We start from the raw sequence: 132,508 nt of genomic DNA on the forward strand, positions 1-132,508 counted from the left end.
TCTGAGATCAATGAGAATCCCAAGATCTTGTCCAATGTCACTCTTGGGTTCCACATCTATGACAACTACAATGATGAGAGGATGATTTATCGTTCCACCCTGGACCTGCTCTTCAGATTCCATCATTTCGTCCCCAACTACAAATGTGATACCCATAAAAATCTTATAGCTGTAATTGGAGGGCTTGGTTCCGATACTTCTTTCCACATAGCAAACATTTTAGGTCTCTACAAGGTTCCACAGGTAAGATTATGTGCCATTAAACCTGATGATTTTGAGACACAGGTTATTTATCTCTTGTTACTCTAAATGCTGCACGAGACCTTTAATACTGGTTCAGCCCTGTCCTCAAACTGATTTTCTACACTAGAAACTCATAGAATTGGTTTCTATGGTTCCACGAGTGAAGTGTAGAATGTCAGTTTTGGGGACAGAACTGAACCAAGATCAGAGCTGGCTCGCCCACAAGGCAAACTAGGTGGCTGCCTAAGGTGCCGGGAGGTAGAGGGCACCGCATTGGGCTCTGCCCCCCTCCCGGTGCCCATGGCAAATGCCTAGTTTGCCTCCCTCCCCTCCCCACCACCCTCCTTCCCTCCTTCCCTTCATGGGGCTGCCAGGCGCCGTGCCGCACGGAGGCTGATCCTTACTCACTTCGGTCAGCTGGTGCGGCTTCTACTTCTTTGAACAGTCCATGCCACAAAAGGAAACTTCACTTCGCCTCACTTCCAGTTTTGGGAAGGAGGGGGAGCGAAGTATCCTCTTGCATCGTGGGCTGTTCAAAGGAGAAGTCACCAGCCGATTGAAGTGAGTAAGGATCAGCCTCTGTGCGGCGTGGTGGTGATGGAACGCCTATCACCGCCGCTTTCTCCCCCTCCTTCCTCCCAGCCCTGATCACCGACTCTTCTCCCCGCCTCCTTCCCCTCCCTCCCAGCCCCGATTGTGCCGCTTTCCTTCCTCCCTGCCCTGATCGCCGGCTCTTCTCTCAGCCTCCTTCCTCCTAGCCCAAATCTCCGGCTCTTCTACCTGCCCCTTTCCCATCCCTCCCAGCCCTGATCGCCGCTGCTTTCCACCCCTCCTTCCTCCCAGCCCCGATCATTGGCTCTTCTCCCTGCCCTCCCTCCCAGGGCGAGTGGGGGAGGTGGGGGGGCAGGCAGCAAGGTTGCCTGGGGCGCTGCAGGCCTTTGAGCTGGCCCTTACCAGGATTAAAGGTCTAGTGAGGAATTGGCCCTTGGTATGGTTCTATTATGCAGTAAAATGGGGGAGGGGGTATTATATACAGCAAAACCAGGGTTTTTTTTTTCTGGAAAATGAGGTTCCAGAACTCTCAAGAGGGAAATGACAGAGAAACACATGGATGCCTCTCATGAACTTTTAAACATTTTTTTTTGAGAATTTTGTTTCCATGAAGAGGTTCTGGAAGTCCATTCCACCGCATTCCCCCAGAAAAAAAGAAAAGCCCCAAGCAAAACTATGTATTCTCATTTGTTTGAAAAATGTGTTGCTTCACCTATATGTAGAAAAGGGGTAATACAGGGTAGTAGAAAGGTCTTTAAACAAATTTTAGAAAAGTGCAGAAGACTCAGAAATATTTCTATGACATTGATATTTAGTAATTATTTCCTTCATTGCATGAACAAGTGAATACATGAGACATTCCCATTACCTCCTCTCTAAATCATCAGTACATTTCCTTTTAGCTCACCTTTGGTTCATTTCCCCCGGAGTACAAAAGTACAACAGAATCCCCATCCTTTTACCGCATGATCCCAAATGAAGAACTTCAGTACATTGGCATTATCAAATTGCTTCTCCACTTCAGATGGACATGGATTGGAATTTTCTCTGTAGATAATGAAAGCGGGGAGCATTTCTTGCAGGTCCTGGAACCACGACTTTCTCAGAACAGGATCTGTTTAGCCTTCATAGAAAAAATCCCTCAGCAATCACAGTTGCATGGTATGGAAGAATTTAATGATATAATCTCACGGGTTTATCAGCCACTCACAGATATCAGAGCTCGTACAATTATCATCTATGGAGAAGGTATGTCCCTCTAATGAGGTCTTCATTTCTATGAACCAATGAATTGAAGCAAGACAAAAATCGAGCTGTGTTCTTCCAGGAATAATAGGTAAAATTGTGATGTATGCCTTATCAAATGACAAAAGGTTAAGACTTCACATGCCTCCTATTTTTTTGAGCCTGAAAATGTTAGATGTAAATCACTGTATTTTTGAACTAGAGGTGGTGGAAAGTACAGCCACATTGCAGTCGACTTGTGGCAACCCAGGAGGAGTTTCAAGGCAAAAGACAAACAGAGGTGGTTTGCCATTGCCTGATGCTACATACTGGCCCTGGACTTCCATGGTGGTCTACCATCCATGTACTAACCCAGGATGATCCTGTTTAGTTTCCAAGATCTTATGATATCAGTCTAAAGAAAAATTCATAAAGACATATTAACAAGGAAAAGTGTATTGATAATTTTAGCATGAAGGTTGTCATAGACTTTCTTTTTATTTCCTTTTTCAATAGCTTCACCTATTTCTTCAAGATATTTCCCTGAACACCTCAGATGGTGGGACAATATGTTTCAATGCAAATAAAGAAACAGCAGGTGGATTTGACATAGTGAATTTGGTCACCTTCCCCAACAAATCTTTCCATAGAGTGAAAGTTGGCAGGGTAGATGAAGGACAAAACTTCATCATAAATGAAAGTATAATTGTGTGGCACAGAACTTTTAACCAGGTGAGTTTAAAGCCTTTCGCAATAGCCACGTCATTCTTCAGTGTAACATATTGATCCACATTAGCTTCCCACTTGGTAGTTGCTACTACGGATGGGCATGATGAACCAGGAAAATGGAGGTACATGAAGGTTCACGGTTTGTGGGGTTTCACAAAACCACAAACCTCCATGAACCTTAGTGTTTAATGAACAGGTTCAAGGTTCATGGTTTATGATGCAGCTTTAAATGTTTTTTGCAAGCTGGACTGCTGCTGCCGCCATCACATTGCAACTCCCAAGTGAACTCAGGAGGCATTTAAATGTGGTTTGCTTAAATGCCTTCTGAGTGCACTCACCAAGTCATGCTGCAGCAGCACCAGTGGCTTGGAGAAGGCATTTAAAACCCTGCCACTGGCACCAGCATGTGTGCCAACATTAATTACATGAACTTCCCAAAGCCACCTGAGAGGTTCATGGGAGGTTCATAGGAGTGAGATGGCACGAACCAAGGTTTGCAAACCATGAACCAGGATGAATTTTTTTGTTTATACTTTGGTTCGTATCAGCTAAAAAGCAACTCTATTTGCTATATCAGCTAAAAAGCAACAAAACAAAGTCTCATCTCTCCTGAATAAAAAGTCTTTCATGTTTATGGACAGGCGTTACCCATTTCTCGATGTAACAACTACTGTCTCCCTGGGTATCAGAAGAAAAAGAAAGAAGGGGAGAAATTCTGTTGCTATGATTGTGTTCTATGCCCAAAAGGCAAGATGTCAAACCAGAAAGGTAGGTGGTGCAGTGCAACAAATTTCCCAGTATACACTGGTAATTCAGGTTGCCATTTCCCAAGCAGTAACCTACCATCTGACATATAAAGCCAATGTCGTGCAGTGGTTAAGAGGAAAAAACTCTAATCTGGAGAACCGGGTTTGATTCCCCACTCCGCCTCCACATGCAGACAGCTGAGTGACCTTGGGTCCATCACAGTTCTCTCAAAACCCTTTCAGATTCACCTACCTCACATGGTACGTGTTGTGGGGAGAGGAAGGGAAGGCAATTTTAAGCTGCTTTGAAATTCCTTAAAGGTAGAGAAAAGTGGGGTATAAAAACCAATTATTTTCCTCCTCCTCCATAAACTACTCACCTATATCTCTACCTGTGAGTGTCATACATATTGTAGCAAGGACCTTCACATCTGGATTAGTATACAAGACATTGATCCAGAGGTCCCATCAGCCTGCACATCTGTATACTGACTGACATTTAAAAAAAAATGAGTTGTCTTTCCATCCTTTTCTCAAAACCAGAAGATACTTAAAAGCTGTAAACCAATTGTCCTCCTCACCCTAATCAGCTTTCCTGTATCAAGAAACAAATCAACGCAAGTGGACATCTCCCACATTGAAGACCATTGTAAGAATCAGTTACAAGTGACATATAAGCTGGTCCTGACATTGCCTTCTTTTTCAGATATGGAGGACTGTATGAAATGCCCAGAAGATCAATATCCAAGCAAGGAACAAGATATCTGCATTCCCAAGATTATAAGCTTTCTGTCTTATGAAGAACCTTTAGGGATCAGTTTGTCCTTGGTTGCAGTTTCTTTTTCTCTGACCACAGTCTTTGTATTAGGGATTTTCATTAAGCACAAAGATACTCCCATAGTTAAAGCCAGCAATCGGGCTATCACTTACACTCTCCTCATCTCCCTCATGCTCTGCTTCCTCTGCCCATTGCTCTTCCTCGGACAACCTGCGAAAGTGACTTGTTTTCTCCAGCAATCTGTTTTTGGCATCATTTTCTCTCTGGCTATTTCTTGTGTGTTAGCCAAAACTATCACTGTGATCCTAGCTTTCCTGGCCACCCAACCTGGTTCCAGGATGAGGAAGTGGGTGGGGAAAAGACTGACCAATTTAGTTGTTCTTACTGTCTCCTTTATTCAAGTAGGCATTTGCACAGTATGGCTAGGAACCACTCCCCCATTCCCTGACTTTGACACACAGTCGCTGAATGAAGAGATCGTTGTTAAATGTAATGAGGGGTCTCTCATCATGTTCTACAGTGTCCTAGGTTACATGGGTCTTCTGTCCCTCATAAGCTTGATTGTGGCTTTCCTAGTCAGGAAGTTCCCTGACACCTTTAATGAAGCCAAATTTATCACCTTCAGCATGTTAATCTTTTGCAGTGTTTGGGTATCTTTTGTTCCAACCTACCTGAGTGCCAAAGGGAAATACATGGTAGCAGTAGAGATCTTTTCCATCTTGACTTCCAGTGTTGGCTTACTGTTTTGTATCTTTTCCCCAAAATGTTACATTATTGTGCTGAGACCTGAGCTGAACCAGAGAGAACACCTAATGAATAGAAAGCATGTCAAAATTCAATGTTACAAACCTAAATAGACTTGGTAGGGAGCTGAAGTCAGTAGCCTAATCAATTCAGTGGAACTTCTTTTGAGTGTTTATCTTAGGGACTTCATAAGGCCTATGTAATTCTCCAATGAAAAGAGTCCATGGGGTTACCTGTAGGAGTCAATATGGCTTCCCTCTATGCCAACTCTATGTGTTTATTCATGTTATTTAAGCACACACATATTTAGAAAATGTATATAAAAGATAATGCCCATGTCTGTATAATGGGTAATACCAGTACATCCAAGTGTTTCAAATGGGGCAAATCATCTCATCAGAACCAGGAAAATGGTGCAAGGGGCAAGTTTCACCTCTCCTCATGCCCTACTCTACAACAGAATCAAGAGCAAAAGCACCCGATATAACATTCTGGGAGCATAGATGGAATTGTCAGTTTCTTTATTCATATGTTTAGAGCTTTTTTGAACTCATTTGCATATTAGGCCACACACCCCTGGCATCACTATTGTCACACGTAGGGCTTTTTATAGAAAAAAGCTCAGCAGGAGCTCATTTGCATGTTAGGCCACACCTCCTGGCACCAAGTCAGCCAGAACTGTGCTCTGGTACGTTCCTGCTCCAAAAAAGCCCCGCAGATGTTGCATCCCACATGTACACGCGAAAGCATTTTATAAGTAAGAACCAATGGCTTTTCGCTTTATGAATAAAACCAGGAACCAGTACCTGGATAAATGTGAATTCTGTAACTTCTCTTCAGCTGTACATGCGTTGGATATTACACGAGAACTACTAAATGCAAATAGAAGGGGAAAAAATATACAAATTGTACACAGATTGTATGTGCATGAGCCACTAAAGAAGATCAGTGAGTGTAAAAAGTAGTTGTATGTATAGTTGTATGATTATTTTTTTTTACCATTAAAAAAAAATGGGAAGAGGACTAAGGCGCTGATCAGGTGGAAGGAGATTCCGGCCCCCATTACAGAAACAAACAAACAAACAAAAAGTGAAATGCAAAGAGGGACTGATCAGAGAATATTCTATCGACTGTAGCACATACTTGGATCTCCAAGAGCTGTTGTAGTGTGAATGTGTAGAATAGTGGGTTTGAGCCAGGGAGACACCAGTTCTGAGCGCCTGCTCAAACCATGATACTCAGAGCTGGCCCTGCCATTACACAAACGAGGTGATTTCCTAGGCCACCAGCCTTCTGGGGGCACCAAATTGAGTGCTTTCCATATGACTCGGTGATGTTATCAGTGCAAGGGGGGGCCCAGAAGTTAGCCTTGCCTATGTGCCGGACAGTCTAGTGCTAGCCCTGTGTGCATCCACTGTACCTTGTAAATAGGAGTAGGAATTCTGTGCAGGACCTGTGCACAGGACTAGTTTGTCATCAGATTAGTTTTTTAGATCCGTTTTGTCATTTAACATTATAGGTTACAATTGTCTACAGTGAGAATTCAGTCAAGTAGCACGTTAGAAACCAACAAGATTTTCAGGGTAGGAGGTTTCAAGAGTCCAAGCTCTCTTTGACAGATGCCTTGTTGGTCACTGTGGTTCTACTGGACTTCAATCTAGCTGTTCTCTATTGCAGACCGGCACATGTACCTTCCTGAAACTATTTTTCTACAGAAACTGCGCTGTCCTTTCATCAGCTGTATAATCAGCATGTATATAAATAAATAATTGTAGATGGTTAAGAATTTAGTTTGCTTGGTCGGGTTCAGATTTTTTTATACACGAAGCAACAGAAACCTCAACTCCCAATAACATTCCCTGATGTGCCTTTCAATTGCAGCCCTGGAAAACGGTCAAGGGATGCATGCAATTTGTGTGCAATTGAAATTGACCATTCAATTAAAAGAAGTAAAATAAGTTGTGCATAATGAGCAAATGTCAACCTTTATATAAGCCTACCTGTCTATGAGCTATTGCCTACTGAGGAAAAACCTGGGGGAAAGGGGTGTGGCTAGCAATAGGGCAAGCTGAGGTTGCTATTTGGAAATGAAGAAGAAGAGGAGGATGTTAGGGAAACTGCTCTCAAAATGAGATTGGGGAATTAGATTGAGAGACAGCTGGCCCAATAGGAATCTTTGTTATCTGTGTATACCAGGCTCAACCATTCAGATAGTCAATGCTCAATAAACATGGACTCTAATTTAATGAAAACCAATTGTAATTTATTTAGAATAGTAGTTCTTTCACACAAGGTAAAATACAAAACATTCACACATTCATACAGGTCTAGGAAAAATAGATAGATTGATAGGGACACATATCAGGGTAGACATACAGGGCGATATTTACCATCGTAGTTCTTCCAGGAAGGTTCCAATGGCGACATGAGAGGACAGGGGAAATGGACCCAAAACTGTGGCCAGAATTGGGGATGGATCTAGACAGCGGAAGGTGGGTTGCTGAATAGAAGCACACATGAGTGGAGTTGGGTCAGAGGTTAAATAGGCTCCCTCAGACCCTCAGGGGCTGGGAGGTCTTGGGGAGGAGCAGGGGGAGGCTCTGCGATGACCAAGAAGGCTGGACATCCCTTGCTGACTCCTGATTGGATGCCAGTTTTGACCAATGAACTTCACCTTAGTCTGGTGAAGCTGGAAATTTCCAAGCTGCAATGCTGCCTGGGGCGGCTCCAAGGTATTAGACTAGGGTGAGAATGGAAATGGCTGGATACTTAAGATTAAATGGGATTAGCTGGGAAGGTGACAATAGGGAATAAAATACTGGCCTAGGTACACCCGAGTTAGACAAAAGACTTGATGAAGACAGGAGATGTCCTTCCTCTTATCTCATCTTCTGCTGGACAAGAGTTATTGTTCTGGTATTGCTGAGCAATTAGGATCAACAGTAGAGCTATTAATCCATTCATAAAACGGATGGGTTGCTTGCAGGCTCAGGGTGTGTACGTGTGACTTTCCCACTAAGAAGGAATGAGTTCAGCCTGGTGGGGTATGCTTGGGTCAGGAAAGCAAGATGGATTCTGCTGTTGTTAGCTTTAGGTCCATGGAGCCAGGCTGGAAACATGGTGGCCTGGCTTCTTCCACTGCAGTGGCCAAGACTGGGCACACAAGGAGCAGCTGGAGCATGTCTGTAGTTCTGGCTAACACTCTTCAGAGACTTAGAAACTGCAAGCAAAGTCCACTTCTTAGAGCAGAGGTGTGAGAGTCAAATCTCCAGGCACCCTGGCAACCATGCTGGTGATCATGATGTTCACATGTATGAAAAGTAGGGGGCTTTTCCTCACAGTTCCCCCCCTCAAGACCTACGTCACCATCTGGTGGCGAGGTCTTGCAATAACACAATGTCCATATCTGTAGTTGACAGGCGGCGAGTCCACGTAGCTTCAGGGGTCTACCGGGGTGTACCGTCTATCTAAAAAGGTTGGAGCCACTATCTAAACTATTCAAAAATCAATTTGGAAAAATATCCCAATAGGCCAAAAGTTCCTTCCTTTGAATACTACGATGCAGGGATAACAGGCATTGGCAACATTGTAGGGCATACAGTATTAAAACACAGGGTTACAATCATTGAAATAAAAGTTGAGTTCATAAAATCATTACTGCCATTTAAACCAGATAAATAACAAGAATTGATCTATAAATCACACGCAATCATGACAATAATTGATTAGAAAAACACACAGGTACATTAGAATTCGTGGTTACAAGTGAATTCATATCTTAACCTTGAGTCTTCTTTTCTTCTTCTCCCCCCCTTGATAAGCTTCTTATACTGGGGTTTGAAGAGGATCTTCTTCCATGTACCTATTGGGTATGTGAAAGTCCTAGTGGAGGGTGAACTAAAGAGTCTTCCCACCCCCCCTAGCACCCAGCAAAATCTGTCTTTATTGTTGCTAAAAGGGAATTCTTCCTGTAACCCATCATGGAATTGGCAATGGTGCTTTTCAGCCTGTATCACCGATGGTTCATAGAGCAACAGTGGGCTTTGAGGAAAGAACCAAAAAGGAACCAAAAACATTCACACATGACAACATGGAGATGATTCTGTACCATTGTAGGGAGCAGTGAAAGCAGATCAAGAATGCATACATTCAACCATGAAGAAAGGAGTCTTAAAAAGCTATTAGTGAAGTGTCCTCCTGTCCAAAGTGTGGTGACCAGTGAGCTTTTACGTCACAAGCTTACATATGTCATGTTAGGGGCCTGCATTGGGCAGGTTTGCCTATTACACTAAGCATTCAAGACTTTAGGAGGCCTTTTCCTTGTCAAGGAAGGGAAGTAACATACACAGTACAGAAAACACAACCCAAAATATTCTTTGTTGCAACATAAAACTTAAAATAAAACGTTGTGCACAAGCTTGGAGCTCCAGGAAACTGACCATAGTTGGGGCGTCCCCCATATAATGAAAATAGTTCCACAAAGAAGAGACAAAAGAAAACCTTTGCTATAGCTTTGGAATATAATAAATTGTCAAAACAAAATAAAAACTTCAAAAACAAAAACTGAGGCCTCAATAGAACAATGCTAGCTAGCTTTATATGAGAGGGATCATACCCAAAATGGCAGGTGAGCTAGAGCAGAGAAATTAAAAACCTGGACATTAGTGAGCTGATCAGGTCCCACTAAATCCAGTTTTTCTCTGGGCTAGTTCAGCTAAAACGATCTTGGTATGGGGGTCTCACATGTGAGCATAGATTTCAACAAAAACTTAACAAAACAAGAATTCTGAAAAGCAACATAATGGTTACACATACCTAAAACAATTCTTAACAGGACTATCAACAACTCTTAGAACTACTGAGCATGCATTAGACTTGATTTGCAGGTCCAGATTCCCTGCACATCTATATTGAAAGGAAAGACGAGCAAACTTAACAAAACAAATCCTAGAAATCAAATACTGGTTAATACCTGGACCAACACATTAAACAATTCATAAAAAGAGAAAAGATGTGGCAAGGCATCTGTAGTATCAAGAGAAAAATGCTGGGTTGTTGCAAGGACAAGTCACAAGAAAGACTTGAAGCACGAAAACATATCCCTTGAAGAAGAAACCTTTTATGGAGTAAAAGGTAGAACTAGGATGATGACACAATGCTCCAGGTTTAAGGCTTGTGCCAGAGAACGATTTTCCTCTGTGCATACACAGAGTGCAAAGAATGTGTTGCTAGAAGGCAACATGCTGTCAGAAATACCAAGTAGACCAACATTTGAGCATAATACAACAAGACTTAATTTGGAGAGCCTTGATAGGCTCAGCCAACTGGTTATAGATGCAAAAAATAACACAAAAGGACATTTAGTAGCAAGAAGAAAATCATGATCAGAAATGAACTCTGAGGAATCTACATTAAGAATCTAACAGGTTATTGCTCATTTCCTTGAGAACATGGGAAAATAGAAAAGGGTTTTCGCTCAGAGAAAGTCTAGTCCTAACAAGATATAGGTGGAGGCAGAACCATTCAGTGGTCATTATATTGCTTAAGACCAAACAAAGATACTGAGCCCACAAGTTGGGGCCTTTTAAGAACATGTGGATACCTCTTTCCACAGGCAGACAGGATTAAATTAGAGTTAAAACTCAAGATTCACCAAATAACTAAAAGGGAAGATTGGTCATAGATGGAACATAGCTATAAATGACATTCAGAGAGCAAATGAAGATATCAATAGTTGAAGCACATTTGAGGGATCCAGATTTCTAATGGAGACCAAAAACTTTCAGGAATTCTGCCAACAACCAGAGTATTAGTTCTTGAGGCTTAAGAGAGAAAAAGCACAGGGAGAGGGTAATTTTACCCCAAGGAAGTGTACAGATGTCCTACACTTCTTGTAGGAACCAAAATTGGTGAGATAAAATTTTCTTAGCTCTAATGTTTAGCAAAGGGCCTATAGATTGCAAAGCATTTTCCTTTTACTACAAAGCACTGGGAATGCCCAATAAACTTTGAGGAGCAATTTCCTAAAAGTGTTTCCCTTAAAATTAAAGCTACAAAACCTGAGTATAGGGGAGATTGGCACCAGTCACTAGGAAAAAAAAAATATTTTAAGACTTAAAAGGTACAGCAAAAATAAGTAACAGAAAGCAAGCTTCTAATCTAGGAGATCTCTTAGTATTAGGGCAGTTTACAGGCAGAGGATTTTCTCTAGCAGAGAAGGATTGGCTGTAAGTAGAGCTTTGGGATGCCAGCTCCAGGCTGGAGATTCCTGAAACTTTGAATCAAATTTGAAAATCACAAGGCATGCAGTCCATTTCCTTGGACACTCTTTTCCTCCAGAGGCACTAGCCTCAATGTACTGGGGGAAAGGCTATGATTTTGGGAGAGACCTCCAGGTCCCACCTGGAGACAGGCAACCTTACAAAAAACAAAGTAGTATGCACCTCTTCCACCCAGGTCTTTCTCTGGCTGGGAAGAGGCTGTCTCTGTGAGAGACTGCAATATTTAAAAAAAGTTTGGTAATGAAAAACTTTTGAAATTATATCTTTTTAGACCCAAAATCAGAAGATGAGAATTCAAAATAGCACAAAAATACCTCAACTGTATTTCCACACTATTTCCACCCCCCCTAGATGAAGAAGATGGGGAAGGTTTTAACAGACAAACCAAAATTCCTTCCCTCTTGGATTAAGTGAATGCTTGCCTTAACAAAAGGCCAAACAGACACAATGGATTTGGCCAGTACACTCTTATCTGACCCTGATAAGTTTTTACAAAGAAAGGTGGAGGAGGAAAATAATGAGCTTTCTGCCTGGGTGGGGCTCAAAATTGTAACTCTTTCCAGTTTCTTTAACTCAAGCTGGATTTGGCTGAGTTTATTTCAAGAGGGTCTGCATGAGATTTGCCAATCAGTACTACATTAGTTGTTGCTGCTCCTGCAGCTGGAGGTTCTACTTTCTGTACTTTCAAATTTAAATGACAGACTTGCCCATTTGAGGTTAGCTGTCTTGTGTTGCTGTGACCTTTGAGAAGGAGAGGCAACACTTCTTATGACAATGAGGCTCTCTCTCTCAAAGACACTGAGTTGCTTGTACCTTAAGGAGACCTGAGATAAACAAAAATTTAACTTCTCAGGGCAATGCATTTAAAACTCTGTTCCTTTGCCTTAGTTACTTATCAAATCTTTACTGCTACAGATTTCCATTGAGCAAGAGGGAGCACAATTAGCATTTTTTTTTCCTGATAGCAAGAGTGCTGAGCATTTGCAATACTTTAGCCAGCTCTATTTGGGCCAATCTGCAGGCACTCTGTACAAGCTCAGAGGCTATACCATTTAAAATTAATAGAACTGAGGAAATATATATATATATATATATATATATATATATATATATATATATATATATATATATATATATATATATATATATTTACTTTATAAGCAAGAGAGAGGAAAATGAACTTGGGAGTTTCACAGATTTTCTTCCAGCCAATTTGAAAGTTAAAACAGTTTCTTACATTTTGCTCTAAATGTTTTGAATTAACAAAAACTAGTGCAGTCTCTCTTTCTCAGGTACTTGATGCTGGCATCTTTAAAGGGTTAAACTAAATATATATTACATCAAGCTCCCATTACCCTGCAGAGAAAACTAACTCTGCAGGCTGGAACCCTTGCTGGGATTCCAGGAGATCTCCAGGCCTTACCTGGAGAAATGGCCTGGTCTAATTGTAGTCCAAGTCATTGCTTGTATGTTTTCTTATTTAGTCAAGGGAAAAGGCGCCCTTGTTACCTTTAAACCTAATAAAGCCAGATCTCTCTGTTTTAAGAGACATTCGAGTCTAGATGTTAGATTTTCCTTTGGGTGGGGGGAGGTTCAGAGACAAAGGAACCTTGCCTGCCCATGTGGGATTACCATTCTCTGAAGTTCCACAGAATTCTGGCCTTCAAATTCCCCAAATGGGATGAGATAAAGACAGTAAATTTCTAGCCAGAAGGGCTGAGACTTGCTCATGTAGGAGTGTCTGGAGCAAGTCCTTGCTAAAATGAATACCTTGTGCCATGATTGTGGAACTCTGCATAGGCTCAGAAGCCACATTTCCTTCCTGATTCTGGGGTAGGAGAACTGAAATAGGGACTGTTTTCTCATTTTCATGGGGGAAAGAAGTCTGGGGCTGCACAGCTGGGTTTGCCCCGCCATGTTTCCTCTTATCCAGCACTTCCAGAATTTCCAGTCTCCTCTCTGTGGCCCTGCAAGACTCCAGAACATTTTGAAGGAGACTGGCAGTTTCCTTTTCTTTCCTAGCTTCTAACCTTTTCTGAAGTTCCAGATTTTTCTCAGCAAGCTGTTGGATTTCTAAATCCTTTTCATGAGTAGGATTTGTAAGTTTCCCTACCCTTTCCTTATTAGGGAAATCTTCCACAGCAGTAGCCTTGGGGAAGCTATCTCCATTTTCTGCAAACCCTGTGGCATTGGGAGCCATGTGCCCTGGTGGCTTCATGGCTTCTGAAAGTGCAGCAAGTAGCACATGTGTGGGCTGCTTATCGAACTGCTTCATGTCTGCTCCAGTGGCTCTAAGCTGGGACCAAGCTGCCATTCTGACTTTGTCTCGAGGGGTCCGCTGAGGCCAGGGTTGCCCAGAGGCTGACTGTGTCTGCCTAGGAGCATAAGCCTGCTTGTGAAGGGGAACCTTTGGGGCAAGCTGGGGATGGCAAGAAGAGCTGGAACCAAGGCCATTGTTTTGGAACTTCCAGTTCTGGCTTTCTTTTCCATGCCCATCTTGTTCCTGATTCCAGTAAGCAGGGTGCTGGCCTTTTCTATTTAATTGTGCTTGAGTGAGCTGTGTTTCTAAAACAGCAACCTTTTGTTCAGAGACTTGGGCATGCTTTAAAGCATTCTCCAGTCTGCATTTGACCTCATGGAGAGCGTGGGTTAGATTTTGTTTGTCTTTCAGGAGCTCATGTTTCTCATAATCACTTAATCTAGCTGTGTAGTCTTCATGAACTATTTCCCTTTTCGCATAGTCAGCTTTCATTCTACTCTCTCTTACCATAAATTTGCCAACGTTGTAGAGATTAGCCTCTAGATCTTTCCAGGTGGTTTTTGCCATGATTGTTATGCCATAGCACTTCACGGTGGGTATATTGAGACCTCTGATCACATCAGATATGAAATTTTGATTCTCATAATCTGGTTCCCCACTGTCTTTGGGTAATACTACTTTAGCTGCTTCTGCTAGGAATTTCTTCCTTATTAGATAGTTCACTGGATGCTCATCATGACCTTGTAAGGTCTGATGGTAGAGATCTTTTATATCATCTCCATCCCACGTGTAAGATAGTACCTCAGCCATCCATTCTAAGATGGTGGCACTAGAAGGGTTCAGGCAATACATTACATTTCTTACTTTGTTTAGTTCAGGGCCTGAGGCGCATAATCTCAGCACATGGTTTAATTCAGTTAAGGAGGCTTCTTTGTAGTGAATTCTAGCGCTGGCCATCCACAACACTGAGGTGTCTATGTTATAGGGGCCAAGGAAGCTGGCAGTCATTTTAATGTCCTCTGCTCCCCAAGATCTGGTTTCCTTCACTACTTTTACAGATTCAGCTTCATTCTGTTTTCTGGCTGTGGTCTTTTTAGTGACCACAGGACGGACTGGGGCTGAGCTGTTTTTATTTCCTTCTACCACCTGTACTGTCTCCTTGCCGTTCCCATGTCTGGGGGTGGTCTGTCGAGTGATTACCGGACATACCAGGGCGGGGGCAGTTCCACTAACTTTGGTTACCTCCTCATCCTCACTTTCCTCATCTGATGAAAAAGCATAGAGGCTGGATGGAGAGACAGCCGCTATGAGAGCATTTTTGCGGTCTATCTTATTCTGCAGGAGAGCGATCTCCTTTTTGCATGCCTCATGATTGGCTGCTTCTTTGTTTTTTCTCACCGCTTCTGTGGCGATCTCAGCGGCATGTTGCAACTTATTATTTCGGTCTTTTGTTTGCTCCAGCTCCTTTCCCAACGCCTTTACCTGCGATTGGGCCTTTTTTAGAGCGGACATGGTGTCTTGGTGTACTAAATTTAAGGTGTGTTTCTCTGCTCTAATCTCTTCTATGGTTCGACTTGCATGTTGCCAGTCGAGATCCAAGCTATTGTTTTCCGCCGCCAGTCTATTTATCTCTGCGGCGTGTTTTCTATGCAATTCTGCTTTTTCTGCCTCATGGGTCTGGAGTATGAGTTCCTTTTCCGCTGTATGCTTCCGGAACTCATCCTCCAGCACCTCTGCATGTCTCTTAAGGCTTGCCTCCAATTCTTGTTCCTTCTTTTCTGTCTGCTGATCTTTCTGGGTTAGCTGCTCCCTGAGTTGCTTAATCAGGACAGTGCTATCCCGTAGGGCTTCAAACAAGCCCCACGTGGCAAAAAGATCTCTCTTGCCGGTGCTAATTGTTTTGTTGCTGCAACCCTCTTCAAAAATGTCCCTGAGGGATTGGAGGGGATCAGAGCCTTGGTTAAAGAGTCCTTCTTTCCAGGGATTATCTCCTTTCTTTATCAGCCACTTGTCCAATTTGGGGATCTCTTTCTTTTGGGCAAGAATATCCATTGTGGCGTGTGGGGATTTCTCTTTTTAGTTCCCTTCTATTTCGCCTACCGCTAATCTCCAATTGAGCTTCGGCTAAAAACTAAGATCAACGAGTTCGCCAACGGCAGGGTCTCGGCCAAACCCTAAAATCCTCGAGTCAGCTTAAGGCTGCACTCGGCCAAAACTAAGTTCATCGAGTTCGCCAACGGCAGGGTCTCGGCCAAACCCTAAAATCCTCGAGTCAGCTTAAGGCTGCACTCGGCCAAAACTAAGTTCATCGAGTTCGCCAACGGCAGGGTCTCGGCCAAACCCTAAAATCCTCGAGTCAGCTTAAGGCTGCACTCGGCCAAAACTAAGTTCATTGAGTTCGCCAACGTCAGGGTCTCGGCCAAACCCTAAAATCCTGTCCGACGGTCTGATCACACTGGTTTTATCACCCCCGCGTTCTCAGGCTTGTCGGGTGCCTTATACTCGCCTTGGCCTAGGTTCGTGTAAGGACTTAAAATGTGTGTGTGTGTGTAGGTGTCTGAGTGTGTATGTAGTGTGTGTGCGTGTGTGCACTAAGCTCTAAAGAAAAGGGAGAAGGGAAGGGCGCTCTTTCCAGGTCTTAAACAATCCTAGCCTGTCCTGACATTCCCTCCCACGATAGACGCGTTTAGAAGGCCTCGGGACGGCGGCCAGACTTCACGGGACTTCCCCCTTGCGTTCTATCGGGCTCAGTCCTCTTTCGAGGGGTCTGGCCTCCTAGGTGCGGCTGAGAAGTCCAGTTGAATGATAGAAATGGGGGCAGCCCAACCCACAATGATAGATGCTCGCTAGAGCCGTTCACACAGAACTCATTCACTCAATCACTCACGCAATAGCCTCACTAGCAAGACTTTCTGAACGGTGCAACCTTACGTCTGTCTGTATGAAGACACGCGTGTCGACTCGCGTGCGTTCACACAAACAGGATAATGCCCAAGCTTTCTCCACCAATTTCTGTTAGGGAAACTGCTCTCAAAATGAGATTGGGGAATTAGATTGAGAGACAGCTGGCCCAATAGGAATCTTTGTTATCTGTGTATACCAGGCTCAACCATTCAGATAGTCAATGCTCAATAAACATGGACTCTAATTTAATGAAAACCAATTGTAATTTATTTAGAATAGTAGTTCTTTCACACAAGGTAAAATACAAAACATTCACACATTCATACAGGTCTAGGAAAAATAGATAGATTGATAGGGACACATATCAGGGTAGACATACAGGGCGATATTTACCATCGTAGTTCTTCCAGGAAGGTTCCAATGGCGACATGAGAGGACAGGGGAAATGGACCCAAAACTGTGGCCAGAATTGGGGATGGATCTAGACAGCGGAAGGTGGGTTGCTGAATAGAAGCACACATGAGTGGAGTTGGGTCAGAGGTTAAATAGGCTCCCTCAGACCCTCAGGGGCTGGGAGGTCTTGGGGAGGAGCAGGGGGAGGCTCTGCGATGACCAAGAAGGCTGGACATCCCTTGCTGACTCCTGATTGGATGCCAGTTTTGACCAATGAACTTCACCTTAGTCTGGTGAAGCTGGAAATTTCCAAGCTGCAATGCTGCCTGGGGCGGCTCCAAGGTATTAGACTAGGGTGAGAATGGAAATGGCTGGATACTTAAGATTAAATGGGATTAGCTGGGAAGGTGACAATAGGGAATAAAATACTGGCCTAGGTACACCCGAGTTAGACAAAAGACTTGATGAAGACAGGAGATGTCCTTCCTCTTATCTCATCTTCTGCTGGACAAGAGTTATTGTTCTGGTATTGCTGAGCAATTAGGATCAACAGTAGAGCTATTAATCCATTCATAAAACGGATGGGTTGCTTGCAGGCTCAGGGTGTGTACGTGTGACTTTCCCACTAAGAAGGAATGAGTTCAGCCTGGTGGGGTATGCTTGGGTCAGGAAAGCAAGATGGATTCTGCTGTTGTTAGCTTTAGGTCCATGGAGCCAGGCTGGAAACATGGTGGCCTGGCTTCTTCCACTGCAGTGGCCAAGACTGGGCACACAAGGAGCAGCTGGAGCATGTCTGTAGTTCTGGCTAACACTCTTCAGAGACTTAGAAACTGCAAGCAAAGTCCACTTCTTAGAGCAGAGGTGTGAGAGTCAAATCTCCAGGCACCCTGGCAACCATGCTGGTGATCATGATGTTCACATGTATGAAAAGTAGGGGGCTTTTCCTCACAAGGAGGAGGAGGAGTTTGGATTTATACCCCACCCTTCACTACCCAAAGGAGTCTCAGAGCTGTTTACAAATCTCATTTCCCTTCCCCTCCCCACAACAGACACCCTGTGAGGTAAGTGGGGCTGGGAAATCTTTCCCAGAACTGCTCTTGAGTAGAACAGCTTTGAGAGAACTTGGGGCTGACCCAAGGTCTCATCAGAAGGTGCATGTGGAGGAGTGAGGAATCAAACCCACTTCTCCCAGATAAGAGTCTGCACACTTAACCACTACACCAAAGGGGAGCAAGAAAAGATATGAGACTGATCCTGAAGGTGAAAGATGGCTGGCATGAGACAAAGCAGACAAAATTCCCTCAAGAGTAACCACGATTATTAAAAGACCTGGTCTGACCTGCAGGTATTCATGATTTTGAGTTTCCTGCTGTTACTATCCTTATCTCTTTCAAGGCCAAATTCAAGAATGTGATGATTGGTTGATCATGAGAACCTGTGCTCAATTCAGCTGTATAACCAGAGGAGAGGGGGGAATTAGGAGTAGACTAATATCTTCTAGAAAGGTCCATCAAGGGGGATTCCTGATTTGTGTCAAGAGATCGCCTGATGTGAGAGGGCAAAAGCTATAAGGGCAGGGCTTGAATTCAGCAGGAGTTCACAGGAGCACAGTTCCTGAACCTCCAGTCGGGGTCTGCATGCAGTGGTGAGTTCTCTCCCTGCTGCACACAGATCCCAGGGCATATGCAAAGTAGATATGGTACTGAGCTCCTGCACCTTTTTTCTAAAAATTGACCCCTGAATAAGGGTATAAACTAGAGGGAAGCCATACTAACTTTAAGCCCATGTCTTGCTAGTATGCTCTGATGTGCTATGTTTCATCACGATGAACTATACAGAATGTACATGAACTGTATAGAATGCAATTCATCATGACGAACTGTATAGAATGTGTTTATGCTACTGCTTGGCTCTTATGCTGCAAGAGGATTTCCATCTAATAACAGGTATGTATTAGATATAACAGCTATCATCTTTATTTTTTCCGCTGCCGAGCTACGTTCTATGTACTATGTAGTAACATTGTTAATCCTTTAATAAACCTTCTATAGCAGCGCCAGCCTCACAGCCTCACTGGATCTCTTTAACTCAGTCTCTTCGGGGTATTTTACTTGTTTATTTGATGGAAATAGAATTCTCTTCATAGGGGACCACAGCAGCTTTGTTAGTTTTTCCCAAAAATGTAGGCTCTCAAGAACTTTAACTCAAACCACAGATTTATTATAACACAAAGTCTTTAAACTGGGGATATGGGAGATATTTACACAGGCTAACACGTTGCTCAGTTGTTTCAGGCTTTACAAAACTTATTCTTCCTTTGGAGTCTCTCAGTTACACAGTTCACAGTTTCCCTATATCTTGTTCTCTCCACCTCTAGCAAAGGTCTGGCCTCTTGGGAATGATGTGCCAAGTCTCACCCCACGACTGGAGCCACTACTGCCAGTCCTCCTGGTGCCTCAGACCCACATCTGCTCCCTCAACCACCTCACTAGATCTTCAGAGTTGTCTATAGGTGTCTGTGACCGTTCAGGTCTTGACTGACTCACACTTGTTCCTCACACACAGCCCTCTTGGCTGGTTTTGTCGAGCTTGCAGCCTCTGGAAGTCTTTCCCGCCACTGTCTCAAGCTCCTTCACAGGATCAGCTGCCCTCCCAGCCTCGGTCAGGCACGAACTGACCCACTCAGTCTCTGTCAGGCCCCAACACTGACAGACTTCTGACAGGCACCAACTCTGTCAGACACCAACTGACTGAACAACTGCCTCAGCAGATTCCTCTGTCACTCCACCACTTTCCCGCCCTGAGAGCTCCGAGCACTTTGCCCCCACCCTCAGGTCACCTGACGCAGGCCCTGTGCGTCTTCAATTTCTGGTTAACCCCTAGCTTTCCGTCACACCTTCATATATTTTAAGGCCTGCTTTGCTTGTGTGTGTTTTAACCTCGAGAGCCCAGTCTGGAGCAGGGGTGGCCAAACTTGTTTAACATAAGAGCCACATAGAATAAATGTCAGATGTTTGAGAGATGGATGGAAGGAAGGAAAATAGATGGGGAGGAGAGAAAGGTGGAAAGAAAGCAAATTTAATTTTAAATGCATTCTCCAAACTACCAACTGACTTGGCTTAGAGAAGTGATTTAAGGAGACAAATGCCTTCTCCAAACCAGCCAATGGGGCAGCGGGGGCTTCGAGAGCCACAAAATGTGTGTGAAAGAGCCACGTGCGGTCACTCCTGGTCTGGAGTGTTGCCCAAGGCATGAGGGGCAATAACCCACACAGACAGAGGCTTGAATCTCTGACAGTTGGGAATCTGGTTTGGGCAGGGCTTTTTTCTGGGGGAACACAGCAGAATGGAGTTCCAAAACCTCTTAGTCGGAAACAAAATTCTCCACAAAAATGTTTCAAAGTTCATGAGGCGTACCTGTGTTTCTCCTCCATTTCCCTCTTGAGGGTTCCAGCACCCCCTAGAAAAAAAAGCCCTGGGTCTGGGGATTTGCAGTGAAGTGCATATCCAGAAAAGAAAACCAAAGAGGCTGGATCTGCAAGCTCAGATGCTGAGCCTGTTATAGCTGGAGATCATGATGCAAGATCCAAAGTGAGGGAAGTTTGATGAAAAAAGATCATCGTGTCGATGGCAATTTTAAAATTTATTTTTCTTCCGCAGGTCAACAGGAAGTCTCATGCCATAGTGGGAGACCAGACAATCCTATTCATAAGACATGGCTGAAAACATTTGGGTTCTTGAAGCCAAACATTAATGCAGGTAAATATATAACTCAGATGCTGGTAAATATATAACTCATATATGGAAGGAAATTCCCTATACTTCAATCAGGGTGTTTTTTTGTAGCGGGAACTCCTTTGCATATTAGGCCACACCCCCATGATGTAGCCAATCCTCCAAGAGCTTACAGGGCTCTTCTTACAGGGCCTACTGTAAGCTCTTGGACAACTGGCTACATCAGGGGTCTGTGGCCTAATATGCAAAGGAGTTTCTGCTACAGAAAAAGCCCTGACTTCAATGAAACCTCCAAAGTCTACTTTGTCAGGTAGATGGCTTAAGCATGTATAACATGGTACTTCTGAGAAAGAAATAATAGCTGCAATCACACACACCAAGTAATGCACTGTCAATCCACTTTCCAACTGGATTGTACTGGATTGAAAGTGCATTATTTAGTGTGTGTGATTGCAGCCACAGAACACTTGCTTTATACTCAGCTGTCTGATACAGGTCCTACATATGCAGTAGAAAATGCCATTAAATCACAGACAACTTATGATGACCTGTAGGTTTTTCAAGGCAAAAGAAACTCAGAGGTGGTTGACCATTGCTTGCCTCTGGGTAGAGGCCCTAGAATTCTTTTGTGGTCTCCCATCCAAGTACTAACCATGGCTAACCCTGCTTAGCTTCTAAGATGTGATGAGATTGGGCCAGCCTGGAGCATCCAGGTCAGGGCAGGGCCTATGTTACATTTACCGAAAGTATAGCTTATTAAATAAGTCCTGAACTTTTTCCCATATCACTCAACACACTCTGGTTACACTGCTAGCACATCCTGGCACACATTCAACACAGAAAAATGCAGCTCAATACATCATTATTAATATTTTTAATATAATTGCACAGACATTGATTTCAGAGACTCTCACAGTTCACATGATTCAGGGATTTTTTCATACATGCTATGTTTGGGTTTCATCTCTGATTATTCTCACACCACATTTCATGAGACTTTTACATCATGTCTGATAGTTCAGTTTACTTGCTTTTCCTGTTTTCATCAGACTCATGTGTTTGAGTACATAGCACGGGACATCCAGAGATGTATTTACATGACCTGGGAACTGTATGCATTATATTTGTTACCATATCTTTGAGTTATCTGCCCCTTATTGTTCAGTTCAGGCCTGAGCAAAATGATATAGCATTTGGGGGAAAAGATGAAGATCAGTAAGCCAGCACTGGAAGCCAAAATGGAGAAGATCTCCACAGCCACCACATATTTTCCTTTTGTGCTCAAGTAGCTGGGAACAAATGATAACCATACGCTACAGAAGACCAACATGCTGAAGGTGATAAATTTGGCTTCATTAAAACTGTCAGGCAGTTTTCTGGCCAGAAAAGCGACAGTGAAGCTGATAACAGCTAGGAAGCCCATAAAGCTCAGGAGACAATAAAACATAATCACAGATCCTTCGTTGCACTGTAATATAATTTCTCCAGGTGTTGAGTGCATATCAAAATCTGGGAATGGAGGAGAGGTGGCAAACCACACAGCACAGATAGCGGCTTGAATAAAGGAACAGGAAAGAACAATAGAGTTGGTCAATCGTTTTCCCATCCATCTCCTCGCCTTGGAGCCTGGCTTGGTAGCCTTGAAGGCTAGAACCACCATGATGGTTTTGGCCAAAATACAAGAAACTGCCAAAGAGAAGACTGTGCCAAAAGCACTTTGTCGAAGGAGACACTTGAGTTTTTCTGGTCGGCCAATGAATAGAAAAATGCAAAGGAAGGAGAGCAACAAGGAGGTAAGAAGGATGTAGGTGAGTTCCCGGTTGTTGGCTTTGACTATGGGTGTGTCCTGGTGCTTAATGAAGATACCCAGTACTAATGCTGTAATGAAAGAAAACAAAAGGACAAACATGGACAAAACAATCCCCAAAGGTTCCACATAAGACAGGAAGGTTATAATTTTGGGGATGCAAAAATCCTGGTTATTGTTTGGATACCGATCTTCAGGACACTGAAAACAGTAATCCATGTCTGAAAAAGAAAATGAGAGTTTCTGTACCAAGTTTTCCTGGATTGTAACACATCTCAGGAATTAAACTCTGATGTTACAATGCCAGGTGCTGCCCTGGAGATCTGGAATATCTGCCCACCAAGAGCTTACCAAAAAGTGCCTTGTAAGCTCTTGGAGGATTGGCTACATTTGGGGGGGGGGTGGTGGCCTGATATGCAAAGGAGCTCCTGCTAGAATTCCATCCCTGCCCACAGCTAATGCTATGAGTTGGTTTGAAGGAGAGTCTCCTGCAGGTGGTGCACCTTTTGCTCCTGCAGGGCATATCAGGATGCTAGGGTTGCCAACCTCTAGGTGGCACCTGGAGATCTCTTGTCATTCAACTGTTCTCCAGCAAATAAAGATCATTTCCATGGGAGATAATGGCTATTTTGGGCTCTATGGCATTGGACCTTGCTGAGATCCCTGTCCTTCCCAAACCCTGCCTTCCCCAGACTTCACCCCCAAAATCTCCAGGTATTCCCAAGCCAAGGCTGGCAAACCTACTGCTACCGCCTTCTTGAAAAGTGCTCTACCTGGCCTTTTACCCAGTGTATGGGGCCTCCCCTGGCTTCTGCTGCCCCCTCAGTGCTACAGGTATAAAACCGCAATGAGATATAATTGGGTGTATCCATGTGTGTATTTACCTTTGTAAGACATGCAGTGGTATACAATGTGCAATATGAGGTGTACTTTCTGTTTTCACATATAACATCGGGATTCATTAAACTGTGGTAACCTGTTATTCTCCCTCAAATATATTTATCTTGTTGTTTTTTTCTCTTGTGCTCTTAAGAAGGTTAAATCTGAACTCCTATTCTGCACCCTGAAAAACCAGATTTTAGGACCATGGGTAATCAGGGGACTGTTAATCCAATTACTTATGGTGTCTTTTCTCCATCTCCGCGTGGTACATTATAGTGGCGACGAGGATGGGATTCTAGCCCTTCAGACAACCGGGCTACCGAGGAGACTCAAGGGCAACCGTGCGCTACATCGCTACATCGCTACGACCACCGCCGCTACCGCCACCATGGCCAGCTCAAGCGGGAACACCGGTCACATCGAAGCATTCAACCCTGCCAATCCCGAAGGATGGGAGTCCTATTCGGAAAGGGTTGATTGCTACCTGAGGGTGAATCGCATAACCGAGGACAGCATGAAGAGGGACGTTCTCCTGAGCGTCTGCGGGGCCGCCACCTTCGAGATCGCAAAGGGTCTCTCGGCCCCCGCCCGCCTCACGGAGAAGACCTACGTAGAGGTAGTCCACCTCCTCACGGGATATTTCCTGCCACAGCCGTCGAGGGTGGCCCGTCGGTTCCTCTTCCACAAGAGGGACCAGGTCCAGGGAGAGTCGGCCGCGGACTACCTGGCCGCCCTGCGACAGATCGCCGGGAACTGAAACTTCCCGAACCTGGAAGAGACCCTGGCCGATTGGTTTGCCTGGGGCCTCCGCGACAAGAGGCTCCAGCAAAAGCTCTTCGCGAAGGAAGAGCTCACCCTCCAGGGCGCCTTCAGCGAAGCTGTGGCGTTCGAGAGGACCATCCGGACCTTTCCCAGGGCAAAGACCGAGGCCATCCACCACGAGGAGCTGGACCCCGACCACCAGGATGAGGGAGAAGCGTTCCAGATGCGCCGCACCACAGGACCAACCAGCCGAGCTCCACAGCGCCCCCGTACGAGCGAATGAACGAACCAGCGCACGAACGAACGAAATGCGCCAGCTGCGGCAACCCCCACGACAGACGGGACTGCCAGTACCGGACCTGGGACTGCAGAAGCTGCGGGAAGACCGGCCACATAGCGCAGGCTTGCCGAGCCAAGTCCAACCGCCAGAGGCCAACCATGCACCACGAGGCTGCTGAGTCCCACTCCACGGCCTCCACCACACTCCAGGTACTGAACTTGCCCTTTACCACCCCCAACAAGATCAAGATGGCGGTCCTCCTAGAAGGAGTCCCGTGCCTCATGGAGGTGGACTCAGGCTCCTCCATCTCCATAATCGCGGAGGAGACCCTGAGGAAGCTGTGCCCCTGTCAGAGGGTACCGCTGCGGCCGGCCGATTTTATTTTACGGGACTTTCAGAAAAACCCGGTACAAATCGCAGGGTGGGCCAGGGTACAAGTAGAGCGGGGGTCTTTCAGGGGCCCGCTGGACATCCTGGTGGTCAAGCGACCGCTTACCACCCTGTTGGGCCTCGCATGGTTCGGCCCCTTGGGAATCCGCATAGAGGGGGTAGCGCAGATGGTCTCAGCCGGAGGGTTCGAGGAAGTGTGCAGAGAGTTCCCCGATGTATTTGACGGGTCGCTGGGTAGCTATAAGGGCCCGGCCATCTCCCTACCGCTCGACCCAACGGTCAGGCCGATCCGGCTCAAGGCGAGGAGGGTCCCCTTCGCCTTAAAGCCCAAAATTGAGGCAGAACTGGACCGCCTCACGGCTCAAGGGGTCCTGGAGCCGGTCGATTATGCCATGTGGGAGACCCCCATAGTGACTCTGGTCAAACCGAATGGAAAGGTGCGGATATGTGCAGACTACAAGTGCACAATAAATAAGGCACTCCAGGATAACCCCTACCCAGTGCCCGTAGTCAGCCACGTTTTGGCAGCCCTGGCGGGGTCAAAGATTTTCGGGAAGTTGGACTTGGCACAAGCCTACCAACAGCTCCCGGTGGACGCCAAAACAGCAGAGGCCCAGACTATAGTGACCCACAGGGGAGCCTTCAGGGTGCGGAGGCTACAGTTTGGGGTCAGTGTGGCTCCGGGGATTTTCCACAGTATAATGGATGCTCTCCTCAAAGGGATCCCCGGAGTCCAGCCCTTTCTCAACGACGTTTTAATTGCCGCCCCGGACCCCGCAGAGATCAGCAACCGCCTCCGGGAGGTGCACCGTCGTTTTCAAGCTGCTGGACTTAAAGTGAAGAGGGAGAAATGCTTGCTGGGAGTGCCGCGGGTGGAGTTCCTGGGCTTCACAGTGGACGCGGAGGGCATCCACCCGACTGAGGAAAAAACCCGGGCCATCGTGCAAGCCCCAGCTCCCACGTGTAAAGCAGAGCTACAGAGCTTCTTGGGGGTGCTCAATTTCTATCACACATTCATACCCCACAAAGCGGCCATCGCTGAACCCCTAAACCGCCTACTGGACAAAAAAGCTCCTTGGGTGTGGGGCAAGCGACAAGCCACCGCCTTCCAGGCAGTGAAGGATGTTCTGGTCTCCAATGCAGTGCTGCATCACTTCGATGAGCGCCTACCGGTGGTCCTGGCCTGCGATGCATCGCCTTACGGGGTGGGCGCAGTCCTGGGGCACCAACTACCGGATGGCTGGGAGGTTCCGGTCGCTTACTACTCCTGCACCCTCACATCGGCGGAGCGTAATTACGCTCAAATAGACAAGGAGGCTCTGGCCATCGTAGCGGGGGTTCACAAATTTAACGATTATCTGTATGGGCGACGGTTCACAATTGCCACAGACCACAAACCACTCTTGGGTCTGCTGGCCCCGGACCGCCAAAACCCCCAAATCCTGTCCCAAAGGGTGTTGAGGTGGAATCAATTCCTCAACTCCTACACGTACACCTTGGTACACAGAGCGGGCAAAGCGATGGGCCACGTGGACGCGCTCAGCCGCTTGCCGCTCCCAGACACGGGCCCCGATCCTGCCCCAGCACACCATGTCATGTCAATCGAGTCACTCCTGGACCAGCCCCTCCACGCCGCAGACGTAGCCAAAGCCACCAGGAAAGACAAGACTCTGGCAAGGGTTCTCGACTGGGTGGTGAGGGGGTGGCCGGAAGGGAACATGGGGGAAGAGTTCAAGCCCTATAAAATGAGAAGGGAGGAACTAGCAGCCCACAAGGGGTGCCTGCTATGGGGGAGCCGGGTGGTAGTCCCCCCCCCTACGGAAGCGGGTCCTGGAATCACTCCACGAAACACACCCCGGCATAGTTAGGATGAAGGCCCTGGCTAGGAGCTATGTTTGGTGGCCTGGAATGGACATGGAGATAGAGAACTGGGTCCGGAGATGCAGCGCATGTCAGGAGTCGCGGCCGGACCCACCCAGCGCCCCGGCCACACGGTGGGAAACCACAAGGAAACCTTGGTCCAGGCTCCACATAGACTTCGCGGGGCCATTCCAGGGGCAGATCTTCATAATTATAGTAGACGCATACACAAAATGGCTAGAGGTCATTCCTGTGGGGTCCACCTCTTCTGCAGCCACTATCCGAGCCCTGCGCAGGGTCCTTTGCACCCACAGCATCCCAGACGCTATAGTCTCGGATAACGGGGCAGCCTTCACCTCAGGGGACTTCCAGGCGTTCCTCCAGAGGTACCTCATAAAACACATAAGGTCTGCCCCCTTCCACCCGGCCACCAACGGCCAGGCGGAGCGGATGGTCCGTACGACCAAAGAGGCCCTGGGCCGAATCGTGCAGGGTGATTGGGACCACAGATTAGCCGCGTTCCTCTTCGACAACAGGGTCATTCCAAAACCAGTCACCGGGGTTAGCCCGGCAGAGCTCCTCATGGGGCGCAAGCTCACAACAAGGTTGGACCGGCTGCACCCCGACCGAGCCTCTGACATGCGAGGGTCCCCAGAGGTCAGAGACGCGGCTAGGGGGTTCTTCACTGGGGATCCAGTATTCGCCCGCAACTACGCCACAGGGCCTGAGTGGATAGTGGGGCGGGTACTACGGGTCGTGGGATCCCGCCACTACGAGGTGTCCACCGAGGGGGGCCGGATCCTACGCCGGCACATCGACCAGATGCGCCGCCGGACCCTACCAGAGAGACCCACGGAAGCGGCAGAAGAAGCAAGGACCCGGGAGCCACCCACGACCGCTGCACCAGCCGCGGGGTCCCCCCCGCCGGCAGAGGAGAATCAACCCCTGGAACCAGCCCTGCAGCCCACTGATGCTCCAACCCCCGGAGGAACCCCGGACGCTGAAGTCACCCAGCCACCGCAAGCAACCCCACGGCGTTCAACACGGGAGCGCCGGCCTCCCGCCTATCTCCAAGATTATGTGCAGCAACTAAGGGGGGAGGAGTGTAGCGTATTGCGGTAGCAACTATTTCATTATAACGGAAACCATTTCGTTATAACGCCGCGGAGGCGACGGGGGACACCCCGGCACCTCCGCGCAGGGCGCTGAGCATCCGCCAATCACCATCCATGGCGTAAAAATGGCTGGCCAGCATTGGACTGGCCAGTAGGAGGAATAGTTCCGGCGCTGTATATATGCGGGGCCCGGCCCGTGTGTTCCCTCTCTCCATCTTGTAATGTACCCTGAATAAAGCATGTTGCCCTGCGCCCGTCTCTCCGCGTGGTACATTATAGGACCTTGCTGAGATCCCTGTCCTTCCCAAACCCTGCCTTCCCCAGACTTCACCCCCAAAATCTCCAGGTATTCCCAAGCCAAGGCTGGCAAACCTATTGCTACCGCCTTCTTGAAAAGTGCTCTACCTGGCCTTTTACCCAGTGTATGGGGCCTCCCCTGGCTTCTGCTGCCCCCTCAGTGCTACAGGTATAAAACCGCAATGAGATATAATTGGGTGTATCCATGTGTGTATTTACCTTTGTAAGACATGCAGTGGTATACAATGTGCAATATGAGGTGTACTTTCTGTTTTCACATATAACATCGGGATTCATTAAACTGTGGTAACCTGTTATTCTCCCTCAAATATATTTATCTTGTTGTTTTTTTTCTCTTGTGCTCTTAAGAAGGTTAAATCTGAACTCCTATTCTGCACCCTGAAAAACCAGATTTTAGGACCTTGGGTAATCAGGGGACTGTTAATCCAATTACTTATGGTGTCTTTTCTCCATGGATATCATTAGCTGGGAGTCATGACCGTGCTCTGAATTCCTTCTTTGTTCATGCCTGAAGGAATGCTGTTTAGACAAATGCATACACATCAGTTGGAGAGTCAGCTGGTATCATCCTCTTATTTGGTGCCATCACCATGTTTGAGTAATCAGCTCTTCAAAGCTAATATATATTGATGAGTGCTATGCTCTACAATCACTTACCCTTTTCCTCTGAAATCTTCCCTTCTGGACATCTTGTGCAACTGTAGCAGCAAAATGGCCTTCCTTCCTTCTTTGTCCTACTAAAACCTGAATGACAGTTGTCATTACATGCAGAAAGGGGCTGTGACTGTCCATAAAAGAAAGAGAAGAATGGTTGTTCATTCAAACATGTATTAGTCCTCAACTCCGAAAGGAACACACAATTACCAAATTTGGATTAAATGAAGTTTATTCATTTAACTTGAATCATTAAACTCACCACCCTTGTATGTGTGGGCTGTTTTTCAGTAGAATTTAGAGACAAGTGGCTTTAGGACATTGCCACCTGTACAACCGTTTACTGTCAGACATTGTAACTGCTTTAAACTGTTTTTAGTTTCTTGACCTGACTAACGCCATCTTGTTCGCTTGTTTTCTATTACTAACCCTGAGCATAAAGCTGTGCATTTCAAACACAGAGAGAAGATTGTAAATCCCATGGGAGGAATTTCTCACTTGGCATTCCCAGGCGCCCCAAACCTTTGAAGATGGTATGCTTCAAGGTAACCAACAGGGAGCCTTCCTGGGAAGGAAATAAGGGAGTATGGAAACAGACAACTGTCTCTCAGAGTGTGAGAATGGTTCTATTGTTATGTTATTATCTTCTACAAAAACCCAGGGGTAACCTTGGAATGTATCAAACTCAATCTGCTTCTATCCCAGATCACTAGTTCTCGAATAAATGGATTAATTTTGAAACAAAATGATTCGTGCTTATTTTGAAGTTCAATGTCTGACATTTACTTTGTGTAAAAACACACATGTGTATAGGGCTCTTTTTCTAGCAGGAGCTCCTCTGCATATTAGGCCACGCCCCCTGATGTAGCCAATCCTACTGGAGCTTACAGTAGGCCCTGTACTAAGAGCTCTCTAAATTCTTGGAGGATTGGCTACATCATGGGGGTGTGGCCTAATATGCAAAGGAGCTCCTGCTAGAAAAAGAGCCCTGCGGGATGTGTAGAAAACAAATCCCAACTAATCTATTCATCACTACCACCGATTTGTATATATTCAGGCCTTGGATTTAGCGGGACCTCACAGGAGCACAGCTCCTGAACCTTTCTGAGAATTCCACCTCCTCCTTCCCACCTTTTCCATTGAATAGTAGGTGCAGCTGCATAATAGTCCCTGGTTGGGCTCCACCACCTATTTTTCTACAAAATGACCCCTGTATATATTTACCCCATAAGCTTATTAAGAAAACACTTTTATAGGCAACCATTTTTAAGTGCTCTGGAGAGGTACATGCTTTTTTGACAACCACAAACAACAATTTTTGTGGGTCATTCCCCCCCCATAAATACATAGGGAATTTGGTTTGGGATTGAAATATACTGAAATGCAGTATGTATAAGTTTCTTCAAAGGATGAGTTTTAAAGGCCACGAAATGATGAAGTAACAGAACTGGAAGAGTTTGCTAGCATACATTTGTGGAAGCTATTGGCATTTTAATAGGCTTTATTACACCAATAGAACAAGTTCGAGGAGGGGTTGTGGCTCAGTGGTTAAATCTGTTGGTCACTGGACTACAAAACATGCTCTGGATCAATTTGAGAGCAATGAACAGCACCATTGGGAAATTTTTCCTGACTCTGCCCTCTCTTTTTCTTTATTGCGATACCATGCTGGGACACTGTAAAATGTTTTTTTTGGAATGTCATCTTTTCCTTAAGTGTTATTGATTTTATAGTATTAAGACTTGGCTTTTTATTGTTTTGAGTTTTATCTGTTGTAACCCCCCCTGAACCCACTTGCAGGAAGGGTGGGATAGAAATTAAATAAAAATCTCTTTGGCATGCAGAAGGTCCCAGGTTCAATCCCTGTCATATTTTATTAAAAGCGTCCAGTAGTAGGCAATGTGAAAGACCTCTACTAGAATGCCTGAAGAGCTCCTGCCAATCTGAATAGACAATACTGCCTTTGTCGGACCAATGATCTGTTTCATTATAAGGTAGCTTCACATATACAGTTAGTTTTGTACCTGATAATGAACCACAAGGTAACAGAGCTCTAACAAGGCGTCTTGTGACATATGGAATTTGAAATAGCTTTGCCGACATATTCCATCAGCTCTTGCTCACTGGAGAATTTGAGATATTCACAGACCTACCTGGTCAAAGCTAGTGGGCCATACAATGGCATCTTCATGGATGGCCAGCCCATTATCCATGTTATTCTTTGGTTCGACCTGTCCAACTTTGACTCTATTAAAGGACTTGTTTGGGAATGTGACCCAGCTGATAATATCAAAGCCAACTTTTAATGCCTCATTTTGATTGAAGGATACACTTTCCCCCGCACTGTTGTTAAATGAAACACTTCTCAGAAAGTGGTGGAGCTAAATGAAAAAAAACATCCTAATTATAAGCAAAAATATTCAAGTGCAATTATAGGGCTAGTCACTTATCCCAAACAGGTAAAAATTAACTAATAAGAAGGCAGCGGTCACACTCACCATTAAATCCATCCCTAACCCGTTGCTATTATACCCCTCAGCTTTTTTACAACAAATTTCCTGATCAGACATCCCTCCATCCTTCAGTTCTAAGCAGCATTGGTCCCGTCATTGGTTGATCAGAGGTCTCAACCGGACCTCATTTTTTAAGATGGCATTCCGCACTCGCACAAGCGCAGTACCGTGGGATATCATGTTTGGCTTAAAAAAAAAAGTGCCAGCAAAGGTGGGCGATCTGCCCCCCCCCCCCCAAATTTAAACACCAGACCAGGGAGGGGAAACCTGGGAGTTCTCTTTACTGTCTCTCTGCCTGGTGGGGAGACAGCAAAGGTGAGTGATCTTCCTCCCCCCCCCCCATTTAAACACCCCGCCGTGGTGTTTAATTGGGGGGGGGGAGCACGGCAACTCTCTTTGCTGTCTCTCCACCTGGCAGGGAGACAGCAAAGGTGGGTCATCTTCCTCTCCCCCCCCATTTAAACGGGACAGGATAAAAGCCGAAATGGGCCAGAACAGGCCGGAATGGGCATCAAACAACATAGACTGTCACAAAAAATGAACACCCCACCAGGGTGTTTAAATGGGGGGAAGCACAGGGACTCTCTTTGCCGTCTCTCTGCCTGGAGGGGAGACCACAAAGGTGGGTCATCTTCCTCCCCCTCCATTTAAACACCCCACTGGGGTGTTTAAATGGGGGGGGGAGCACGGGAGCTCTCTTTGCCGTCTCTCTGCCTGGCGGAGAAAAGGCAAAGGTGGGTGATCTGCCTTTTCCTCACATTTGAACACCCCACCTGGGTGTTTAAAGGGGGGTGGGAAGCCCGGGAATTGCCTTTGCCATCTCCCTGCCTGGCAGCAAAGGTAGGCGATCTGTCTCCCCCCCCCCCCATTTGGGAAAGGTCCCCTGTACAAGCACCAGTCATTTTTGACTCTGGGGTGACACTTTCACAAAGTTTTCACGGCAGACCTTTTACGAGGTGGTTTACCATTGCCTTCCCCGGTCATTACACTTCCCCCGCAGCAAGCTAGGTACTCATTTTACCGACCTCGGAAGGTTGGAAGGCTGAGTCAACAATTGCTGGCGCAATGATATCATTTGGAGTGGGCTCTCGCAGGGAAGCGGATGTGCGCTTGTGACGAGTCAGCTACAATGGAGCGTTCAAACATAGAAAGTACGCGCGGGAGTCGTCGGAAGCATTCTTGGTCCGGATTTAATGTACTACCAAAAAAGTCCGCATCCCAGTCATGGCAGTGCGGGACACGAATGAGCCAACGACCATTGCCAGATGCTCATAAAATACAACATGCATCTGGCTTTCATCCATGCCCATCTCGTCAGTTTATGTGCGTCTGACCTCAGCCTGAGTGTCCTTTTATGAGCTTGAGGAAACTGGGCTCCTTCTTTCAGAAAACTTAGGGAGAAAAGGAAGTCAATATTTCCCCGTCCTGTAAATTAAATGTGAGGGAAGGCAGCATGGTATAGCCCAGTCTCATCAGATCTCAGAAGTTAAGGGTCAGTCATTCCTCACCATCCATTCAGGCTCCAAAGATGACCCCTCTGACTGCCACTATGAAAGTTTTAAGTTACACATATGTTAGTGCTGTCAAGCTGCAACTGATGTATAGTAATCCCAGCAAAGGGCTTTCAAAACAAGTGAGAAGCAAAGGTGGTTTATCATTGCCTTTCAACACAGAGCCTTCCTTGGTGGTCTTCCTTCCAAGTACTGACTAAAGATCCTCCTTAGTTTCCACAATCTGATGTCAATCTGATACCATGCCACCTTCCCTCCCATGTAATGGTATTACCGTGTTGCCTTTCCTCCTTCATGCCTCTTACAGAGAATATATACATTTCTGGTAACTGTAAGTTATATCTGTGAGTTGCAACAAAAGCAAATTAATGTGAGGAGAAGCTATGATGATCCTAGCATACCCTTGACCAGTGTTCCCTCTAAGCTGAGTTCGTGTGCTAGCTCCCTGGGGGGGTTTTAAACCTCTGGCTCACATATTTTTTTCTTAGCTCGGGAAGGATGGCCCCAGAGCAAACTGATTTATGCTGTTGAACAAAGCAGGAGTCAAGTTGCACCTTTAAGACCAACCATTTTTATTTAGAATGTAAGCTTTCGTGTGGTCTTAAGCACACTTCATCAGATGAGGAATCCAGCAGTATTTATGCAGTAGCTAATAACTTTAATTCCAGTAGCTCACAAAGTGGAATTTTTGCTCACAAGATTCCACAGCTCAGAGGGAACAGGGCTGGAATTGACACAATTCCAGCCCTGTAAACAGAGAACTTTATATACCATCTAGGTCCTGTTGTTGGACCAACATGTAGGCTTTTCTTTGCTTGGGACATTACCTGCCAAGGCTGCAGAATCAGGTTTGATTTGGTCTGGTTTTGGGGTAAATGCATTGCATGGACAGCATGTGCCACAGCAAACACAGCATTATAGATGCTGTAACTGTGGCCAGTCATACTTGTTTCAAAGACAGAACCTGGAAGGCTCTCCAGCTTCTCACTCCCAGTGCAGATTTCCTCTTCTGCTTCCTCGGCCGCAGAGCTGGGCAGAGTACACTTAAATGCCAGCTTCCAGAAGTCCTTGATAAAGCCATCTTCTGCTTCTGAGGCAGGGCTTCTCATCTGAAGGAACTTCCTGAACCCCAACGGCTCCTTTGAGTGAACAGAGAAAGACAGAGCTCCATGGATGAACTCTAAACCCCAATCTCTTTGGAAAGGATACGATGTGAAGTCCATCTGTGCAGTCATAATCCAAACTTTGGCCTGCATGGGTCTATCCTCAAATTCTGCCTCATACAGCAACGTTCTCAGAAGTGCTACTGTATGAATTTCACCATGCATGACCATCACATTGGCGGTGCTTTCGTTGACAATCTTTAACGTATCGGTTCCCTTCTTTACCAGCTGAGCAATATTACTGGAAAAAGACATTTTGGGGAAGATGTGCACAAAATCAAAGCAGATGCCACTGCGAGTAAACACAGAAAGCTCATTGTCGACAAACTTCTCTGCGTTGTCATTGTCATCAGAAAGCACACCGATCCACGTCCAGCTGAAATGCAGCAATAGCCTGACAATACCCATATACTGAAGGGTCACATTTGGGAACATTGAGTGGAAAAAACCAGCATGGGCTTTGTTATTCAGCACGGGAGCAGAGGCATATATGATCTAAAAGAAAGTAAAGGGAAACAGGAAAAGGAAAAGACATTTTTTTTTTCCAAATGTGTGAGTGTGTAGCGATAGTTCCCTGGTTAGTATTTGGATGGGAGACTGTTTAGGAAGGTCAGGGTTGCTACACAAAAGTAGATAATGGCAAACCACCTCTGATTTCCTTGAAAACCTACAAAGGTCACCTTAAGTAAGTTGAGGCTTGATGGGACTTTCCATCACCTTAGTGATAGTTTGTCATATAATGAGGAGTTCCACCAGATTAGTTCCAATCCCAATTTTTTTTTCTGTGTTCCAGGAGTTATAAGATTTTAGCTTGTATGAACTGCCACAGCCTTCACAGACAAGAAGGAATTGGTGGCACATCTGGACAAAAATGGGCCCCAAAAGGGCTGAAAACTAGGACTATTCTCCATTTTTGTTTCTTGTTTTCATGTATTTATTTGAATATTTTTTGTGATACTTCCCTCTCTACAAGGGCTTGAAATGGCTTGCAGAAATGGCCATGGGATAGAAGGGGTCGTGGCTCAGCGGTAGAGCATCTGTTTTGCCTGCAGAAAGTCTCAGGTTCAATCTCTGCCATCCCCTGTTAAAAGGACCAGCAGTAGGTGATGTGAGTAGACAATATCAGCACTGATATACCAATGGTCTGATTCAGTGTAAGGCAACTTAATGTGTTCATGTATAGCAGGGGTGGCCAACAGTAGCTCTCCAGATGTTTTTTTTGCCTACAACACCCATCAGCCCCAGCCATTGGCCATGCTGGCTGGGGCTGATGGAAATTGTAGGCAAAAACATCTGGAGACGTACCGTTGGCCACCCCTGATGTATAGGATACTTAGAAGATCTCTCATCCAAACATCAACCAGCCTAAATCCTGTTTAGCTTTAGTACAATTCTTCATCATTTGCCTTCTAGCCATACTTTGGGGTCTAACAATGCTATTCCTATTGAATTGTATAACCCCCTTCCCCCCCAATTTGACCTGAAAATCCTTATTTCCATTACACTTTTCCTAAATGAAACCATGTAATATAGTTCATTATGCCATTTTCTCCATATTATATGCAATGCTAACGTTATTTGTATGTTAGTTGTATATAAATGCTGTAGAAATGGAATAACAGTGTTGCAAAAGAAACATTTCCATAACAGCATCAATAAAAATGAGCAAAACAAGAAGAAAGTGAGCCATAACTCAGTGCTAGAGTATCTGTTTTGTATGAAGAAGGTCCCATGTTCCATCTTCACCATTTCCAGTTAAAAGAATCAAGTTGTGGGTGACATGAAAGACCTCTACCAAGACCCTAGATAGATACTGCCAGTCAGAGTAGGCAATACTGACCTAGATAGACCAATGATTTGACTCAAGTAGTTCATAAATTGCAAGAAATGTGCATACAATGTGTTTACAGTGCACACTTAATTTCCTTTACACATGTTTTAAATAATTATCATGTAACATTCAATGCATGCACATGTTCTGTATATGTGGGCTTAAAACCTCATATTTACTTGCCCTGGGTTTCATTTGTAAAGTGAACATGCATTGGATTTTACTTACAAACAGACGAACATGAGTTCATTCTACTATGTGAATATGTCTAGTACAAAGCAACTTCTTATGTGCATAGGTCTATGTCAGTTAGGCAGCTGGAAGTAGGGCGGGGGGGAAATACTGTTGTTGAGTTACCTACATAAAATCTCAATATACTTCATTCAGCCTCTTATATCCAACAGTTTAAGGGTTAGAATCTGAGTAAATTGTACACAACACATTATATTCACCCATATTTTCATTGCAGAGGATAGGAACTTAGATATGTTAGCTCTTTGGTCAATCCCTGCCAATAAAATTTTGTGAGTGTTCTGCTAAGGTAATACTTGTTTTAATTAGTTGACACAGGTTCCAATAAATTCAAGCATGCCTGGACATAAACTCTACAACAGAATAACACATGAGTCAATGACTCAATAAGATTCTCAGAGCAGGGACAAAATCAATTAAACTGAATGTGTTTTTTTTTGTATTTTCCTGGGTCTATGTGGAAACCAGAGCCACTGCCAAAGTTCTAACATAATTGTTCACAGGACAATAATCAGACTCAGTGTAACACTGCTTCATGGGTTCAGAAGACTCAGTATTACACTGCTTTGTGGATCCAAAAGACTCACAACAACAGCATGGAACTAAGAACAAAAACACAAATCCACATAAAAGGCAGGGCTAATTTCAGCGGCTTCTTAAACTCTCCCACACCAGGCACAAATCTTACTTGGGGAATCTTGTAGTTGCACAAGACGGTGGCCATGTGGACACAGACATTGGAGCTAGGTCCCCCAATCACCGCTACTAGGTTGTTCTGCCTCTCGCACTTGTAGTTCGGAATATATTTGCCCTGTCTGGAGAGAAGTTCCAAGGAAGCACGATAGGTCCAGCTTGCACTGAAGTGGCTGTTGTAGATACGGAAGCCCAGAGTGATGTTGGGTAAGATCTGAGGGTTTTCATTGATTTCCTTTGCAGCAAATGCCAAGGCAAGGACATGCTGGTAAGTGTGAGTCAGGAACCTGCAGCGAAAATTGTTTGAGACACAGTAGTGTATTTGTCTTGGAATATGGCATTACCTGTGGTTTGACACTATGGGCGTTTTCCCACAGAGCTTACCTCGGAGCGACGCCCCTCTTCACCACGCAGCGTCTGCGTGGATTTCCCACCAACTGCTCTGCATAGCCAGGAAGAGCCACGGCTTTTGTGTAGCTAACATAAACTGGTTTTTAGCGGTTTACATCTGCGACGCAAAAGGTCCGGCACTTCCTGGTTATGCGGAGCAGTTGGTGGGAAATCCGCGCAGACGCTGCGTGGTGAAGAGGGACGTCACTCCAAGGTAAGCTCTGTGGGAAAATGCCTCATGAATATTTCATAAATATATTGCATTAACATAAACCCATCTGAGAGAAGCACAAAAAAATACTGCTTTTCACACATCAATATATAACATTTATGAACACTGAACTGCAACAAGAGGCAGATAACCCTGAAGGAAATAGGAATACTCTTGAGGAAGTTTTTTTTTTTTTTTTAAATGAAATGAGCCTATATCTGGGTGCTCATTGGATGGACCTTTCTTGTAATATTGTAATGTTGTACTTCCTTACAATGTGTGCAAAAGATTATATGACTATTAAAAAGGTTTTACTAAACGTTGTTAGCCAGTGTAGCACGGTGTCTGCTTTTTTTCTTGTATTGCCTGTAATATGAACTGTCATCCCAGATTGTTGGTTTTTCTTTTATGAACACCAGCCTAACATGGGCAGTGCTTTAGAAGCTTCAATTCAGCACATGTATGCACCAGGCACATTATTTCTATCTATTTTATTTATAGATTTGAAATGGGGTTTTTTTTAAAACTTATTTTAAGATGAATCAGAACTTTATATGTTTAAACCTATAAAATATATAATTGGAGACTAAGCCCTATGAGGAAAGGCTGAGGTATTTGGGAATGTTCAGTCTGGAGAAGAGCAGGTTGGGGGGGGGGGCACATGATTGCTCTCCTGAAGTATTTGAAGGGCTTTCACTTAGAGGACGGCAGGCAGCTGTTCCCGTTGGCAGCAGAGGAGAGGTCTCCAATAATGGGTTTAAGTTAAAGATGGGAAGGTATCGACTGGATATGATGAAAAGGCATTTTTACAGTAAGAGTTGTTCAACAATGGAATCAGCTACTGAGGGAGGTGGTGAGCTCTCCCTCACTGGCAATCTTTAAGCAGCGGTGGGGCAAACACTTGTCAGAGATACTGTATTCTGAACCTGCATTGAGCACAGGGCTGGACTAGATGGCCTGTATGGTCCCTTCCAACTCTATGATTCTGTTCTATGATTCATATATGTACATCCACATGACTTAGAATGTTTAAATTTGCTGACTATTATCATATAGTTCTACATATAATAGTCAAAGCTTAGAATGGGCATTTATTTCTTACTTGCAGGATTAATGAGGGGATCAAAGTGGACAAACAGTAACAGGGTCCCACATTGCTGCCACCTCTCTCTCATAAGTGTTTAAGTGGCAAAAGAGCCCCGTGGCGCAGAGTGTTAAAGCTGCAGTACTGCAATCCTAAGCTTTGCTCACGACCTGAGTTCGATCCCCAATGGAAACTGGGTTTTCAGGTAGCCAGCCTGAGGTTGACTCAGCCTTCCATCCTTCTGAGGTCGGTAAAATGAGTACCCAGCTTGCTGGGGGGAAAGCATAGATGACTGGGGAAGGCAGTGGCAAACCACCCCATAAAAAGTCTGCCGTGAAAACGTTGTGAAAGCAACGTCACCCCAGAGTTGGAAATGACTAGTGCTTGCACAGGGGACCTTTCCTTTCCCCAAAAAGACAAACGGTGCTGCCACCCCTCTCCCACAGCCTATATTTAAGTGGCAAACAAACAATCTGCAACAATGTTTGCTGGTACACACTGAAATTGCAAAGGTAAACTAGACTCCACAATGCAAGCATTAGTTGGTTTCTCTGAGACAGAATATATTGCCACCTCCCACTTTTCCCCCAAAAAAGTTGTTCATTTCTGAGTATGCAGCACCACCTTTTAAGAGCAATCATTCTATCTTTTGCACAGAGGAAGCAATCACAACCAAAGAAACAATAGATCAGACATTGCAGCATATTTCAAAATAGATTATTTTTGTTCACCCAGATCATAGCATTCGTGCATAACTTTGAGAGAGCTCATTGTTCTTATTGTGACATAGGCAAGGAAAGTTTTTTTTTCTTAATGGAGAACATTGCAGTATCAGTTATTCCCCATTAACTGACACAGGCTAAAACCAATTCATATCTCCCAGCTGCACAAGAATATTACATCTTCCCATAGTTTCCATTCCACTAATGAAGAAGCTTCCCTCTAATGCAAGGAGACTTTCAGTGAGGCACTGAATCCACTAGCTGAAGTCCATTTGCCTTAGAAGTAGACCACACTATTAGCCGATTGAATACTTTGGATCCAACTCAGTATCACTGGCCAATTTATTCCATGAACAGAAAACTAACTGCTTACATTTGGTCATCAAAGAATTCAGAAGTTGGAGGTTTTTCAAAGGTTATGTTCTTAGAAAATATGTAGATCTGAGAAATAATGCCTGCAATTATAATGTCTCCTGTCTGGTAGTACTTGTGAAGGATAGGGACCGGCTCGCTGATGGTGCATTTAGAAAGTGAGACCTTGCACACTACCTGTGACAGCAGTGCTAACATCAGTGCTACAAATCCCACCATCTTACAGTAAAATCATCACGTCCAGATGCTAATTCATCTGTTCCCACAAGGCAGTGGCCCTTGGTAATCCAGCTCAGTGGAAATGATACTCACTCCCAGATTCAAAGTCAGGATGGAATATTTTAATGTTGGTGCCCTGCCTGCCACAAGCTTCTAGCTCTCAATAGTAGAGGGGATGTTGATGATATCTTTTAGTCATTATTTACAGTTGCTATAGAAGCCAGTGTAATTCTCCAGAGACTTTAGAAAAAATAGAACTGATGATAGATAATTTGATAATTATAGGGAAGAGTTAGAAGTTAACTGTGCCATTGTAGGGGGGGCATGTTGATGAAATCAAGAAAGAGGGGGGAAGACCACAAAAGTTTGTAGATGCAGAAAGAGAATTTTCCAAAGCAAAAGAAGAAGAAGAAGAAGAAGAAGAAGAAGAAGAACTTTCAGCTGAAAATCTGTTTCGCATTGTCAGTTCAGGAATATGGAGTTAAGAAATATGGAGATGAGAGAAAACCGTTATGGATAGTGCCAGCCGAAGTGATAAAAATAACAGCTGAGATGGGTGAAGAAAAGTAGTTGTCATATAATCAACTATTAAAAATACAAAGTGGCAAAATAGAATTGAAAACTGCTGAAGAGCTGAATAATAAATATGATTGGTTTCAAATGCAACAAATAAAGAGCTTGGTGGAGAATGCCATTAAACTGAAGGAATAAGAAAAGAGCAAACAGAAATGGAAAAAGCTCTGCTTGGGGACAACGAAAAATTAATTTCAAAATTATATAAATTACTTTTAAAATGGTCTACGGAAGATGTAGTGAAATCTCAAATGATTAAGTGGGCAATTAATGTAAATAAAGAAATACAGATGGAAACTTGGGAATATTTGTGGAAGAACTCTATGAAGCTTTCGACGTGTCATAGTATTAAAGAGAACTGCTTTAAAATGATGTATAGATGGTATATGACTCCTAAGAAACTGGCAAAGATGAATAATAAGATGCCAGACAGATGTTGGAAATGTAAAAAACATGAAGGTTCTTTCTACCATATGTGGTGGACTTGTGAAAGAACAAAAAAGTATTGGCAGATGATTCAACAAGAAATTTCTAGGATCTTGGGATATGAATTTAAGAAAGTTGCAGAGAGTTTTCTGTTGGGATTACAAATGGAAAAATTTCCAAAAGAAGATAGAACTATAATTTGGTACTTGCTTTCAGCTGCTAGGACATTATATGCGCAGTTGTGGAAGCGAGAAAAGATACCAGAGAAATGGGATTGGATTGTAAAAGTTATGACATGGAATGAAATGGACAAATTAACAAGAATTTTAAGAGACTATGATTTAGAAGTTTTTAAGATGGAGTGGAAAAAGTTCAGAAGATATGTAGAAAAAGAGTGGAAAATAAAAGGACATTGGACAATTTTTGATAATGATTAAGTCTTAGAAAAAAGAAGAATATTAATTTTTGTTTTTATTAGTTAAGTGTACCTTTAAACATTAGTACTTTAAGTAAATAACACTGGCGGGGGTCAAGTAACGGGGGGAGGGGTGGGTAGAAAGTAATATATGGGAAAGATAAAAGAAGTTATTAATGATGCAAAAATATAATTTGTTACCATATGTTACCAAATAAAATTGTTTTAACCAAATTAAATCAAAAGAGTTCTCAACTGTTCATTAGGAAGAACTTCTTGACAGAGTGATTCCTCATTGGAACAGGGTTCCTTGCAAGGTGGACAGGATGGGACGAGATTGACCCAGAGGGTCTCTACCAGTTAGCTCATACTTCTACAAAGAAATAAATGATTTGAGCATGCAATAATTTCATCTCAATATGTTTCCAGTTGTTCAGATGCTAACAGAAAATGATTTCCTTCCAGATAACTCTGCTTTTAAGGACACAAACTTGTTCTTTTAATTTATAGTTTTAATTGTTTTTTGTCAGATTACAACAATAGTTACCAACAATACTAAAAAAATTATAATAGAAAAGAGAAAATAATATTAAACTAGCATAACTTCAATAGTGTTTATAAAGTAAGACTTATTCTGCCTTATGGCAATTACGACTCAAAAGTATATGAATGAGTGATACAGTGAGTTAGACGGCAGGATCTCTTGTTGAGTTAAGAAAGTAATTACTGGGAACCAAGGTATTATGATTTCTTTTTTCTCATAAGACAGCGATGATGAGACACGATTCTTTTTTAAAGAGTTATATTTGACTCTATTGTTACTGGTTTAGAATTATGGCACACTCTCTTATTCTTGTAATTTTAATTTTAATTTAATGTTAACTCTTAATTGGTTTAATATGTTATTTTTTTATGTTTGATTTTGCTTGAGAATGTCTCTGAAATTTTGTAATGTTTTTAAAACTCTCCTCCTTTGGAGGTTTTAAAACAGAGGCTAGATGGCCATCTGACAGCAATGCTGTTCTGTGAACTTAGGCAGATTGTGAGAAGTAGGGAAGGGGGAGGTACTTGTGATTTTCCTGCATTGTGCAGAGGGATGGACTAGATGGCCCTGGAAGTCCCTTTCAGCATTATGATTCTATTATCCTGGAGACTTGCTTAAAGATAGCTATTGCTAGCCATTGTGCTAGGCTGGAATAAAAAAGAAGAAACCTTCCCTTTTACCTTGAAGTTATCTGCATTTATTGCAGGTTCCTGACTCATAACTACCAGCATATCCTGGCCTTGGACTTTGCTGTAAAGGAAATCAATGAAAACCCTCAGATCTTACCCATCATCACTCTTGGCTTTGACATCTACAACAGCCATTTCACTGCAAGTTGGACCTATATTGCCTCAATGGAACTTCTCTCCACACAGAACAGATTCATCCCCAACTACAAGTGCGATGCCCAGAGCAATCCAGTTGCAGTCATCACAGGACCAAACTCTGAAGTCTGTCTCCACACAGTAGACATTCTGTGCATCTACAAGATCCCACAGGCAAGGTGTATGAAGGGAGAAAGTGATTCAGAGACCAAAACTGGCATTATTGTAAAGATAGGTACTTCTCATGGGTAGCTTCAAGGGAAAGGAATTCATTACATGCCTTGGAATGTATGAAATAAAACGATGCATATGCCTTTGTGTGTTTAGAAATGATATAAGAAGGTAGAGCATCTGTGTACCTCATTTTGGTTCACATTACTGCAAACAGTGACTTTAGTTGAAAAGCAAGGTTATAAATTCAATAATAGGTTGTGGAAACTAAATTAACCCTTATTTTAGTTTTGAAATGTCTTTCCTATTTTCTTTGTTTAGCTATCTTATGGTTCTGCAACAAAGATGGACAACAACACACAATCTGTTTTCTTTCACCATATATTCCCAAACCAGACCCAACAAAATAAGGAGATTCTTCATTTATTGCTGTATTTCAGGTGGACATGGACTGGGGTGATTTCTCTGAAACATAAGACTGGAGAAAGATTTGTGCAGGACATAATTCCTATGCTATCTCAGAATGGCATCTGTATTGACTTCATAGCAACAATACCAACAATGCCATTTTCTAGTGAAATTGTTAGAGCAATGGCTGAAGGCATTGAAACATACAAAATTATCATGGGAAGCACTGCCACACATGGTCACACATGATGAAATTTTGGTCACACATGGTGAAATTGAGGCTATGATAATTTTAAGATTGTTCCTCCGACTGCCAGAACTTGAGGATATACCAGTTAAGGCAAAAGGTAAAATCTGGATTTTGACAGCTCAGATGGACTTCACCTCACTTCCCTTTCAAAGAAACTGGGACATCAGTTTTCTCCATGGTGTCCTGTCCTTTGCAGTTCACTCGGTGGAGCTCTCAGGATTCCAGAAATTTCTTCAGGAGAATTCAGCCCCACTCAGGCCGCGCCGCAAAGTGGCTGCGCGCCGCAGGGCCGCTCTTTGCTGCCCGGGAAGGATGGGAGCTGCTTCTCGCCCATCCGGGGGTTGCGGGCGGGCGGAGCGTCGGGGCTATTTGTAGCCTTGACCCCACCCTCCCAATGCAGTCTTTATGCTGCTCTCGGCCCACCCACCCACCCTGTGTAGTACAGGTTCGACCGGTCATCTTATTAGAGGCCAGGTAGGAATTTTTCATCTCACCTGATTGGCCTGTGGTGGGGTGTTTTTTCGCCTACCTTGTACTGCTGACAGTGGTGTGGAAGTTAGGTAAGGGGTTTTTTATTTTGGTCACTTGGCTGAAGGAGCAAGGGGTTTATACCTTGCAGGTGAGCACCCAGGCATCTGCACCTGTTAGCGCAGTCGATACGCAGAAGCGGCAGATGGGCTTTACGGCTCAATGCTGTATAATGTGGATCGTGTTCATGCCTCCTCCTAAATTCGCCTCCTTCTGGGTATCGGGGCTGAAGTTTAGGGGAGGGTTTTGCCTGGCTGGCCCAGCATTAGCCATAATCTTATGGCTCATGCTGGGGGCAGGGTGACTCACCCTCCGTGGGACTTGGCGGGGTCTGAGGAAGACCGCAGGGCTTGTCCTACTGCAGGTTGCCCTCGCCGTGTTAGTTGTGTTAATTAAATAAAGTGGCCCGTTTCCCAATATTCTGTGTCAGCCTCTTTATTCCGACTTGGGGGGGCAAAAATCTTACCACTGAAAAAGAAGATGGTTTCATCAAGCTCTTCTGGCAACAGGCGTTTCTATGTTCATTCTCCAATTGCACAGTAGATAAGAAGAGTGGGGAAATCTGTACTGGGGATGAGAAATTGAAGGATCTTCCCAGATCTGTTTTTGAAGCAATCACAACTACCCACAGCTACAGCATCTATAATGGTGTCTATGCTGTGGCCCATGCTTTGTAGACCATGTGGTTCCCCAGATTCAAATACAGAGCAACAGTACATGGTAGGCGATTGAATTTTCTGGATCAAAAGCCATGGCAGGTGACATTCTAATCATACTTCCATATGTGTTAAGTATATTTACTGCTTAAAATATTTGTACCTGCCTAGGAGCTGTAGATAGCTAACAAACAAGCCATCACCAGCACAATCTATTACAAAATTAATTCTGGCATTTTCACACACCATAAAAGATCTTAATGTGTCCATAGTGTTCATTTCATAATAATAATCATCCCTCTCAACCATAATGCAATCATAGGGTCAATTTCATAACTCTTCTCAATCCAATTTCTGGTTGTAGATTTCCATCAGTTTCCAAGAAGAGTTGTCTGATTCACTCTTAATAGCTCTCTAGAAGTGGAGAGTGAATGTGGGGTAGAAAAACTTCCTACCATGGAATCTGCATGGTGACTTAAATACCCTGTAATGGGCTGAGAAGCACTCTGTGGAAGGCATGACAAGAAGGAAGTTACTCTAGCAGTGAGTTGCTGAGTTAAGCGCAAGTTGAAGCTTCCTGGTTGTTTGAAGGGAAATCCCATTTAAATTCCATTTCAATAGAACAATCCAGAGGTTTCCGTGGCATAGATCAGTATAGTTAATTTAGCAGAGTAACCTAGGGAAAACGCATGAGTTATAACATGCTCTCAGATCCCATGACAACCTGCTTCTCCATTAACAAGGATGGGTCTAAGACCATTCCTCCATTTCTTTATTTACTCTCTCAGATATAGACTGATTCCCCACTAGCCTAGTCCCGGTCTCACTCTCCTCTTCTCCATGGGGCTTCTGTTGGATTTTGCACAAGCTACCCCAAGGCTGCAACTCGCTTTGCCTCTTTCGCACAGCAAGTGAGATCCTCTAAAACCCAGTTTCTGTTTGCTGCATGAAAGAGGTGAAGCGAGTTGAAGCCCCGTCGGGTTTTTTTCATCCAATTTCATCAGAAAGTATCCAGATGATGTGCAGAAATGTTTATAAGAGGCATACAGTCACAGTCCTTCACAATTTACTGCGTAGAAATCCAGCTACCTTAAAGATAAGGCTCCAAAGGCTTCTTTCTCCTTTACTCTAGAAATACGTTCTGAAATTCTGGATGCTCAATAAAGCCAATAAAGACCAGAATTTTAGAACATATTTAGAGTATATTCATCTGTGGAAGGAGCCCCTCTGGTAAATCACTTCCAAGAATCTGGCCATGACTTTAATTCATTTAAAAATTGTTATACAAAAGTTGGAAAAACCCAATTTTAAATGTGGGAATTTACAGAGGACTTTACTTCAGATGGAGGCCCATTGGATACACTGTTTAAAAACTGTGCAGTCAAATGGTCTCAAGGCATATAATGACTTGTCTTGTTTTGTATAAAGGTTTAGTGCAACTGTACACATTTTATAAATACTTATAATGATTTTACTCTTGAAATAGAAGTAGGATACCTTTAAAGAGATAATATGCAATACCTGCTGGTCTCTTTAAATGGTGAAAGTTTTGTATGATGATCATTGAGCTTGCGACTTACGTGAATTGTATGAAGAAGTCTTAGCTTGGTATTACAGGTATGTTTTTTTTAATCATATAGTTTTGAATCCCAAAATGATAATATCGTACCCAAAAATGAGCCATCATGGTCAAAATTCTTTCACCCAAATCCAGACATAAAATTGTAATGATTTTCCCCCTGAATCCACATCCCTACTAATAGAAAATCTCAGAAAATGCATATGTATGCTTTGGTCTTATCCATTTAACAACTGATTGTAGCAGCTTTTTTGTTTCTGAAGCCTAGTTCTTGGAGAGATGAGCCATCCAGGTGCGCCTTTGACTTTGCAACATCCCACTTATTACCTGACACTGAACATAACTTTTGGGCTCTAAGTTATGATAGTCATATTCTCTTTAGCCAAAGGAGGTGGCGTAACTGGTCCTTTCTTTAACACATATTTTAAAAGGTTTCTCTTGTATTTTATATACACCATACCAAACTGAGACAAACAGAACATTTTAATGGCACATTTAAAATAATGATATATGTCTAAGTGGGAGATCACCCAACCAACTGGGACAAGAAATTACAGAAGCTAATGTTTGATTATTTCAAGGCTAAAGTGATTCTTCAGTTATTGTACGGTATTTCAACATGGATTAGTGCCTTTGAGATTGGCATTGAAAGAGTCCAATCCAAATTTGTAAGAAAAGTTATGGGCCTGCCTTGGTGCCTTTCATATGCTACTCTTTGTTCAGAGACAGGCCTTCATACGTTAGAAACAAGAGCATGGCTTATATCGATTAAATACTGGCGCTGCACTGTTGTGGGAGTTATCTACATCAAATGCTGTCTGAATCTCCCACGTCCAAATGGTCTGCCTATTTAGAGAATAAAATAATCACAATAGACTTATCTATAGATTCTCTGTATAGGCTTCCTTTTACAAATGCATATTACCTAATCAAACACAGAATTCTAGATATCAAAATTCAAAATTTAATCAGTTCTGCAAACAAATCCTGCTTCCGAGTTTTGGAATTTTTTTTTCCAATATTGGCCATCTGCTTTCCTATTTATCAGCCCTTCATGTCCCACAACTGTGTAGAGCATTCACACTTGCTAGATGCAATACTATCCCATCTGCAGTTATCTATGGCAAATATAATAAAACTCCATATTCAGCATGATTCTGTGTATGCAATTTAAGACATGTTGACTCGCTGCCTCATATTCTTCTTCACTATCCCCAATGTGATGATATACGCCTTAATATTTTAGATTATTAATTATTTTAGATTCAATATTGCTCAACATGACAGATTGTTTGGATGCCATGAAGGTGCACTATCTCCTAAATGATTAGTCACCCAAACTAACTGAAAAGGTAGCCTTATTTTAAAGTCTGGTAATTAAGGATCAGTTGTTTAATGTTTAGATGTATATGATGGACATATCTTTTTTCCTTGTTATCCCTATACCTGTTCACTGTTTTATTTACTATCTGATACAAGCCAATAGAGGCTTGTGTGTGTGTGACTCATGGGATTAATGGAAATGGACTATCTACTCTGAATTTTAATTGTGGACATTGTTATTGATGGTGATACTGTCCACTGCAAGGTCACTGCAGAAGGGAACTGCTTCCTTTTTTTTTTGTAAATATCCAAGCATTTTGGTGGCATTATAGAAGTAATAATAATAGTAATAATAAAAAATCCATATGTGGAAAATGCAATTAGAATGTTTTTTTTTCCTGAAGTGTTTCTGGGTAGTATCACCCTAAAATTATCAAATTAACCACAATTACTTCTATATCTACTCCAAGTCCCCAGAGAGAGCCAACAGCCACTAGCAAAACTTTTATCCAAGAATGAAGAATGCTATTAATATTACCTCAGTCATTCACAGCAAAGGCTGGGAACAGATAGGGCTCCATTGTTCTGAGCCCTGAAACTATGAATGGTAACTTACTGTCAAGCTGCAGGATCATTCAATGTTTAGATACTCAGGGACACTTGAAAACCAATACATTCGTGTATTGCTGTTGTATTGGTGTCCTGAAGGAAAATTTCCAACCAGATGATGTTTTCAGTGATACTGAAATTAGTGCTGGTGCCACTGACAATCTCTAAGTTTCCTCTTTTTAAATGCCCCATGAGAAAGCCTCTTGCTATCCTACACAAATACTACAAATCAGGGGACCTCATCCTTGCTGGCATTATGTCCCAGATCTTTATAGATACCAGTCCAGTGACATTTCAAAAATATCCCTCTGAGGAACTGTCTGATGAACTTATGTAAGAAACTGAACTTTTTTCACCAAATCATTCAAGTAGATGTGATTGAGATTCATTGAGTTGCAAAATGGTGGGCACTGTGTTTTTGTTCTCTTCTTGTCAAGCTTGATCTCCAAGCCAAGGTGCTGTTGACATGTGCTGATATCTTTTATCATGCTTTTTGGGGTTATTTTAGACTGAAGTTTATTGCTTGCCACTTTTCAAAATTTGTTGGGCAGAATTGTGCCTCCTCTGTCATTCTGCATTGCCCAAAGAGATATTCAATATTCCAGCCTACTGGTTAAGAATAAGATACGTAGTTGGGAAAGATTTTAATCTGATTGCTCAACATGGGTATGGGTGTCATTCTTTTCTCTGTGTTTCGTTTTTGCATTCTGATGATTCCTAGCAAAAGAGTTGCTTATTGTATGGAGAATTTTTATGCCTTCTTTCCAGGGGGGAAGGATACTTTTGAATTGGTCTGAGCACTGAGATATTGCACAGTATATTTTCTCAAACATCACGTTCTACAGGTGTCATCTTTCTGATGTCTAGGTTAAAGATAGCCATTGGTATCCATTAACACTGTGATATACAGGCTACAATGCTTAGTATCTTTAGGAATCATATAAATTTGTTGTGTTATATTATAAAGAAATGCAACTTTACCAAGAGGGCTCATCCACAACGTTACAAGAAAGGTCAGTCCCAATGAGCTCCCAGATATAAGGTCATTTCATCATGTCCAAAGACTTCCTCAGGATTATTCCTATGTGAAGCCTTCTGAATTATGCTAGCAATAATGTTTTTCAGATTGCAAAGATGTGTAACAGTAATCTAATGATATTCCATTTGGAAGATGTTTTACCATATGGACCGAACTAAAATTGTATCATTATCTGTATCTTAATTTTCTATTCCCAACTTCTCCTTTCCCTTTTTTTCTTTTGAAACTAATAAAAAATTTAAACATCAACAACAACAAAAAAGAATTAAGCTAGCAAAACTCTCTACCAAACCTGCAAACTGACTCTACTTAAAGTATGCTGTTTCTAGGTAATTCCATGCAGCTGTGTGTTAGATATCTCTTTTTTAAAGGTATAAACCACAATGTGACGCTGATCAAAATTCTAATGGGCTGAAACCCCATGGATACCTCACTTCAAATAGACTTTAGACTTTTTTTTTTTTTTTTGCAATGAACTGGATTCTATCCCTTACATTTACCCCATACTGCACCCCCATCCCCTATATTGATTCAACATTTTAAAGTCATACCAAAACGTTGCTACTTTCCTAAATCTATTTGGTAGAGAGCTTTGCTAGCATAATTCAGAAGGCTTTACATTGGGCCAGAAAAGAAGTTAAGGACTAGCTTGCTCCAATATTATACACTTAAGTGTTCAATGAGAGCATTAAGGCCATCAAACAGGAATGGCTTGCTCCATATATAAATTGTAGAGAGCATTTAGCTAGAAAATCCAGAAGACTTCTACTTCTGGTAAGAAAGGCCAATCCCAATGAGCACCCAGATATAAGCTCATTCCATCATGTCCCAAGACTTCCTAAGGATTATTCCTATTTTCTTCAAGGGTTATCAGTCACTTTACAATTCATTATTGATGTTTTCTAATGCTTTCTGCAGCGTCTTTACTTTCCTCAAAAATAATCATCCTGGAATTAAGCATGGTAATTATGAGATATAACACAAAGCTGAATGGAAATTAATAAATCTTAATAATTTTTTAAATCTATTGTAATCAAAAACTTACCTCTCAGCACCACTAACGTGTTTATAGTGGAAGCAATGCTCTCTGCACTGTTTATAATAAGAGCAAGTTGTTCATTTGGATGGTAAAAAAAAAAAAAAAGTTCTCTTTTTGGAGCAGCCCGTTTTAAACCTCTTTTCTTGTAATGTTGTGGATGAGCCCTCTTTGTAAAGTTGCACTTCTTTATAATATAATACATACAACAGATTTATATGACTCCTAAAGATGCTAAACATTGCAGCCTGCATATCACAGTGTTCGTTCTTTGTATTCCCTTCAATAATGAACTGTGATCCCATGTTGTTGATTTGGGCTGGAGTCAGAGGCAAGAAATCTCCATATTCAGCTTCAATCTGTCTGCTTTTATTTCAGGTTCCTGTCTCAGAACTACCAGCACATTCTGGCCTTGGATTTTGCTGTAAAGCAGATCAATGAAAACCGCCTGATTTTACCCAACATCACTCTGGGCTTTGACATCTACAATAGCCATTTCATTGCAGGATGGACCTATCTTGCTTCACTGGAACTTCTCTCCACACATGGCAGATTCATTCCCAATTACAAGTGTGATGCCCAGAACTATCCAGTAGCAGTCATAGCAGGACCGAACTCTGACATTTCTCTCTTTGCAGCAGCTATTCTGTGCATCTATAAGATTCCCCAGGTAAGGTGAATCCAATATGAATGAAGCATTAACAAGCCTAACACTTTGGTTGTTTAGAATATGGTTTGGAGACAAGAACTAGCATCATCATAAGGATCTGCACCGCTCACATGCAGTTTGGTGAAAAGTTGTACATGGAAGGGAATTCTTTACATTACTTGGCACTTATGAAATGAAATGATTCATAGATAATCTCTATTTCTCTGTGAGTACCAATGATATAGCACCTTGGTACCTCAACTAGGGGTACATTAATATAAGTCAGGGGTGGCCAACGGTAGCTCTCCAGATGTTTTTGCCTACAACTCCCATCAGCCCCAGCCATTGGCCATGCTGGCTGGGGCTGATGGAGTTGTAGGCAAAAAACATCTGGAGAGCTACCATTGGCCACCTCTGATATAAATGATGACTTCACTTGACAGGCCAAGTTATACACTCAGTGCTGTGATTTGGAAACTAACTAGGCAATAGTTTTAGTTTTCAAATCCCTTTACCTCTTCTCTTTCCCTAGATCTCATATGGGTCTGCACCAAAGATGGACAACAAAACACAATCTGTTTTCTTTCACCATATGTTTCCAAATCAGGCCCACCAAAATACAGGAATCCTTCATTTATTGCTGTACTTCAGCTGGACATGGATTGGAGTGATTTCTATGGGTGATAAGACTGGAGAACAGTTTGTACGGGATATAGTTCTTATGCTATCCCAGAATGGCATCTGCTTGGACTTCATAGTAACAATGCCTCCAATAGTGTATTTCAATAAAATTGCTGAAATAATATCAGAGGCAGTTAAAACATATATATTTGTTATGGGAAGCACCGCCAAGGTTTTGGTCCTACATGGTGAAATTCACACCATGATTGTTATAAGAGTTTTCATCAAGCTCCGAGAACTTGTGGATACAACAGTTAAGGCAACAGGTAAAATGTGGATTTTGACAGCTCAGATAGACTTCACCTCACTACCCTTTCAAAGAGATTGGGACATTGGTTTTGTCCATGGTGCTCTATCCTTTGCAGTTCATTCAGTGGAACTCTCAGGATTCCAGAAATTTCTTCAGAGGAAAAATCTTATCTCTGAAAAAGGAGATGGCTTCATCAGGCCCTTCTGGCAACAGGTATTTCTGTGTTCATTCTCAACCTCCATAGAAGACAAGAAGAATGGAGAAATGTGCACTGGAGAGGAGAAGGTGGAGGCTCTTCCCAGATCTGTTTTTGAAACAATCACAACTGCCCACAGCTACAGCATCTATAATGGAATTTATGCTGTGGCGCATGCTTTGCAAGGCATGCAGTCCTCCAGATTCAAATATAGAGCAACAGAACATGGTGGGCGATTGAATCATCTGGATCAAGATTGGTGGCAGGTGACATTCTAATCATACTCACTTATTTGTTAAATACGCTTATTGATTAACTTAATTGTACCCTGCATTTTCTCTACAAATTCATGATGGCTAACAAACCTCCATGAGAACAAACTATGGCAAAATGAGTTCAAGCAATGATGAATCCAAGATCATCCCTCAAAATCTTCACTTGCTCACTCGTACATAAAATCATCCTACCCCAAACTGGCAGATTCACCCCCACCAGGACTTCAGGTCCTCCAACTTCACTTTCAACTTGTCCAGATTCCATTTTATCTTGCTCTCCCTTAGCCAATTAAAACACAGCCTTAAGAGAATATCCATAGAAATCTCTAAAGCTTCACATAAGGATATTATAGAATAATAATAATAATAAATTTTATTTATACCCCGCCCTCCCCGCTGAGGCAGGCTCAGGGCGGATTACAAGACATGGCAAAAGCCATATTAAAACAAAAAAACAAGATTATACAGTCCAATACAGTTAACAATTAAATATTTAAATAATCTAAAAATAGTCTAAAAAATATAATCTAATAGTGCTACTATCTCAGTTATGTTAATGATGGCGTGGTGTTTATTCCAAGCTCCATCTTAGAAGGCTAGCCGGAAGAGGGCAGTTTTGCAGACCCTACGGAATTAGCCAAGATCCCACAGGGCCCGCACCTCTTCCAGCAGCTGGTTCCACCATTGGGGTGCTTTTATAGAGAAGGCCTGTTCTCTAGTTGTTTTTAGTTTGGCCTCTTTTGGCCCAGGTACTTCCAGAAGATTTTGTGAACTGGATCATAGTGCTCTCTGGAGAACATATGGAGAGAGGCGGTCCCTAAGGTAGGCAGGTCCTCGGCCATATCTTTCAGATCTTTGTGGCAGTCAACCTCAAAAAACCACATGATCTTTTCTAGTGATTTGACCTGAATGTTAAAGATCAACAGGGAACAAGATAGACTTGAGGATATCTACAAGTTGTGACAATATCAGCTCATCCTTCTCTGAAAGTAGTTGTCAGAGATCTATTCAGGAAAAAACACAGCTACCTGAAAGGTGTATGTTTGATGTTATGATGCCCCTCTTCCCCTTCCCTCTGTTTGTTTTTGCTTTCAGTGACTGAACAGCCCTGGTAACATGTTTTCTTCTCCATTTAATAAACTTTGGCTGCCCCACCCTGTCAGTAAGATCTAATTTTGGCTACTTGTTTAGCTCTAGAACTTGATGGAAAAGATCACCCTTGAACTTAAATCCTTGAAAATGTCCCTTGAGATGTTTTCAAAATTCAAAAATAACAAAAAAAGTCTTATTTAACATCTGGGGGAAAGTCAGGTGAAATCAGGGATTGAAATTACTGTGGTCAAACTAGTACAAGCACACATTCATTCATATATATCAGGCTAATTAAAGTTTCTAAAATTATCCACAGTTATGTAGATTTTGAGAGGCTTTTGTTCCAGTGTTTCCCCAAACACTCTAACACATTTAATTTTATTCATTTAATTGCTGAGTCTTTTGGTGACAGAAGGCTGGTACCCTCTTCCCAGTAACCAAACCCCTTCTCTAGGAATACCACTACTCTTCTTGACTTGTTAACTGACTTTTAAGGTCTCTTTTAAGGCAGTTTCTAATTACACCAAACCAGGGAATTCTATACTCCTTAAAGATAACTCTCCCTGTTTGACTCAGTAGGGACTCGTCTTCTCTCCCCTAGAAAATCTATCCCCTTTCCTCTGGCCTGAGTTAGGAGTCTTCTCTACTACCCAAATTTATTTGCCAAACTTCCCCTCACCTTTCTGTGTTCAAACTGCTGCCAGCTACTGCTGAATTCAGCCCTAAACCCTTTTCTGCCAGGGTTGTTCTCAGATGTCTCAGTACGTGTCTCTTCTCAGTTAAGGCAGTAATCTGACACAATCTCTTCGTCATCCAGCTCTCTCAAGACTGTGGATGATTCCTCACTAGCCTTACCCCACTCTCATGCTCCTCTTCTCTGCAGGGCTTCTGTCGGATTTCACACAAGCTGCCCTGAGGCTGCAACTCACTCTACCTCTTTCACACAGCAAGCAAGGTCCTCTAAAACCAGTTTCTGTTTGCCGCATGGAAGAGGCAAAGTGAGTTGCAGCCCGGGGCAGTTTGTGTGAAATCCGACAGAAGCCCTGCAGAGAAGAGGAGATTGAGAGCGGAGTAAGGCTAGTGAGGATTCGGTCTGTGTCTGTTCAGTTTATACTCTCCAATCAGTTTGCTTTGGGCAGTCTGTCATTCAAGGCTCTCTGACTTTGTAAAGAATTAATGCTTCACAGTCCATTAGTTGTTGAACTAATGTTCAAAGCCTTTTAAAATGTATATTCTGTAACAGATGCCTATTGCATTTGTTCTTCCCAGACAGTACAACTGATTTGTTAAGCACTCATAACTAGAGGTGTGTGTATCAAAATGGACAAGCCAAAAGTATATACAGAAACAGTGAGTTCAAGTTGATACTGTGATTTCCCAGAATAGCAGTACGAATCTAGTGTGGTTGGTGTAACAAAACCCCACTCCTTGAAAAAATCCATGTTTTTTTTACTTTCCTGAAAGCAGCAACCCTTGCCCCCCCACCCCCGAATATAGTGATGTCATGGGCAAAGTATTTTTCCCTACCAATCAGATACTTGCAGTAGAGGAGCACAGAGATTCCCCACCCAATCACATTTGAAGACAAATTGCAGACTCAGACTACTGCTCTTCCTCATTAATGTTTGTTGGGGGTCGGGTTAGGAAAACAGAGACCTGGGGTCACCTTGCTCAGGGGCCCATAGGATTCTAATTCCAATTTCCTTGAAACTTGGGGGTGCTTTTCAGGACAGGCAGCACCCACTCAACTGCAGTTTGAGTGTCATCTGGTTGAAAAAAAAGACATTCCAGACTCCTCCCAAGTTCTCCAGGACTGAAGGCACTTTGGATATAATGGGAGCTAGGAATGTTAGTCAACTTGCATGGGGTCCATTATACCAAAACAGAAAAAAAGATACAGTGAAAATGTGGAAATGATTTAGAGAAACCTGCCCTGGTCTTGAAATGACAGCCCCCCAGAATGCAATAACAGTCCTTGTTCCCTGATAGACCACTCTGGAACTGGAAAGACAGTCTGTAGGATTCTCAGGAACATAAATGACAGCTTCCTGAATTGAATGACTGTCCATAGTCTCCTACAATTATGGAGTCTCTGTTTACAACAGATACCACAGATACCAGAGCACTGATCCCAGCCCTTAGGGTCTGTCATTCCACTCTGAGGGATCTTAGTCCAATCCCAGAGCAATTCATCTGGGCCTAGGACAACATTTCTTTTAATCCATTCCACATTTACTTTGCAACTTCTGTCTGCTGCAATTCAATGGGATCTATTTAGTCAAAAGTCATTCATGGTTCTCCCATTATATCAATTGGGCCCCATCATTCCCAGTAGGCCTTCTTGCCATTCATTTTAGTCCATCTCCATTATGGCCGATCATTAGGAAGTGATGAGGGAAGGGTGGTCCACAAACAAAGATGGTAGTTTGTAAAAGTAAGAAAACAAACCACAACAAGGAAAGACGGCAAATACAGATTTTTCAGGTAAGAAATTTTTCACTGTCGTCAAAAATGCAAGACAACACGTTTTATTTAGTTTTGAAATCTCATGGACATAGAGGTCTCATTGCAGCGGCTTTAGGAATCAGCGGAACAGTCATTCAGTGGAAACTATTAATTCAATTCACTTGAAATTTAGGGATCTAAAAACAAAAACACGGCGCACATTCCTCCACCAAGTCTAGATTCAGAATTATAATTTTTTTTTTCTTGACCTACACTCATACTGATAACAAATTTTGGTAAATTTATACCTAGTTCAAGGAGAGATGAACCATCTAGGCACATCTGAAGTTGCTTTGCCACACACCACTTTATCGCCTGATGCTGAATATGATTATTGGGCGATTTCCATGGCCAAAAAGATGTAGCATAACTCATCCTTTCTATAACACAGGCATTTTATACACACACACACACCCCGATTCATTGCTTCTATTATTTGAGAGCTTTCTTGATGTGATGTTAGATTTTTCCGTTGTAATGGTTTTATTCATCAAACTAGTTTTAACTCTTCAGTCTTGCCAACCAGGAGGGTTCAAAGCTGCTTAATGATTTATTTAATTTTCCCACTGTATTGGGGGAGTGGTTTTGCACAGAACTCATCAGACCTTGGATGGAAGCTAAGCTGAATTGCCCTTGCTTAGTAGTTGCAAGGGAGACAGCTGAGGAAGCTAAGTATTGCTACACAGAGGTAGGCAATTGCAAACATCCTCTTTTCATCTCTTGCCTTGAAAATCCTGTAAATTCCCTGTGACTTGAGACCCATCTCCAGCACAATATGGGGCTTAGTTTTTAGGCTGCCATTACTGTTCAGTAGTTTGTATTTGTTTTGTATTTGTGACTTTGATATGTTACATTTTCCAAGTTACCCAGCTGCAAGTATCAACAAATAACACAAGTCTGAATGTGTATCATCCTATTACATATCTGGATATGATACTTATCGTTGTGAATAGTTTTTTCCCCCCTATCCATTTAGCTTCACCACTTTCTGAGAAGTGTTTCCTTCAACAACAGTGCTGGGGAAAGGATTTCCTTTGACCAAAACGGGGAACTAGCAACTGAATTTGACATTGTCAACTGGGTCACATTCCCAAACCAGTCCTTTCTTAGAGTCAAAGTCGGAAAGACTGACTCAGAAGCTCTCCCAGACAAAATGATTACCATTCATGACAAAGCCATTGTATGGCCCGCTGCATTCAACCAGGTATGATTATTCAACACTAAGGAATATGGCAAGGGATTTTCCCAGTATTGCAACTACAGTAAAATGGTCATGTATGGAAGTTAATCTTTGTATTTATTCTGTTGCTTCAGTGAGAATCAGATGGGAGCAGGGGATCCCCTGATTTCATGAGCGTCTGTCTGCCACCAGCCACCCCAACCCCATGCAGTATCTTTGATGTGATGGCATCACACCTAAGTGATGTCGTCATTCCAAGGATGCCACACAGGTTGAGAGCAAAACTCGATGGTTTGAGCCCAATTTTGCCATCAAGTTTACCCAAAAACCAGCGTCAGCACATCCCCAGTGTGATGACATCACATGGGGTGACATCACCCCACCTTCATTCCCAGAAAACTCCCTCCCACTCCCCACCAGCAAGGAGGTAAGATTTGGCAATTCTAGAACCATCGTAAGGGGTCCAGCAGCTGTATATCAGGGTATGGCTCACTATACCAGGTGGTCAGAATAATCTGTCCACTTGAAAAGTTATAGCTTGTCACCTCTCACCAATCAGCAGTATAATGTTAAGTGTAAAAGAATTAATTCAACATATGCCCATTTTCAATACTGGGACTTTGTTCATCTGGAGACTGTCCTCTAGATGATGTGGAGGCCATACGTTCCTGAACATGGCCAGACAAGGCTGACTTACTATAAACACTGAAGTCCCTTTTCACATTGTGTAACTTTTTTACTCCTAATCAATTACATACACTCAAGAGAGAACAGGATTGAAGGGGTTGTGACTGTTGGAGAAGGCTTTCTCCTGATAGCCAGCTGGTGGATAGGAAATCTTACGACCCTGAAAACAACAGAAGTTTCAACTTACCTTTGCACTACAAATGTTCTACAGGAGCCATGCTGACATTCCATACCAATCAATTTTTACCTTTAGTTTCACCAAGGACACATACATTTTGGAAAAAAAAATATTTCATACATTAAATAATATTTCATACATCTACAGAGCCAGTTTGGTGAAGTGGTTAATTGTTCTGGGAGAACCAGGTTTGATTCCCCATTCCTCCACTTGCAACTGCTGGAATGGCCTTGGGCCAGCCGTAGCTCTTGCAGAGCTGTCCTTGAAAGGGCAGCTTCTATGAGAGCTCTCTCAGGCCCGCCTACCTCACAGGGTGTCTGTTGTGGGGGGAGAAGGTACAGGAGATTGTGAGCCGCTCTGAGACTCTGATTCAGAGAGAAGGGCGGGGCATAGTTCTATAGCCTTTTTCTTCTTCCATCTGGGCCAGGTGCAGCCCCTTTCTGTTTGTAATGAGCACTGCCATTCTGGATACAGAAAGAGAAGGAAAGAAGGGAAGCCTTTTTGCTGCTATGATTGTCTTCCATGTCCAACAGGGAAGATTTCAAATGAGAAAGGTAAGGGATTTGAATGTTGAATATATTGGTTGTAATTCAGTATGTTCCTTAAGGCTGAATAAATTTCTTCTTGATTCAGTGTTTTTTTTTATTTTATCACAGGTGAAAATCATATCCAGTATGCACAGATATTCATCTACTCTTACAAACAATACTGAAAAAAAATCATACCCAGACATCCAGAGGCAGCAGTCTAGTCCGTGAGCATTTTTGTTAGACAAATTGCCCTTTGACACGGACTCCAAAACTCTTCAGTGCTTTGGGGCACCACTGAGCCTAAAACCTTCCTTTTAGTATTAAGGGTAAAGTCAGAAAACTTTGGTGTCTGGCTTTGACTGAGCACACTCCTATTGACATATTGCAATGAATTCTACATGATACTTCCATGTATCCAATCAGGCACTTTGTTTTTCAGACATGAATGAATGTTTTCAGTGTTCTGAGGGTCAGTATCCAAACAAAAACCAGAATCTATGCCTGCCAAAAATTGTAAGCTTCTTGTTTTATGAGGAACCTCTGGGGATCAGCCTGATTTAAGACAAAAATATGTGAGCTGGAGGCTAAAAATCTGTGAGCTAGCTCATGCTAACTCAGCTTAGAGGGAACACTGATTGGGAGCAAAACTGAGCCTAAGTACTTCCTTGTACTATTGGCATTAAAGCCAGAAAACTTAGGGTGAGGTCAGACGTTCAGGAAATCCCACTATGGGCATGAGTGTAGTCCGGAAGCCTGTCGGATTTTAAGCGGTTGTCCAAACATCAGCATCTGCGAATGGTGGTTAGCTCATTCAAGTCCCGCGTTGAGACGACTGGGGCGCAGACTAATTTGATACTGCTTTAAATCAGGAACAAAATTCTTCTGATGGTTCCTGTGTGGAATTTCTCTGTTTGAACGCTCCATTGTTGGCGACTCGTTGGAAGCGCACCACCGCTTCCTGCCCAAAGCCCCCTGCAAGTGATATCACTGCACCAGTGACTGAGCGAGCGAATGTTGGCTCGATAAATCATTTACCCACCCCTATGTCCGGAAACAAAACTCACTTTTGAAACTAGATGAGAACTAGATGTGAACTGATTTGAATTCCTGGGTTTTTTCCTGCATGCGTAGTGCTCGTGCTGGAAAAGTAGTGCCAATGGACTAGCAAAACTTTTAGTGATCCGACTCTTTTAAAAGCGACGTGCATCCCCGCCCTCAAGAACGAGGTCATGGTGGGTGTATGAGGTCTCTCATGGAGAAGGGAGGAGATGCTGGATCTGCTCGATAGTGCAGATAGCGGGCATCACTGCGCCTGCGCTAATGCAGATTGACATCTCATGAAACGAGGTCTGGTAGAGCACTCTGATCAACCAGCGATGGGACCCACATGGGATAGAACAGGAGCCTGGCTGTTGTCTGATTGGGAAATTGGTTGTGCAGATTATAATAGAGGTGTGTTGCCGATGGATTTAATGGTGAGTGTGACCGCAACCTTAGTTATCTGACTTTGACTGAGCACACTCCCCTAACACTCTGTCATATTGTAATGAACTCTGCAAGGTACTTCCATGTACCCAATCAGATGCTTTGTTTTTCAGACATGAATGAATGTATTCAGTGTCCTGAAGATCAGTATCTGAACAAAAACCAGAATTTATGCCTGCCAAAAATTATAAGCTTCTTGTCTTATGAGGAATCTCTGGGGATCGGCTTGGCCAGTTCTGCACTTTTCTTCTCTTTCAGCACAGCTTTGGTGCTTGGGATCTTCATCAAGCACCGGGACACTCCCTTGGTCAAAGCCAACAACTGGGACCTCACCTACACTCTCCTCATCTTCCTCCTGCTCTCCTTCCTTTCTGCTTTGCTGTTCATTGGGGAACCTAATAAGGTGACCTGTCTCCTTCGACAGACAGCTTTTGGGATCATCTTCTCGGTGGTTGTTTCCTGTGTATTGGCCAAAACTCTTACTGTGGATCTGGCTTTCATGGCTACTAAGCCAGGATCCAGAATGAGGAGATGGGTAGGGAAAAAGTTGTTCAGTTCCATTGTCGCTTCATGTTCCCTTTTCCAAGTTATCCTTTGTATTGTGTGGCTGGCAACATCTCCTCCATTCCCAGATTTTGACATTCACTCAATGGCTGAGAAAATTGTGCTGGAATGTAACGAAGGTTCAGTCATCATGTTTTACTGTGTCCTGAGCTTTCTAGGTTTTCTTGCTATCATCAGCTTCACTGTGGCTTTTTTAGCCAGGAAGTTGCCTGACGCTTTCAATGAGGCCAAATTCATCACCTTCAGCATGTTGGTCTTCTGCAGTGTTTGGGTGTCCTTTGTTCCAACCTCCTTGAGCACCAAGGGAAAATCTGTGGTGGCTGTGGAGATCTTCTCCATCTTAATGTCCAGTGCTGGGCTACTGGTATGCATCTTTTCCCCAAAATGTTACATCATTTTGCTAAGACCTGAGCTGAATGAAAGAGGACACCTAATAAAAAACAAATAATTAAATGCTATGGCTGTATCCCAAGAGTATATTCTACTTAAATCAGTACAAATTAGGGTGCGGGGTATACATGTTCTTCTGTGGCATTTGTTTCTGTATTGCATTACAAATTGGAAGAAGTTTATATAGTCTGGGACTGAAGTACATTCACCAAGAGGTTTGGGGAAACTTGTCAATTGTCTGTTCAGTATGTGTTGAACCTATTAGTAAGTAAGTAAGTAAATTTTTATTTATACCTCGCCCTTCCCGCCGAGGCAGGCTCAGGGCGGCTTACAGAACATGATACGAAATCATGGTATCACTTGCACCTGCTGGAATGGCCGTGGGTCAGCCATAGCTCTCGTAGGAGTTGTCCTTGAAAGGGCAGCTGCTGTGAGATCCCTCTCAGTCCCACACACCTCACAAGGTGTTTGTTGTGGGGGAGGAAGACAAAGGAGATTGTGAGCTGCTCTGAGACTCTGAAATTAGGAGTGGAGGGTGGGATATAAGTCCAATATCTTCTTCTTCTTCTTCTTCTATATCAATTCCTAGGGGGCCTTGGTTCGCAAAAGTGGTCTGGAGATGGTGCCCCAAACAACTCCTTAGACACGTCATTCCATAATCTGTGGTCAATCAGAACAAGCAACATTGACTTCCTGGAAGGCAATCACACCTCCCGATAAGGAGGGAACTTCTATGAAAAATGGTTGGACCAAGGGAAGTTTGGACCAAGGCAGGGAAAATTCTGTGCAATTTTCCAGGCTTCCTTCAAGGGCAGCTCCATATAAGTTGTGCAACATTGCTCTTGTCTGGAGGCTAAGGATGCATATAGCACTTCAGTCCAGTCAACAAATGTGTCTGCATGCCCACTGATTTTGGAAAGGTGTTTGAAGAATGAAGTTCAATTGAGCTAATGAGATATGAAACTCTAGGACTCCTAGGGCAAACCAAAAACAAAGAAATCTGTAGGGCAACAACAGCACAAATGAAATCACTATATGCTGAAGGGTCTAAACTGGATGAGACCGAGACTGAAAGACATCCTAAGATTCTAATAGAAAATTCAGAGAAAATGTTGATCTAGGCATTATTATAAAGGGGATTGAAAAGAAAATAGACAATATTGTAATACCCCCTGAATTAAACAGCCTCATTTGGAATATTGTGTTCACTTCTGGTTACTCTATATCAGAAAGGATAATAGAGAGCTGAGGAAAGCATGAAGAAGAGCTACCGAGATATTTTTTTCCCCTTTGAATTGAGTATCTGGGACTTTTCAGGTTGGAAAGAAAGACTGCTAAGGAATCAGATGTATTGGTGGTAATCCAACATGATAGAAATTTTTAGTTACTGTCAAGCATAGATTTCAAAATAACCAGTCCTTGGTTTATTGATAATCCATGTGGCTCCGCCGAGTTAGGTATTGGAACTGATACATTGTAACATTAGGGTACAGGCTTAAGATGGCACATCAAAGGTTCTATAAACAATTCTACATTCTCAAAACAATTCTACATTCACATGTGAAATTCACACTCTAACTTCCTTATCTCTATTGCGGTTGGCGCATCCTGGGTCCAGGCCTGGCTTGGCCTGGGAACTAGTCCCAGGAGGTCTTATCTTCAAAGAGGACATTCCTGCATTTGTTAGTAAAAGCAAAAGAGAGAAAAAGGTTTGGTACTTTGATGTGCCTGGATTTATTTTATGGTTAGTATCATTTCTGTGATCTGGTAACTACAATCAAAGATGAATACACAATGCTTGACAGTTACGTATGGAGTAAAGAATAATGATGCTTCAAAGAGCTGCAGTAGATCTAGATGATGACGATGGTGTCTACATCCGCTATCACACCGATGGCAGCCTGTTCAACCTGAGGCGACTAAAGGCTCACTCCAAGACAATGGAAAAACTTATCCGCGAGCTACTGTTTGCTGATGATGCTGCACTCGTCTCCCACTCGGTATCAGCTCTGCAGCATATGACGTCCTGCTTTGCAGAGGCTGCCAAGCTATTCGGCCTGGAAGTTAGTCTGAAGAAGACAGAAGTTCTCCACCAGCCTGCACCCCAGGAAGATTATCACCCTCCCTGCATCACTGTGGGTGAATCAGTTCTGAAGACAGTCCAGCAGTTCAGCTACCTGGGGCGCATCATCTCCTCAGATGCCAAGATTGACAAGGAGATTGACAACAGGCTGGCAAAGGCAAACCGTGCATTTGGCCGACTGCACAAAAGTGTGTGGAGCAACAAGCATCTGAAAAAAGGCACAAAGATCAATGTTTACAAAGCGGTTGTGATGACAACCCTCATCTACGGCTCCGAATCGTGGGTTTTATACCGTCATCACCTGCGACTCCTTGAGCACTTTCATCAGCGCTGCCTTCGCACCATCCTCAACATCCACTGGAATGACTTTGTGACCAACACTGAAGTCCTCAAGAGGGCAGAGGTTACAAGCATCGAGGCACTGCTGTTAAAGACGCAGCTGCGCTGGGCAGGGCATATTTCTAGGATGGAAAACCACCGCCTTCCCAAGATTGCTCTGTATGGCGAACTTTCTACCGGCCATCAAAATAGAGGGGCACCAAAGAAGAGGTACAAGGACTCCTTGAAGAAATCCCTTGGCACCTGTCGCATCAACCATCACCAGTGGTCTGACCTAGCCTCAGATCGCAAAGCATGGAGGCACACCATCCACCAGGCTGTCTCTTCCTTTGAAAACGCACGCATAGCTGGTCTTGAGGACAAAAGGAGACTGAGGAAGAATCACACTGCTACAGCACCAACCCCAAATCAGACTTTTCCCTGCAGCCACTGTGGCCGGATCTGCCTGTCCCGCATTGGTCTTGTCAGCCACCAGCGAGCCTGCAGCAGACGTGGACTACTGCACCCTTCTTAAATCTTTGTTCGCGAAGTCAAGCCGAGAGAGAGAAAAGAAGGCTGATAGCAGGTGAATGTTCTCCCTCTCTTGTAATACTAGAAATCAGGGCATGGAAAGCAGTTGTTGAGAAATAGATTCAGAATGGGCGAAAGGAAATTCTGCTTTATTCAATGAGAAATTATACTCTGGGATTTACTGCCAGTGGATATAGTGATGGCCATGAGCAAAGATAGCTGTAAAAGGGCTAACAGATTCATGGAAGAGGTCCATCGATGGCCACCAGTCAAGGAGATGGAAGGGAGCTTCCACATACAAAGACAGCAAATTTCTGAATGCCAGTTCTGTGAATCAGCATCAGTAGAGGGACTCCACCTTTAAAGGCTAAGCTCAAGATCAGCAATCAATTTAGCAACCATCTATTTTGCTACCATGTCTCAAGAAATCATCCAATTCATTTCAGATCAACAGGCTTCTGAACAGGCCATGTGGCTGACATTTTCAGTAGAAGCAGAAAGACCATGCCTATCTATTGCTTCCTGAGTAGGAAAAATGCTAGCTAGACTTTAATTTTAAAAAATCTTAAGTGTCAATTGAGATGTTCCAAATCATCAGAGCACTCTGGAAACCTATCTCTGGGGATAGTCCATCTAGATAGGTCTGCAACCTCTATATAGGAGGTGGAAGTGAACCAGTCCCATTCAAACTCAATCCCACTTGGAAAGTAATACTCTTTCAACAACTGAAGTAATAATTTTAGGCCTCTCACCAGTTTTCTGCCCAGTGCAACCTGGTAAATCCAGCACTTGCCCTTTTCATTTTAAGCACTCAATACAACCTGGCACAGTCTCATACTTGCTATAGAATCTATGAAGTCCTAAGCTTGGCTAGATATGGTAGAGAAAGAAGGGATTTTAAATCTCCATCCCACCACACACAAAGAGCCTTGGTGAATCCAATATCAGGCTTAAATTGCATCTACCAACATACCTACAGAGCCAACTGCTGAGCTGGGAGGATGGTAAACCAGGAAGAACTCTAACCTTTCTCTGGAATCCATCAGAACAAACATACAATCAATGTTGTGTATATAGGGAAAGATTCTCAGGGAAATATTGTTACTTTACCCCATTAGATCACCAGTGCATAATAACAATGAAGTTTCAATATCATATATTCTCTAGAAGTAATGGGGTCATGCTATGTCATGCCAAATCCATTTAACCTGTAGTTTCAATCAAGGAAGCTTGAATTCTGAAATATACCATCTGAGAATGAAAAATATTCTTCTCTTTCATTTGAGACAGGCACTGCCACTTTCCATTTGCAATGACAATTGTCATCCTGTTTATACTAGGAGGAGAAAGGAAGGAAAACCTTTTTTCTGCTATGATTGTCTTCCATGTCCAGAAGGGAAGATTTCAGATAAGAAAGGTAGGAGACTTAAGGATCAGATGTATTGGTGGGAATCCATCATGTACACCAATCTCTGCAATGTTGAATGCATTTGTTCTCAGTTCAGCAGTGATAGTCATTGCGAAGTGGAAACCATCCAACATATTTAAGCATGTAAATAGTATTGAGGGGTGGGAATGCCTTGATTGTCTGAAAAGGGGGAGAAACAGCAAAACTGGATAAGCTGCAGGCAGCAGTCTGTGATATCCTTAGTGGAAAAAACATTCCATTCTCACAACAAGCAGTGACAACCTGGTGTGCTTTTAGGCCCTCACGGAGCATATATGAAATACAAAAGTTTAATCTTTTCTTTCAGTATTTAGTTTAAATGTTCCTATTCACATGTCATCATTTTGCCATGAATTATGCATAGGACTTCCATGTATTTAAAAGAATTCTTTCTTTTCCAGATGTGGATGAGTGTTCTCAGTGTCCAAAAGGTCAGTATCCAATGACCAGAATTTATGCCTGCCAAAAAATATAAGCTTCTTGTCTTATGAAGAACCTCTGTGGATCAGCTTGGCCAGTTCTGCACTTTCCTTCTCTTTCATCACAGCTTTGGTGCTTGGGATCTTCATCAAGCACCGGGACACTCCCTTGGTCAAAGCCAGCAACCAGGACCTCACCTACGCTCTCCTCATCTTCCTGCTGCTCTCCTTCCTTTGTGTTTTGCTGTTCATAGGGGAACCTAATAAGGTGAACTGTCTCCTTCGACAAACAGTTTTTGGGATTATCTTCTCTGTGACTGTTTCTTGTGTGTTGGCCAAAACTCTTATTGTGGTTCTGGCTTTCATGGCTACTAAGCCAGGATCCAGAATAAGGAAATGGTTATGGATAAAGCTGTCCAGTTCCATTGTTCTTTCATGTTCCCTTTTTCAGTTTTAAAGAATTTTATTGATAACATATAGTAACAATGTCTGTTTACATCATTACTATCCCTAACCCATGATATTTTCTAATCCCCCCGCCCTCCATTACTAGACTCCCGCTGAAGTTATATACTTCAGTTCACTTATAAAGGTACCCTTACCCAATCAAAGTTCAATTTCTCCCTTTTCTCATACTCATTATTAAAAAATTGTCCAATGTCCTTTTAAGTGCCACTCTTTTTCTATATATCTTCTAAATTTCTTCCACTCCCTTCTAAACACTTCCAAATCATAGTCTCTTAAACTTCTTGTTAGTTTGTCCATCTCACTCCACGATAAAACTTTCACAATCCAGTCCCATTTTTCTGGTATTTTTTCTTGCTTCCATAACTGCGCATACAGTGTCCTAGCAGCTGAGAGCAAGTACCAGATTAGAGTTCTATCTTCTTTTGGAATTTTTTCCATTTGTAATCCCAACAGAAAAGTCTCTGCAACTTTCTTAAAATCATATCCCAAAATTTTAGATATTTCTTGTTGTGTCATCTGCCAAAACTTTTTTGCTTTTCCACAAGTCCACCCCATATGATAAAAAGAACCTTCATGTTTCTTGCATTTCCAGCATCTATCCGACATCTTTTTACTCATCTTTGCCAGTTTTTTCGGAGTCATTTACCACCTATACATCATCTTGAAACAGTTCTCTTTAATGCTCTGACATGTTGATATTCTCATCAAGTTCTTCCAAAGATATTCCCATGTATCCATCTGTATTTCCTTATTTACATTAATTGCCCATTTAATCATTTGAGACACATCTAATCTCATCTCCCTGGGCAATGCTGATGGGCACCAACTGAAGAGTAGACTTGGCCTTGACTATTGATGCTTGGGAAAGAATTGTATTTTATTCTAAAAAAGACTTTCAAAAGACTTTTGGCGGGCAGGGGAAAGTGAATAGCCGTTTCCCCCTTCTCTATAATGGTGGATAACTTTTGATTGTACCTCAGTCTGGCGAGACGTGGACTAGTGAACACTCGCCATGCAGGGCCATAGTCAGAATTTTAAAAGTCAGGGGGCCTTTTGAAAACTCAGGGGGCAGCCTTTCTCATCCACTGTGGGGTTTGTGGCTTCTCAAAGTGGTCAAGTCAAGGCAGCCAACCCTAAAACTCTGGAGCTAAGAAGGGACTGCGCCTTGCATGCAAGCTGGGAGGTTCCTTCCAACTCCCTCTTCCCCAGCCCATTGCACAGAGCTCTCTTTGCCTTCCACCTCTCCACCTTCTGCTTTTGCTGCTTCAGCGCACTGTGCCCTACTCAGCTTTCCCAGCTCCGGCTGCTGCTCATGACAAAAAATAAAATAAAATTAGCTGCATCCTGGAGCCCAACCCGAAAGTCAGGGGGCAGTGCCCCCTCAGGCCCCTCTGTGGCTACGGGCCTGTTGCCATGTAATGTTTGCTTTATGTATCATCATTAAAACGTCTTTTGATAATACTCAAGAAATCTTGTGATTGAACCTGGGCAAAACCTTACAAATGGCTGCTTTGGTGGGTGGACTCTATGGCATTATACCCTGCTGAGGTCCTTATCACAAACTCTGCTCTCCCCAGGTTGCACCCTCCCCTAGATCTCCAGGAATTTCCCAAACTAGAGATGGCAATTCCAGGCAGACAGACAGAACTTTAGTGGCATAGTAAAACAAAAACAAAAATTTAATGTAACATTTGAGATCGATACATAAGACTGAGATCACATGCAAAAGTTAAATACACATGATTAAAATAAGAACATTGGTTTTATAGCAAAACATAATTGGATTTAATTTTCAAACTAAATTTCAAACCAAATTTAATTTTCCTCTAAAACCTTTGCAACTTTTGTAGTGATTTCAACTCATGAATCATCCAATAGGAACTGACAATTGATTACCTTATTCCTTAGATCAATTACATGGGATAAATTCTCAAAAAAAAAAAAAATTCCTATGTAGCCTTTCATAGAACTGACCAGGGATGGAATTCTAGCAGGAGCTCCTTTGCATATTAGGCTACACACCCTTATGTAGCCAATCCTCTAAGAGTTTACAAGCCTCTTTTTGTAAGCTCTTGGAGGATTGGCTACATCAGTGGGGTGTGGCCTAACATGCAAAGGAGCTCCTGCTAGGATTCCACCCTTGGAACTGACAATCTAAAATTATATGTTGGATTAGTTCAGGAAGGTTCACACCACAGGGACAAAGTCTCTCATTAAAAGGAACATGCTGTTGGTATCTCCCACGGAGAATGTTAGAAGGGAATGCATTCATTGTAGCCAACATAAAAGCCCTATGTTGAGAAGGAATCTCAAGGTCATAATGGGACATCTTTCTTGACTGAATGTTGAGACCAAATGAAGCAGGAGAACATGTATAAGGCTGGACAGGGGAAATTTTTTGGTATTCTAGATCTAAAAGTCTCTGATAAGTCCAAAACAATGTGATTCATCTGACAAAAATAAATCATCTACTGCAATCCCTATCTGTTTGCGTATGGACACCATTCCATGCTGCATTATAAGGATCACTCTTTAAATAAGTAAATAGGCTACCAGGCTCAGCTCTAAAATAAATTTTGAGTCGGAATTTGAAAGTTATAATCCACACATTCATTACAGTCAAAGATTGTCCCATTTCTGAACAAAGTGTGAAATATGGCACACTTAGACGCTCCCATAATCCCAGTCCCTGATTTTTGATTGTATCAAAAAATCCAGATTAAGATATGGAGTAAGAACAAACACCCAATTTCCTCTTAACATCATAGATGATTTATTGACACAGAAACTTCAGGGCAGGTAATTGGGCTTGAAAATGGAGATATAATGACATTTAATTAATTTTGTGTCAGCATTGTACTGGCTGGATTCTGACCAGTTCATTTTATGTTGGCCCAGATCTCCTGGCACTTACCATCTTCCTCCTTCTTTTCTGCTCCCCCTGAGACCTTCTGGGTTGCCAGTCTCAAGCTGTAAAGTTCCCGGAGGTTTTAGGGTGAAGCATGAGGAGAGTGGAGTTTGGGAAGTGCAGAGTGCTCAACAGGGAAGTGATGCCATAGAGCCTCTGAAGCACTATTTTCTCCTGAGAAGCTGATGTCTGTAGTGTGTTGATCAGTTTTTATTCTGAGGGAACTACAGGCTTCATCTGGAATGTGGCAACCATAAGAAGCACTGAACTGAATGATCATAATACAGTAGGTTTTCACTGGAGAACATGTACTTTACTACAGGGAAATATATTCTTGGGTACTAAAATAGCCAACAATATATTCAAAAGCAAAATTTCACAATTCCTTAGAAAGTGTGGAATTCACTGTGGGAAGATTCAGAAATGACCCAGGAATAGACAGCTGTAAAAAGGGATTAGCTAGATTAATGGAGGCTAGTTGTTATCTCTGTGGGCTAACTGTATTGATGTGGGAGACTTTTATATTCCTTCATTTAGTCTTCTTGCAGTTTGACCCTTAATATTCAGTTCAGGCCTCACAACAATAATAAAAATTTTAGGGAAAAAAATACAACTCAGTAACCCAGCACTTGAGGCTAAGATGGAGAAGACCTCCACAGCCACCATGTATTTCCCTTTGCTGCTCAAATAGGTTGGAACAAAGGTCAGCCAAACACTGCAAAAGACCAGCATGCTGAAGGTGATGAACTTGGTTTCATTAAAACTATCAGGTAACTTCCTGCCTAAGAAAGCTACCGTGAAGCTCACAGTGGCCAGGAAGCCCGTGTAGCCCAAGACACAAGAAAACATGACTACTGACCCTTCATTACATTTCAATATAATTTCATCAGTCATTGAGTGCATGTCAAAATCTGGGAATGGAGGAGAAGTTATTAACCAAACTGTGCAAATAGTGGTTTGAATAAAGGAGCAAGAAAGAACAATGGAGTTGGCCAGTCGTTTCCCCACCCAGTTTCTTATCCTGGAACCTGGTCTGGTGACCATGAAAGCTAGAATCACAATGATGGTCTTGGCCAGCACACAAGAAACAGCCACTGAGAAGATGATGCCAAAAGTAGTTTGTTGAAGGAGACACGAGAGCTTCTCAGGTCGCCCAATGAAAAGCAAAGTGCAAAGGAAGGAGAGCAGGAGGGAGACAAGGAGAATGTAGGAAAGATTCCGGTTGTTGGCTTTGACTATGGGAGTGTCCTGGTTCTTAATGAAGATGCCAAGCACAAAAGCTATCAAAAAAGAGAAGAAAAGTGCAAAACTGGCCAAAGTGATCCCCAAAGGTTCTTCATAAGACAAGAAACTTATGTGTTTTTGGAGGCATAAATCCTGGTCAGTATTTGGATATTGATCTACTGGGCACTGAAAACAGTTGTTGGAATCTGAAAAAGAAATGTGGGTATAAATCAGGAGTGGCCAAACAGCAGCTTGGGAGCCACTTTCACACTTTCACATGTGGCTCTTTCACACGTATTGTGCTGGACTTGCAGCCGCCACCACCTTGTCACGTGGCTTGGAGAAGGCATTTGTCTCTTTAAATTCCTTCTCCAAGCCAAGCCGCTCAGCATGGGGAGCTTGGAGAACACATTTAAACGTAAAGTTGCTTTCTTTCCACTTCTCCCTCCCCTCCCTCATCTATTTGCTTTTTTTCCATCTTTCTCTGTCTCTCTCTGCTTCTCCCCTGCCTTCCCCTTTAGCCAATTTGGTGTAGTGGTTAAGTGTGCAGACTCTTATCTGGAAGAACCAGGTTTAATTCCCCACTCCTCCACTTGCACCGACTGGAGTGGCCTTGGGTTAACCATAGCTCTGGCAGAGGATGTGCTTAAAAGAGCAGCTGCTGTGAGAGCCCTCTCCAGCCCCACCCACCTCACAGGGTGTCTTTTGTGGAGGAGGGAGATAAAGGAGATGGTGAGCCACTCTGAGACTCTTGAGTGGAGGGCGGAATTTAAATCCAATGTCGTCGTCTTCTTCTTCTTCTTCTTCTTCTTCTTCTTCTTCTTCTTCTTCTTCTTCTTCTTCTTCTTCTTCTTCTTCTTCTTCTTCTTCTTCTTCTTCTTCTTCTTCTTCTTCTTCTTCTTCTTCTTCTTTCCAGGTCCCACCCTATGGCTACTAGGGCTGGCATGTCCACTAGGCGACCATAGGCAGTTGCCTATGGGTGCACCCTGGGGGGGTACCAGATTGGGCACCTCCCCAATGAGTGTGGAAAGAAGAGCCACTTGCCTTCCTGCTGGCAAACGGAGGCTCCATCAATTAGCTGATCAGCAGGCCCTTGCAACGCCTCCCTTGTGTTTTAAATCACATGGGATGGAGGAATTGGCAGAGGTGGATGCGGAGGCATGCATCTAGATGTGCGGCAGTGCAGCAAGGAAGGGAGTGCCCGTGGCTGCAGTGAGGCTGGCCAGGTGCCAGTGGGGAGGGGGGAAGACTGGGGGTGTGCTTTGCCCATGGGCAATAATAGTAATACTTCCACCTTACCCAAGCATAACATAATTGCATTCATTTCCATACAATTGTTTGTTCGATCTTACGTACAGCACACAAAATTCACATGTACACCAGAGACTGTAATAGCCTGCAACCACTCACCTTGGGATAGCAAATGCACTGTTTTTTTTTTTTTTTTGCTTCCAAAGCATCACACCTAGGAACCTCTTTTTAAAAAACCCTAAAATTAAAAAGCAAAAATATATTCAAAGCTTTAAACATTAGCGGGGGGGGGGGGGGCAGCATTAAAATTATCGATTTCTGATCCAGTGTTGGAAGAAGAAGAATAAAAGAACATTGGATAGGCTCTGTGTGTACATCCCTTACCCTCCAGGTTTGAAATCTTCCCTTCTGGACAAGGAAGGCAATCATAGCAGCAAAATGGCTCCCCTTCCTTCTTTTTCTTACTGTAGCCTGAATGGCATTGGTCGTTGCACAGAGAAAGGGGCTGAACCTGTCCAGAAATGAAATGGAGTAATGGGCTTTTTTACATTCAGTAAATATATTTTAAGAGTTTATGTTTCACTGATCAATCTTCTACATAACTAGGGAGTTGCCAGTGGCATTGCATAACAACATCTATTTTGAGACCTGTTCCTATGCAATGGGATATTATGGTGCAGGGATGGCCAATGGTAGTTCTCCAGATGCTTTTTGAACATATATATATGAACATATGAAGCTGCCTTCTACTGAATCAGACCCTCAGTCCATCAAAGTCAGTATTGTCTACTCAGACTGGCAGCAGCTCTCCAGGGTCTCAAACTGAGGTTTTTCATGCCTCCTTGCCTGGACCCTTTTTCGTTGGAGATGCCAGGGATTGAACCTGGGACCTTCTGGTTACCAAGCAGATGCTCTACCACTGAGCCACCAACCCTCCCTACAACTCCCTTCAGCCTCAGCCAGCATGGCCAATGGCTGGGGCTGATGGGAGTTGTAGGCAAAAAACATCTTGAGAGCTACTGTTGGCCATCCCTGTTATAGTGGATATTTGCACTAGAGTACTGATTGCATATACTCTACAGGTCTCAAAATATGGCTGCTACCACAAGGTGGGAAGTGCCATCCAGTCATAGTTTATGTAGATCCTGTAGAGTTTTCAAGAGAACAGATGTTCAAGAGTGGTTCAACATTGGCTGGTTGTCTCTGTGTAGCAACCCTGGACTTCCTTGCTTGTCTCCCATCCAAGGATTAACCAAGGCCAACCCTACTTAGCTTACCAGCTCTGATGTGATTGGGCTAATCTGGGCCATCCAGATCAGGGTACCACATGGGTTACAAATCCTGTTTACTTTAGTTGAAACTAAGACCCGATGTTTGCAGTATGACTTAATCATGTGTAAATACCCAGAGATGCACAATAGATAGCAAATGGTTTAATGCACTATATAATCAAAACGTGATTTTGGGGGGGGGGGGGGGGGAGTGCCTGGAATAAGACTTATTTGATTGGCAGTCCACAGAAGCAGAAATATTCCAGAATATCAACTAGGAACCACTAATTGAACTCTCAGAAAACTAAAATGATATGCTGTGAAAAGCACATAAGGCCCACCTGGTTAAACATGTGGGGCCAAACGATTGCATCTTCACGAATGGTGAACACTGTGTCTTCTGGGGCTTTTACATCAACCCTTCCAACTTTGGCTCTAAGAAAGGACTTGTTGGGAAACGTGACCCAGTTGATGATATCAAGTCCAGCCGCTATCTCCATATTTTGATCAAAGGCAACCAGGTCCCCAGCAGTGTTGTTGAATGACACCCTTTTCAAAAATTCATGCAACTAGATATATAAGTACAAATGTTAGTACATGGTTAGAGCAGTTCAGCTCAAGGAAAATAATCAAATTGCTATCACCTTAATGGACTCACGGAAACCCACATGAAACTGTCTTATACCCTTGGCCATGATCAGTTCTTCTACTCAGATGGCAACAGCTCTTGTCTCAGGACTTTCTCATCACCTACTGTGAGATTCTTAAACTGGAGATGCCGGGGATTGAATCTGCTACCTTCTGCATCCCAAGCAAATACTATGCCTCTGATCCACAGTTCCTCTCCTTGAATGGGAGGGAACATTTAACGATTGTGAAATAAACGATTAACTTCTAAAACAGTTGCTTTTGAGCCAAGGGTGCATTTTTTCACCTGGGTTCTGGCGGCCTGATCTCCAATCTTGGTGAACTTTCCTGCATTTGAGTGCCTTCTAAGAATTACCTGCCATGGGTGCTGATTCAGAAGCTTTCTTCTCACTCCATCTGCCAGCACTCTGTGTTGGAGCATGGTTGAATACATGGCATGTAACGCATGTGCCACCACATAGACAGTAGTGTAGATGCTGTAGCTGTGGCTGGTCATGCTCATTTCAAAGACAGATGCAGGAAGACTCTCCAGCTTCTCCTCCCCAGTGCAGATTTCTTCATCAGTCATGGCTTCTGTGGTACCGGGCAGTGAACAGCCAAAAGCCTGTTTCCAAAAATCCCCAATAAATCCATCTTCTTTTTCAGAGACATGGTCCCTTGCTCGAAGAAACTGATCAAATCCTAACACCTCCCCAGAGTGAATTTCAAATGATAAAGCACCATGGATGAAGTCCAAGCCCCAACTTCTTTGAAGTGTAAGTGATATGAAATCCACTTCTGCAGTCAAAATCCAGACTTTGGCTTTCGTCCTCACTGGTATTTCATTAAATTCTACAGCCCTCAGCAATATTCGGAAAATAACCATGGCTGTAATGTAACCATGAACCACCACTGCTTTGGCTGTGCTTCTCATGACAACTGTGGCTATGTTGATGCTTTCTTCCTCCAGTTCAGTAAAAGAATCAGTAAAGGTCATTGTTGGGAATTTCGTCAAGAAATCAAAGCAGATTCCGTTCTCAGAAAAGGCAGGAAGCATAAATCGCTGCCAATCATCATCCACATAGATCACCCCAACCCATATCCATCTGAAATAAATCAGTAATTTCATAATTCCCTCGTACTGACTGGCCCAACTGGGAAACATCATGTAAAGAAAAGCCTCTCTGTGTTCGTTGGTCATCACTGGAGTAGAGCCACAGAAGAGCTAAAGAAAATCAAGGAGAAATCAAAGAGCTGTTTCCAAATAAAATAATTCCTTGGGTTGATGTCAAAGTCAAAGTATTTTATTGTTGTAGCCATAGGCCCTAACAACCCAGCAGACCCCGCCCCCCCAAGTATACAGTTTAAGAACATAAGAACATAAGAGAAGCCATGTTAGATCAGGCCAATGGCCCATCCAGTCCAACACTCTGTGTCACACAGTGGCAAAAAATTTATATATATATATATATATATATATATATATATACACACACACACACACATAAAATTATACACACACACATATACACACTGTGGCTAATAGCCACTGATGGACCTCTGTTCCATATTTTTATCTAACCCCCTCTTGAAGGTGGCTATGCTTGTGGACGCCACCACCTCCTGTGGCAGTGAATTCTACATGTTAATCACCCTTTGGGTGAAGAAGTACTTCCTTTTATCCGTTTTAACCTGTCTGCTCAGCAATTTCATCGAATGCCCATGAGTTCTTGTATTGTGAGAAAGGGAGAAAAGTACTTCTTTCTCTACTTTCTCCATCCCATGCATTATCTTGTAAACCTCTATCATCTCACCCCTCAGTCGACGTTTCTCCAAGCTAAAGAGCCCCAAGCGTTTCAACCTTTCTTCATAGGGAAAGTGTACCAGCCCTTTATTCTAGTTGCCCTTTTCTGGACTTTCTCCAATGCTATAATATCCTTTTTGAGGTGCGGCAACCAGAACTGCACACAGTACTCCAAATGAGACTGCACCATCGATTTATACAGGGGCATTATGATACTGGCTGATTTGTTTTCAATTCCCTTCCTAATAATTCCCAGCACGGCGTTGGCCTTTTTTATTGCAAATGCACACTGTCTTGACATTTTCAGTGAGTTATCTACCATGACCACAAGATCTCTCTCTTGGTCAGTCTCTGCCAGTTCACACCCCATCAATTTGTATTTGTAGCTGGGATTCTTGGCCCCAATGTGCATTCCTTTGCACTTGGCCACATTGAACCGCATCTGCCACGTTGACGCCCACTCACCCAGCCTCAACATATCCCTTTGGAGTTCCTCACAATCCTCTCTGGTTCTCACCACCCTGAACAATTTAGTGTCATCCGCAAACTTGGCCACTTCACTGCTCACTCCCAACTCTAAATCATTTATGAACAAGTTAAAGAGCATGGGACGCAGTACCGAGCCCTGCGGCACCCCACTGCTTACCGTCCTCCACTGTGAAGACTGCCCATTTATACTCACTCTCTGCTTTCTATTAATTAGCCAGTTTTTGATCCACAAGAGGACCTGTCCTTTTACTCCATGACTCTCAAGCTTTCTAAGGAGCCTTTGATGAGGAACTTTATCAATAGCTTTCTGGAAGTCAAGGTAAACAACATCTATCGGGTCTCCTTTGTCCACATGTTTGTTCACCCCCTCAAAGAAATGTAACAGGTTAGTGAGGCAAGATCTTCCCTTACAGAACCCATGCTGAGTCTTCCTCAATAACTCATGTTCATCAATGTGCGTACTCATTCTGTCCTTGATAATGGTTTCTACTAGCTTTCCCAGTATTGAAGTCAGACTGACTGGCCTGTAATTTCTCGGATCTCCTCTGGAACCCTTTTTAAAGATGGGGTTGACATTTGCTACCTTCCAGTCCTCAGGAAGGGAGGCAGATTTCAATGAAAGATTACAGATTTTTTTCAGAAGATCCACAAGTTCAACTTTGAGTTCTTTCAGAACTCTCGGATGTATGCCATCCGGACCCGGTGACTTATTAGTTTTTAATTTGTCTATCGGTCGTAGGACCTCCTCTTTTGTCACCTCAATCTGACTCAGGTCTTTCAACACCCCTTCCAAAATTAGTTTTCGGGGGGGGGGAGTTCTCGTCTTCCACAGTTTCTCAGCCATTTCCCTATCCTCCTTCAGTAATCCTTTTACCCCATGGTCATTCAAGGGCCCCACTGCCTCCCTGGCTGGTTTCCTGCTTCTAATATATTTGAAGAAATTTTTATTGTTGGTCTTTATGTTTTTTGCAATATGCTCCTCATAGTCCCTTTTTGCCTGCCTGATCACAGCCTTGCATTTGATTTGTCACAGCCTGTGTTCCCTTCTATTAATTTTACTTGGACTGGTTTTCCACCACTTAAAAGAGTCCTTCTTATCTTTTACAGCTTCCATTACTTTGTTTGTTAAGCATGCAGGCCTTTTCTTATGCCTGTTTGTGCCTTTCCTAACTTGTGGTATGTATTTTATCTGAGCTTCTAGGATTATAGTTTTAAATAGTCTCAAGCTTCCCCAAGGGTTTTGACCATATTTACCTTTCCTTTCAGTTTCCTCCTCACATGCCTCCTCATCTCAGAGAATTTACCCCTTTTAAAGTTAAACGTGGTTGTGGCGGTCTTTTTGGGCAACTCCCTATTTATACAAATGGTGAAATCAATAACATTATGGTCACTGCTCCCAAGTGGTATAATCACTTTTACATCTCTCACCAAGTCTTGGGCATTACTTAGGACCAAATCCAGGATCGCCCCACCCCTGGTAGGTTCTGAGACCATCTGCTCCATAGCACAGTCATTGAGAGAATCAAGAAACTCAGTCTCTTTCTCTCGACCAGAACACATATTGACCCAATCAATCTGCAGGTAGTTAAAATCACCTATTACGACACAGTTTTTACGTTTAGCCGCTATCTTTAATCCTTCCATCATATTATAATCATCCTCTCTCTTTTGATTTGGTGGGCGATAACAAACTCCCATAGTTAAATTTCCTTTTGGGCCCTCTATTTCAACCCAAAGCATTTCTAAAAGGGAATCTAATTCTCTGACCTCAATTTTACTGGACCGTATATCCTCTCTGACATACAGAGCCACCCCACCTCCAACCCTTCCCTCCCTATCCTTCTGATATAACTTATATCCAGGAATCACCGTGTCCCACTGATTCTCCTCATTCTACCAAGTTTCTGAAATTCCCACAATGTCTATGTTTTCTCCCAACACTAAACATTCCAATTCACCAATTTTACTTCAAATACTTCTAGCATTTGCTTACAAACATCCATAATTTCCCAGGCAAGCTAGGCCTGCCACCTTCCTCCTGCCGCCTCAAGACTCTGGCAGACAGTCCATACTGTTTGTCACCATCACAGTGGACAACTCTGATCCGTTACCCAGTAGAAAAATAGCAGCCAACCCTTCATCTCTTTGAGATGAGTCCTCCCAAACTAGAGACATTTCATCTCCTGTCGGCTTTCCCCGAAGATTTAGTTTAAAAACTGCTCTGCCACCCTTTCTATTTTAAGCACCAGCAGCCTGGTTCCATCTGGAGACAAGTGGAGACCGTCTCTTTTGTACAGCTCCTGCTTGTTCCAGAAAGCATCCCAGTGCCTAACAAACTTAAACCCTTCCTCCTTACACCATCGTCTCATCCACACATTGAGACTTCTAATTTGTGCCTGTCTCTCCTGCCCTACAAATGGAACAGGTAGCACTTCTGAGAAGGCTACCTTGGAGGTCCTGGCCTTAAGTCTCCTGCCTAGCAGCCTAAATTTTTCCTCCAGGACCTCACGACTGCATTTCCCCACATTGTTGGTGCCAACATGCACCACGACCACAGGCTCCTCCCCAGCACTGTCTATTAGCCTATCTACAACATGCGTAATGTCCACTACCTTCGCATCAGGCAGGCAAGTCACCATATGGTCAGTACACGGTTTCGCCACCCAGCTGTCTACTTGCCTAAGGATCGAATCACCAACTACCAACCCCCCCCCCTCTCCCCCTGCCCAGAAATGGTTCCTTGGCACGAAAGGATTCCCGCTCACCAACCGAAGAAGAGGTCCCTTCTGAGGGCGCATTCCCCTTATCCTCAGCACGGTGCCCTGTTTCCTCTCGACCCTCACGCTCTCTGGCAGCAACGGGGCTGCTACGTTCAGAGCGGGACTCATCTAATACGCCCCCGAGAGTCTTCCTGAAGTGCCTAACTGACTGTTTCTGCTTTTCCAGGGCAGTCACCTCGGCCTCAAGGGTACGAACTCGTTCCCTGAGGACCAGGAGTTCCTTGCATCAAGCACACACCCAAGACTTCTGTCCTTTGGGCAGATAGTCATACATGTGACACTCAGTGCAAAACACTGGAAAGCCCTCACCCCCCTGCTGGCATTCTATCTTCATGATATATACATATATATATATATATATATTAAAAATATACAGTCCTCTTTAAATGCTGTTTGTTTAAGTTGCTCCCCTTCTGGAGGGTCAACTTACCTTATTGGGAGAACAACGAAATTAGGGATCTGGGTTCCTGGTCCTTAGAGAGCCCCTAGGCGAAGAGCCACAGGCCAAGAGCCCTTCGGCTCATGCCAAAGGCACAGCTTCAAATGCAAAGAGGGTGGAACAGATGCACTCCTAAGCACTCTCAATCACTCTCAATCACTTTCACCTTTAACCCACTCAACCGAACAAACAGCAGTTTCTCAGCTATCACAACTCAGAATTTTAGGCAGTCCCACAAACCTCAGAATGAAGTCTTTCAAAATTCTCAGCAACTTTTCCAGCTGTCTATCCAGCTGTTTACTTCTATCCATAAAAATTAAAACATTTTTAAAAACATAGTAAAATACAGAACTATGAACAAGATTTAAAACATAAATAATAAAATAACATGACAGAATGAGACTATAACTTGGCCAAAATTCTTGTATGGGTGGCTGTGGTTATCTTCTTCCTTATTTTGTTGCTAAAAAGATTAAAGTAGCCACTTTAAGGGTAACATCTGGAATGGCATCAGTCAATAAGAATGTAATATATTCCTCTTCTAATTTAAACTTTGTGAGGAATTGATTCAGCAGTTTATTTCGAATGGGCCCATAGAATGGACAGGATAGCATACAATGAGCAATATCTTGAGTATAAACAATTTTATTAGTAACATATGGTAGTAGAACTATATCTACAACTTATAAAAAGCTTAAGATAAAAAAAAACATCATTCTACTCCACATCTTACTTTTCTCCCACCCCTCCCCCCAATAATTGACCCCCGCCAGTGTTATTTTTTTAAAAAAAAAACAGATATTAAAGGTACCTTTAACTATCAAGAAAAAACAAAAATTGATTAAGAAAAAGATCCCCCCTTCAAAAGTTATATTCTTGTCTTAAAAGTCTTAATCTTCAAAAATTGTCCAATGTCCTTTTATTTTCCACTCTTTTTCTACATATCTTCTGAATTTCTTCCACTCCCGATTAAAAAGTTCTAAATCGCAGTCTCTTAGTTTTCTTGTTAGCTTGTCCATTTCACTCCATGACATAACTTTTATATTCCAGTCCCATTTTTCTGGTATTTTTTCTTGCTTCCACAACTGCGCATACAATGTCCTAGCAGCTGAGAGCAAGTACCATATTAAAGTTCTATCTTCTTTTGGAAATTTTTCCATTTGTAATCCCAGCAGAAAAGTCTCTGCTTCTTTGTTAAATTCATATCCTAGGATCTTAGATATCTCTTGTTGAATCATCTGCCAAAACATTTTAGCTCTTTCACAAGTCCACCACATATGGTAGAAAGAACCTTCATGCTTTTTACATTTCCAACACCTATCTGGCATCTTATTGTTCATCTTTGCTAATTTTTTTGGAGTCATATACCATCTATACATCATCTTAAAACAGTTCTCTTTAGTACTATGACATGTTGCGAGTTTCATAGAGTTTTTCCACAGATATTCCCAAGATTCCATCTTTATTTCTTTATTTACATTAATTGCCCATTTTATCATTTGAGATTTCACTACTTCATCTTCTGTAGTCCATTGTAAAAGTAATTTGTACACTTTTGAAATTAATTTCTCATTATCTCCAAGCAGAACTCTTTCCATTTCTGTTTGCTCTTTCCTTATTCCTTCAGCTTTGATATCATTCTCCATCAAGCTTTTTATTTGTTGCATTTGAAACCAATCATATTTATAATTCTTCTTCTGCAGTTTTCAGTTCTATTTTCCCACTTTGTATTTTTAGTAGTTGGTTGTATGATAGTTGTTTTTCCTTAACTGTTTTGGCCGTTAACTTTATCACTTCAGCCGGCACTATCCACAAAGGTCTTCTCTCATTGCCATATTTCTTGTACTTTATCCACACATTTAGTAAGCTACTCCTTATATAATGGTGAGAGAAAAGACCGTCCATCTCACTGAGCAATATCTTGGGTTGATGAATGCTCAAAGGAACAAATGATATACAAGCCAGAGTTTAACACTTGCTGCCAAAATCCACTTTGCAACTTTGTACCTGCACAGAGTAGCTTTTATTAATGTTTCTTACCATGTAAATAAGAAGGGGAAGCAGCGTGATATAGCCCAGTATCTTCAGATCTGAGAAGCTAAGTTGGGTCAGTATTTGGGTGGGAGCAGGCCTGGCCCTAGACTTTCTGATACCCTAGGCAAGGCTAACCTCTGGTGCCCCCCCCAAAGATAACATCACCGAGTCACATGGGAGCACCCAATCTGGTGCCCCCAGGAGGCTGGTGCCCTAGCAATTGCCTAATTTACCTAGAGGTAGGGCCAGCCCTGTGTGGAAGACTACCGAGGACAACCCTGCAGAGGAAATTGCTAGCAAACAACTGTTGCTTCTCACTTGCCTGCTATAAGTTGGTTGCAACTGGATGGAACTTAGGCAGCAGCAGAGGTCGTTTGTAGAAAAATAGGTGGTGGAGCTCATTAGCATAACTCATTAGCATATGTCCCCCCGCACCAGCCAAAAGCAGCCCAATGCAAGAAAGGAGAGTCCCAGGTGAGAGAGGCCTACCTGGGCTGGCTAGAAGAGCCCAAGCAGACCTTGCTTACCTGGGGCTCCCCTTGGCTGCCACCCCCAAAGTCAAAAGGCCAGCAAGCCACCTGCCACCAAAAATCACATAAGAAGCATAGAAAGGGTGGTGTGGACTTCTCCAGGGGTTAATGAGGGCTGCTGGGGATATGGCAAAGCTCCTGGTGACTGGCTGGCTACCAGCTCTCTTAATCCAGGGATTGTTGTGCAGCTGCACCTACTATTCAAAGGACAAGGTAGGTATGGAGGAGGAGGAACCCTCAGAAAGGTTCAGGAGCTATGCTCCTGTGAGCTCCTGCTAAATTCAAGGCCTGGGTAGCATGTATGTATTGCCCTCCAGTCAGAAGAAAGAGATGGACAGAAGTGTTGGGTTAACTAATGGGCCACCTCATTTAACCATTAGTATGAATTCAAACAGCAAAGGCCAAACTAACCTATTGTATGAGCAAGGTCAGGAATCACCCCAAACCCCTCCATTGTCATATAATAGGTGAGTCACCCTGCCCTGGGGCAGGAGCCATATGGATGTGGCTTCAACCCAGCCGGCATAGCAAAGGGAATCTTTGGACTGGATGGGCCATTGACTTGATCCATGGCTTCTTATGTTCTCATGTTCTTCTAACGTTCTCTACCAAAATGACTTTTTTTCCAGCTGGCGCTCACCCAAACAAATTTCTAGCTCGCTAAAATCCTACCAAAATAGCAAGTGACCAACTTACCCAGCAGCACCTCCCATTCCAATTACCCACACCACTGCCACAGCACAAAGTAGGTGAAAACGCCCCTCCCAAGGAGCTAATTCAGAAGGGGTAAGAAATTCCTACCTGGCACCCAAAAAGGGCACCAGCCAAAGCCCACACTGAGTACAGGTCGGGAAGGTGGACCAGAAGCAGGGTGAGGACTGAAAGAGGAAGCTTGGGTCATCCGAGGAGAACTCTGGCCCCTCTTCCAAGTCCAAACTCCTGGATGTGGCACTGATGCCAACTGATGCTACTGCCACCTTCTGAGGAGGCAAAGATGACTCTCCAGCTCTACAGCCTTAGGTACCATTAGCCAAGGGACCAACAGAATTCTTTTTGTGTTCCAACCTCTTCAAATAATTATATAATGGATCCCTATGATGGTAATTTAAGGAGATCCATGTTCACTACAGTTAAAAAACAGAAAGTTAAAAAAAGGCCTAAGAGATGAACAAACATTAATCATGTTATCATACTCATATCAGGACTACAGGTTTCTGCTGGAAATAAGAAGACCTAGAATCTAGTTAGAATAATTCTCAATGAAAGTTTTGTGTCTGGCCCAAAAGCACTATGGTCTCAGTTTTCCAGCAATGAATTTCTAGGGATGCTCTTAGAATATCTAGGGACATAAACAAATATGAAAATTGAAGAAGTAAACATTTCATAAGCAAAGTTGTTATTTGAAGTTAATCAGCCAGGCATAGTTGACAAATTTATACGAACAGTATCAAAGAGAATTAGAATTTATAACATTTTTTTTTGTAATTAACGTTTTAACTAATTTTTGAAATATATATATATATTTCAAAAATTATATACATATATATATATATGTTTTCCAGTATCTCATTAATTGCTGTCTGTATAGCTAAAAACACACACACAGAAACAATATAAGAAAAGCACAAATAATTACATACATATAGTAAAATATAATAAAATAAGATATGTAAAATTGTATAGATGTACAGATACAGGCAGAATTTAAGCAGCATGTAAAAAGCAGATGGATCAAGCATGATGACTAAGTATGAAAAATATATATATTTTTATGGAGACAGCTCAGAATTTATGTAGAAATAAAATTGTGAAAGCAGTTTCTGAACAAGAAGTCAGCCAATCAAAATAAATATATGCTACTGTAAAAGAAGAAAATTGTATTAAGACAGTGAAGTAAATGTATATCTGATTAAATATGGTGTATACAGAATATTCTCAAATTACCGTAAGATGTAGACCATGGCCAGCACAGTTAAAAGAAAAAGGAAGACAAAGGAAAGAAGTAAAAAAATATAAGTAAAAAAGAATTTGTAAGACATGAACATATGAACATATGAAGCTGCCTTATACTGAATCAGACCCTCAGTCCATCTAAGTCAGTATTGTCTACTCAGACTGGCAGCGGCTCTCCAGGGTCTCAAGCTGAGGTTTTTCACACCTATTTGTCTGGACCCTTTTAGTTGGAGATGCCAGGGATTGAACCTGGGATCTTCTGCTTACCAAGCAGATGCTCTACCACTGAGCCACCATCCCTCCCCTTGTTCAAAACTGCAGCAAGATCTGTTTCAGAAGAGATGTTCCAGGCACAACTCTGCCCATAATTAACTCTTTTCCAAAAAAGAGGAAGGCAATGACAAACCATCTCTTTGCTCATCTCTTGCCCTAGAAACCCCCATCGTCCTGTGGTCATTATGAATTGGTTATGATTTGAGTGCATGCAACTATAAAGAAACATGCAAGAGCAAAATGAATTCGTAAAGCAAAATGAATTTGCAAAGAAAGCGCAGGCTATGATTCAGCAAGTGTTCATATTTTGGCTTCACTGGACCACCTCCAACTTCAGTAGGGACAGAGATGGCAAGATCATGGAGATGGTGGCATTTCAGAATGTCAACCCATGTGAAATTTTTACTGGACAAAGAACATACACATGACAAACTACTAAAACAGGGTGATAACCTGATTCAGCACTCCAAAACCCAGAATAGACTTCAAGTGATTTTGCTGAAGAACATGCTTGATGTCACTTTCACAGTAACATGGCCTAAGAGATGGTGGAAATGTTTTCCAGTGTCTTATTAATTGCTGTCTGTATAGCTAAACAAATACCCATAAATTATTTTACTTCTCCACTCGAAATAATCTATCTCTATTAGTTTTCTCGGTCAGCATACAGGATGTGCTTCTGGTACATCAAACAGACCAATTCCTGCCTTCAGACCCTGAAAACACTTCTAAATGCAGAGGAAATGTTAATGGCTTGTTATCATCCCATGAAGAAATATGCCGTTTTACCTCTGGAATCTTGAATATATGTAGAATATCTCCCATGTTGAAACACAAATTAGTTTGGTCCCCGCAAAACTGCTACCAAGTTGTTCCGGTGGTCACACTTGTAGTTAGGAATGAATCTCCCTTTAGTGGAGAGAAGTTCCATTACACCATGATAGGTCAAACTTGAGTGAAAATAGTTATTATAGATGTGGATACCCAGAGTGATGTTAGGTAAGAGCTGAGGATTTTCATTGACCTCCTTTACCGCAAACACCAAAGCCAGGATATTCTGGTAAAGCTGAGTGAATATTCTGCAATGGGAGTGAATTATTTTGTCACAGCAAGTTCACTTCACAGAATGACATTTAATGCATTTCAGAGAAATACAGCTTTACAAAACAAAAAAAGGGGGAAAACACATTCTTTAGCCCTGAGGCCGGGCAACTATGTGGGCTTCTGCAGCTGGAACTTCTGATTCTTCAAAATAGCACTTTGAGCAGTGGAACTATTTTTGAAACCTATTCCTTTGCAGACAAACAGACAAGCATTAAATTTGCAAAGACCTACAAATGTTTATTGCAGTATCATTCTGAGAGACCGTAGTCTCTGTTGTGCCCTCAAGTAGGGATGCCAGTCACCAGGTGGGAACCGAGGATCCACTGGAATCACAGCTCATCTCTAAACTATGGTAATAATTCCCCCAGAGAAAATGGATGCTTTGGAGGGTGGCCTCTATGGCATTGTACCTCACTAAGGTGTCTGACCTCCCCAGATTCCATCGCCATACCTCCAGCCGTTTCCCAACCTGGATCTCTGGGAGATCTACCCCCAACTCCCTGCCCCAGTGCCCAGGAAAGATCTGGCAACCCTATCTATATGCTGTAGAAATCTCCAAAAGGGATGTCTAAATTGAGAAGCTGCTTCCATACAAAGTTAGGAAGCTTACATTTGAGACACGGGAACATATGAAGCTTTTTTATGTGGAATCAGAACTTTGGTCCCTCAAAGTAAGTATTGTCTACTCAGATTGGCAGCGATTCTCAAGTAGGGATCTTTCATATCACCTACTCTTCTATCCTTTAACTGGATATGAAGGAATCAAGCCTGGGACTTCTACAAGCCAAGCAGACACTGTACCATTGAACCATGGCCACTCCTCAAACTAAAAGCACTCTGATATGGGCTAGGTGCCATCGACCTGTAGAATACATTTCGCAGGATGAAGGTCCGTTGTTAGTTGAACAGAAGCTTCTGCTCAACTAACGATGGAGCCTCATCCTGTGAAATGTATTCTACAGGTCAATGGCACCTTGAATCGGAGATTGGATCTTGACATTAAATCAACAGGAAAATTTGGGATCTGACCCCCAAATCCAGGTTTAGGTGGTTGTTTTTCAAGTAAGCATCAAAACTCAAGGTAGCTCACGGGTTTTCTAAAGGAACCCATGGAATTTAAGACAAAGTTTCACTAGGAGAGAGACCATGAATATGGTAGCATACGTTAAGCCTTTCATTACAATACAAATCTCCCAATAAAGCAACACGGGGGAGGGAACCCTTCTTACATGGTTGTATCAGAGGAACTGGGACACACTGTGAATGTTACAGGATCTGAAAACTTAAACATGAGAGAAAGAATGCCAGCAATGAGAAGGTCTCCTGATTGATAATACTTGTGAACAAGAGGAAGTGGGTGTCTAATCGAACATTGAACAGACTGAGATTTGCACACCACTTGCACCAGCAACACTAACAAGGAAACATCAAATAGCACCATCTTCCATGAAAATCTTCCTTGTAGGCCCCAGTTCATCTTGAAATGGAAGGCGCACTCACTAGCCTAACTCAAAGCCAGGATGGTGCAGTGCAAAATATCAGTGAACAGACAGCCCATCTCTGTCTTTCTTTACATCTATGGGCAGCAGAGGGAACAGTCATACTGCCTTTAAGCACTTTTTTGCTTTCCTAGCAATCACTGAAAATCCCAAGAGATGGAGGAAAAAATAGAAGTAATGATGATGAATTTGCTGATTATGGGCAAGGTAATTTGCCTACTTGGGTGGATAGATTTTCTGAACTTTACAAAAATATGATGACTACATCTTTGGAGGCCTGCATTCTGGGTTTCCACAGTGGTCCTCAGACTTGCAATGAACAATGAGAAAAGCAATCAGGGAAAATAGTCGCTAAGAAATGAATTTCTAGAGATGGCAAAAAAAACCCTTCTATATTACAAATTAGAACTGTTTCTAGGGCTTCCAGGCAGTGCAAGCCGATTGCCAAGAGTGCTGGCAGAATGTGTGTAAAGTTCTTGGAAAGAGAAAAAAGAAAAATAAGACCTTGGCTACTATTGTAAATTCTGACCACAGAGTTCCCAGTGATTCCTAGTATCACTTACAAGCAGTGTTCTCTATAAGCTGAGTTAATGTGAGCTAGCTCACCATTTTTTATTTTTTTACTCACACATTTTTGTATTAGCTCAGGGAAAAAATGGCCCCAGAGCAAGCTAATTTATGCAGTAGCTCACAACTTTAATGCCAGTAGCTCACAAAGTAGCATTTTTGCTCACAAGACGCCACACCTTAAAGGGAGCATTGCTTATAAGTGACAAGGGCAGCTCTTGTAATAACTAGAAACTCTTTGGTAAGACAAAACCTGATTCTTTTAAAGAAATCTAATGACAATTGCCCCCTTTGACTGCAATTTCCACCTTCCAATCAGCTCAGCATTTCCAGGCAATGGCTACAATAAGCAGGAGCTGTCCCACCAAATGTGGGGATATGAGCACCCTACAAGTATCTTAAAATGGAAACACTTCCATTCCATGGAGAGCCAGTTGGTTGCAGTGGTTAAGTGCACAGACTCTTATCTGGGAGAACAAGTTTGATTCCCCACTTCTCCACTTGCACATGTTGGAATGGCCTTGGGTCAGCCATAGCTTTCACAGAAGCTGTCCTTGAAAGGGCAGCTGTTCTAAGAGCTCTCTTAGCCCTGCCTACCTCACAGGGTGTCTGTTGTGGGGAGGGGGGAGGTAAAGGAGATTGGGACAGCTCTGAGACTCTGAGATTCAGAGTATAGGGTGAAATATAAATCCAATATCTTTTTCTTCTTCCTCAAAATCCAGAGGGCACTTCAGTTTTCATGAAATAGTACCCATTGAGATTTCATTTTGTGTTGCTCAGCTTCAGAAGACAACAACTACATGTTCACTAGAGTAAAATCATGAGTTCATGTTGTGCCAGTTGAATGGCCAGAAAAAGAAAATGCAAGTTTATGTCAGTGGACTACAAAGTTGGGACAAACTGACCTGAGATTCAGCTATGTATACCTGTGGACATGGTGACTTTGTTTCTGGAGAAATTCTCACCCTGCCGGTCTTAAATCTAGGGTTGTCAACCTCTACTTGGTGTAAGGAGATCTCCTGGAATCACAATTCTTTTCCAGACTAGGGAAATCTGACAATTTATGTCAGATTAGCCTGATCGCATTTTTTTTGAGAAGGTTACTACCTTGCTGGATCAGGGGAATGCTCTAGACGTCGTTTATCTTGATTTCAGTAAGGCTTTTGATAAGGTTCCATATACTATCCTTGTTGACAAGTTGGTAAAATGTGATTTGGATCCTCTTGCTGTAAGGTGGATCTGTAACTGGTTGACAGATCGCGCAGAAGAGTGCTTGTGAAAGGTTCCTCGTCTTCTTGGAGAGGAGTGACAAGTGCCTCAAGGATCTGCCCTGGGACCTGTTTCGTTCAACATCTTAATAAATTATTTAGATGAAGGAATAGAAGGAATGCTTATTAAATTTGCAGATGATACTAAATTGGGAGAGGTTGCAAATGCAGTAGAAGACAGAATCAGGATACCGGATGATCTTGACAGGCTGGAAAACTGGGCTAAAACCAATATAATGAATTTTAACAGGGATAAACGTAAAGTTCTGCATTTAAGTAGGAAAAATCCCAACGCATGGTTATAGGACGGGAAGACTTGTCTTAGCAGTAGTATGTGTGAGGTGGCTCTGAGTCCACCTAAAACCCAAACATCATCAGCGGAGAGGTGTTCACAATTAAGAATAAATAAATGTGCTCTGCTTTTAACAAGTTCCCGGCCTCTCAGTCTAACCTCCCATGCTCAGAAGAGGAGAGGGTATGGAGCTGAGGTAAGGGTAACTGGAGAGCCAGTTTGGTGTGGAGAGCCAGTTTGGTGTAGTGGTTAAGTGTGCGGACTCTTATCTGGGAGAACCAGGTTTGATTCCCCACTCCTCCACTTGCACCTGCTAGCATGGTCTTGGGTCAGCCATAGCTCTGGCAGAGGTTGTCCTTGAAAGGGCAGCTGCTGTGAGAGTCCTCTCCAGCCCCACCCACCTCACAGGGTGTCTGTTGTGGGGGAGGAAGGGAAAGGAGATTGTGAGACACTCTGAGACTCTTCAGAGTGGAGGCAGGATATAAATCCAATATCTTCATCTATATATAGTATTCTGATCCCTTAGAGCAGAATGGGAACTCAGTTACTAGCAGCCAAAAGTACCTGTTAAGCTTTGGAGGGCCTCTATTGGTGTTTCCAAGACTGGTGAATCCTGTTCCCCCCTCCCCCTCCCCCTTTGCTTTGAAGTTTGGTAAACATTTCGATTGAGCAGAGACTGTCTGTCTGGAAAGTATCATTCCACAAACTGCTTGTAAGTTCATAGAAAGTCTGCGCGCGTTGACTTGCCACGACCCTCAATCCATGAACCATGACCCAGTCAAAAGTCATCGCAAACTTCAGTTCATGAGCCAAGTTGTGCCCATCCCTAATTATGACAATGACTTCTTGTCATTATCTCAGCTGAGGTCGAGACACAATTTCTCAGCTTCTGCTGAATGGCAGTACTTATCAGTTGCGACATTTGTTGGTGTCAAAGTAACTCTTGGGTCCTCTTTGCTTCTAGACACTCTCAATGGAACAAAGGAAAACCTACAATTCTCTTTATACGTATCTGATGCTGATTAATAAATTTTATATGGAAAAGTTTCAGAAACCAACAAAAAATTAATCACCCTATTATGCAAAAAAAAAAAAATGGGGCATGGTCTAAAAGTCTATATTTACTCTCTTCCATGGGTCTTGAGACTTATTCAGCAAAAAAAGTATGTTTGGGTATACTGGCCACCGCAGTGACTCTTTAGCAAAGGACTGAGTTAAGCGTCTCATTGTTGGCATTGTAACTTACAAGATGTATCATTAAGGCATATGCTTTTGGTGCGTTCAGTCATATCAACCCATGCTAACTTTGCATGACTCAGACCTGCAAAAGGTTATCTCTATAATCACTCAACTAATTATTCCCCTTTGCATTCATTTAATGTTAATATCATTTTATCATCAAAGGCATATAAACGGCCTATAATATGGAAATCTCATAAAAGAAACAAAAAAAAAAATTGGGAACATCAGCAGTGGAAATGTGTAAGATGCAAATCCAACCATCGGGCATGAAACCAAACCAAACAAAAAAGAATCTCATAGCAGGAATTACAAAACACATTTCCATAGCTGGTGGAAACAGACCATCATGGCCATTGACCTAAGACAAAGGAAGTTTTCAATTTGTCATCTATATCTTGTTTCTCAGCGGAAAGTGTGACGTGACTTCAGAATAAATAAAATGCCTTAATGCAGATTCACCCCAAGAGTCTGTCCATAGTTTTCACATGTATTTATTTGTTTCTTTGTATCTACCCCACAAAAGAGGCTTCCTAAATGGCTGCCCATTACATAATTATAACCCAATAGCTTTCCACAGAAACCATGTTGAAGGAAGAAATTAGGGAACCTGGGCTGCTCAGTGGAGGTTGGGGGTAAAGAGGAAAACATAGCAGTCTCTCCAGTGTCTCAGGCCAACTAATCAGGGAGAAATAACCAAGGAATACAACATTATATACACACAGGGATTTTTCTGAACAGGAACACACAGAAACACAGTTCCGGCTGGCTTGGCACCAGGGGGTGTGGCCTAATATGCAAATGAATTCTGCTGGACTTTTTCTACAAATATAAATAAATTATTTAAATTGTTATTGTTTAATCTGTTTTAATTGTCATATCCTAGAACTAATGAATTGTTCAAATGTTTTATTGCCGTGAGCCGCCATGAACCTGCTTTGGCGAGGAGGACAGGATATAAATGAATGAATGAATGAATGAATGAAAACTTTATCCCTCACAAGCATAAGTTGAAATACAAACAGGGTTTATTCAAGAGTCATAAGGCATCTCCCCCTTAGGATGATGGGGGTGGGTGGGAATTACCTCGGAGATTCTACCAGTCAGAAGCATATCAAGTCAAATATCATTTTGGATGGTCCTAAACTGAAGCAAGATGGAAGACTGCCTAGCTGTTATCTCTCTAGGCTCTGTCAGATGTGTAACTTAGATATAGTACTGCAACTAGTAGAATATAATTGCTTGACATGACTAACCCCATATTGTATCTTACTATGCTGTATTTCCTGCTTCCACTAACCGTGAGAACAGCAACATGTATTTTTCCTCAAGGCAATTCCTAACCGCAAGGAGAAGAATTTCACACTAGGCCTAGAAACCATCTGGGCCTTTGAAGTTAGCATATTCAAGGTAACCAGTGGGTAGCTTCCTGGGAGAAAGATAACGAAGCATGGGAAGAGCTAACTGTCTCCAAGGGTGTGAGATTGCTGTATTGTTTCCCCTCTTTGAAATGTACAAAAAGGCAAGGCTTCGCCCTGCCTGTTATCAAACTCAACTTGCTACTTTACTAGACTGTTCTCAAATAAATGGATTAATTTTGCAACATTATGATCCATCTCTGTTTGAAGTTCCACGTCTTGACATTTTGAGTTTGATCCCTTTGGAGCTTATCCGAACTGGAAACTTGGCTGGATGGCTGACAAGGTGCTAGATAACGGAGAGCCCACAGAACCGATAGAAGAACCAACAATCCCGAAGGGAGTGACGGTGGTCCGGAGGAAAGTTAAATCCCCGGCGCACTTCTCCACGCTACTCTACACCCCGAAGCAGTGGAAGCCGCGGACCTCCACCGCGTTGATGGATGAGGCTGCGGGGCACTACACTGCCCTATTGACCAGAGCCAAAGGAGGAGATGACGGGCCGGGGCGGAGCGGGGAAGAAGGGAATGGGGAGCCACCCCGGAGAGGCGAGGAGGCACGGCTACTACGGGACGAGATGTACATCTGGGCCCGGGAGATCCATAACGAGGTCCAGGCAAGGCACATCCAGATTACCCGAGAACTATAGGAGCAACTGGAGGTGATCCGGAGGCAGATCGGAGCCTGGCCCAGAGAGAACCCACAGGATTCCCCAGGAGATGAACCCGCCGGGCCCCCGTGGGGCAAACCGGAGGACCCGCCGGGGGAAGGGCCGTGCGACATGCCGGCGCAACCTGCACCACCGAGGGGCCCAATCCCCGCCCCAGGGCTGGGACCGGGGCATCCGCTTGGCGGGCCAGTGGGACCTGCGCTACCATCTGCACCAGCTCCGCGGGATGGAGCGAGGGGTCGGGAGCTGCAGATCACCTTCGATGGGGTTCCAGAGGAAGTGGAATACTTCACAATCCAGTGCAACAGCTTCATGACCCATTGGGGGGTAACATTCCCCACGGAGGCCAGTTGAGTGGACTACCTAGCGTCCAAACTCAAGGGGGCCACCAGAAAGTGGTTCGTCAGCCTCTACGCGGCGCGGGGCCCTGCGCTAACTTCCGTGTACGAGTTCCTACAAGCAATGCTGTGGCAATATGGGGATCCACTCCAGGAGATGAAAGCACTGGCCCAGCTGAGGAAGATAGAACAGGGGTCGAGAACCATTTGAGAGTACGCCGCGGAATTCCAGTCGCTATGCTCCAAGGTGAGGGGCTGGAACGAGCGCATGAAGTACGAAGCGTCCCAGAACAGCCTCAACGCGAGCATCCTCAACCTCTGTTATGCCCAGGGCCAACCATTAACCCTGGTCGGGTGGATCCAGTTAGCTGGTGAGGTCGAGACACACCTCCAGCACGTAATACTTTGCCGCCAGCAACAGTTGGAGAAAAAAGGGGGGAGAACCGCGAGGACCCCCACTAAGTCGGAGGTGAAAAAGTCCCCCACCCCCATGGCCAGTTCGACCCCGGGCGCGGGGCGAAGGTGCTTCAGGTGCGGGGGCACCTGGCGGCGAACTGCCCCAAGAAGCCGCACACCCCCCAGTCAGCTGCGAAAGTGCCTGTGGGGGCTCCAAAGAAAGCCAGTGGGAAGCCAAAAGAGCCCAGCTGGGGCAACGCTGCCACATCGGTGGCGATTGACGAGGATATTATGACCATCAAGGATTCCAGCGAGGAGTTGTGGGACCCCGCGCCGATGGGAAATGACAGCGACCTGCTCTGATGGGTGCCAAGGCGCAGGTCGTAAAGTCGCTGGCACCAATAACGGTGAGAATCACGGGGGAATTAATGTTTGTTCAAGTAACCCTCCTGAACCCCAAGCACTTGTGGACTCAGGTGTACGTGGGAAATAATAACACCTCGTTTAGTGGAAGCCCTGGGGCTAGCTAGAACCCCGCTTCCACAACCCATCCAGTTCGAGCAGATGGATGAAACTACCATGCGGGGCGAGCCGTGCATGGAAGAGACCCAGGCGGTGCCCGTGGGGACTCGAGAACACTGGGGGATCGAAATTTTTGTGATAGCACCATCCTCATCATTCGATGTGGTGGTGGGGGTGGGCTGGCTGGCCCGGCACCAGCCCGACATCCAGTGGGAAGCCCACACCATAGACTTTACTGACTGGCAGTGCACCCACTACCACTGGCAGGAGGAGTGGGGCCCGAGCCCACCGCCGCAGAATGAAAAGATCTGCGTGTCGGTGGAGGAAATAAAATCAATCCCCTGAGAATATCGGGATTTGAAACGGGTGTTCAGTGAGGAGGAAGCCAACGAGTTGCCGCCCCACAGGGCCACGGAGTGCGCTATTGAGCTGATCCCGGGACAAGAACTTCCCCGAGCGAAACTGTACTCCATGGGGTGGGCAGAAAAGGAAGAACTTAGAAAGTTTATTGACAAAAACTTGAAGCGGGGGTTCATCCGGCCAGCAACGGTGCCCCACATGGCCCCGGTCCTGTTCTGAAAGAAGGACGGGAGTTTGAGACTTTGCACAGACTTTCGTGGGATTAATGGGATTTCTATGTCCAATGCGTACCCGATCCCCTTGATTAAAGACCTGCTGAGCACGGTGTCGGAAGGCAAGGTGTTTACCAAGCTCGACCTCTGAGATGCATACTTCCGAGTTAGGATCAAAGAAGGGGATGAGTGGAAGACAGCTTTTAATACACCCATGGGACAGTTAGAATACCTAGTGATGCCGTTTGGACTGCAAGGGGCGCCGGGGGTGTTCATGAATTTCATAAACGAAGTGTTAAGGGAATACTTGTACAAGGGGGTGGTGGTGTACCTGGATGACAGCATTATGTATTCAAAGGATTTAAAGTCACACATCCCCCTGGTCCGAAAGGTCTTGAACACATTGTACCAACATAAACTGTATGCAAAATTGTCAACGTGTGAGTTCCACCAAACAGAACTAGATTACCTGGGTTTCCGAGTCTCAGGGGAGGGTTTAGCAATGGACTCAGCCAAAATACAAGCGGTCCTTGATTGGGAAGCCCCCCGAACCCGACGGCAGCTACAATCTTTCATCAGGTTCGCTAATTTCTACAGGGGCTTCATAAAGGGGTTTGCTCAGGTGATACTACCTCTAACAGAACTTTTAAAGACCAAAGGGAAAGGGAATGACACCAAACGGCCGGGGGCGAGCTTGCACTGGACGGCGGAATGCCAAGCAGCCTTTGAGAAACTAAAAAGGCTGTTCACCAGCGAGCCAGTGCTTGCCCACCCGAACGAGCTTAAGCCCTTTGTGGTGCAATGCGATGCTTCCGATGTTGCTGTAGGAGCAATATTAATGCAAAAAGATGAGGAAGGGAGGCTCAGGCCATGTGCTTATGTGTCTAGAAAATTCTCAAATGAGCAGAGAAACTGGTCCATTTGGGATAAAGAGGCGTTTGCTGTAACTTATGCTTTAAAGACTTGGCAGTCATGGTTAGAAGGGGCCAGAGTACCATTCGAAATCTGGACAGATCACAAAAACTTAGAGGTCCTAACAGGGAAGAGGAAGCTGACCGCCAAGCAAATTCGATGAGCGGGGTTCTTTGCCAAATTCGATTTCGTGCTCAAGCACATCCCGGGCTCCCGGAACTTCTTGGCTGATGCACTCTCCCGGCTCCCCCAGCATGAGAGTCAGCGGGAGGAAATAATAGACTCACTGATCCCACCGTTGGCGGTAGCAGGGAGAGTAACAACCCCATCGGGGAAAAAGACTGACCCAGAGGGGCCGTTGGAGGGAGAAAAACTGAAAAAGGAAATGGAGAAGGAGAGTGGGGAACTGCCCAGCGGAGTGGAAAAGGGAGAAGGAGGCTTCTGGTACTATCAGGGGAAATTCTATGTGCCAAAAAGCCTCTGGGAGGAAATATTACAGCATTGCCATTGCAGCAAACTGGCAGGGCACTTTGGGTATGTGAAGACGCTTCACTTGGTGAGCAGGCAATTTTGGTGGCCCCAAATGAAGCGAGACATTTCCGAGTTCGTGAGCTCCTGCCCCACCTATATCATGGCCAAGAAAAGGGGGGGGGAACCACCGGGACTCCTCCAGCCCTTGCCCACCGCTTCTCGACCCTGGGCAGTAGTTTCCTTGGATTTCATAGTAGAACTCCCCCCGTCCCAAGGGAAAACAGTGGTGCTGGTAGTGGTGGACACTTTCTCTAAGCAGGCTCACTTCATACCATGCAAGCAACTCCCCACAGCCAAGAAGCTGGCTTATCTATTCTTCCACCACGTGGTCCGTCTCCACTCATTCCCGGAGAAGATCATTAGTGACCGCGGGCCGCAGTTTGTTGCCAACTTCTGGCGGGAGTTTTGCAAAATAGCAGGGATAGAGCAGGGGTTGAGCTCGGCCTATCACCCTCAAACGGACGGACAGACGGAGAGGGTGAACGGGCTTCTGGAGCAGTACCTAAGATGCTATATTAACTACCAACAATCCAATTGGGTCGAACTCCTATCCTTTGCAGAGTATGGCTACAACAATAGTGTGCACAGCTCCACCAAGGCCTCGCCCTTCCAGATAGTCCACGGGTATGAAGGGAAACCCTTTCCTTCCCTGCCAGCCACCAACAGCTCATCGCCTCCCACTTCATGTCAACAATGGTGGGAGGAAATTAGGAAAGGGTGGGAAGTAATCCAGGACAATTTAGAGGCTGCAAAAAAGACTTATAAAGACTACTTCAACAAGAAGCACTCCCCACAGTGGGAGTTCAAAGTAGATGAGAGGGTGTTCTTATCAACCAAAAACCTCCCCTTGCCTCAGGCCCGCCGGAAATTGGCCTACAAGTTTCTGGTCCCCTTCAAAATAAAGAGAGTCATCAACCCAGTCACGGTAGAATTAGAGCTGCCTAAGATGTTTAGTAAGATCCACCCTGTTTTTCATTGCAGTCTTCTTCGCAAGGACCCTGGAGCCACATCTTGGCACCCCCGCCCTTCAGAGCCACCTCCTATTCAAGTGAAAGGCCAGAGTCACCACGAGGTGCAGGAGATTTTGGACTCTAGGGTCCAGAGGGGGGGTACTATGCTACTTAGTGTCAGACATGTAACTTTGCTATAATATTGTAACTGATAGAGGATAGCTGCTTGACATGACTAACCCCATATTGGACTCTACCATGTTATCTTCCTGCTTCTACTAACTGTGAGAATTGTAACATGTAACTTTCCCCAAGGCAATTCTAACCACAGGAGGGAGAATTTCACACTAGGCCTAAAAAGCCATCTGGGCCTTTGAAGTTAGCATATTCAAGGTGACCTGAGGGGAGCTTCCTGGGAGGGAGATAAGAAAGCCTGAGAAGCACCGACTGTCTCCAAGGGTGTGAAATGCTGTATTGTTTTCCCCGCTCTGAAGTGTACAAAAAGGCAGGACTCTGTCCAGCCCGTTATCAAACTCAACTTGCTCTTTCTATGGACTATCTTGTTCTCAAATAAATGGATTAATTTTGCAACATAATGATCCGTCTCTGTTTGAAGTTCCACGTCTTGACACTTAGTCCGCTGGAAATACTTTCCCACCAGCTGCGATGAATGGGTAAAGTCCACAGACCTGCGGGCGCCACAACTGTTGAAGAAGTTTTACCTACTGCACCCAGAAAAACCCCGAGCAAGAGCTTAGGGGGGGGGGCAGTATGTCAGACGTGTAACTTAGATATAGTACTGCAACTAGTAGAATATAATTGCTTGACATGACTAACCCCATATTGTATCTTACTATGCTGTATTTCCTGCTTCCACTAACCGTGAGAACAGCTACATGTATTTTTCCTCAAGGCAATTCCTAACCGCAAGGAGAAGAATTTCACACTAGGCCTAGAAAGCCATCTGGGCCTTTGAAGTTAGCATATTCAAGGTAACCAGTGGGTAGCTTCCTGGGAGAAAGATAACGAAGCATGGGAAGAGCTAACTGTTTCCAAGGGTGTGGGATTGCTGTATTGTTTCCCCTCTTTGAAATGTACAAAAAGGCAAGGCTTCGCCCTGCCTGTTATCAAACTCAACTTGCTACTTTACTAGACTGTCTGTTCTCAAATAAATGGATTAATTTTGCAACATTATGATCCGTCTCTGTTTGAAGTTCCACGTCTTGACAGGCTCATTGGTACAAAATATGAGCTGAATCCAGGGTGGCAGAAATGTCTGCTGCCCTTTCTACATTGTGCTTCCCTGTTAGTACTTGATTGAGAACATAAATACCTCAACAGAAACCACTCATTGCCATTCAGCCAGTCTTCCAGATTATTACGAATATAGGAAAGCAAAGGGATAAGGTAGTCATGTCATATTTAATTCATTTTTGGTCAGTTAGTGTAAATTTAAATGTGTTGCCATTGTGCTGTTAAATGCATTGTTGTTGTGTGCTGCTGTTTAGTCTTCTAGTAATTTGACCCTTAATATTCAGTTCAGGCCTCACAACAATAATATAAACTTTAGGGGAAAAAATACAACTCAGTAACCCAGCACTAGAGGCTAAGATGGAGAAGACCTCCACAGCCACCATGTATTTTCCTTTGGTACTCAAATAGGTTGGAATAAAGGTCAGCCAAACACTGCAAAAGACCAGCATGCTGAAAGTGATGAATCTGGCTTCATTAAAACTATCAGGTAACTTCCTGCCTAAGAAAGCTACCATGAAACTCACACTGGCCAGGAAGCCCATGTAGCCCAAGACATAGTAAAACATGGCGACCGACCCTTCATTACATTTCAGTATAATTTCTTCAGTTATTGAGTGCATGTCAAATTCTGGAAATGGAGGAGAAGTAATTAACCAAAATGTACAAATAGCAGCTTGAGTAAAGGAGCAAGAAAGAACAATAGAGTTGGCCAGTTGTTTCCCCACCCAGTTTCTCATCCTGGATCCTGGTTTGGTGGCTATGAAAGCTACAACCACAATGATGGTCTTGGCTAACACACAAGAAACAGCCGCTGAGAAGATGATGCCAAAAGTAGTTTGTTGAAGAAGACATGAGAGCTTCCCTGGTTGGCCAATGAATAGCAAGGCACAAAGGAAGGAGAGCAGGAGGGAGACGAGGAGAATGTAGGAGAGATTCTGGTTGTTGGCTTTGACTATGGGAGTATCCTGGTTCTTAATGAAGATACCAAGCACAAAAGCTGTCAAGAAAGAGAAGGAAAGTGCAAAACTGGCCAAACTGATCCCCAAAGGGTCTTCATAAGACAAGAAAATTATACGTTTTTGCAGGCATAAGTTCTGATAAGTATTTGGATATTGATCTTCCGGGCACTGAAAACAGTTGTTGCTATCTGAAAAAGAAATGTGGGTATCGATCAGGGGTGGGAAAACAGTGGTGTGGGAACCCCATGCAGCTCTTTCACACATATTGTGCAGTTCTTTCAAAGCATCATACCTAGTCAGGGCTTTCCCCCCCCCAAAAATTTGCTTTCCTTGTTGATCTTTCTCTCTCTTTCCCTTTCCTCTTCGTCCTTCCTTCAGTCTTTTTCCAATCTACTCTTCCTCCACTGTTCCAAATTATCACACCTAGTAACCTTTTCTTTCTTTCTTTCTTTCTTTCTTTCTTTCTTTCTTTCTTTCTTTCTTTCTTTCTTTCTTTCTTAGCAAAGATATATTCAAAAATTTAACTATCAGAAAAAAAAAAACAGCCTTGAAAATGTCAGTTTTGGATGTAGCATTAGGAGAAGAAACAGGAGTATGTTATAACTTGGTGTATACAGACCTTAACCTCAGACCTTGGATTCAGCGAGAGCTCACAGGAGCACAGCTCCTGAATCTTTCTGAGAGTTCCACCTCCTCCCTCCCACCTTGTCCATTGAATAGTAGTTGCATAACAATCCCTGGATGAGCTCTATCACCTATTTTTCTACAAAATGATCCCTGCTTACCCTCCAGATATGAGATCTTTCCTTCTGGACATGGAAGGCAATCATAGCAGCAAAATGGCTGTCCTTCCTTCTTTTTCTTACTGTAGCCTGAATGGCATCGGTCATTGCACAGAGAAAGGGGCTGAACCTGTCCAGAAATGAAAGAGGGGAATGGGTGGTTTTTGGTTTTTACACTTAGGAGAATATATATTATGAGTTTATGTTTCACCAGTTAATTTTTGACATAACTAAGGAGTTATGACAACATCTCTTTCGATACCACTTGATATGCTACTGGATATTTTAGTGATTACTGCCACTAGAGGATTGGTTTCATATAATATGTAGATCTCAAGAAAATATGGCTGCCCCCACAAGGTTAGACGTGCCATTCAATCACAGTTTATGGAGATCCTGTAGGTTTTCAAGAAAATAGGTATTCAGGAGTGGCTCCCCATTGGCTGCCTCTTTGCAGCAACCCTGGACTTCCTTGCTGGTCTCCCATCCAAAGATTAACCAAGGCTCACTCTGCTTAGCTTACTAGATCTGATGTTATTGGGCTACCCTGGGCCATCTATATCAGGGTAGCATATGGCTTACAGCTCCTGTTTACTTTAGTTGAAACTAAGACCTGCTGTTTGCAGTATGACTTACTCATGGGTAAATAACCAGAGATGCACAATGGATAGCAAATTGTTTAATGTAATAAATACATTCAAATTGTGATTTCAAATTGAAAAAAAAAAACATTTATTGGAATGAAACCTATTGGATTGGCAGATGACAGAGGGTGAAATGTTGCAGAATTTGAACTAAGAACCACTAATAGATCTCCAGAAAATTAAAATTATATGTTCTGAAAAGCATATAAAGTCCACCTGGTTAAACATGTGGGGCCAAACGATTGCATCTTCACGAATGGTGAACACTGTGTCTTCTGGGGCTTTTACATCAACCCTTCCAACTTTGGCTCTAAGAAAGGACTTGTTGGGAAACGTGACCCAGTTGATGATATCAAGTCCAGCTGCTATCTCCATATTTTGATCAAAGGCAACCAGGTCCCCAGCAGTGTTGTTGAATGACACCCTTTTCAAATATCCATGCAACTAGATATATAAGTACAAATGTTGGTACATGGTTAGAGCAGTTAAGCCCAGGGAAAATAGTCAAATTGCCATCTCCTTAATGGACTCATGGGAACCCACATGAAGCTGCCTTAGTTGTGGGGAATGGCCCAGAAGAAAACTGAATTTTTAATCTCTTATTTGACCTTCAGAACCTATTGAGTCTTAATGCCTTCTCAGTTAAGCAATAGAATAGTCGAGGAGCTGCGTTTAGGGCATTGGTTGACCTTAATCCAGCCTTGGACTCCTTATGTCAGCTGATGTTAGTTTTCTGTTTATTTTCCCCTCTCCTCTTTTATCTGTACAGCTGAGTTGAAGTGCCCAAGAGTGGGATTGAATACTTCCGTGGACATTGAAACTGTATCTTGACAATTGGCTGTTGTAAAAGCGTGAGTGGAGACCTGATTGAAGAGTGACTATGACTTCATCACTTCCACCCTCTACTTCTCTTCAGGTAACAAAGCAAAACAAAATTCTTGTTATAATATAAATTGAGTATTACCTAGTTTTGTAAGCAGATAAATCCAATGTATAATATTTTTAGAGAAGATTCAAGTTTTAGGTTAAACTAGAATTCTGGTAAATTGTGGAGAGTTGCTACATTTATTACCTAAACCAGGAGTCCCCAGTGTGGTGTCCATGGATGCCATGGCTCCTGCTGACATCTCTTTTGGCACCCTTGGCCATAGTCACACTCTTGACCATGGTCAGTACTGTCTACTGAGATGGCAACAACTCTCGTCTCAGGACTTTCTCATCACCTACTGTGAGATTCTTAAACTGGAGATGCTGGGGATTGAATCTGCTACCTTCTACATCCCAAGCAAATAGTATGCCTCTGAACCACAGTTCCTCCCCTTGAATGAGAGGTAACCTGAAACAATTGGGATATTTGCTTTTGAGCCAAGGGTGCATTTTGTAGTCTGAGTTCTTTTGTACACCAATTCTGTGTGTCTGATCTCTAGTCTTGGTGAACTCCCCTGAATTTAAAGGCCTTCTAAGCATTACCTGCCATGACTGTTGATTCAGAAGCTTTCTTCTCCCTCCATCTGCCAGCACTCTGTGTTGGAGCATGGTTGAATACATGGCATGTAACGCATGTGCCGCCACATAGACAGCAGTGTAGATGCTGTAGCTGTGGCTGGTCATGCTCATTTCAAAGACAGATGCAGGAAGACTCTCCAGCTTCTCCTCCCCAGTGCAGATTTCTTCATCAGTCATGGCTTCTGTGGTACTGGGGAATAAACAGTTAAAAGCCTGTTTCCAGAAGGTCCTAATAAATCCATCTTCCTTTTCAGAGACATGGTCTCTTGCTCGAAGAAAGTGATCATATCCTAACATCTCTCCTGAATGAATTGCAAAGGATAAAGCACCGTGGATGAAATCTAAATTCCAACTTCTTTGAAAATCAATGGATGTGAAATCCACCTGGGCTGTCAAAATCCAGACTTTGGCTTTCGTTCTCGTTGGTATTTTATTAAATTCTACAGTCCTCAGCAATATTCGGAAAATAATCATGGCTGTAAGGTCACCTTGTACAATCACTGCTTGGGATGTGCTTCCCATGGCAACTGTGGCTATGTTGTTGTTTCCTTCCTCCAGTTCAGAAATAAAATCAATAAAAGTCATTGCTGGGAATTTGACTTTGAAATCAAAGCAGATCCCATGCTCAGAAAAGATAGGAAGCACCTCCTGTACAAATCGCTGCCCTTCATCATCCACATAGATCATCCCGACCCATATCCATCTGAAGTAAAGCAGTAATTTTATTATCCCCATGTACTGACTGGCCCAACTGGGGAATATCTTGTAAAGGAAAGCTGCTTCATTTTTGTTGGTCATCACTGGAGCAGAGCCACAGAGGAGCTAAAGGCAATAAAGGAGAAATCAAAGAGCTGTTTCAAAATCAAATAATTTCCTGGTTTGATGAATGTGCCAGGGACACATAGTATACATGCCAGATTTTAACGCTTGGTACCAAGATTCACAATGCAATTTTTGCATTCACGGAGTTGGGAGGCAGAGGCAATTCTCCAGCTGTACAGCCTCAGGTACCATCAGAATATTTTTTGTGTGTGTTCAAAACACTTCAAATAATTATATAACTAATTCCTACAATGATAATGTAAGGAGATCCATGTTAATTCCAGTTAAAAGTTGGAAAGTTTAAAAAACCCCAAGAAATGAACCTATAGCAATCATGTTATCATACTCATATCAGGACTTTGCACTACTGGCTTCTGTTGGAAAGAAGACCTAGGCTGGGTCCAGACTGGCATTTTGAGCCTGCAGACAGATGGGACATGGGCAGACCAAAAAAGCATGAGAAAACACTCACGTCCACCTCCTGTCCTGCTCCTGTCCCCAGGATGTCCCACTCGTGCCTCAAAAAAGTACCACTTCTAAAATGGTAGTTTTTTGTGGTGTGAGTGGAATGTTCAGATGGGTTGGGGGCAGGAGTGGGACGGGAGGTGGACATGTGTATATGGTCATGCTTTTTTGATCTGCCCATATCCCGTCGGTCTACCAGCTCAAAATGCATGTATGGACCCAGCCCTAGAAACTAGTTAAAATAATTCTCAATGAAAGTTTTGTGTCTGGCCAAAAAAGCACCATGGTCTCAATTTTCCAGCAATAAATTTCTAGGGATACACCTGGAATGTCTAGGGACACAAACAGATATGAAAACTGAATAAGTAAAAATTTCATGAGAAAAGTTATGCATATAAACAATATAAAATAAAGGAAAAGGAATCTGTAAGTGCTGCTGGTAATGGAAAATGTCATCAAGTTTTATCCAATGAACGGTGCCCCCTTAAGGATTTCAGGACAAGAGACAAACAGAGGTGGTTTGCATTACCTGCTTCTGCGCAGCAACCCTGGGCTTCTTTGATGGGCTCCAATCCAAGTACTAAACAGGGCCAAATCTACTTAGCTTCCAAGATATGACCATCCTGGGCCATGAAGGTCACTGCTAGAAGCACTGCACAATTGCATTTAACAAGTAACACTGCCCACCATACATCAGTTATGCTTTGAAGGTCTAACAAGGATTAACAGACCACAAACTCTTTTCAGTGAGTTTATCAGAATATGAGAACGTTTTCATGTAAAAATGATGAGTTGACTCAAACCAGCTTTTCATTCATTCTCACCTAATTCCCCTCCTGACTACAGCCCCCATCTCACAAAGTTTTGTCCATGCAGGGCCCATTATTCTCTACACAGACATTTCTGCCCTCAGACCCTAAAACCACTTCTAAAAGCAAAGGAAATGTTAATAGCTTGTTATCATCCCATGAACCAAGGTGCTGTTTTACCTCGGGAATCTTGAATATATGCAGAATGTCTCCCATGCTGAAACACAAATTAGTTTGGTCCCCGCAAAACTGCTACCAAGTTGTTCCGGTGGTCACACTTGTAGTTAGGAATGAATCTCCCTTTAGTGGAGAGAAGTTCCATTACACCATGATAGGTCAAACTTGAATGAAAATAGTTATTATAGATGTGGATACCCAGAGTGATGTTGGGTAAGAGTTGAGGGTTTTCATTGATCTCCTTTACAGCAAACACCAAAGCCAGGATGTTCTGGTAAAGCTGAGTAATCACTCTGCAAAGAAAAGCTTATATTTTAGATACAGGAACATATGAAGCTGGCTTATATGAAATCAGACCTTTGCCCATCAAAGTAAGTACTGTCTACACAGATTGCCACAGGGTCTCCAGGATCTCAGGCAGAGGTCTTTCCTATCACATATCTCAGATCTTTTAACTGGATATGAAGGAACCCAAGCAGACACTAAGCCACAAGCCATGGCTCCTCCTCAAGCTGCAAACATTCTGATTTGGACAAAAGCATCTCTTCAAGTAATGATGGACCCTCGTCTGCTGAAAGAGTGTTTAACAGCTGGAAGGTTCCTTGAATCAAAGATGCTGCCATGAAATCAACAGGAAATTTTGGGATATGAGCCCAAATCTACGAAAAGTTTGTGGTGGTTGTTTTTTATGCAAAACTCAGGAGATCCCATGGTTTTCTAAAGGAACCCATGGAATTTAAGACAAAGATTTACTAGGGTCATTCCTTGAATATAGAAACATACACTCAGCCTTTCATTACAATACACATAACCCAACAGAGCAACAGTGTGTGGGGGGAAATCCTTCTTACATGGATGTATCAGAGAAACCAGGAGAGGGCCACTTTTCGAATGTTACAGGATCTGAAAACTTAAACATGAGAGAAACAATGCCAGCAATGAGAAGGTCTCCTGATTGATAATACTTGTGAACAAGAGGAACTGGGTGTCTAATCGAGCACTGAACAGACAGAGATTTGCACCCCACTTGCACTAGCAACACTAGCATGCAAACATCAAATAACACCATCTTCCATGAAAATCTTTCTTGTAGACCCCAATTCATTTCTTCTGTTGTTAACATTTAAGTATTCCTCAGTAGCACATTTTGAGAGAGAAGGTGCGCTCACTAGCCTGATTCAAAGCCACGATGGTACGGTGTAAAGTAACAGTGAACACATAGCTCTTCTCTGTCTGTCTTTCCAGCTATGAGTTGTTAGAGAGAACAGTAATACTGTATTTAAGTGCTTTTCTTCTTTTCCTAACAATCACAAGAAATCCCAAGGGATGGGGGGAAAATAGAAGTAATGATGATGAATTTTCTGATTACAGGGAAGGTAATTTACCTACTCTGATGAATAGATTGTCTACAACTTTACAAAAGACAGTATGTTGACTACATCTTAGCAGGAAGGCATTCCGGGATTGGGAAGGAATTAGCCGAGGGTAGAGTGATTGGACCATTTTCCGCACCCCCTGTGAGTCCCTTGAGGGTCTGCCCATTGGGCCTGGTGCCTAAAAAGGCCCCAGGTAAGTTCAGATTGATTCATCATTTATCTTACCCCCATGGGGAATCGGTGAATGATGCCATACTGTAAAATTTGTGTATTGTGCAGTACACATCTTTTTGACCAAGTAGTGCAGATGGTAAGGCGTTGTGGGGTAGGGGCTGAGTTGGCAAAGTGCGACATAAAGTCCGCCTTTCCAACAAACTTCACGCCTCCCAAGGGACAAAATTCTAGGTCAGCAGGAAATGGTTGCTCAGTTTTTGCCGCGGCGAAAGGCAACCTTGAGGGAGCTGCAGCAGTTGGTGGATCACTTAAATTTTGTGTGTAAGGTGGTAGCTCCTGGTCGCCCCTTTTTGAGGAGGTTGTGTGATGCAATGGCTGGATTACGCCAGCCGCATCACTGAATCAGGATTTCACGCAGCATGCAGGAGGACCTTTTAGTATGGAAGGAGTTTTTAACCTCCTTTAATGGTGTCTCCTTTTGGAAGGCTGAGTTACAGCTGGAAGCTGAGCTGCAAATTACATCAGACGCTGCGGGGTCCCTTGGGTTTGGCGTCTACTTTCGCGGACACTGGTACGCAGAGGAATGGCCCCAGGAATGGGTAGATGCGGGGTGGAACAGAGATTTGACTTTTTTGGAGTTCTTCCCGATCTTGGTAGCCGTTTGGTTGTGGGGGAATGAGTTGGCAGACCACACAGTCCACTTTTGGTGTGACAACTTAGCCGTGGTGCATGTTATCAATTCCCTCACTTCCAAATCCCCCAGGATGATGAGGCTGGTGCGGGCCTTCACACTCCATTGCCAGAGGCTTAATATTTTCTTTTTCGCCAGGAATGGGCCTGGGGTGGCTAATGGGGTGACTGATGCTCTCTCCCGCAAACAGATGCAGAGGTTTCTCCAGCTGGCCCCAGACACAGATCTTCTTCCGACAATGATGCCCCCCGGGATATGGATGATTGGCGGGTTGAGGCCAGCAGAGCAATAAGTCTCGCCATTGCTTCTAGTACCAGAAAATCGTACAACAGGGCAGCATAGCAGTTTGAACGTTTTAGGAGCAAAGTTGGTTACCAAAGGGGATGGCCCCTTCCGGTGGAGCAATTACTTCACTATAGTGTATCTTTAAGGTGCAGGGGATTAGCAGTTTGATGTATTCGGGGCCGGCTGTCTGAGTTGGCCTTCGCTAGCAAGGCTTTGGGTTTCCAGGAGAATATTGGTGACTTTCGCATTAAGAAAATATTGGAAGGTTTGTCTAGAGAAGTTGGGCCCAGGCAGGATCCTAGGCAACCAATTTCCACTGCAGTTCTTTGAGGTTTACGATCCGTCTGGGGCCAGGTGTGCACGTCGGAGTACGAAACGCTGCTCTTTCACGCCGCCTCTCTCATGGCATTCTTTGGGGCTCTCTGGGTGAGTGAGCTGGTGGCTCAGTCCAAACGGGATGTTTCAGGGAGGGCCTTGATAACCCAAGACATTCATCTGGCTGGCGGATCTGTATATGTTACAGTTCGTCGTTCCAAGACCAATCAACTGCAACAGGGGGATACTATTCGTTTGGGTTCCTGTTCTGATGTCGAGATCTGTCCCATAGCGGCTTTAACATGATACATGGTTGCTTGTGGTTTGGGTGCCGGCCTGTTGTTCCATCACGGGGACTGCAGTCCCCTGATGAAGCATCAGTTTTGGACAGTGATGAGCAAGGCCCTTGCTATGCTGGGCCTGTCGGGAGTTAAGTTCGGCACCCATTCCTTCCGTATTGGAGCAGCATCTACAGCTGCTGCCCTGGAGTACTCCCCACCTTCCATTCAGAAGCTTGGTAGGTGGCATTCCTCGGCCTATAAGGGCTATGTTCGCCCTCTTGTACTGCAGTAATTGGCATCACGTTATTAGGAGGTTATGTTATTCATCGTTTCTTCTTTTCTCAGATGCTGTGGTCCGTGGAGAGAGACGACGTGTCCTCATATGTGGACACAGCTTCGTGTTTTGGGCTGCCCACCGGGCCAGGAGGACTTTAGCTGGGTCACAGCTGGGGCTCAGCAAGTGGGCCACCATTGAATGGCGTGGATGGCGGAGTATCAGTTAGTCGGACCTGTTGCCCCTCTTGTTCAAAGATGTGCACGTGTTGCCGCCACATGTTGTGGTGATACATCTGGGTGGTAATGATTTAGGCCTGCTCAAGGAAAAAGCCCTTGTGTTACAGGCCAAAGATGACTTTAGAGTCATCAAGAAGCGTTGGCTGCAGGCTTTGATCGTGTGGTTGGCCATGATCCCACGCCGGGTATGGCGTGCGGCTTGGGCCCACGGGCAATTGAGAAAGCTCACCACAATCCAATTTAGAACTTAAAAGAGCCCTCGAGGGGGGTTTGGGCCACTTTCTTCCTCACCCGGGGATCCGGGTTGATTGCGTGGATTATACAGGAGCGATGGCGTACATCATTCGGACAAGGGTAATGATGCCTTTTTAGAGGACTTGAAACTTGGGCTTAAGGAAGTGTTGGGCGTTTAGTGAGTGCAGTTGCCTAAGCAGAGGCTTGGCCTTGCGGTGGCTGGGTTTTGGCCTAAACGTTCGTTTGGCCTAAACGTGCGCACCTGTAGCACCCCAGTTTTGGGGGCATGGGGTCTCGCTAAATCACTCCTGGACCATGTGGGACGGTTGAATGATGAAGCGGACTGCCTTGGGTTTGCATGCATTGATTCACCCATTAGCCGTGTGGCTGGGGGTTGGAACTCCAGGGCATAACCTTTGCTAGGCTGCCTGGGTATTTTGGCTATACCTAGAGGCAGGGTGGCTAGCCTGTCATGCAGCAGGGGAGGGGTATTTTGTCCCCTGGCCCTGCCATGCTGCCTGTTATAGCCCTTGTGATAACGTAATAAAGAAAGAAAGTGGCCCTTTAGTTACCCAAACCCTTGTGTCTGTCTCTTCCTTCTGTCTTGGGGGGCGGGGGGGATTAATCACCTTATTTTGCAAAAAACAAAATGGGATATGGTCTTAAAGTCTATATCTACTCTCAACATGGTTCCTGAGACTTATTCAGAAAAAAAAGTATGTTTGGATATACTGGCCACCACAGTTAATCTTTAGCAAAGGACTGCCTTAAGTGTCTCATTGTTGGCATCGTAACTTACAAATGCATCCATAAGGCATCTGCTTTTGACGTGTTCAGTCAAATCAATCCATGCTAACCTCGCATGACTCAGTCCTGCAAAACTTTATCTCTATAATCTCTCAACTAATTATTCCCCTTTACATTCATTACATGAAACATAGCAGGAATTACGAAACACATTTCCATAGCTGGTGGGAACAAACCATCATGGTCATTGACCTAAGAAAAAGGAAGTTTTCAATTTGCCATTTATATCTTGTTTTTCAGTGAGAAGTGTGATGTGACTTCAGAATAGATAAAATGCCTTAATGCAGATTCACTCCAAGAGTCTGTCCATAGTTTTCACATGTATTTATTTGTTTGTTTATATGTACCCACAAAAGAGGCTTTCTAAATGGCTGTACATTATATAATTATAATCCTATAGCCTCCCACTGACACCATATTGATGGAAGAAATTTGGGAACCTTGGTTGCTCAGTGGAGGTTGGTGGTGAAGAAGAAAATGTAGCAGTCTCTCCAGTGCCTCAATGGAACTAATTAGGGAGAAATAACCAAGAGGCAATATAAAGGAAAGCAACATTACAACACACACCCACAAACCACTTAATATCCTTTTATCCCTCACAAGCAGAAGTTGAAATACAAACAGGGTTTATTCAAGAGGCATAAGGCACCACCCCCTTAGGATGATGGGGGTGGGTGGGCGTTTCCTCAGAGATTCTACCAAAGGTGAATCTCACCGAGTCAGAAGCATATCAAGTCAAATATCATTTTGGACGGTCCTAAATTGAGGCAAGATGGAAGACTGCCTAGCTGTTATCTCTCTAGGCTCATTGGTGCAAAATTGCAACTGAAAAGAACAGGACTTCAGCTAGAGCTGGATCCAGGGTGGGTTAACATTGCCTTTCTGCTGCCTTTTCTCCATTGCCTGCTGACATTCAATTGAGGAAATAAATACCCCAGCAGGAACCACTCATTGCCATTCAGTCAGACTTCCACATTATTACAACCTTGGGAAAGCAAAGGGTTAAGGTAGTCATGTCATATTTAATTCATTTTTGGTCAATGAGTCTAAATTTAAATGTATTGCCATTATGCTGTTAACTGTACTGTTGTTGTGTGCTGCTGTTTAGTCTTCTAGTAATTTGACCCTTAATATTCAGTTCAGGCCTCACAACAATAATATAAACTTTAGGGGAAAAAATACAACTCAGTAACCCAGCACTGGAGGCTAAGATGGAGAAGACCTCCACAGCCACCATGTATTTTCCTTTGGTACTCAAATAGGTTGGAATAAAGGTCAGCCAAACACTGCAAAAGACCAGCATGCTGAAAGTGATGAATCTGGCTTCATTAAAACTATCAGGTAACTTCCTGCCTAAGAAAGCTACCGTGAAGCTCACAGTGGCCAGGAAGCCCATGTAGCCCAAGACACAATAAAACATGACTAATGACCCTTCGTTACATTTCAGAATAATTTCTTCTGTCGTTGAGTGCATGTCAAAATCTGGGAATGGAGGAGAAGAAATTAACCAAGTAGTACAAATAGTGGTTTGAATCAAAGAGCAAGAAAGAACAATAGAATTCGCTAGTCGGTTCCCCACCCAGTTTCTTTTCCTGGACCCTGGTTTGTTGGCTGTGAAAGCTACAACCACAATGATGGTCTTGGCCAACACACAAGAAACAGCCACTGAGAAGATGATGCCAAAAGTAGTTTGTTGAAGTAGACACGAGAGCTTCCCTGGCTGTCCGATGAATAGCAAGGCACAAAGGAAGGAGAGCAGGAGGGAGACGAGGAGGACGTAGGAGAGATTCCGGTTGTTGGCTTTGACTATGGGAGTATCCTGGTTCTTAATGAAGATGCCAAGCACAAAAGCTGTCAAGAAAGAGAAGGAAAGTGCAAAACTGGCCAAAGTGATCCCCAAAGGCTCTTCATAAGACAAGAAAATTATGCATTTTTGCAGGCATGAGTCCTGATTAGTATTTGGATATTTATCTTCCAGGCACTGAAAACAGGCATTGCTATCTGAAAAAGAAATGTGGATATCAATCAGGGGTGGGGAAACAGTGATGTGGGAACCCCATGCAGCTCTTTCACATATATTGTGCAGCTTTTGCACACACGCACACCCCACCTTGTCAGGTGGATTAAAGAAGGCATTTGCCTCTTTAAATCCCTTCTCCAAGCCAAGTCAGTCAGTGTGGGGGGCTTGGAGAACACATTTAAAGTTAAAGTTGCTTTCTTTCCTCATGCGCCGAAGAAGGAATGTGTGTTTTGAGCTGAGAAGAGGTTTGTGAATGTATGAGTTGATTATAGTTTGCTAAGGAATAATCCCTGAGGAAGCTGTGAATGTGAAGCACTGTCACAAGCTGGCAGAGGCTGCTTTGGCAACTCATGAAGGATTTTGCTTTGGCAGTCTATGGAACATTGCTACGATGAATTCTAAGCCACTTGGATTTATTTCTTACAAGAGCTACTGAAGTGGATTTTCTACTGGGTTTATGGATACAATACCTGAAATTGAACGGGATTTTTTAACTGAAAATAGACCTGGAGGAAAGTTATTTATATACATGGTGATTTATGTTGAATGCTGGATGTTTATGGACCGTGTGTAAATCTTGTTGACTGTGTGGTGTGAATTCTATTGTATATTATATTAATTTCTATGATGAGTGCGTATAGTTCAACAATTTGAATATTGGCTTGCACAGTTTATTTTCTTTTCTTCAGTTGTTCCTGTGTGTTCCTTACTTATTCACTGGCTCATGCATTAAGCAAGTTTGGCTGCCCCAGTATAGGTAGATGTAAGATCTTTGTATAGTTTCCTGCATTAATCTATATTAAAATAGGGTACATAGGGACACTACATGGAAATCACAACATTCCTTGAGTCCCATGCAATTATGTGTTGCTGTTGTTGTTTTAAAGTCATGTTAATGAATGATACCGGAGCGGCACAGTTCATATAAGACTTCTGTCCTTTGTAAGTTAATCCTCAATACTGAACATGTATTTCAGGCTGTAATCACACATGTTAAATAATGCACTTTCATTCCACTTTCCAACTGGATTTTGCTTTTGTGAACTGGAAAAATTTAATTGGAAAGTGCATTGAAAGTGGATTGAAAGAGCATAATTTAGTGTGAGCGATCTTACATACAACATAGAACAATTACACACACCTCAGAGATTATAACAACCTTTTATTTTATGTCTGAAACCCCTCACCTTGCGAAACAAAATGGAAAGCAGGTTTGATAGCAAATGCATCTATCTATCTATCTATCTATCTATCTATCTATCTATCTATCTATCTATCTATCTATCTATCTATCTATCTATCTATCTATCTATCAATCTATCATCTATCTATCTCATCCAGCACATCCACTTTTCCAAAGCATCACACCAAGTCGGGGCTTTTTTTTTTAATTACTTTCCTTGTTTCTCTTTTTCTCTCTTTCCCTTTCCCCTCCATCCTTCCTCCAATCTACTCTTCCAAAGCATCACACCTAGTAACCTTTCCTTTAAAAAAAAAAGCAACCCTAAAATGTAAAAGTAAAGATATATTCAAAGTTTTAACTTTCAGAAAAAATCAGTCTTGAAAATGTTGGTGGGGTGTAAACTGGTCTAATCAAAGGGTGATTAACATGTGGAATTCACTGCCACAGGACATGGTGGCAGCTACAAACATAGCCAGCTTCAAGAGGGGAATGGATAAGTATATGGAACTGAGGTCCATAAGTGGCTATTAGCCACAGCTTATCGTTGGAACTCTCTGGGGCGGTGATGCTGTCTATTCTGGTGCTTGAGGGGGGGCACAGTGGAAGGGCTTCTAGCCCCACTGGTGGACCTCTTGATGGCACTTGGATTTGCAATTTTTGGCCACTGTGTGACACAGAGTGTTGGACTGGATGGGCCATTGGCCTGATCCAACATGGCTTCTCTTATGTTCTTATGTCAGTTTTGAATGTAGTGTTAAAAGAAACAGGAGTATGTTATAAACTTGGTGTATACAGTTCTTACCCTCCAGGTATGAAATCTTCCCTTCTGGACAAGGAAGGCAATCATAGCAGCAAAATGGCTTCCCTTCCTTCTTTTTCTTACTGTAGCCTGAATGGCATCGGTCATTGCACAGAGAAAGGGGCTGAACCTGTCCAGAAATGAAAGAGGGGAATGGGTGGTTTTTGGTTTTTACACTCAGGAAATATATATTATGAGTTTATGTTTCATTGGTTAATTTTCTACATAACTAAGGAGTTGCCACTTGTGTGGCATGACAACATGTTTATTGTTTTATCATTTGTTGTGAGCCGCCCTGAGCCATTTTATGGGAAGGGCGGGATATAAGTCATAGAAAGAATAAATAAATAAATAAATAAATAAATAAATAAATAAATAAATAAATAAATAAATAAATAAATAAATAAACATCTCTTTCTATACCACTTGATATGCAACAGGATATTCTAGTGGATACTGCCACTAGAAGACAGAGTTCGTATAATATGCAAAGGAAGGGAAGGGAATTGAAAACAAATCAGCCATGCCCCTGTATAAATCGATGGTGCGGTCTCATTTGGAGTACTGTGTGCAGTTCTGGTCGCCGCACCTCAAAAAGGGTATTATAGCATTGGAGAAAGTCCAGAAAAGGGCAACTAGAATGATTAAAGGGCTGGAACACTTCCCCTATGAAGAAAGGTTGAAACGCTCGGGACTCTTTAGCTTGGAGAAACGTCGACTGAGGGGTGACATGATAGAGGTTTACAAGATAATGCATGGGATGGAGAAAGTAGAGAAAGCAGTACTTTTCTCCCTTTCTCACAATACAAGAACTCGTGGGCATTCGATGAAATTGCTGAGCAGACAGGTTAAAACGGATAAAAGGAAGTACTTCTTCACCCAAAGGGTGATTAACATGTGGAATTCACTGCCACAGGAGGTGATGGCAGCCACAAGCATAGCCACCTTCAAGAGAGGTTTAGATAAAAATATGGAGCAGAGGTCCATCAGTGGCTATTAGCCACAGTGTGGGTGTATATATAAAAAATTTTTGCCACTGTGTGACACAGAGTGTTGGACTGGATGGGCCACTGGCCTGATCCAACATGGCTTCTCTTATGTTCTTATGTTCAAACCTCAAGAAAATATGGCTTTCCTCCACAAGGTTAGCAGTGCAATCCAATCACAGTTTATGGAATTCCTGTAGGGTTTTCAAGACAATAGGTATTCAGGAGTGGTTCACCCTTGGCTGCCTCTGTGTAGCAACCCTGGACTTCCTTGCTGGTTTCCCATCCAAGGATTAACCAAGGCTAACCTTGATAAGCTTACCAGCTCTGATGTGATTGGGCTAGTCTGGGCCATCCAGATCAGGGTATCACATGGCTTACAAATCCTGTTTACTTTAATTGAAACTAAGACCCACTGTGCCTCATGGGGCAGAGTGGTAAAGCTGCAGTACTGCAGTCCTAAGCTCTGCTCACGACCTGAGTTCGCTCCTTGCAGAAGCTGGGTTCAGGTAGCTGGCTCCAGGTTGACTCAGGCTTCCATCCTTCCGAGGTCAGTAAAATAAGTACCCAGTTTGCTGGGGGGGGGGGGGAAGTGTAGATGACTGGGGAAGGCAATGGCAAACCACCCTGTAAAAAGTCTGCAGTGAAAACATTGTGAAAGCAACGTCACCCCAGAGTCGGAAACGATTGGTGCTTACACAGGGGACTACCTTTACCTTTAATAATAATAATAATTTTTATTTATATCCTGCCCTCCCCGCCAAGGCAGGCTCAGGGCGGCTCACAGACATAGAAAGTGCCATGAATTACAGTAAATACATTATACGATAAAATACAATAAAATACATTAAATAAATAGATTTAATTCATTAAAGCCACAACAGATAAGGTGCTATAATACAAAACAATGTATATCAGATGGCTGGATGTCATTTCAGGATTCAATCTTGTAGACCATTTGAAAAAGGATAGTTTTACATGCCCTGCGGAACTGATTATAGTCCCGCAGGGCTCAAACCTCGGCTGGTAGTTGATTCCACCAATGGGGAGCCGTTACTGAGAAGGCCTGCTCTCGAATTGTTTTCAGTTTGGTCTCCCTTGGTCCAGGGATTTTTAAGAGATTTTGGGAGCTAGATCTCAGTGCTCTCTGGGGAATATACAGGGAGAGGCAGTCTCTAAGGTAGACAGGTCCTCGGCCATATAGGGCTTTAAAGGTAATAACCAGCACAGGTCCTCGGCCATATAGGGCTTTAAAGGTAATAACCAGTAACAAACTCGGAACACAATTGGCAGCCAGTGCAGCTCCCGCAACCTAGGCTGCACGTGCTCCCACCGAGGTAGTCCCACTAGCAGCCTGGCAGCCACATTCTGCACCAGCTGCAGTTTCCGAGTTCGGTACAGGGGCAGCCCCATGTAGAGGGCATTATAGTAGTCCAACCTCAAGGTGACGGTTGCATGGATCACTGTTGCTAGGTCGCTACTTTCCAGGAAAGGGGCCAGCTGCTTTGCCCTCCTAAGATGGAAAAAGGCGGCTTTAGCAGTGGCTGCTATCTGTGCCTCCATTGTCAAGGAAGGCTCCAGAAGCACTCCCAGGCTCTTGACCCTGCGCACTGATATCAGCAACGCACCGTCAAAGGCCAGTAGGGAGATCTCCTCCCCTGGCCCGCCGCAGCCCACGCAAAGGACCTCTGTCTTCACTGGATTCAACTTCAGCCCACTCGATCCACCCTGCCACGGCTTGCAACGCCCAGTCCAGATTTTCAGCAGTGTCTCCAGTCCGGCCGCCCATCAATAGATAGAGCTGGGTGTCATCAGCATACTGGTGACAACCCAGCCCATACCTCTGGGCAATCTGGGCAAGGGGGCGCATAAAGATGTTAAACAGCATCGGGGAGAGAACTGCCCCCTGAGGCACCCCACAATTGAGAAGGTGCCTCTGGGACAACACTCCCCCAATTGCCACCCTTTGTCCCTGACCTTCAAGGAAGGAGGAAAACCACTGTAAGGCTAACCCCCGAATCCCTGCGTCGGCGAGGCGGCGAGTCAGCAGCTGATGATCGACCATATCAAACGCCGCCGACAGGTCCAACAACAGCAGTACCGCCAAGCCGCCTCGATCCAGATGTCGCCGGAGGTCATCCGTGAGGGCGACCGGCACTGTCTCCACCCCATGGCCCGGGCGGAAGCCGGACTGGTATGGATCTAAGGTGGAAGTGTCATCCAAGAAGCCCTGTAACTGCGATGCCACAGCCCTCTCAATAATTTTGCCCAAAAAAAGCAAATTTGACACCGGCCACTTTAAGACCCACTGTTTGCAGTATGACTTACTCCTGGGTAAATAACCAGAGAGGCACAATAGATAGCAAACAGTTTAATGCAATAAATACATTAAAATATTGTGATTTCAAATTGGGGAAAAAAGTTATTGAAATGGGACTTATCGGATTGGCAGACCACAGAGGCAGAAATGTTGTGGAATTTGAACTACGAACTACTAATGGAACTCCAGAAAACTAAAATGATCTGTTCTGAAAAGCATATAAAGTCCACCTGGTTAAACATGTGGGGCCAAACGATTGCATCTTCACGAATGGTGAACACTGTGTCTTCTGGGGCTTTTACATCAACCCTTCCAACTTTGGCTCTAAGAAAGGACTTGTTGGGAAACGTGACCCAGTTGATGATATCAAGTCCAGTCGCTATCTCCATATTTTGATCAAAGGCAACCAGGTCCCCAGCACTGTTGTTGAATGACACCCTTTTCAAAAATTCACGAAACTAGATATATAAGTACAAATGTTAGTAGTGGGAGGTAAAAACTGCAAACATTCAGGGATGGAACCCCAAGTCCAACCAACTCTCAGCGTATGCGGACTTGTTTGGGCCCCAGGAACGAAGCTGGCTCCAGCTCCCGGCTTCCAGACTGAATCCGTCCAGCTTGCTTTGAAAGTTTTGGGTGCTGAAAGAAAAGGTTGGGCTTGTGCAGAACACAAAGGAAACCTCCCATCTGGGCATTACTGGAAGGCTTTACCATGGAACTCCCCTCGTAGCCCAATGCACGGGATAGAGAAGGCAAAGAAGCATTTTTCTCCCTTTCTCACAATACAAGAACTTGTGGACACTCTATGAAATTGCTGAGCAGTTAGGTTAGAATGGATAAAAGGAAGTACTTCTTCATCCAAAGGATGATTAACACATGGAATTCACTGCCACAGGAAGTGATGACACCTAGAAGAATGGACGGCATCAAGAGGGGGCTGGATAAACATATGGAGCAGAGGTCCTAGTGGCTATTAACCACAAGGTATAGTTGGAACTCTCTGCCTGGGACAGTGATGCTCTGTATTCTAGGTGCTTGTGGGGAGGGCAACAGTAGGAGAGCTTCTAGCGTCCTGACCCCACTGGTGGACTTCCCAATGGCACCTGGAGGGGTTTTTGTTCGTTTTTTTGCCACTGTGTGACACAGAGAGTTGGACTGCATGGGCCATTGACCTGATCCAACATGGCTTCTCTTTTCTTATAGCAGTTAAACCCAGGGAAAATAATCAAATTGCTATCACCTTAGTGGACTCCTGAGGACCCACATGAAGCTGCCTTATACCGAGTCAGACCCTTGGCCACGGTCAGTACTGTCTACTCAGATAGCAACAGTTCTTGTTTCAGGCAGAGGACTATCTCATCACCTACTGTGAGATTCTTAAACTGGAGATGCCAGGGATTGAACCTGCTGCCTTCTGAATGCCAAGCAAGTACTGTGATTCTGAGGGAACACTGACTGGTTGTGTAAAATAGATGATTAACTTCTAAAATGTTTGCTTTTGAGCCAAGGGTGCATTTTGTAGTCTGGGTTCTTTTGCACACCAATTCTGTCTGTCTGAACTTCCCTGCAATTAAATGTCTTCTAAGCATTACCTGCTGTGGCTGCTGATTCAGAAGCTTTTTTCTCCTTCCATCTGCCAGCACTCTGTGTTGGAGCATGGATGAATACATGGCGTGAAATGCATGTGCCACCACATAGACAGCAGTGTAGATGCTGTAGCTGTGGCCGGTCATGCTCATTTCAAAGACAGACCCAGGTAGACTCTCCAGCTTCTCCTCCCCAGTGCAGATTTCTGTATTTGTCATGGCTTCTGCGGTACCAGGGAGTGAACATCCAAAAGCCTGTTTCCAGAAATCTCCAATAAAGCCATCTGCTTTTTCAGAGGCAGGATCACTCGCCCGTAGAAACTGATCAAATCCTAACATCTCTCCTGAATGAATTGCAAAGGATAAAGCGCCGTGGATGAAGTCTACGTCCCAACTTCTTTGAATATAAATTGATGTGAAATCCACCTGGGCTGTCAAAATCCAGACTTTGGCTTTAGTCCTTATTGATATTTCATTAAATTCCACAGTCCTCAGCAATATTCGGAAAATAATCATGGCGGTAATGCCACCATGCACCACTACTGCTTTGGCTGTGCTTCCCATTACAACTGTGGCTATGTTGTTGTTTCCTTCTTCCAGTTCAGGAAAAGAATCCATAAAAGTCATTGCTGGGAATTTGACTTTGAAATCAAAGCAGATCCCATGCTCGGGAAAGATAGGAAGCACCTCCTGTACAAATCGCTGCCCTTCATCATCCACATAGATCACCCCGACCCATATCCATCTGAAGTAAAGCAGTAATTTCATAATCCCCATGTACTGACTGGCCCAACTGGGGAATATCTTGTAAAGGAAAGCCTCTTCATTTTTGTTGGCCATCACTGGAGCAGAGCCACAGAGGAGCTAAATGAAATCCAGGTGAATTCTGAGAGCTATTTCAAAATCAAACAATCTCCTGGTTTGATGAATGCGCCAGGGACATAGAGTATACATGCCAGAGTTTAACACTTGCTGCCAAAATTCACAATGCAACTTTTGCTTTCACAGAGTTGTATTTATTTTATTTTATTTTATTTTATTTTATTTTATTTTATTTTATTTTATTTTATTTTATTTTATTTTATCAGATTGATATCCTGCCCTCCCCTGACGGGCTCAGGCTGGCTAACAACAACAGATTAAACCACATAAAAATTAAAAACGGAATACACAATAAAATCATACAATAGAATTCAATGATTCTGAGCATGTAAATAAAAAAGGGAAAGTGGGATAGTAGGGCCCAGTCTCCTCCGATCTGAAAAGCTAAGCAGGGTCAGTATTTGGGTGGGAAACTACGAAGGACAACTCTGAAGAACACTAGCAGACAACTGCTGCTTATCCCTTGCCTTCAAAGCCTGCTGCTACTCATGCTGTGATTTGGTTGCATCTTGATGGAATTTAGGTAGCAATATTGTCTTGCGAGTCAGGAGAAAGAGATGGAGACAAGCAGGTCTCATTTTGGGCAGGAGCTCACAGGAGTGGAGCTCCAGGACCTCTAAATTTTATTGTGCTCTTCTTTTCTTACCTCCCCGCCCCCAATTCTTGCTTTTGGGTGCCATTGTTCAAACCCCCTGTGAGAATTTTGCTGAACTCTAAGATCTGACAAATATTTCTAATATTTCCCCCCACAAACATGGGGAAAGAACCAAAGCCTATAAAGCAGACAGATGGAAATCTTCATCGTGCCACTGTGGCCACAGAGGAGAAAGTCATTTAAAAAGTATGATGAGAGTAAGGTTTTATTGTGACAATTATAATTCAAGAAGCATTTTAAGATAGATGCTGAACGGACATAATTTAGGACACCTTCCAGTGATGTCAGGGGTATGTGACATACGAAAATTAGGTATGTGGATGGGTTGTGCTAATGAGCTCCGGGATCTCTTTTTCTATGACATGATCCCTGGATACAAGTGTTGGGTTAACTAATGGGCTACTTCATTTAATTGTTAATATCAAGTCAAGGGTGACTTTTTTTCATTCTTGGTGGGCTTGCACCTACATTCAAACATTCTGGAAACAAATATTAACAGAAATACAAATTACTAATATCCAATTACTATTAAATCCTAAAATAATATTACTAAGCTAATGGTCCAACTTAAGGAATAATTTCAGCAATAATGTGAGAATTAACACTTTATTATCAATAGCATGTACTACTATTGCAGCAAAATGGGCATCACAATCCAAACCGACAATTGTTGAATGGCAGAAATGCCTGTGGGAACACTTTGTTATGGCTAAACTATCGAATTCGATGATTGTATCCTCTATAGATAAGCATGAAGCGCAATTTATATCCATATGGTTCCCCATAGTTGAATACTTAGCAACACAAGAAATAATCCCACGTAATTCATTGTATTCTCAAATGCTTTATTTTCAATCGCTGATGATATATTTGATTTAAAAGGATATGCTGGAATTTGTAAACAAGTTGTAACTATGCTACATGTTAGACTGATATACTGTTTATTTTATTTTTAGTATATTTATTTTTAGTATATTTCTGTTTCACCCATTCCCCGTAAGGCTCAGCGCGGAGTACAGCATATAATAAAACACATCATACTGTATAACTGCCTACCTATCAATATGATTGTATGTTTATCTAATAAGCTTAAATAAAATATTAAAAGGTCATTAAGATCGGCCAGTCACCATCCTCTGACCATCTCTGGCCCAAAGGACGTCCACTTGCCTCGACCAGGGCCAGGGCCTTCTTGGCCCTGGCCCCGACCTGGTGGAATCAGCTTCCTACGGAGTTTCGGGCCCTTCCGAATTAGTTGCCATTCCGGAGGGCCTGCAAAACAGAGCTGTTCCGCCAGGCCTATGGTTGAGGCAAGCGGGCGTCCTCATCATCTTATTACACCATCCAACTTGCCTCCCAGCGATGATTGCCACCTGACTGGGGCCGATACTGCTGATAGCTTCGGGCAATCTAAGTTGCCTACATTAATTATACCTTATGTGCTTACACCATCCAGGCTGTCCTAAATTAATTCTGATTTGTGGTTTTAATGGTTTTGTTGAATTGTACTGATGTTTTATTGTTGGTTTTAATGGTTTTATTATGTTGGAATCCGCCCTGAGCCCTCACAGGAAAGGGCAGAATAATTTTTTTAAAAAAATTAATAAATAAATAAATATTTTTTTAAAAAAAAAAACCCTGTTAAGTTCAAGACTTTTAATGGCATAATAGAATAATAATGAAAATACAAACAGGATCTAAAATGAAAGAAGCAATTAAGACAAGGTCCCTGAGGGGAAAAAAATACCAAAAACAGAATTAATCAAATACTCATTGCCTTTTCCTAGATATAGAGTAACCCTTATAAACTAACTTGTGGTATGAGCAAGGCCAGGGGCCACCCAAAACCCCTCCATTGTCATATAATGGGTGAGACCCCTGCCCTGGGGCAGAAGCCATATGGATGTGGCTCCAACCCGGCCAGCATAGCAAAGGAGAATCACCCTGAAACTCCATCCCCAGAGCCATACAACTGAAGGACAGGATCTGTCCAAGGCAGTCCCTGAAGGCTGTCTGCTTTCCTCTTCCACAGTCATTCGACCCAAGGGCTGTACTCACCAGACTCCTGTCCCCAAATATTTTTCCTGCTAGAGCTCACTGAAATGAATTGCCAACATACAAAGTGACTAACTTATTTAACAGTACCACCCAATCCAATTACTCACACAACTGCCACTGTACAAAGTAGGCAAAAACACCCCTCCCACAGAGCTAATTCAGAAGGGGTAAGATATTCCTACATGGCACCCAAAAAGGGGTGACCAGCCAAAGCCTGAATTCAGTACAGGGCGGGAGGATGGATCAGGAGCAGGGTGAGGACTGGAAGACAGAGGCTGGGTCAGCCAAAAAGAACTTTGACCCCACCTCCAAGTCCAAATTCCCAAATGTAGCACTGCTATGAATGGATGCCTCCTCTGCCTTCTGAGGAGGCAAAGGTGACTCTCCAGCTATACAGCCTCAGGTACCATTGGCCAGGAGATCATCAAAGTATTTTTTGTGCTCAAATCACTTCATTACATAACTAATCCCTACAACAATAATGTAAGGAGATCCATGTTCTGGAAAGTTTAAAAAAGGCTAAGAAATAAACCTATATCAATCATGTCATCATGCATAATGTCAGGACTCTGCATTACTGGGTTCTTCTGGAAAGAAGAAGACCTAGGCTGGGTCCAGACAGGCATTTTGAACCTGTAGACGGATGGGACATGGGCAGACCAAAAAAGCATGACCAAACACTCGCGTCCACCTCCCGCCCCACTCCCACCCCCAGGCTGTCACAAAAAGGTACCACTTCTAAAGTGGTAGTTTTTGGCAGTGTGAGTGGAACAGCCCTCGGACAGGTTAGGGGCAGAAATGGGATGGGAGGTGGACGTGTGCATTTCATCATGCGTTTTTGGTCCACTCGCCGCCAGTCCATCTACTGGCTCAAAATGCAGGACCCAGCCCTAGAATCCATTTAGAATAATTCTCAATGAAGTTTTGTGTCTGGCCAAAAAGCACTATGGTCTCAGTTTTCCAGTAGTGAATTTCTAGGGATACTCTTGGAATGTCTAGGGACACAAACAAATATGAAAACCGAATAAGTAAAAATTTCATGAGAAAAGTTATGCATATAAACAATATAAAATAAAGGAAAAGGAATCTATAAGTGCTGCTGGTAGTGGAAAGTGTCATCAAGTTTTAGCCAATGAACGGTGCCCCCTTAGGAATTTCAGGAGAAGGGACAAACAGAGGTGGTTTGCATTACCTGCTTCTGCGCAGCAACCCTGGGCTTCCTTGATGGGCTCCAATCCAAGTACTAAACAGGGCCAAATCTACTTAGCTTCCAAGATATGACGCTCCTGGGCCATGAAGGTCACTGCTAGAAGCACTGCACAATTGCATTTAACAAGTAACACTGCCCACCACACATCAGTTATGCTTTGACGGTCTAACAAGGATTAACAAACCACAAAAGCTTTGACTCTTTCCAGTGAGTTTATCAGAATATGAGAACATTTTCATGTAAAAATGATGAGTTGGCTCAAACCAGCTTTTCATGCATTCTCACCCAATTCCTCTCCTGACTACAGCCCCCATCTCACAAAGTTTTGTCCATGCAGGGCCCATTATTCTCTACACAGACATTTCTGCCCTCAGACCCTAAAACCACTTCTAAAAGCAAAGGAAATGTTAATAGCTTGTTATCATCCCATGAACCAAGGTGCTGTTTTACCTCTGGAATCTTGAATATATGCAGAATGTCTCCCATGTTGAAACACAAATTAGTTTGGTCCCCGCAAAACTGCTACCAAGTTGTTCCGGTGGTCACACTTGTAGTTAGGAATGAATCTCCCTTTAGTGGAGAGAAGTTCCATTACACCATGATAGGTCAAACTTGAGTGAAAATAGTTATTATAGATGTGGATACCCAGAGTGATGTTGGGTAAGAGTTGAGGGTTTTCATTGATCTCCTTTACAGCAAACACCAAAGCCAGGATGTTCTGGTAAAGCTGAGTTATCACTCTGCAAAGAGAAGCTTATATTTTAGATACAGGAATATATGAAGCTGGCTTATATGGAATCAGACTTTTGGTCCATCAAAGTAAGTATTGTCTACTCAGACTGGCAGAGGGTCTCCATGATCTCGGGCAGAAGTCTTTCCTATCACATACCTCAGAGCCTTTAACTGGATATGAAGGGATCACACCTGGGACCTTCTACATTCCAAGCAGACACGAAGCCATGAGCCATGGCTCCTCCTCAAACTACAAACATTCTGATTTGGACAAAAGCATCTCTTTAACTAGCAATGAACTCTCATCTGCTGGAAGTGTGTTTAATGGGTGGAGGGTTCCTTGAATCAAAGATGCTGCCATGAAATCAACAGGAAATTTTGGGATATTGAACCCAAATCTACAAAATGTTTGTAAACTGAGCTGCTTATAGAATACACCAGAGATCCACAGCAACAAGTTGATTTGTTTTATTTCAGGGCAAGACTGAATTTCTATCTAGTTTTATATTATTTCGCTCAGCTGATACCTTTTTGTTTTATTCTGATCTATGATTGTAATAAATATATTGATTGATTGATATGTAAAACTGAATAGATCCTGTGGTTTTCTAAAGGAACCCATAGAATTTAAGACAAAGATTTACTAGGGTCACTCCATGAATATAGTAACACACACTAAGCCTTTCATTACAATACACATAACCCAAAAGAGCAGGAATGGCCAACAGTAGCTCTTCAGATGTTTTTTGCCTACAACTCCCATCAGCCCCAGCCAGCATGGCTGATGGCTGGGGGTGATGGGAGTTGTAGGCAAAAAGCATCTGGGGAGCTACCGTTGGCCACCCCTGCAATAGAGCAACACTGTGAGGGGGAAAAAAATCCTTCTTACATGGGTGTATCAGAGAAACCAGGAGAGGGGCACCCTTTGAATGTTACAGGATCTGAAAACTTAAACATGAGAGAAACAATGCCAGCAATGAGAAGGTCTCCTGATTGATAATACTTGTGAACAAGAGGAACTGGGTGTCTAATCGAGCACTGAACAGACAGAGATTCGCACCCCACTTGCACCAGCAACATGCAAACATCAAATAACACCATCTTCCACGAAAATCTTTCTTGTAGACCCCAATTCATCTGTTCTGTTGTTAACATTCCTCAGTAGCACATTTTGAGATGGAAGGTGCACTCACGAGCCTGATTCAAAGCCACGATGGTACGGTGTAAAGTATCAGTGAACAGACAGCATATTCTGTCTTTCTTTCCAGCTATGCGCTGTTACAGGGAACAGAAATGCCGTATTTAAGTGCTTTTTTTTCTTTTCCTAACAATCACAAGAAATCCCAAAAGATGGAGAGAAAAATGGAAGTAATGATTATGAATTTGCTGATTACAAGGAAGGTAATTCACCTACTCAGATGAATAGATTTTCTACATCTTTACAAAAGACAGTATGTTGATTACATCTTAGCAGGAAGGCATTCTGGGCTTCCTCTTTGGTACTCAGACTTTTAATGAACAATGAGAAAGGCAACCAGGAAAATAGTCCCTAACAAGTGACTTTGTAGGGATGGCTTAAAACTTTCTATAATACAAATTAAATTTGTTTCTAGCGCTTCCAGGCAGTGCAAGGCAATTGGAAAGAATACTTGCGTGTGTGTGATAAGTTCTCGGAGGAAAAAAAGAAAAAGAAGGCTTTGACTACTTTCTCTAAATTATGACCATAGAGCTCCCAGTGATTCCTAGAATCAGGGCCTTTTTTTTGCGCAGGAATGCACAGGAACACAGATCCAGCTGGCTTGGCATCAGGAGATATGGCCTAATATGCAGATGAGTTCCTTCTGGGCTTTTTCTACTAAAAAAACCCTGCCTAGAATTACATACAAGTGACAACGGTGGCTATTGTAGTAACTATTTTAAATTTTATTTTAAATATATATATTTAATATATTTTAAATATATATATTTAATATATTTTAAATATATATATTTAAAGACATATTATGTATGTATATAAAGGCAATTGCCCCCTTCTGCCTCAGTTTCCACCCACCAATCAGCTGAGCATCCATGGCCAATGGCTACAATGAACAGGAGCTGTCCCACCATAAGTGGGGAAATGATGACCCCTTAATAAAATAGAAACACTTCGAAATCCAAAAGACCCTTCAATTAACGTGAAGTAGTGGCCAGTAAGATTCCATTTCAAGTTGCTCAGTTTCAGAAGACTTCAGCAAAGTTGATTGCAATTTCTTGTTTCAATTTTAGTATTGTACTTAAAGCAACAGATCCATATATAGACAGAAGTCTGTCCACACACTCCCCTGCAAAGTGCTTGTATCCCAAGCAGAACGCGCTTCAGCATGGTCAGATAGCTGATGTGCACCAACCCCATATTTTGGTTTGGGTTTCTTTCCCCCATTCACCCAAGTGCCTATGTGCCTATGCGCTTGAAAGCATTTTTTTTTTAAAGCTGGAAGCAGTTTGGGGCAGCCTGGTGGGTTCACACCACCAATGCACTTCGCTTGTGCACTCCAGCATTCATACGCCAGAAAGGCGGATGGTGTGTGGCACAACAATTTGCTACTATTTGAGAAATGGTAGCTTTTTGAGCTGTCTCAGAGACACCTAAAGACGGGATGAGTATGGGAGGCAGATGTGCTCGTTTGGAGTTGATTTTTTGATCTGTCTGGGAGATGCCCTTGTGACGGCTTAAAGTGCCGGTCTGGACTCAACCATAGTCTTTTATATGTGTATTCCTTGAGAGCCTGTTTGGTGTAATGGTTAAGTGTGTGGACTCTTATCTGGGAGAACCGGGTTTGATTCCCCACTCCTGCACTTGTAGTTTTTTGGAATGGCCTTGGGTCAGCCATAGCTATCGCAGGAGTTGTCCTTGAAAGGGCAGCTGCTGTGAGAGCCCTCTCAGCCCCACCCACCTCACAGGGTGTCTGTTGCAGGGGGAGAAGATAGAGGAGATTGTAAGTTGCTCTGAGTCTGTTTCAGAGAGAAGGTCGGGGTATAAATCTGCGCTCTTCTTCTTCTTGTAAGCACAGCCCATAACACTCAACATACGAATGTCCTTCCAATCACCAACCCACTCAATGCTTGATGCTGACTGCAGCAGTCTTAGGCAAATCCAAATGATGTGGGTGATGAAGACAGTAGTAGTAAATTTCCTTCACTCACAGTGTGCTGAGAAGGTCAATTTCGTTTTCTCATAACATGCGGCAACATGAACCCCAGGCTCTGAAGGATGTTTCTATAAAGAAATCTTCTTCTGGCCACAATTATCAATGGGAACAATCATAATTTTAAAAAAAATGAAAACTACATAAGCACATGAATATTACTCTTGAAATTATTAATGCAGAAAATAAATAAAACTCACCTCATGCTCAAGGCTACAACTCTGACCCGCAATATGCCAAACTTCACGGGCACCAATAATTCTCATGTTGCTGCCTTATGCTGATAAATTTAAGGCACCTGCTTACAATTTAAACTTGCATTGCTTCATCCATGAAATCCTCTTTTGTACAAGCACAGATGAACCCAAAGACATATTTAAACCCAATGGGGTCCATGTCTGAAACTAATATATAAAAGGGGCTTTCTTTTGCAGCAATGTTTTAACAGAATTTTCCAAATTGAAACAAATGTAAGGCACCAGCTAACAATTTATTTTTTTGACTTTTAAAAGTTTTATTGATTTAAACTACAAAAGAAAGAAGCATTGCAGAAAATACATAAAAAAGAGGGGGAAAGGGGGCTTGACAGAATGGAGAAAACAGAAACAAAAATCAGTACAAATGTATCAATTATAATTCCACCTCCCAATAAAATACTCAAATCATTCTACCTACAAGTATAAAAATCTTCTTAAATATTACCTTCCTTTCTTCCGTTACCAGAATAAAAAAGGAATAATTTCTTTTAATAAACTAGTAAAGCAATGTAAATCTAAACGCTTCTTCTTAAACACAAATTAAGTATAACCAGTTAAGAAAAAAGATTTTTTCTTTCAAAACTGTCTAAATGCCAATTTTATCTAATTTAACTAAAGCCTATTATAAGCACAGATTAGATTGTTGATTTAGCAAAATCCTTATTAAAAGAAGCACATAAAAATCATTTATTTGTCCTTAGCAAATTACATAAAATACAACTAAATAATTTGTCTATCTCAGTCTAAACCATTTCTCCTAAACATATTAAAAGCAAGTCTGCCAAATTGCCAAGTCTACCAAATCCCACAGCAATTATGCTATCTGCCAGCTAACAATTTAAAGTTACATTGCTTCATTCACGCATTCTGTTTTATACAAACATAGATAAAGCCAAAGACACATTTAAACACAATGGGGGTCAATGTCTGAAACTTCTGTGTGGAAAAAAAATGCTTCTTTTTGTAGCAAGATTTTGGCAGCATTTTCCAAGTTGAATGATTTCTGAGTACATGCACTGAGTATATGTTCTATATCTTCATAAGAATGGTTAAACTCTATACAATGGGTAACGTGACCTGGGTTCCAGAAAACAGACCCTAAGGCTCCACATGCTTGATCCAATATATGAACATATGAAGCTGCCTTATACTGAATCAGACCCTCGGTCCACCAAAGTCAGTACTGCCTACTCAGTCTAGCAGCGGCTCTCCAGGGGTCTCAAGCTGAGGTTTTTCATGCCTATTTGCCTGGAGATGCCAGGGATTGAACCTGGGACCACCTTTGGCACATCAGACTATCTATCAAGAGTGCCATTGGTTGAGTCCTCTTCTCTCTCCCACCCATGTGGCTGCTGCTAGCCACCAAAGCTGATTCTTTCAGTAAAAGGCAACCAACCTTTCGGTCAGTTACTAACTCTCTCTACTCTGCCATTGGCTGAGCTGCCTGCTGCACTGATTCACAGAAGATAAAAAGAAACTCTTCCCTCAACTGGCTGATGGAGCAAGAAGGAGGGAAACAGCCAGAGAAAGGCTTTCCTTGCTTGGCTGAGGACTCCTCCCAAGCCTCCTCTGGAAGGAGAAAAATGGTGTCCTGTGGCAACAGACCAGATAGATAGAAAGATGGAGGGAAAGTGAGACAAAGGGAGAGATAGAAGTCCTGTGCTTAAGACCAACAACATTATCAGAGAGAGTGTGTTGATCTGAAAGGTATCATTAAAGGCCTCTGAGGCAGAACTAATTGGGACTAGTCCTGACTATGGCTGCCAGTTCCAGGTTGGTGTGAAATTTGTGGAGATTCTGTGGTGGAGTTTGAGGAGGGCATAGAAGGACTTATGACTTCAGAGTATGGTCTGCCAGACACAGGTTCATGCTGCGGAAGCCGACTGGTGATTTCAGACCAGTTGCAGACTTCCAGCCTAACCTACATCATAGCGTTGTGGTACTGATCTAAGGAGGGAGAGGAGAATAACTTAAGCTGCTTTGGTCTCCACCACTGTCAAGAAAGACTGTTCTTTTCCTATGTACAGGCTGCATGGAGGGGGAATGTGATAGAAAGCTGAAGTCAGAGGGGCAGGTAAAGGGAATGAGATAGGTTAGACAACTAAGGTTAGGAAATTCCTGGATATTAAAAGGATGGAGCCTGGACAGGGTGGGGTTTGAAGAGAGCTGGGAATTCAGACAGGTACAAAGTTATTTCCTCCAGCAAAACTACTGTTGCCAATCTCCAGGTATGGGCCAGAGATCACTCAGAATTACAACTGTTCTCCAAATGGCAAAGATCAGCTCCCCTTGAGGTAAGGGGGAGAGTGAACGTCTTCACTTAGGTGGGTGAGAGGACAGAATGTGGGGGGGACATTCACCCAGAGCCTCTGTCTAGAACCCATTATATTTCTCTCCACAATGGGCCTTATTCTTAGTATTACATTATTCTAAGCCAGAGGTTGCCAACCTTTCCGACGTAGCGGTACCCTTGAGAAAAACACCTATTTTTTTAAAAAAATGATTTATTTGCTAGTTACGTGAGAGACATAATAGTTTATTGCTGCTAAGTTTCTGTTTATTCAATAATTAATCATGTGAAAATGACCGTTATTAAAACTAATTAAATTAAGACAGAATAGTGTGATATTTTAAAATTCTTCAAAGTGCACAGCAGACGCAAGTCCCAACAGTAATGTTAAGAAACTGTTCTGAATGCAATTTATAAATGTCCACCAAATGTCCACCAAAGTGCAACACAACAATTTTAATTGTCAGAACTGATGCTAGGCTGGAATGTGCAACTTGTGGGTGTAAGCTTTTGTATGCTAAAAGCACACTTCATCAGACAACAGTATGGGTTCATTCAAAATATGACTGGCAGCAGAAGAAAGCACTGGAAGAGTCATGGGAGGATCGCTCCCCACTCCCGTGAAGGAGGAGGTCCATTTTGCATCAGTTTGGCACCCACCATTTTAGGTGCCTCGGAGAACAGGGACAGAGGTCTTGCTGTCACTGACAAGGAGGCCTGCACGGTGCCTACTTTCTGCCTCACCTTCCCATCCCCTCAACCCACTTTTCTCCCAGTAATCCAGGTTCTGTGCACTCGCCTTGCCTCACTGCCTCCCACTCTCTCTGTGCAAGTGGAATCATGCTCAGCAGCCTCAAGAGCCCCAGTCCCTGATGCCCACCCAGCCAACTTTCCCCTGCATGCCCTCCTCATGGCACAGCATGTTGCTGAGCTTGCTACTAACCAGTCTGCCACCAACTCAATACTTGGACCAGCAGTGGCACCCAACTGTCAGTCCGAGGGACAGTGGAGGAGGAAAGCAGTCGGGTGATCTGCCTGGTGGCATGGTGAAAAGGGGGCAGAGGCGTTGGGCATTGGGAGCAGTAGCGGCAGGCAACACAAGCTGCTCTGCTTTCTGCCTGCTGAAGATCGGCACAGCTCAGAAATTCTACCAGGGTCAGAAGCATATCAACTCAAACATCATTTTGGGTGGTCCTCATTGAGGTGAGATGGAAGACTGCCTACTTGTTATCCCTCAGGGCTCGCTGGTGCAAAATAGGAGATGAAAAGAACAGGAGTTTAGCTAGATCCAAATCCAGCATCCAAATCCAGCATGGTGTCTTTCTGCTGCCCTTTCTTCGTTGTGTTTAACTCCTAACACTTCATTGAGGGCCTAAATTCCCCAGCAGAAAACACTCGTCTCAGTTCAGCTAAACTTCCACATTACTACAAACTAATAAAAGTAACGGGTTAAGGTAGTCATGTTCATATTTAATTCATTTCCATTCAGTGAATCTAAATATAAATGCATTGCTGTTTTGGACTTTCAATTTCTTTCATTTAGTCTTCTTGCAATTTGAGCCTTGATGTTCAGTTCAGGCCTCAAAACTATAATATAACATTTAGGGAAAAATATGCAGCCTAGCAACCCAGCACTGGAGGCTAAGATGGAGAAGACCTCCACAGCCACCATGTATTTTCCTTTGGTGCTCAAATAGGTTGGAACAAAGGTCAGCCAAACACTGCAAAAGACCAGCATGCTGAAGGTGATGAACTTGGCTTCATTAAAACTATCAGGCAACCTTCTGCCTAAGAAAGCTACTGTGAAGCTGGCAGTGGCCAGGAAACCCAGGTAACTCAAGACACAGTAAAACATGGCGACTGACCCTTCGTTACATTTCAGAATCATTTCATCAGTCATTGAGTGCAAATCAAAATCTGGGAATGGAGGAGAAGTTATTAACCAAACTGTACAAATAGTGGTTTGAATCAAAGAGCAACAAAGAACAATGGAGTTGGCCAATCGTTTCCCCACCCAGTTTCTCATCCTAGACCCTGGTTTGGTGGCTAGGAAAGCTAGAACCACAATGATGGTCTTGGCCAACACACAAGATATGACCACTGAGAAGATAATGCAAAAAGTAGTTTGCTGAAGGAGACACGAGAGCTTCCCTGGTTGGCCGATGAAAAGCAAGGCACAAAGGAAGGAGAGCAGAAGGGAGACGAGGAGAATGTAGGAGAGATTCCTGTTGTTGGCTTTGACTATGGGAGTATCCTGGTTCTTAATGAAGATACCAAGCACAAAAGCTGCCAAAAAAGAGAAGGAAAGCGCAAAACTGGCCAAACTGATCCCCAAATGTTCTCCATAAGACAAGAAACGTATATGTTTTTGGAGGCAAAAATCCTGATTAGTATTTGGATACTGATCTTCTGGGCACTGAAAACAGTCATTGGCATCTGAAAAAGAAATGTGGATATAGATACAGGTAGGATCTTATTATAGTGTGCTGCATTGATCCATATTACTATGAAGTACATAGGGTGGCTACATGGAAATTTCAGCATTGCAGGAGTCTCATGCAATTAGATTCTTTTAAAGTCATGCTAATGAATCATACAGGAATGGTACAGTCTAAGATTTCTGTCCTCGGGAAACTAAACCTCATCATTAAACACATCTTTTAATTCCAGAAACTCAAAATTAATAACACTTTCATCTTATCTGGGTATCTTATAATTGTATTCATTTCCATACAGTCACCAGTTCAATCTCACATACAGTCCACAAAATAACACATACACCAAAGGTTTTATCTACAACATTCCCCAATGGAAACAAAGTGGAAATAAGGTTTTATAGCTAATGTACAAATTCATTTAATATGAACAAAATTTATCCTGCATCTGCAGTCTTCTAAATCATCTCATCTTGTCATATTTTATTTTCAAAAAATTTAAAATTAAAAAGCAATGATACATTTAGACTTTAACTATCAGAACAATCCAGCATTACAATTATCGATTTCTGATCTGGTTTTTGGAGAAAAAAAAAGAATACTAGATAAGCTTGGTCTATACAGTTCCTACCCTCCAAGTTTGAAATCTTCCCTTCTGGATATGAATGGCAATCATAGCAGCAAGATGGCTTCCCTTCCTTCTTTTTCTTACTGTAGCCTGAATGGCATTGGTCGTTGCACAGATAAAGGGGCTGAACCTGTCCATAAATAGAGGAATATTTTTTTTCCATTCAAGAGTTTATGTTTCATTAGTCAATCTTCTATGTAAACTAGAGCATTGCCACTAAAGCATGGCATAACAACATCTCTTTTGGTGGCCCCTTGATATGGACTGGGATATTTCAATGTCTTCCTTTAGAATACCTATTTTCACATATTATACAGATGTCAAGGAAACATAATTGCCACCACAAGGTAGAAAGTGCCATCAAGTCACAGCTTCCTTACGGAGATCCTGTAAGGTTCTCAAGACACTTGAAATTTGGGGGTGATTTGTCCTTGTGTAGCAACCTGGGACTTCTTTGGTGGGACTGGGACCAACCTGGGACTTCTCATCCATGATTTACCAGGGTTGACTCTGCTAAGCTTCCAAGAAATGATGAGATTGGACTAGTCTGGACCATCCAGATCAGGGCACCAAAAGACTTACAAATCTATTTCTTCTAGTTTAAATTAAGTCCCACTGTTTGAAGTAGGACTTACTCCCAGGTACATCACCATTTATGTACAGGCAATATATGTTTAAAATTGTGCAATATTATGATTTCAAACTGAAAAATGTGATTGGAATGGGACTTATCTGATTGGCAGACCACAGAGGCTGAAATGTTCCAGAGATTGAACTAGAAAGCACTAATGGAACTACCAGGGAAATAAAATATTCTTAGAAAAATATTTAGAGTCCACCTGATTAAACCTGTGGGGCCAAATGATTCCATCTTCATGAATGGTGAGAACTTTTTCTTTGGGAGCTTTTGGGTCAATCCTTCCCACTTTGGCTCTAAGAAAGGACTGGTTGGGAAATGTGACCCAGTTGATGATATCAAGTCCAGCCACTATCTCCACATTTTGATCAAAGGAAACCAGGTCCCCAGCACTGTTGTTGAATGAGATCCTTCTCAAAAATTCATGGAACTAGATTTGTTAAAGAAAAAAAAAGTATTTCAAAAGTGTACAGATAATGCTTGAAATTTCTAGCTAGTAGTGCACTAAGATCTGTAGCAATTCTTATATAAGAACTGGCCAAATACAGTAGTACATGATTTCTGGGGGGGGGGGGGGGGAGTCAGTTTCAAAGGAATAGGGAGAATGCTGTTGGGGGGAAGTGAGTCAAATTCTAAGTAGAAAAGGATAGGTTAGGAAGTGGAAGGAAAGGAAATTTCTCACTGACTGAACATCCACATGGCATGCAGAAGGTTTCAGTTTCAATCCCCAGCTTTTCCAGTTAAAAAGATCTGGTAGGAGG

The 132,508-nt window shown here is 43.2% G+C and overlaps 5 protein-coding genes and 1 pseudogene across 5 annotated transcripts in view; 1 reads left to right on the forward strand and 5 right to left on the reverse strand.

Annotated features, from left to right (window-relative positions):
• Nucleotides 1–3,348: 3,348 nt before the first annotated feature.
• Nucleotides 3,349–39,617, reverse strand: LOC132583182 (vomeronasal type-2 receptor 26-like). Its single transcript, XM_060254851.1, has 8 exons — nt 39,400–39,617; nt 36,615–36,792; nt 33,508–34,338; nt 30,810–31,037; nt 28,660–28,786; nt 21,720–22,616; nt 14,710–15,404; nt 3,349–3,426 (listed from the first exon to the last, which is right to left on the reverse strand). The coding sequence occupies exons 1-8, from the start codon at nt 39,615–39,617 to the stop codon at nt 3,349–3,351; spliced, it is 3,252 nt and encodes a 1,083-aa protein (XP_060110834.1).
• A 372-nt stretch (nt 39,618–39,989) lies between these two features.
• On the forward strand, nt 39,990–60,718 carry LOC132583183 (vomeronasal type-2 receptor 26-like). The gene is made up of 9 exons (XM_060254852.1): nt 39,990–40,078; nt 42,282–42,573; nt 45,545–45,642; nt 48,023–48,256; nt 50,491–50,668; nt 51,180–52,040; nt 56,623–56,850; nt 58,119–58,245; nt 59,820–60,718. Exons 1-9 carry the CDS (start codon nt 39,990–39,992, stop codon nt 60,716–60,718), a joined length of 3,006 nt encoding a protein of 1,001 aa, XP_060110835.1.
• Nucleotides 60,719–69,353: 8,635 nt separating this feature from the next.
• LOC132583184 (vomeronasal type-2 receptor 26-like) lies at nt 69,354–74,408 on the reverse strand. Its single transcript, XM_060254853.1, has 3 exons — nt 73,584–74,408; nt 71,694–71,820; nt 69,354–70,264 (listed from the first exon to the last, which is right to left on the reverse strand). Exons 1-3 carry the CDS (start codon nt 74,406–74,408, stop codon nt 69,354–69,356), a joined length of 1,863 nt encoding a protein of 620 aa, XP_060110836.1.
• A 22,854-nt stretch (nt 74,409–97,262) lies between these two features.
• Nucleotides 97,263–104,274, reverse strand: LOC132583185 (vomeronasal type-2 receptor 26-like; annotated as a pseudogene).
• A 4,682-nt stretch (nt 104,275–108,956) lies between these two features.
• LOC132583186 (vomeronasal type-2 receptor 26-like) lies at nt 108,957–117,615 on the reverse strand. The gene is made up of 4 exons (XM_060254854.1): nt 116,782–117,615; nt 115,420–115,647; nt 111,887–112,013; nt 108,957–109,882 (listed from the first exon to the last, which is right to left on the reverse strand). The coding sequence occupies exons 1-4, from the start codon at nt 117,613–117,615 to the stop codon at nt 108,957–108,959; spliced, it is 2,115 nt and encodes a 704-aa protein (XP_060110837.1).
• Nucleotides 117,616–129,572: 11,957 nt separating this feature from the next.
• Nucleotides 129,573–132,508, reverse strand: part of LOC132583187 (vomeronasal type-2 receptor 26-like) — a 9,229-nt gene continuing 6,293 nt past the window's right edge. The window contains exon 3 of the mRNA XM_060254855.1: nt 129,573–130,333. Coding sequence (XP_060110838.1) covers nt 129,573–130,333 — 761 coding nt within the window. The remainder of the gene's footprint in view (nt 130,334–132,508) is intronic.

The sequence above is a fragment of the Heteronotia binoei genome, chromosome 15 (genome assembly GCF_032191835.1).
Source record: "Heteronotia binoei isolate CCM8104 ecotype False Entrance Well chromosome 15, APGP_CSIRO_Hbin_v1, whole genome shotgun sequence".
Lineage (NCBI taxonomy): Eukaryota > Metazoa > Chordata > Lepidosauria > Squamata > Gekkonidae > Heteronotia > Heteronotia binoei.

Excerpts from the sequence above, each read along its gene's own strand:
- LOC132583182 (XM_060254851.1), bottom strand. The coding sequence starts at position 39,617 with ATGGTGGGATTTGTAGCACTGATGTTAGCACTGCTGTCACAGGTAGTG. Across the intron at positions 15,405-21,719 it reads GCAGATAACTCAAAGATATG|CCCTACGGGATAGCACTGTC; the intron begins GTAACAAATATA and ends GCTTGTTTGAAG. Across the intron at positions 3,427-14,709 it reads ATGGGAACGGCAAGGAGACA|GGAGACAGTAGTTGTTACAT; the intron begins GTACAGGTGGTA and ends TCTGATACCCAG.
- LOC132583184 (XM_060254853.1), bottom strand. The coding sequence starts at position 74,408 with ATGACCAACGAACACAGAGAGGCTTTTCTTTACATGATGTTTCCCAGT. Across the intron at positions 71,821-73,583 it reads TGAATCAGCACCCATGGCAG|GTTCAGCCCCTTTCTCTGTG; the intron begins GTAATTCTTAGA and ends ATTTCTGGACAG. Across the intron at positions 70,265-71,693 it reads GAAGATTTCAAACCTGGAGG|ATTCCAACAACTGTTTTCAG; the intron begins GTAAGGGATGTA and ends TTTCTTTTTCAG.
- LOC132583186 (XM_060254854.1), bottom strand. The coding sequence starts at position 117,615 with ATGGCCAACAAAAATGAAGAGGCTTTCCTTTACAAGATATTCCCCAGT. Across the intron at positions 115,648-116,781 it reads TGAATCAGCAGCCACAGCAG|TTTCGTGAATTTTTGAAAAG; the intron begins GTAATGCTTAGA and ends TTATATATCTAG. Across the intron at positions 112,014-115,419 it reads GGCCCCACATGTTTAACCAG|GTTCAGCCCCTTTCTCTGTG; the intron begins GTGGACTTTATA and ends ATTTCTGGACAG.
- LOC132583183 (XM_060254852.1), top strand. The coding sequence starts at position 39,990 with ATGCAGAAAGAGAATTTTCCAAAGCAAAAGAAGAAGAAGAAGAAGAAG. Across the intron at positions 52,041-56,622 it reads TGGATCAAGATTGGTGGCAG|CTTCACCACTTTCTGAGAAG; the intron begins GTGACATTCTAA and ends CTATCCATTTAG. Across the intron at positions 58,246-59,819 it reads GAAGATTTCAAATGAGAAAG|ACATGAATGAATGTATTCAG; the intron begins GTAAGGGATTTG and ends TTTGTTTTTCAG.